This window comes from Carassius auratus, chromosome 26, assembly GCF_003368295.1.
Source record: "Carassius auratus strain Wakin chromosome 26, ASM336829v1, whole genome shotgun sequence".
Classification (NCBI taxonomy): Eukaryota; Metazoa; Chordata; class Actinopteri; order Cypriniformes; family Cyprinidae; genus Carassius; species Carassius auratus.
Genome location: NC_039268.1, coordinates 11,828,863 through 11,947,493, shown reverse-complemented (window position 1 = coordinate 11,947,493; position 118,631 = coordinate 11,828,863). Strand labels below are relative to the sequence as shown.

General features: G+C 35.8%; 7 protein-coding genes across 12 annotated transcripts in view; 3 read left to right on the top strand and 4 right to left on the bottom strand.

The window, feature by feature from the left end:
- Positions 1-10,877: 10,877 nt before the first annotated feature.
- Positions 10,878-15,676, bottom strand: LOC113044341 (neuropeptide FF receptor 1-like). 2 transcript variants are annotated; one of them, XM_026204251.1, is made up of 3 exons: positions 15,324-15,676; positions 14,733-15,008; positions 10,878-14,112 (listed from the first exon to the last, which is right to left on the bottom strand). In XM_026204251.1, the coding sequence occupies exon 3, from the start codon at positions 13,748-13,750 to the stop codon at positions 12,413-12,415; it is 1,338 nt and encodes a 445-aa protein (XP_026060036.1). In that variant the 5' UTR covers positions 13,751-14,112; positions 14,733-15,008; positions 15,324-15,676; the 3' UTR covers positions 10,878-12,412. The 2 variants fall into 2 exon arrangements, with proteins under 2 accessions (XP_026060036.1, XP_026060037.1); XM_026204252.1 differs by lacking the exon at positions 15,324-15,676 and having other exon boundaries at positions 14,733-15,065.
- Positions 15,677-16,627: 951 nt separating this feature from the next.
- Positions 16,628-52,032, bottom strand: LOC113044340 (protein tweety homolog 3). Its single transcript, XM_026204250.1, has 15 exons — positions 51,612-52,032; positions 51,134-51,280; positions 38,778-38,947; positions 33,049-33,160; positions 32,026-32,246; positions 31,628-31,723; positions 30,106-30,178; positions 29,367-29,442; positions 27,672-27,727; positions 27,493-27,585; positions 27,279-27,371; positions 24,832-24,968; positions 22,455-22,634; positions 21,914-21,989; positions 16,628-19,445 (listed from the first exon to the last, which is right to left on the bottom strand). The coding sequence occupies exons 2-15, from the start codon at positions 51,257-51,259 to the stop codon at positions 19,272-19,274; spliced, it is 1,683 nt and encodes a 560-aa protein (XP_026060035.1). The 5' UTR covers positions 51,260-51,280; positions 51,612-52,032; the 3' UTR covers positions 16,628-19,271.
- Positions 52,033-53,038: 1,006 nt separating this feature from the next.
- LOC113044339 (IQ domain-containing protein E-like) lies at positions 53,039-62,366 on the bottom strand. Of its 3 annotated transcripts, none has more exons than XM_026204249.1 (22): positions 61,862-62,366; positions 61,732-61,776; positions 61,553-61,598; positions 60,721-60,873; positions 60,004-60,111; positions 59,826-59,896; positions 59,243-59,356; positions 58,706-58,756; positions 58,518-58,588; positions 58,121-58,193; positions 57,602-57,642; positions 57,350-57,519; positions 57,123-57,178; positions 56,775-56,995; positions 56,358-56,465; positions 55,970-56,063; positions 55,747-55,869; positions 55,560-55,661; positions 55,119-55,222; positions 54,765-54,886; positions 54,385-54,486; positions 53,039-53,335 (listed from the first exon to the last, which is right to left on the bottom strand). In XM_026204249.1, exons 1-22 carry the CDS (start codon positions 61,901-61,903, stop codon positions 53,277-53,279), a joined length of 2,076 nt encoding a protein of 691 aa, XP_026060034.1. In that variant the 5' UTR covers positions 61,904-62,366; the 3' UTR covers positions 53,039-53,276. The 3 variants fall into 3 exon arrangements, with proteins under 3 accessions (XP_026060034.1, XP_026060032.1, XP_026060033.1); XM_026204247.1 differs by lacking the exon at positions 53,039-53,335 and adding an exon at positions 53,554-54,166; XM_026204248.1 differs by lacking the exon at positions 53,039-53,335 and adding an exon at positions 53,554-54,163.
- Positions 62,367-63,421: 1,055 nt separating this feature from the next.
- LOC113044780 (sorting nexin-8-like) lies at positions 63,422-69,549 on the top strand. Its single transcript, XM_026204954.1, has 12 exons — positions 63,422-63,599; positions 63,988-64,064; positions 65,118-65,263; positions 65,340-65,460; positions 65,556-65,692; positions 65,795-65,875; positions 66,338-66,498; positions 66,743-66,872; positions 67,038-67,106; positions 67,327-67,458; positions 67,786-67,935; positions 68,969-69,549. Exons 3-12 carry the CDS (start codon positions 65,126-65,128, stop codon positions 69,104-69,106), a joined length of 1,257 nt encoding a protein of 418 aa, XP_026060739.1. The 5' UTR covers positions 63,422-63,599; positions 63,988-64,064; positions 65,118-65,125; the 3' UTR covers positions 69,107-69,549.
- Positions 69,550-71,177: 1,628 nt separating this feature from the next.
- On the bottom strand, positions 71,178-101,056 carry LOC113044338 (G protein-coupled receptor kinase 4-like). 2 transcript variants are annotated; one of them, XM_026204245.1, is made up of 16 exons: positions 100,672-101,056; positions 94,197-94,292; positions 89,813-89,925; positions 89,450-89,527; positions 89,174-89,274; positions 87,670-87,762; positions 87,404-87,467; positions 87,015-87,155; positions 79,948-80,138; positions 78,814-78,851; positions 78,383-78,472; positions 78,090-78,298; positions 76,731-76,868; positions 76,466-76,603; positions 75,788-75,967; positions 71,178-74,329 (listed from the first exon to the last, which is right to left on the bottom strand). In XM_026204245.1, exons 1-16 carry the CDS (start codon positions 100,721-100,723, stop codon positions 74,285-74,287), a joined length of 1,767 nt encoding a protein of 588 aa, XP_026060030.1. In that variant the 5' UTR covers positions 100,724-101,056; the 3' UTR covers positions 71,178-74,284. The 2 variants fall into 2 exon arrangements, with proteins under 2 accessions (XP_026060030.1, XP_026060031.1); XM_026204246.1 differs by having other exon boundaries at positions 75,837-75,967.
- Positions 101,057-104,562: 3,506 nt separating this feature from the next.
- Positions 104,563-118,631, top strand: part of LOC113044337 (tetraspanin-5-like) — a 19,510-nt gene continuing 5,441 nt past the window's right edge. The window contains exons 1-4 of the mRNA XM_026204243.1: positions 104,563-104,916; positions 106,370-106,420; positions 108,707-108,853; positions 110,579-110,749. Coding sequence (XP_026060028.1) covers positions 104,836-104,916; positions 106,370-106,420; positions 108,707-108,853; positions 110,579-110,749 — 450 coding nt within the window. The 5' untranslated portion in view covers positions 104,563-104,835. The remainder of the gene's footprint in view (positions 104,917-106,369; positions 106,421-108,706; positions 108,854-110,578; positions 110,750-118,631) is intronic.
- LOC113044336 (uncharacterized) lies at positions 111,055-115,751 on the top strand. Of its 2 annotated transcripts, none has more exons than XM_026204242.1 (9): positions 111,055-112,809; positions 113,090-113,230; positions 113,423-113,541; positions 113,676-113,812; positions 114,174-114,267; positions 114,403-114,732; positions 114,834-114,999; positions 115,157-115,284; positions 115,385-115,751. In XM_026204242.1, exons 1-9 carry the CDS (start codon positions 112,713-112,715, stop codon positions 115,706-115,708), a joined length of 1,536 nt encoding a protein of 511 aa, XP_026060027.1. In that variant the 5' UTR covers positions 111,055-112,712; the 3' UTR covers positions 115,709-115,751. The 2 variants fall into 2 exon arrangements, with proteins under 2 accessions (XP_026060027.1, XP_026060026.1); XM_026204241.1 differs by having other exon boundaries at positions 112,707-112,809; positions 113,387-113,541.

Sequence of the window (118,631 nt, the reverse complement as noted above, 5' to 3'; positions counted from 1 at the left end):
TGCCTATTCTTCTGCTGTATGACAGCTTGAAAGGTTGTGTGGCAGGTTCTTTTAAAGTTTTCCCCTCTATGAGATGCTTAAGAATAAAGGTCAGTACTAATGGGCAACTGCAGTCACACACAGAAACAGGATGCAAGTCATTATATTGTTTTCTTGTGACCCCTGTCCGTGCTGACTCATGTCCATTATTTCTTAGTTATTCACATTCTTTCACCCCCCTGAAAAGGGATCCCACTTGTTGCAACATAATGTAGATCAGTGAATGAACTAAAAACAGAGTAGGACTAATAAAGAAAGTGTGCAGAATCCTTCTGTTTGCACTTTCTGCTAACAGTGAACAAAGCAGTGGCTAAAGCCTTCTACAAATTCCACGATTTTAGCAGTCCTGCAGATCACACTGTGCAACATGGATCTGATAAACTTGAGTGGGACATGCATGTAGACTGTACGGTGATGACACCTACTTGATGCTATGGTGCACGTTCCTATAGAAGAATAAAATGGCATCAGCATGTGCCAGTTTTTATGTGTGGTGACAAGAGTGGAAATGACAAAAGAGGAAGGGATAAGAGCTTGAGGTAAGCAGTTTATGTTTTAAAAAAACATGATTTCATGTGTGATAATCATGCTGAAGTTGTGGCACTGTCAGAAAATTATCGTAGACAATTTTTAGTTGCAAGACTGACAACACCCAACTCTCTCACTATAAGGTACAGGACTATGGATTATGAGCCACGATCACAGAAATTGTCATGATTGTTTCATGATGTCTGGGAGAACAGCTTGTTGTAAGCAGCTTTGAAAAAATGTAGGCTAGATGATAAATGTTTAAGACTACCATGATCAAAAATATACTAAAATTTATTTGAAGTATATTTTATTTTGTGCTAGTATACTAAAAGTACATGTACATATTTATGTAAAAAACACTCTGCAACTGTACTCTTGTCATGCTAAAATTGTATACTTGAAGTCTGCTAAATTGGAACAACTAATTTTGTGCTAAATGCACCAATTGTGCAGACGTAGTGCTGAGGTCCAACTTAAGTATATTTGGTTGTGCTAAAGTTGAACTATTACAAGTACAAAAAAGGTATGGGAAAAAAGAAGTATGTCTGAATTCAAAGCACTTCTAAATGACTAGGAAAAAAGTACCCAGATGACCTACTACTTCCTGTGAGATTCTGAAGTGTGTATATGATGATACATTACACACTATACACATTCATACTATACAGGACATATACAGAACATACTTTTTAGATGGTTGCAAAGGAACAGTTCCTATGTTTCAGACACAAACAAGGTGTGGTGATTTAGATTAGAAATAAAATTGGCAGGAAAATAGATCCTCAGGAACAGGGTTGACCTTGGATAAATATCACAGATACTTTTATGTCTGACAGAAGCTGCATAAGAGTGCCAACCAAGAAAAAAAAAAGTATATACTTTGCATACACACTATAAATGTTGCTTGTCCAATCAATTTGCAATCAATTAATTGGGTGCACCTGTGATCTTTCCATGCTCTGCACATCTGTGAAGAGTTTAAATAGTTTGCATTAAGTTGCATTGTTATGAAAACCCTATACCTTGCCTTAAGTGTAAACACTGAAAACTGATTAAAACTTAATCAGTGCCGTAAGTCATTTACAAATATAATTAGCAGAAAATCCATTAATGAAATATCTCTGTGGTAGTATTAAAACAAAACCCCCTAAAGGTTTTGACATTTACATATTTGGATACATTTTAATTAGATTCTGATTTAATGTCTTGATGAGCACTTTCCTACAGAAAACAGTAACAGGAATGTGAATGTTTTGTGGTGTGATGACAGCTGTTTCAAATGATATTGTGTACCTAGCCAGAGACAGCAAATGTTACTATTACTGTAGATGAGAATTAAAGAAAATATGTTTCAATATTAAACAAACATTGTTGTGTCTGTGAGAGGAAGTATCAAATGAGAGTTCTTGTTAGTACTTCCTAAAGAGATTTGCCCTTGCTTAAACCATTTAAAGAAACAAGCAACCCAGCCCTGATTTCAGGCCAACTAAATGTGCACTGACAGAATCGATACCCTGCTCTTTAACCTCTTCAACCTCATGATGCAGGCTACGACTCTTGTGCGTTTCTGCTTATCTGTGAGTAACAGTTAGGACAAGTCTGCGTCGGTGTGCTTTGTGTGACTTACCTCGGGCCTCGAGAGCACTTTCCTTTTTACTGGGAACCATTTTAATTATTTTAAAAAGCAAGCAGAAATCCCAAGGGTAGCGGCTGTGGTGTGTCACAAGACATTTAAACTAGCTGCATACATTTATGTTCATCACCACATCACAATTATATCATGGAAACCTGAGTTTTATGATTTAGGTTACTCATTTTAGGGAATGTATTCTGATGATTTTTAAATTACTTTTTTTTTATCTAACTTACCATTAAATATACCTTATCAATATATATGTATATATATATATATATATATATATATATATATATATATATATATATATATATATATATATATATATATATATATATATATATATAATTATTATTATTTCTATCAAATCAACATCATGAAATGCATTAAGCATTACATTAAACCATGGTTTACTATATGGGGCTTAATGTGAGAACTGCAGTGGTGAGTTGATAAAAAAAACTAAAAGCCTAATTAATAAATCATACAAATGTTTAACACTAAAATTAGAAATATTTCATTTGTTTACCTACTTGTCAATGTGACCATTAAGCGACATCGACTGTACACGTGTTCAGTATTCACTTCATGGAGGTATTTTTTAGATAAACATTTAATATCAAAGGGGGTCTAGTATTTGTAATCTGATTATGAGCTTTATAAAATGTAATAATTACAAGTAGGCTACTTGATTTTTGTAATCTGATTACGTAATCCAGTTTAGCCTACATGTAACCAGTTACTACCTACCTCTAGCTAAACCTTACGTTGAATTTGTGCCAACAGCTTTACCTAGAATTATCATTGAGATTTTTTACATAAATTTTAAGTGGTGATATTGAGAAATAAATCCACCATTTACCCAGAACTGTAAATTAAGTTAAGTGATTAAAAGAGGATAATAATCCTGACATATGATTGTATTTTATAAGATTTAGAGTCCTAGATGCCGGGGAATGCGTTGCATGAGAAAACCAAGCAACCCAGCCTGAGGGCTCTGGTGGTCATTGGGTGGTCCTCACTGCTTCCTGTCCTTAAATGTTATCACTGGTGAGTCAGGTGACTGTGGGGACTGAATGTCTCTGAGGCTTATTTTGGTCAAGTGTATATGCGTCTTGTACAAATGTGTTGGCAGCGATGTCTTGAGGCTGTGTGTGTTTGTTTTTAGGCTTTTTTAATGGCTGTGATTAGATGCTCACCCTCTTAACATGCTTAAACACCAAAGCTGAGGGCGCCTTACTAGACAAACAACCAGCGAGGCAGGAAAGAGAGAGAGAGGAAAATATGGGTTTGAGGAAAGGTAGACCTGGTGAGTAACAGTGTGGTAAATCGTTGTGTTAACAGGCAGGAAGGAAAACAGATTGCTGAAAGGAAAGAAAATAAGGGAGAGCATGATGTTTATCAAGATAATCGCGAAACACAGCCAAATAATTTTTTATGAATAAAAGAATGAACTATTTTCAAGGCATGCCAAGGAAACCACTCCCAATTACTGTTCTTCATCTGGGTGATTTTCTCCATTCTGACTTTCTGAGAATGTTGAAAACATTTTTTGCTGCTAAATATTTTTGTGAAAACCATGATACTTTACAATTCATAAGGTTGTTGGGGGATAAAAAAGTTAATATTTAGCAAGGGTGCAAAGTGGTTATCAAAGTGACAGTAGAAACATTACAAAATATTTCATTTCAAAGGTGTTCATTAAACTACTCTCCATTTGCTGAAAAATCGGCAAAACATTGATATTTGATAATAATAAGAAGAATTACTAATAACTGAGCACCAATAATAATTAGGCTGAAGGATTTGAAGGATCATTTGACACTGAAGACTGGAGTAATGATGCTAAAAATGATTCTTTCATCACAGGAATAAATTACATTTTGAAATATATATTGAAATAGAAAAGAAAATAAAAAATAAAAAAACAAATTACGAGGACTAGATCCACACATCTCAACTAATCTACAGTCTACATTCAAGAGAAAAGCCACTCTCCCATGATGCCATATTTTAATGTCTTACAAGGCATTTCATATCCCGTTGCAGTTACGTTTGTTAGTATTACTATTAGTCATAAAATGCATTGCAGTATTTGCTTTGGTTTAATCAAAAGTGCCATGGACAAAACTCACATATCCATCATAATGCTGCAGAGGAAGCCCAGGGTCTCTAAAGACTCAATGAACGGATGGATGAACAGGTGGGAAGGTGTCTCAATTGAAAGTGGGAGGAGGGGGTTTATCAGATCCAGTGACAATGTTGAAGGTCAAAGCTGTTTAGACTCATATTTCATCATTAGTGCAGCTATATCATTGTAATGAATGATGAAATATACTTTTTTATGTGCTGTTTAAATTAACTTTTACATGACTTCAACAACTTATAAAAATGCAAATGGAAAATTATAGTGTGATTCTTCTGAAACAATCATAATAATAATATTCTCAATTAACCTTTAAAATGTAGATGTAGCTAATCAAAACTATGTGCAATAATCAAATGCTCTTGCAATGCAAATGGACACCTGGTAAACAAGTGAAAATTTCAGAAAAATAAAATCTTTATCTCTACTCCATTACACAGCCAGAAGAATATTGTGTGATCTAGTTTACAGAGAATAATATTGTGGCTTACTGCTTTGGTGACGTACACCAACAATGTTCAACATCTTACACCCTTGAGACTCCACTGCAGAAGATGTGATCACGATGGCAGACACATCTAGATAAAGTTTACACCCTGAGGAGAAAAAAGCAGGCTGACGTGACCCCATCTTAACAGGGAAAAGCTGATAGAGATGGCGGGAATGCCTCCTGTGGCTGCTTCAGTGCTTCTTCTGTACACTTTTGAAACGCCATGATGACTCACATTTGCAGACTGCTAATGTGAGAGTGCTGAATAAATATTCCAGGTTAGCCTCCCCATCAACAGACCCAGGGAAGTATATATGACAGTCTGTGTTTCACAGTGATTATTAACAAATAAAAGCCATTCAAGATCAACATCACTTAAACGAAGTGTTTTTTTTAATCTCTTTTATTTATTTGTAAATTTAGCATTTACTAATTATTTTTGAAATAGACATATTTGTATGGTTGAGACACTGAGAGGTCCTGCAGACATTGTAGATGAACTCAATGCATTTAAAAAAATCAACAATTCCATACATCATCCTCAACGGATCAGTGATTATCTCAAAATAGTTTTTACCTAATCAAAACTCTGCTGGATATCAATTTGATCATTTTCATCAGATTTTTAAAAAGCGAGAAATGATGAGAACACACAGCATGCCCTGAGGAATTTAAAAACTTTAATTAACAGCTCAGTAACTTTGCTCTTACTTGCAAGATTTTAATGGTCCCTCAGTGCTTTGTTTTCATGATAATATTGTCTCATCTTTAAATTATCTTCACATAAAGTTTGGATTTGAAGATTTTATCTTATAGTAACAAAGGAAGTGTTTATTTAATCGGAAATACAATATTGAAAATATTACAGAAATGTAAAAAAAAAGAAAAATTCTTTATATATTTGTAAAAATTTAACTCCTGTGATGCTGAAGACGACTAACTCCAGTCTTCCGTGTCACGTGATCCTTCGGAAATCATGCTGGTACTCAAGAAACCATTTTTATTTTTCATAAGTGTTGAAAACTGATTATCTGCTTAATATTTTTGTAGAAACAATTTCTAGATTCTATGATGAACAGAAAATTAAAAATGAATGCAGTTATTTGAAATAGATGTTTTTGTAACATTACATTTACTGTACATTTAGCAGACGCTTTTATCTTACTTATGAGGACAACTGAAGCAATCATTAATATTAACAAATATCAATACCTGTCCTTCTTTATATAACTGCACCTGTGAGTATCAATATAAAGTTCTAAAAGAAAAAAAATATCAAATACTTTACAGAGGGGGGTGGGGAGTCAGCGATTATCTCGACTGCAGCTCTAACTACACAAGACAGAACAGTTTAATCAGTCAAAATGGGGAGAATACGCTCTGAGAGCTCTTTGAAGCGAAATATTGAGTTGGCATTGTCACAGATCAATCTTTCGAGAACAGTGCAGCCACTTCAGCACTCACATCACCATCATCCTCAATCAGCATCATCTGGCTCTGAGTACATTGATTTGCTGGATTTCCAGATGCAGTGCTGATGTATAGTGAGTTTGGCAGCCTGACAATTAGTTTTGACAGACTTCACAGCTCTGTGGTGTTTATGGTGAGGGAATATGGACTCAATCACACTTTCTCTCACTCTCTTTCATTGCCTAGACAGACTGAAAGAATACATTAAGTCTTTAGGGTTTCAAGACAATCTGTTAATGCATGACGTCTGTATATTGAATTAACCGAATGCATTGCAGTACCCAATCAAACTTTCTGCTCCCTTTGGATATACTGTTGATTTTAAATTGTCTGATTTGCATAATCTGAAAGTGCAGAAGCAATTTACAAGTTTCTGTCTCGCTCTAGTATCATGACAACTGCATCTTTAAACCTTTAAACGGCATTGCAGCGTTTTCTCTTGCAGTAAACAGTAAAGTTCAATTAAACTATATATATATTTTATATTAAAATAACAAAGTAGAATTTTTTATATATATTTATAGAAAATACATTTCCAATCCTACAGCAAAGCCTATATTTATTTTTATTTGTTTGTTTTTATTCAACTGTGTTCCATATTCCCACTTGTTATAGTCAACAAATTAGGTTTTTCTTCATATGTGTTCAAATGTCTTTTCTTGGAAAGAAAAGGTATATGGAGGTCTGAATATATATTTTTAACTGATTTTTTTAAAACATTATTTATATTATATTATATATATAATATATGATATAATATAATCTATTATAATAATATAATAATATAATCATATAATTAGAATATCGTCAAAAAGCTGATTCACTAATTCCATTCATTAAGTGAAACTTGTATATTATATTCATCCATTACACACAGACTGATATATTTCAAATGTTTATTTCTTTACATTTTGATGACTATAACTGACAACTAAGGAAAATCCCAAATTCAGTATCTCAGGCAATAGAATACTGTCAAAAGGTTAAATATTGAAGACACTTGGTGCCACACTCTAATCAGTTAATTAACTCAAAACACCTGCAAAGGCCTTTAAATCGTCTCTCAGTCTAGTTCTATAAGCCACACAATCATGGAGAAGACTGCTGACTTGACAGTTGTCCAAAAGACAACCATTGACACCTTACACAAGGAGGGCAAGACACAAAAGGTCATTGCAAAAGAGGCTGGATGTTCACAGAGCTCTGTGTCCAAGCACATTAATAGAGAGGTGAAAGGAAGGAAAAGATGTCGTAGAAAAAAAGTGTACAAGCAATAGGGATAACTGCAGCCTTGAGAGAACTGTGAAACAAAACCCATTCAAAAATGTGGGGGAGATTCACTGTGGACTGCAGCTGGGGTCAGTGCTTCAAGAACCACTACGCACAGACATATGCAAGACATGGGTTTCAGCTGTCGCATGCCTTGTGTCAAGCCACTCTTGAACAACAGACAGCGTCAGAAGCATCTCAAGACAAAAAAGACTGGACTGCTGCAGAGTGGTCGAAAGTTATGTTCTCTGATGAAAGTAAATTTAGCATTTCCTTTGGATATCAGGGTCCCAGAGTCTGGAGGAAGAGAGGAGAGGCACACAATCCACGTTGCTTGAGGTCCAGTGTAAAGTTTCGACAGTCAGTGATGGTTTGGGGTGCCATGTCATCTGCTGGTGGTGGTTCAGTGTGTTTTCTGAGGTCCAAGGTCAACGCAGCTGTATACCAGGAAGTTTTAGAGCACTTCATGCTTCCTGCTGCTGACCAACTTTATGGAGATGCAGATTTCATTTTCCAACAGGACTTGGCACAGGCATACAGTGACAAAGCTACCAGTACCTGGTTTAAGGACCATGGTATACCTGTTCTTAATTGGCCAGCAAACTCGTCTGACCTTAACCCCATAGAAAATCTGTGGGGTATTGTGAAGAAGAAGATGCGATATGCCAGACCCAAGAATGAAGAAGAGCTGAAGGCCACTATCAGAGCAACCTGGGCTCTCATAACACCTGAGCAGTGCCACAGACTGATCGACTCCATGCCATTTTTGCTTTAAAATATATTTAGTTAATATTTGATCTGATCAATCTGATCTAATATCTGATCACATCTAATAGTATTTAAGATTTTACTTCTTGTACCCCCAAAATGCACCAGTAATGTTCTAGCTTACAGTTTAGCTATAGAGTTAGTGGTTGCACTTTATTTTACAGTACGTGTACTAACATGTACTTATAGTGTACTTGCAGTGTATTTATCTAATAAAGTTCTGGTAATACAAGGTAACTACATGGGGTAGGGTTAGATTTAGGGGTAGGTTCAGGGTTAGTACTTAGTTATTACATAGTTATTGTAATTACTATAATAAGTACATAGTATTTACATTAGGAACAGGATTGTAAAATAAAGTGCTACCGAGTTAGTTATATAGTTATACACACACATTGTTAATCATAGGTTTTGTCAGTTATAACCTCAGAGTATGTGAATGCACAGATATGATATAATTAAATATACTATACTTTTTTTTTTAAATGCACTTACTGTATAATAAAAAATGTAATGCAAACGGCAGTAAAAAAGTAAAATGCATATCTTTTCGGGAGAGTTCACTGATGCTCTTATCTATATGAATAGGAGCAAATTCCTGCATCATTGTTCCAACATCTTGTGTCAGACCTTCTCAAAAGAACGGAAACTGTTAAAGCAGCAAAGGGAGATCCAATTATATTATTATTATTATTTTTTTAATGTTTAACAGTATAAGAGTAGAGTTCTGGTGTACCGTAAAATATGCAACTACATGCTAAAATTACCCACATTCATATCTCTTGGACAAAATGTCACTATTAATCTGCACAGGGACTGAGCCGATGAAGATGAACTCATGGATAATGTATGAAAGCGCCAGCTCAGGACTGCCAGCACGCAGAATTCATAGTCATTATTTTTAATATGCAGTATGTGTGTTCATGTTTTGAAATTTGATTGATGAAAAGGAGAAAACCAATTAAGAAGAAAACTATTTTGGTCACACCTGTTGCTAATGCAAAATTATAGGTTGAGAGTGAAAAAAAAACAGATCACTTCTGCACTTTCAAGGTTGCATGTAGGCTTGATATCAGACCCTAAGGAAAGTATTTTGGTGTACTATTAAAAAATTTGCCACTGATGATTGAAAAGCGAGCTGTAAGCAGAGTAGAGTAGCGTTTGTTGTTTGTTTTTTCTTTGATAACAAATGCAGATTTGGTTTTATGTTTATGTTGCGCGATATGCAACAAAACACGTAAAATCACAGTATAAGTCACTAAAATAAGTAAATATGTCCCCAATGGATGCAACAATAACTGGCCAATCAGAGTACACATCGCTTTTCAGAATGATGAGCTTTGTAAAAATCAAAGCGTTACAGAGAGGTGGGGCATAGAGGAGCAACATTAATGTACATTATGTGGAAAATAATGTGTTTTTTAACCTTAAACCACATAAACACATTTCATTACACCAAATACACAACATGATGTTCTTTTCAGCAACGTCATATGACCCCTTTAAGGAAAGTGTTGGTGGGTAGCCTGAACAGCTAAGAGGTGGATGAAGCACAAAAGACAGGAACAGAATGAACATTTTTAGAAGTCTTTTATAGGCATTTACCACGATGCAAGATGTTCCTGTGCTAAATACAGTGACAGCACCATGGGTTTATTTCTATGTGATTGTTATCTGCTATCCACATTCAGGCCATCAGAATCAATCAAATTACCTGATTGTTCCCAGACTGCACTACAACTCACTAAAGAGATCCTGGCTGCTTTTAAGAAAGAGAAGAAAGGGAGAGATTGAGAGAAGGACAAGAAGGACAGAATAAGATTTAGTAGTTTGTAAGTTCTCTTGACAAATTCTAAGTAATGTACTCTTTTACACATAATGCTTTTATGCTATTGATTGTTGAATCTGCATTCAACAGCACATACTTTGCCATGCCAAGACAAAGGAACCTACTGTATACACAAGACACCTCACACACTTGACTTTATTGCAGAAAACATTCATATTTCATATTCATGGAATAAAATAAGTACCTGCACAAACGTGTAAAACAAACAACAACAACATAAAACAGAGTAGTGAGGTATACATAACAGTAAATGTAATGTCTGCAAACAGCAACATTTAATTGTGTCAGCTAATGACTGAAACATTTAAAACAATGAAATTTTTACATCTCAGTCTATTTTTTATTTCAAAAATATGTCTGCCTCCGTCATACCTGTCATTTTTTTTTTTAGTTACTGTAGCCCCTTATGCAACTGCTGCCATAACATTTCCAAGTCAATAAAAAATTGAATGTTTTCACCAGAGGGCATTTCTCCTCACGGAATATTAAAGAGCAAATCCAATTTTTAAGGACATTGTGACGCATAATACAGCGTAGTGCAGGAAAAAAGCTAGAGTCTCAGATTTGTTTTAAAATTATACCAAAAATATTATCCAAACCAAAAAAAATTATAAAATTGTGACCTTGAAATAAAAAAACACAGTTAAAACTGTAATATTGTAAAATATTACTGCAATTTAAAATAACTGATTTCCATTTAAATATATTTTAAAATGTATTAATTGCTGTAATTGTAAAGCTACATTTTCTGAATCATTACTTTGTCACATTCGATCGATTTAATGCATCCTTGCTGAATAAAATGATCAACTTCTTGAAAAAATCTGACCTCAAACTTTTGAATGGTAGTGTCATTTAGAGTTTCTGGTCTGACTTCAGTAAGATAACACTTAGAAGAGGGTGATGACTTGAGATGCAGATGGTTTCCACATTTAGAAGAAGAGGTGCGAAGAAATACATTTCCAAGTGTTTCTTCACCAAGGACAATAGGTGTGAGTGCGTATGTGTCTGGGTTTCACTCAAATGAACATTTTAATTAAACCACTCTGCCAGACATAGAAGCAGCATTTAATGATGTTAAACTTGGTTTATCTTAAGACACTGCTCTAGGCAAAACTCAGCAACACGACTGTACACATTCTGTATTGAACTACTTTATATCCATTAACAATATAGATTGCTATGATGGACCCTAATAAGTTCCAGTGGCAAGATATTTATTACATATTATTAGCACATTTACAGCAGATCTAAACAGTTACATCTACTCCACCTGCAATATGAAATGTCCATTAAACAATTTCAACAAATGTACAGAGTTAAAAAGAAACTCAATCCTCACACATCCTCAGTCCTTTATAGGGGTCTTGTGACAATGGAAAAAACACATTATTTTGTGTATTTGGTCTTATTAAATGTTTATGCAGTTAAAGATAATAAAAAATACATAATTTGAAACATACTGTACATTATTGTTGCTCCTCAATGCCCTGCCTTTCTGAAACGTGTTGATTTTTACATATCTCATCATTTGGAACTGCGCAGTGTGCTGATTGGCCAGCTATCCAGTGTGTTGTGGTCAAGCATGTGATTGAAATGTTACGCCTATTACCATATTTGGAAATACACAGTGTCTCCACGACATGGCAGCAACAACAATACAACAGCGAGAATAAAAGTTAAATCTTATTTAGAATAAATGTTAATAAAAGAACCTTCTTTCTTTGCGTATACATTTCGGCGGTGTTATGCAAATCTTCCAACACAGCCTCGGCATGGTTGAGTCTTTTAGAAATAATATCTCTTTGGGTTTGATATCTTTGCCACTTTACGGACCTTATCTCTTGAAATAACATGAAATAACGTCATATGACCCCTATAAAGTTATTTTTCAAAACATGAAGAGATAGATCATTCAAAAATGAAAATTCAATCATCATTTACTCACACTCGTGACTTTCCAAACCTGTATGATTTTTCTTTATGGGACACAAAAAAGATATTCTGAAAAGGTCTTAATAGTTTTTTTGTCTATTCAATCGTTGTAAGTCAAATGTTGTTTGGACCCCACTGACTTTCATTATATGAACAAAATGTCATCCTTTGTGTCTCACAGATGAAAATATGTCATGCAGGTTCGACATAAGAGTAAGTAAATTATTACTAAAAATCCAGTTTTCTAGAAGAAATGTCCATGGCAGTGCATCAGATCTGCTATGTATCCAGTGTAATTGTCTCAGTCATTCTTAAGTGGTACGGCAAGCTCATTGACTCACATGTGCGAGATTGAGTCCACCACATCGACATATTAAGGTTCCCAATGTCCCCCTCGCAAGAGTTGGTTGAGTCGTTGGCGTCACCCGCTTGAGACTTATCTTGATTCTGCAGGTTGAATATTTTTGGGAGAGAAGCCAGAGCCAGCGCCGAGGCCGGGGACGGGCCACAGAGGCGCAAACGCAAAGCCTTGGCTGAGCGGTGGAGGTCACCAATGAAGCAGTAGCAAAAAGGGTTGAGAGAAGAGTTGGTGAGGCCCAACCATTGTGCAAAGGGTCTGGTCTGAAGGAGCCAATCTGGTGGATGGCGCAACTCACGGTCCAGCCAAATATCAGTCACATACATTGGCAACCATGACAGAGCGAACAGCAGCACCAAAGCTGCCACCATACGTGCGATCTGCCTGCGTCCCTGCAGCCTTGTTTCATGAAGTGCCTGGGAACGGGGGTCTAACTCGGTGAACCGACTCTCAGAACCAGTGCTACGCAGCCGACGACATGTGAGGAAGGCTAAAGTGAGATTAAACCCGACAGGTAGACAGTAGAGGGCGCTGAACAGCAGGACATTGTACGCCTGTCGCAAGCGCGGCTGAGGCCATACCTCTCCACAGACGGGCAACATGATGGCTAGCCCTTCGATCAAAGCTACTTCATCACGCCTAGTAACTATTGCAACTGGCATGCAGATCACTGAGGAGATGAGCCACACGATTGTGACAGAGGCGAGGATGCGTCGACGAGTGAAGTAGGCTCGGGACAGTAGTGGCGAGTGAACTGCATAGTACCGACTGATGCTGATGACCGTGATGCTCAGGACACTGGCGGAAACAGACACTGCTTGCGTGAAGGGCACCGCCCGGCACAAAAAGTTGCCGTACACCCATGGCGTATAAATGCGGTGGCCCAGGGTGACAGGCATGCACACGCAAACCACTGCCAGGTCGCACACCGCTAAGTTTATCAGCAGGCAACGTGTGGCGCTAGCACCAGACAGTCGCATGCTTCCGTGCTGGCCCAGTAGGACTCTGAGGGACATGACATTGCCAAAAAAGCCCACTAGGAAGGAAATAGAGTACAGGACAGTCAAGATAATGGTGCCAGGCTCTTGGATGGTGAGAAACAACTGCCATTCTAAAGCTGCATTATCCTGGAAGAAGAAGGTGCTGTTGAAGAAGCTGGCTGGAGCCGACCTGCTCTTGTTTTGAGGTTCACGCTGAAGGTCCAATGCCCTGGGAAGGTCGTAGAGCAGGGTTGGTGGCTGAGGTGGGGTCAGATTCATAGTGGTTTTCCTGTGATGTTGAGTGGGTGAACTATCACTGAACTACATCATTACTAAACTACATAACTAAAACTAACTAAAACATTACTTTTCAGGTGCCAAAGTTTCCATTTATCCATAAAAAAGATTGAAGACAATGAAGGAAAACAGAAGATCTCAAATCCATGTTCCTTTCCTTCGTCGTTTTAAATACTCAAAACAAATCTCTTCCTCACTCACTACCAAATACAGTATTCACTTTTATTTTCACAAACAATACAGATGACATCAAAAGAATGTCTTCTTTATCTAATATGTGTACCTCCTCTTCTTTCTTTTTTTTTCTTCCTTCAAACCATAAGGTAATCTGTATCACGTATGACCTGAAAAAATACACACACACATAAATATACATAGCTACATCTATTCACATACCCCTGAAAAGAAAGGAGAAAAGCCACAAATGCTCACAAGTAAAAGCTTTCAAAATCCTTTCATTTATTTATACTTTCAGTGTGTATAAGCGCAGCTGAGATTCTCACATTTAACTGTGCTAATTTAATGCTGTTAGCAATTTAAATTAAGACTGATAGGTTTTTACTTTGAAAATTAAAACAATAAACAATACCTTATTGTTCACCAATTCACCTATCAAACAGATATGCAGTTATGTTGATGTAGTCATGAATGGTACAATGCAATGTAATTAAATACAGAGTACAATACAGTGATTCATTCAAACTAATTTTTTTATTTTACTTTTTTTGTATATAAAATATAATATTGTATAATATGTAACTAAATCTTAGTGAACATTTATTTAAAAGCGTTTATAATTCATAAATAGCTTAGTAAAACACTAAACCTTTGATAAAAATCTTAATAGGCTACTATTAATAATAATAATTTTACATAAAATATATTTTAAAACTACGACACATTTAACAGTCTACACAGTACACAAGCTAAAATACGTACAGTTGAATTTGAAATGGGTACTTACTTAGATCAAACACTGTATCTTCCAGTGGGTCGAAAGTTAAAATATATCCTCCAGGTAAGGATCAACGAGCCTTTTCCAGCAGACTTCCATTAAATCCAGCTCTGTGAAGCGTCAGTTACCTGTTCACGACCTCTGGTAAAGGAGATGAGTTATCATCGTTTGAGGTTGAAGCTTTGTCTTTAACCGTCTTCAACCGCTGCTCACACGCGCCTCCTCGCGGTAACAAGTCACTGATACAGCCGCCGGTCACCAGCTGTGCATACCTCCTGTAACCTCCTGTCCTTTCAGATGTAAAGCGATTAGATTACAAGTACCATTAAATAAACACCAGTAATCTGAACATTCCCATCCAATTTCAGTTCTTCCCTACTGTAAAAATCCAGCATTTAAAATTATTTACCATTAGCATTTTAAAATAGTCCTATTCTTTCCCCACACTATAATAAACCATTGTCATAAAAAAGTCACGTTATATATGTTAATTGTCCAAGGATGCTTGCTTAAAGTCTCTGCAATATCACTGAGGAAAAACCTAGCTCAAATGTAGGCCTACTAGATCCGCACCTTGCACCGCTGTTCATGGTTAATTACCTCACACTCTCTTAATCCGCACGATAGTGTTACTTTCTCCTGTCAGCACATTTCATATTAGTCCTCTGAATTCATTACGCTTCAGTGTTTCCATGTTCTACCACACCATCTGTGCAGAATTTCCGCGCCGTCTGTGCCTACTGTAACTCCTCTGGGGCATTATTCGTCTAACCCCTGTCATACAGATGCAATTACAATTTACAACCTTATCTTACAGTCAGTTGCGCTGGGACATAACTTCATTTAAATAAGCAAGACTCAAATAAAGTAGAAAAATTCTAAACAAATCTGGTCTCTTACAAACCCTTTCATATCAAAATGGTAAACATCAAGACACCCTCAAGTGATAGGCTACTGTAGGTCACGAAGGCATAAAAAAGTACTCTGCGTTTAGCGCCAAAAAATCCGATGGCGCAATTCAAAAAAGTAACCCTCGATTCACCCACGGTTTCTTCAAGAGGTTAGCGACATTTATTTGTTTGAGAATTAAATTGTTTCAGAAAGTGACATAGCCAGGTGAGGATAACAGATCACAAAATAATTATAAAATGGTAAAACGAAAATATTTTACTTCTGAAAGAATCTTAGTTAGGGTTTTTCTTTCTTTCTGTGATAAAATAGAGGTTGTCAATGTCATACACACATTATTCTTTCAGTGTGTTTTACTGTTGTGTACCTGAGTGTTGATAGTTCAGAAACTATTTTATGTGAACTTTATACAGTAGCCTACTAAATCGAGAGTACTTAATACATCAAAGACAACGACTTGTTTTCATTAGCAAAAAACTATACACGGCCTGTTTTATGACATCTTTTTGGGAGCTTTAAAGCCTTTAAAACTCCTCATTAGGAAGGCCTACAGTATATGAAAAAGAAAAGCCTGGAAATTCTGCTTTATTAATTCTTGGAACCAGATATTTGAATTATTAAAACATTTGAAGGTTTGCATTAACTATCCCTTTAAAACCAATTCAATGTCTATGCTAGCAATATCGTTTTGCTTATGATACAATAGCTTATATAATTTTGTATGCAGCAACCCGAACAACACACAAGTTTAGACTACTTTTCTAGAAGACATTTAAACATACAGCTGTTTATTAGCAGGCCAACTGCTACCATTTTTTTCTTTTTTTGTAGTTGTAGACTATACATAGTCTATTTTTAAATGTACGTCCAGATTACATGCAGGTTTCAAACAAACAAGTGTACAAATTCTGTTCAGAACTTTGGCATTCGTTCATAGACTATTTCTTTCCATTTTATGTATCAAGAATCAAGGACCTTTTTTTTATATATATATATATAGAGAATACCTTGATAAATGCATACCTTGACCAAGTGATTTTTTCTTTTTCTTCAGGCACTGTTGCTCAACACCCTGCACCAGATAAGTTTATTTTAATATATTATTAAAACATTGAATTCAGGCTCAGAAAATCATTTTTTTTCCTGACATGTACAACATCTTAATCACAAATGAAAAACAAAAACGAAACAAAAAACATGGAAAAAAATCCATAAGAATTGTTATCAAAACATCAATTTATGACGAATCATTCATATTCACATTTAGAAAGGAGTAGGCTCATTTGTTATGATCTATACAATAGAAAGCTAACAAGAATACGCTAGAAAAAAAAGTGTACTTTACAGAAAGGTTACCTTATGAAAATGTTAAGAAAGGCAGAATATTTCTTTCTCATATTTCCTTCAGTCATGCAACTGCATTATATTGTACAGAATCATAGATCCGAACATTTGGATTGTCTCTATATGATGGTTAGTGGTTGAATACTGTAAAAAGACTCACATATTTCAGAGCAATTTTACATTGTGTCTATTGAGTGTTAAGGTGCATGGTAATCCATTTGTGTTGCTTGCAAAATAATCAAATTTCTCTGTAATATTCAGTGTGTGTGTGAAACATCTAGTGTTGCATGGACACTTTTTGTGCATGAGTGGTTTTTTTTAGGATTGTAACTTTAGTGGATGCCTGTCACTACATAGTCAAAGCATGTCTGTGCATGATCTTTGAAGTTTAGGGATACAAGCCCTTTTCTGCTGGCATCCAAACACAGCATCCACTTTTGTTACACAAAAAGATAATTCAAACAACACGCAACCTCAATTGACTGAGGGTGTCACAAAGTCATAAAAGATACAGCATTATAGCATTTTCCAGTTTGAAATGACATTTCTACCTGCTAATGTAATTAATGATATTTATTAAAAGCAAATGAACACCCACGTTCAAGAATCAAGGTGCAATGTATTGAAAGTGGCATTAGATACCACATCTAATGCATGATAACATTAGCGGTTGACTGGCGCCATGACAACGTCTAACACTGTTATGTCAGCCTTATGACACTGGAAGTAAATTAAACCAATAATACCACACTTGGTAAAGACAGCTAGGTTATCTTACACTACATCCATACAAGTCTTACTTAGTGACTGCATGACAAGGAGGAAATTCCCTTAGTTTAATTGTCCCCGTCGCTTTTTTCTTTCATCACAATTAGTTCTTTTGACCTTTCTCCTGCGGAAAGTGGTCGAAACCACAAATGACCTGTCAGTCGTGTCCATATTGCAGATCCATCAACACCACAGAGAAGTGTTTCCCCATTAATGTTAAACAGAAATAAGGAAAAGGCTGACCGTGGTGAAAATCGATTCCAATTCACTACAAAAACACAAAAATCTCCTGCTAAATAACGACAACCCCGAACAGAAAAAAGATTTATATGTGGGGTTGTGGGGAGGCATTTCTCTTTTTGTCCAGGTGTCCCTTCTTCACCTTTTTCACTCTAAGCTAATTTTTCCTCCGTTAGAAATATTCACATTTACAGTGTGCACATACACACGAGCACCCACAAGTGTATTCACAAATTCAAGTGATGTCTACAAAACATGTACTATTATTTCATCACAGAGTTCATTGACCATTTTTTTTCTTACAGGTATTCATCACTGCAGCTCTAAGCCACAGCAAATTTTGCACTGCACTGTTACACAGAAGATTAGTGCACCGAGTTTGTAGTGTTGATCCTTTAGACATTTTTTTTAAAGTACAAAAACACTTACTATTTACAAAGAGCAAAGCTCGTGAGTTGTGCTGTTTTAAAACACGCTCACTAATGCACAAGGCATACACGCCACGCACACAAACACACCCATAGTGTGATGTGCAACGGTTTCCCTTCTAGAATAAGATACTGAATGTGCATAATGGCTCAAAGGCTTGATGGCTGTCAGTTCACACTGTGGTACACCATAGATTACACGGAACTGTAAATACAAAGAGTGGCCTTTTATGACAGGAACGTTTGTTTAACCACAGAGTCGCAAGTATGTGATTCAGTTAACTCATGAACATTTGTAAATGAGTGAACATCTCTGTTAACATCAAATGCAATGATGAATACCTTGGACTGTGGCTGTGGTAGTAGAATGCTGCCATATTGTCAGGAACTGCAGATAAAACGCAAAAGCTGCATCTTTAAAACCTCGTTAAACTATATGTAATCTTGCAAAAAGTTTAAAAATAGAATTCCGTCATAAAATCGAATGTCATAGTGACATTTCTTTCACAGCAAGGCAAGAGATTTCAAAATTAGTGGAATAAACCATTATCTTGTGATAATGTGGTCCTGCAGTCCTTGCCAATATGGCTGCCCTGAGAGAATCTCTTTAAGGGTATTATGGGATCTACTGTGCTAACGACTGAGGAGTCCTCCAGAAGAGGGCAGTGTAGTTGCTGTGATGATTAGGGGAGTAAAAAAATGGCAGTTTTAATAAAATAGGTAAGCATGGACGACAGCTTCCCATCAAATAAAGATGTTAGGGCGAATTTTTTCAATGGGCTGAACATCGATGTGGGGACAAACTTCGTACTGGTGGACCTGACAGGTAGACGACTATTGGGAATGCATTTGAGGATAGTTAATGGATGGCCGAGTGGGGTCGGTGGATAGCTGAATTTGGTCGGCTGTTTGGAGCTGAGCGGCTGGTTAGGTCTGGTCGCATGTTGGGCTCCAGACCGTTCTGGGATTCTGATGGCCTGGATTGGTCTGGGCGGCTGGTTGCCAGATATTTGGCCCTCATGCTTGAGGTGTACTGCAAAACAGGGAGAAAAAACAAGGAAAAGGGGAAGGAAGACACAATCACATCATTTTGAAGAGTTATTTTCACAATACGATAGAAAAACGTTTTTCCTAATGTGGCATGATTATTTAGTCAAGGTGAGGAAAAGTTACAGCGTCTAAATGGCATTAGGACAGAGTATAGCTGTAGCTCTTACAAACATGAAGCACATATAAATATGAACCTCATTCTGTCGTTCTCACTAACTCACTCACATGCGTAACAGACAAACTGACAGTCATTTGGACAGCCTGATGGGTTTTTTAAAGCCAAGAGTTACTGTGATGAAGCATATTATCATTATAAGATACTTTCTCCTCACGGTCGGTTTTTAAGTGCAAGTAAAAAAAAAAGAGTGCAATTAATGTGAAAATGACAGAAAGGAAGAAAAGTTAACAACATGACAAATAGGAGGGAACAAAATAACAGTAGATGAAAATGGCACATATAGATAATGTAGCTATATGTGGGATCATATTAACAGCTGTTTAGGGGTGGGGTTATAATGTGAGACACTTTACCAAACAGACATGCATGAGAGATGTTTTTCAGTTGGGTGAGAAAGAGACAAAATGCATGCATATTTTGAATCATAAAATCCAGAGAAGGAGAGACTATTCCATAATATATCGGCAATTCCAATTCCAGCAAGAACAGGCACCAAAAAGCAGCAACCCGGACTATGACATTATTGAGAATCAGATTACATCCTTTCAAAGAAACATGGTTTCTTGGCTGGTCTCTCCAGTCTGGAGTTTGAATACGCATGCGTCACGTCCAGGGCCCGTAAATACAAAACTCAAAAGGAAAAAACACCTTGAAAGTAAGGCAGAGTGAGGGCGCTTAGAAGAGGTCTGAGTGTTCTCGTTTCTGAACTCAAACTAGTGGGAGAATGAAAGATGCCCTCGCATGCCAAGTCTGAGTAAAAGAGTTTCCCTGACCCTTAAAAAAAATAAAAAATACAGTGCTCCCTTATTCACAGTGCATGAACCAGGAAAAGCATTCTCTGGTCTTGTCATCGACTATACATGCAATCATGCAAACTCCAGGATTCTGTAGCATTGCAAAAACCACTTCCACTCAGTGAAGCGCTTTGGCTTAAAAATAAGAGAAATAAATGACATCAATACATTTTAAAGAAATAGTTTACCCAAAATGCATATACTGTACTCTACCACAATTTACTCAAAATCCATACAAATGATCTTCTATAGAACACAAAAGGTGTGAAATTTAGCAAAATGTTCATGCTGCCCTTTTCATACAATGCATATGAATGGAAATGGACGCTGTTAAGGACCAAAAAACGACAAAGGCCATAAATATACCCTAAAAGTAGTCTACAATAACATTGCATTATATTACAAATCTTATGAAGTTGTACAATAGCTTTGAGCGAAGAGACCGAAGTTTAGGTCGTTATTAGCAGAAAATCTTCCTTTATATATTAAACAATTTTAGATGTAGTAGTAGATGTATGTAGATTCTGAACATTTGAAAGGGTTTCAATGCTCATTTTCCACAGCACCAGTACACTGGTACCAGCTGCGCTTTCTCCTTACTCTGACATCAAGGTGACAGAGTGTATTTTTATTAAGTATATAGTAATTACAATTTTTACACTCTAGCAGTTCACGATCCAGCGTTTTTACAATCTCAGAATCGCTCCGTTCACAGTAAATGCAGCAAACTCCATCTTTGCAAGTTGTGTGAGTATAACATGTATTTGGAATTTCAATATGTTGCAAATTATTTTCAGATTTCCAACATTTTTTGTGGACAGAAAATTAAATAATTGCACATTCACGTTTGTAATAATAATATCCCACGGTATTGAAAATGTATTGTTTTTAAGGTATAGCGTAAATTAAAGTGAAATGATCTCTTACAATTTTATTTAACTATCTTCCTCACATAAAGCTATTGCTAGGCTTCACTTGTTGTATAAACAGCTTTTAGGGTGCCTTTCTGCCATGTTTGGATCACGTCCATTTCTTGTATGGAAAAGAGAACCTTTTATTTCATGTTCCAAAAAAAAAAAAAAAAGCAAATGATGACAAATTTGGCTGGAACTATTTTGCCATGCTGTTTGTGAGGACTTAAAATTAGCGTCGCATACAGGCTGCCAAAATGACCTTCAAGACTCTTTGTGTGTGTTTGTTTTGAGTTAACAATGTTCATCTATATGATAAAACTACTCAAGTTTTACAGTTGGTAATTACATACTCGTCAGTAAGAGACAAGCATAAATACTATCACACTAACATCCTGTTTTCTGGATTATCTAAAGAACTATGAATCACTTATGTCAAGCATGGGGCAGGGTTTCAAGAAGATCCATTCCTTTTACTAAAAGAGTTACTGAATGTGTGACACTGCGCTAAATAACGACTGTTCACCTACAATCATGTGTGTTTGTGTAAATGTGCTTGTGCACTTACTGACGGCGGGGGGGATTCTCTGCCAATGAGTGGCGTGTTCTCGCACCGAGGGGTCTGAAAGTTAGCATTCTGGCTCCTGCGTCACAAACGAGATACCAGTTACTCTGACTCCCTCTTGAAGGGAGGGATTTCCACACCGCGATGCACTAAACTTTACAAATCTGACAGAAAGCTTTGAACTGCAGGGTAGGAGTAATACGCAAAGCCACTGAGTGATACCACTATGCACTATATATGTTAATCATGATAGATATCGCTTGGGTTGCGTAAAACATTACCTATCATATAATAAAACCCATTGCACAAGCTGAATTATCTACTTGTACTTCCTATGCCATATTGTATTTGTTTCTATATGCCGTTCGGGGCTCTAAATATAATAATTTTAATCAAGAAGTAAAACCCATGCAGTATAAGCAACTGATCTGAAGCCCATGCAGTAATCTAGGCTACCGAGCCTATGCTACAGGACCTGTAATACCGATACGGTCCTTTAAATCCAGCCCATGCATTAGGATGAGGTTAGCGATGCTACACTCACATGTACTCAGTGACTGGTGCGTTGCTGACAGTGTGTGCCGCAGCGGGGAGACTAGCCTCGCTGCCGTAGGTGCTGCTGCCACAGCTGTACAGGCTAGGCATGTGTACGCGGTACAGGTTATCGTGCGGCGCTCGCGGGCCGAGTGTGGCCGAAGTCTCATCGCCATCCTCCTCCTCAGACCTTCGGACAAATTAGCACAGGTGAAACACGTGCCCCTGGGTCAGAGGGGAGGGGAAAAGGTCTCTCCTCTCACTGGACTTAGTGAAGATCTCTTTAAAAGCAATTTTCCACGCCAGTCCTAAAATGACTTTAAAGCATACTGATGGATAATAGATTCATGCATTTGTTTTTTCCCAGAATTATCTGGGTCATCCCTTTCAAAGTGAATGTTCATGACTTTATGTACTGTAAAAAATATATTATAGAAATAAAAAAAAATCTTCATCTAGAATCATTGCATGCTTTATATGAAATACATGCATACAGCATGCATTCAACACCACATTTACATCTAGTAGAAAAAATAAGTCTTTCAATAACTTTTAAAAATGCCAAATGCAAAAAATTTGTTGAAGACATGCATATTTTTTTTTATAATGCATAATACTGTATTAATAACTAATGATTAATGAATATTGTATTAATTAATGAAATTGAAATGAAAATATCATACACTACTAGTTTAACTCCAGGATGAGTTAACATTTATTCTTTGAAAGAAATTAATACTTTTATTAAGCAAAAACACATTAAATTGATCAAAAGTGGCTGTAAAGACATTTATAGTGTTACAAAATATTTCTATTTCAAATAAATAATTTTAACGTTCTCATTCATTAAGATTGAAAATTCAGCTTTGCCATCACAGGAGCAAAATATGTTAAAATAGAAATAATTAAAATTGTAATAATTGTAAAATCTTTGCTATTTTTTTTTAAATCAAATATGAATGATAGTGTATATTATATTTCATATAATATTCACATCAAAATAAATATTAAATTAAAATAATTTAAAATCACTATTGATTTGATCTCTCCACAATGTTTACTGGGAAATCAAATGTACCGTACATAAAGCTCTTGTTGTCCTTAACTCTTGATTTTAAAAGTTAATTTTCATATTAATGACTTCTAATGGCATATTGAATACTGTGGTTTAATGAATTAGGAAATAGTTTATCTGCTAGCTGTTGGAAAAACCAAGCACATTACTCATATTCCAAACTAAGCCATCTGGGCATTATTAGAACAAGCGTAAAACTGGCAGTCAGGATGCTGAAACAACAACAACAACAACAACAACAACAACAAATTGTCTTGTGGTCAATTTGAAATGGGGTAACATCTCCATTTCATTTATCATGTATATGCTTCAATAAATGTGCATATTCAGTGAAAAAATATATAAATAAATAAAATTAAAAGTAAAAACAATCCTGCAGCCATGGATGCTAGTCAGAAACAAATCAAGTGAACTCAAGAATCTCACAAAAATAACTGTAAATTTCCATTACATGTCCAATGGATTGTCCTCAACAACCATTGAACGTTTTCTCAGTGATTTGAGTCATGCATTAAATCAACAACAACCACTATGAATCCGATTAGAAAAGTAAAAGTGGAGGGAGGGGGGGGGGGGCGCATATAAGAAAGGAAAAAAAAAAAATAGTGGATCTCTGAAAGTGTAGATTTGGATGCCACTTTGATCAAGATATCTTTCATATGTGTAACTCTCAACAGAGCTTCTCTGGACCAACTTGCCCAGTGTGTAATCACATCACAAACATGTTTCGATAATGATTATACTCTTCACAAATGCACAAAAGGTTTTCTTGCAGTTTCAAGATAGTCCAAAGGGAGGCAGCATCTTCCATAGAAATGTCAGTCTGCCTTAGCACAGAATTTAGAATAGGGTCTCTTTGTTCTTTCCCTTTGCACAAGCGTAATTGCAGACATATGCTGTACCACGAGTCGAATAACAAATTCCTCCATTGCCATAATTCAAAATACTCCTCTAAAACTGTACTACTATTTTGCTTTTATACGTAACTATATTTAGATTATCCATAGAGCACTACAAAACAAGTGTGTCTCTCACACATACTACAGAGCAGTGGGTTTTCCAAATCTATGACACTAAGAGGAATGAACGACAAGACAACAGAAGCTACACACAGTCATGAGAAGATGATTAATATGTGAAAACAGAAGGAGCAGATGTGAAAATAAAAGCATTAAACATACACGTGACTGGCAGTCAATTCTCTGTCCATGAACTGAAGGCCTTGCCTGTCTACTGGAGCTGCGTTTAATTTACCTTGCCCTCCTCAACCCATCCCCCGTTTTTTGGTGCATTTTGACCCTTGCCCTCTCACCTCTTGCTTTGCCAAGTGTGAGGCACACTGCAAACGATGGAGCTAAACATTAGCGCAGTGACGAATGAGAAAAGGACCAGATAAATGAGACCCTCCACTCCATCGTAACACAATCCGGTCAGAGCCTGCACATAGTCCTGTGAGAAAAAAAAAAGATGAAAAGTAATATAAAAAGTCTTGCGTTCAACACTCGAAATGAAGTGGCATAAATGCATTTGCACAGGTAGTACAAGCATAATCGTGGGAACTTATATATGAGTGTTCCTTCAACTTCAAACACTTTTATGCCCCTTTTTGTAATACAAAAGTTTGTGGTCAGTAAAATTTTACATTTTTTGAAGGAAATCTCATGAGCTAAGGCCCCATTTACACTAGTGCATTTTCGTTTTAAAACGGCGTTTTAGATTTAAAACGATATGCATTTACACTGGTGTTTCAGCTGCATTTCTGAAATGATCTCCGTCTACACTACATAACTGAAAACGCATGTCACGTGACCATTCATGCATACTGGAAATGCACGTAAAAAGGATGTAAAAAGGATGTCGGTTGCTAGTCACTGGCAGGTTCAACAATGAGCATGATTACTGTTCATGATACGGTTACATGGTCATCAAGGATACGCAGAGATAACGTGGGCAGCCACGCCATCATTTTCGGAATTCTCAGTTTTGGTCTGTTTATACTGAAAAGCAACCCTGGAGTTTTCCAACTAAAACAGGGTCAGTAGAATTGAAAAAAGTCTCCGTTTTCGCACTTGGAAAACGCCGGAGTAGTGTAAACGATAGGCGTAACCGTAGCAAAAGTTATGCGTTTTAAAACGAAAACGCACTAGTGTAAACATGGCCTAAGGCTGTGTTTATTTGATAAAAATACATTAATACTGTGAAATGTTATTACAATTGATTCAACTTTATTTTATATAAATTCAACTACATTATTCTTAAAAATGCATCGTTGATACCTTTGTTTCAAGATTCTTTGATGAACAGAAAAATCAAAAGAACAGCATTTATTTGAAATTTTATTTGTAACATTAAAAAGTTCTTTACAGTCACTACTAAACAATTTAATGTGTACTTGCGGATAAACTAAAATTTTTATAAATAAAATAAATTTCCACAATCGTACTTACCCCATACTTTTTAAACGGTACTCACGTGTTGAGCTTGTTAACAAAATTTTATTTATTACTTGTTACTAGTTATTCCTTTCAAAAGAAATATTATTATTTTACTTACCATTTTCTGGCAACAGTAATTAGTTACACTACTGTACACTACTAGTTACAATTTTACAACATTTCCTTCACACCCCACAGAAATTGTAATTGCTTATCTTACCAAAACATTCTTATGAAATATTTTCTGACAATATATTTCTGCCTCATTAGACCAAATTTTGACACTGGATCGAAGTCAGAAGTTATTACAAACACTCAATAATTGTCATGGGTAGCTTGAAGCTAATTGAGGCTATACTTTCTCTATTCCCCATATACAATTATATTTCATGATGTATTTTATCAAAAGAAATAGCAGAAGTTTGTATAAGATTTTTGTTTTCTAAAAGATTTTTTAATTATAGTCATATAATTTTTATATCAGGATCAGAGGGATGTGGTTGGGAAAGCCATGTAATGCAAGAGTAAAGTAATGCCGCAACTTATAGATTGGTGTTCAGATCATATTTTCTTCTCACAAAATCAATGTAATGGCAACATTTTCATCCACTGAATGTACGCTTTTCCATATTTCAAGCTTGCCTGCTGCACTGGTGACTTCATGTATTCAATAAATTATAAAAATAAATCAAGGAATTATTGTATTGTTGGACTTCACATCAGTTGAGGTTAAGGCATCAAAAGTATCTAAGTAACTAGCTCTTTTATGGATGGTAACTGTAATATTATTACTGAAATCTTATTAGTGATTAGTTACACTACTAGTTATTGCGCAATTATTGTAGTAATTGTAATATAATGCGCAGTAATTGTAATATAATAATATTACCAAACACTGAAAGTAGTGTGTGTCTTAAATACATTTTACTATGAATTTCACCATTTATTAAAATTTTTTTTTGCTATTTTTCAAGTGCATTTTCCATATGGATTTTATTGTTTTACAATTATCCCACACCCAGACTTTCATTTTAAAAATTAATTTTAAATTAAACAGATTTTCCCACATTTGTGGTGTGATTTCCACCACACTGATCAATTCTAATAAAGTTTTTGTAAAACACAGATATCGGGGGGTAAGGTGGATCAGAGGCAATATTTTACCATGGCTTTTAATAATAATAATAATGCATTTATTTTATGTAGCAGCTTTAAAAGTGTTGCATCATTGTGTCATTACACATAGTTTACTTGTCAGTTTTAAGGCATTGAAAGTGAATTAATCAAAAAAATGTTTTTATATTTTTCACATTAGCACACGCACCATGTGCAGGCTCCGACAGTCGACCAGGGCAGTGAGGTGGTGGAGACTGACTTCAGTGGAGTTTAACACCCCCTGCATCTCCTCCAGGTTAGTCTGATAACCAGCCCACAGAGAGACAAAAGAACATAAACAAATTAACATTCCTATACCGAGCACAGAATACGTACTGAGTTTTTTGTACAGTACTGAGTACAGTACATCCGCAATCTCACACCTTAGTCTTGGGGAATTCTCGAATAGCTGAGCGCAAGAGCTCGGAAACATCATCCTGCATTTCCACAAGAGCTTTATGGCTTCCGGAGAGTTTCTGCAAATCAGAGGACCGATTTATAATTCATGAAAGAGAACAAGAAAGACAATGAGGAAGAGAGCAGAGGAAGAGTAATTATGTACCTGCTGAAATGGGTTGGTCTGTCCCATGCTGCACTTCAGATAATACTGCAGGATATCTAACATACATAACACAGATAATAACCAACACACATGAATTCCAATAAATAGGTTCATTATTTTACTCCTAAAATGTGAGACATCAAATATTGATAGGTTTCCCAAACACTGCCCTCGCCTTGCGCCAATCGATACACAGATATTCTTGATCAGAAATTGAAATATTGTTGAAATCACGCTGCAAAGAAAACAGCCGATGCAAACTAACAAAACCAAGCAGTAAATCTGTTGGAAGCACTGCGTGCATCTGCCTCTCGTGTCACTGTGACCCGCTAGTTCATTATTTACTAAGCCAGCTGGCTGAGATTACTGACAATGCCAACTAGCTTCATTTGTTAGGATAAAGTTTATTTTCTGTGTGTAAGTGTGAGTATGAGTGTATGTGAGGGAGAGATGACTGTAAAGGTGCTGCATGAATCTGAACCCTATTACTATGTGTTCAAATGTTTGAAAAAGAGAAGAGAGAGAGAGAGTGAGTGAGAGAAGCAGCAGTGGAATGACCTCGGGCAGAGGTTTAATGATTAATTAACCTCACAATCTAAATCATCACACGCATAGTGGGTGCAGATGGATAAGATAAAAATAGACTTTAAAAAAATGTTTTAAATAAAACGTCACTGTAAAAAACCAATGAACCGTCCAATATGGCACAATTTTAGCTATAGTGAATTTCATTGAATATTGTGTTAACTAACTTTATTTTAGTAATTTTGTGTATTTATCATTTGCTACTATTACATGATATCATATAATAACGTGCATAACCATTCAAAAGGTTTGGACTCTATAAGACAGTTTGTTGTGTTTGAAATAATCTCTTTTACTCGACAAGAAAAGCAATATTTTTTTAATATTATTGCAAATTAAAAGAACTGCTTTGTATTTGAATACGTTTTAAAAAATATAATTTATTCCTGCGATGACAAAGCTGAATTTTGAATCTTTGATGAACAAAGTCATTCAAAAATACTTTATAAACATCTTTATTGTCATTCTGTATTCATTTCTTATTCAAAAACCTTATTGACCCCAAACTTTTGAACAGAAGCGTCAGTAAAATTAATATGCAGGAGGAAGTAAATACACAGATATAAGATTATTGACAAGATTTATTGGTCTGCAGACACACCTCCCATTACCTTCAGCAGTGAAGCACAAGTGTGTTTGCAAGTGTGAATGAGTGTAGGGACTGAGAGGGTCATGAATTGTATCTCCTGTGGGAACTAATTAGCAATCACATTCATGTCTGTCCAGGAAAGCCAAGGTCTGAGACCAAGATACAAAACCTGCTTTGTACATACACACCCTTTAAGAAAGCCTCCTTTGCAAAGCAATGCTCCAGGACATTTCAAGTGAATGAATGAGCGATTGTGAGCATAAACATTTTCAGTGGGGAGTATTGAGTTCAAGTCTTGGACAATGCATTGAATTAAAAAAAGAAAAAAAGAAAATGCAAATAACAAATGCATTTAATACCTCTAGTTAGTGCTTCTACTACTTCTGTTAACAGAACTTATGTATTGGTTTGTTTGTTTTTTGTGATCTGAGCCTTGTCACAAGCATCTAATGCCCAGTGAACCCTGCATAAACTGTGTAAAGGACAGACAAACTCAACTTGACTTAGGGACGGACACATACCTTGGTTGATAACGGCATTCTCACGTGACACTTTGGTGATGTAAGAGTCAGGGGAAACACAAAAATCACTGGCAGTCTAAGGAAGAGAACCACGCATGAAGCATTGATCACATACACAAACACACACAAACCCTCAAATATAGGCCTAAAAACAAACACATTTAAGCGGCTGACATCACTTTTCCTTTATAAAAAATGTATATTACAGTTTCAAGTGTTTGGGGTCAGTACTATTTTAAAGGAATTATCATTATTTAGATAGTGACAGGAAATGTTCACATTGATATAAAAAAAATCTAGATCTAATAAATTATTTTGAACTTTCTAATCCTGAAAATGATGCATTGCGGTTTCCATAAAAATATTACGTTTCAGAACTACATTCAGCATCAAATCAGCATATTAGAATAATTTCTAATGTAATGATGCCAAAATTCAGCTTTGCATCACAGTAAAAATTACATTTTGCAATATATTCAAATATAAAGCAGCTTATTTGACATTGTAATAATATTACCATTTTCATTTATAATCCGCTGATTAAATAAATGCAGCATTGGTGAACATACACTTTTTAGTAACACCCCCCCCACACACACACACTTTGAACAGTAGTGTATAAACTTAATATATACTTTCTCTACTCTTTTTAGACAGCCATAGACACAAACAGAAATATATTGGCATAACATTTTATTAAAAAGGTGAATTAAAAAGCTGTTTCTACCAATATACTCACCACAGCAACAGAGAACTCAAGCCCAAGTGAAGCCCAGCTGATCACCAGCGTCAGCACACCTAGCAAACAAACACTGAAGGACAGAAAGACATTATACATTACCACATTAATACAGGAGAAAAAAAGTTTACATGTGCTTACATTGGGAAAAATTTTGACACTTGTGCTTATTTTAATTCTTCTCTACAAAAATGGACGTCATTTGAGTCTTTTGATGGTGAGAATAGGAGAATGAGTGTCTAGTTATTTCTATAAGAAAAGCCTAAATGTTTCTGCATTGTTGATGGATATTTTCTAGTTAGTTTCTTTTTAACTTGTTTAGGCTCATGGTGAGTAACATCTCTGCAATTTTAATAAACTCCCACTTACCAAATGTGCTTCTAGACACACATGCACCCTAAAACACTAATATAAACAAACATGTACACAACACACGGCAGAAAATGTGTCTAATTGCAGCAGAAGGAGTGAAAAAGTGAGTCACAGTGAATCAAGAGGAGATCTTCACCCTCCTTTCTAGACTAAATAGATTTCGTTTTGCCTGAATCCTTCTCTCCTCTGCCAACTCTACTCTGATTCGTGCTCTCTCTCTCACCATTTCTAAAGGCTTTCAGAGAATGAATCTCAATTTTGCATAGTTACAGGCTAAAAATAGGCATTTTCACACAACGATTTCCAACCTGGAAATTTCCAAACTGAAACTGTAAACTCAGACAGTGCAGTTTAATCTGAGGCACCTCCTTCAGTCCACCAGGAAAACAATAAAGTCCCTTATGATGTTCCCTGAAATATCACATGATCCTGCATATTAACATTCTGACTTACATTATTTATTTTCCTTACACTTCGATATTTCTTTGTTGTAAGAGTCAAAGTACGGGTGAAATTCCAAATTCCAGGTGGCTCACTCACTGTGATTATCCCCATATTGTCATGTCACCTCTCAAACCATCCTGCTGAATTCAGTAACACCCATACATGTGATTAAAAGTTGATTTTATAACGCTTTTGTTCTAGTGCTATTTATATCATTTATATACTAATATAGTATTTATGAATGCTTTAAATTAGCCGTTTCATTTTTATATTTTATTTTAACTTTACTTTTAGTAATTTTATTTTTATTGCAGTTTCTATTTTTAGATATTTCTAATTAGCATTTGTTTTAAATCAGGTTTACTTTTGTAATTTTAGTAAGTTCAAGTTTTACATCTAGTATTTTATTGTAGCTTTTTTAGTTAATGAAAATGAAAGTTTTAATCATTTTAGGTAACAATAACAACCGTTTCACAGATAGCAAATCAGCACATAAATACATATATATTGCATAGTACTGAATAAAATAGTGTAAATTTGGATAGAAATAAAAATTTTGGCGGCAAAAAAAAAAAAAAAAAAATTAATATGTTGTTTCTTAAAGGTATTGAAAAGGTTCTTTAGGAACCATTTTGCGATTGATTACATAGGTGGCTATTTTGTGTGTTATTAACTAAAAACATGTGTTAAACATCTCATCACTTACCTGATCAAGATGCTTCTTGAGTTGCGTATGAGACCAACCAAAACGAGCAGGCAGATTATTACATCAAAGAGCAGCAGACCCAGATAACCCAACCACCTACAAAACACACATACACATGATCTCTTCCAGATGGCTGGAAATGTCTTTATAACTCCATCCAAAAGTAGTAACAAGCCTGGACTTTATTATTGAGAAACTCTATTGTGTATGTCCATAAACTCTAATTTACTTCTTTGGACATTTACTTATTCCTATGTGAAAAACAAATCATGCTAGACTACTTCTGTGTAAAAAAAAAACAACAACAGGATTTTAGAAACCAGTACTATCTGGGTAATACCTCTGAAACCAGTTTAGCCATCACAGAGTATGATGACTAGACTGGACTTCTTAATTACCTGTACCAGTCATACTGCTCAGTGATGGATGCCAGGTGATCCAGAGAGAGATCCGTACTGCTCCAGAAAGGCACCTCCACCATCAGATTGATCAGCTCGTCCAGCTGACCCTGTAGTTTCTGGACGATGGACAGGTAGTCTGTATGCTTGGAGTACACAGTCTCCAGCTGCACCAAACCCTCCTGCAGGGTTTCATTCAGACTGCTGGTGCTCTCTGATACCTAAAACACATAAACAAGCACATATTTTGGGCTCAATAAAGCAGATCCTTTTTTTTCTGCCCCCTGAATCAAACTTGCGGGTTGCAATGTAGGTTATCATTAGCTAGGATGCTTTGAAAGACTATGCATTCAGCTGTTTGTGTCAGAGTGAAATACATTTTTTTATCTTAATTGCTATTCAGCTGAAAATGATTTTTCGGTTTCAGTCAAAATGGTCTTGGAAGGCCGGAATTGTTGTTGCTTACAACAAGTGTTGATTGTTAAAGAAATTTGATTCATTAATTGATTATTAGATACACCATTTCTCATTTTGGCTTTCACTGATTGAAAACTAGGACTTGATGACCTCTGAGGATTTTTAACAGTTGCTAATGGATATTTTCATATATTTCATATTTACTTGCTACAAGAAGTCCTTGCCAGCCAACCAAAACAATTAAACCCTTAACCTTATGAATGCATTAACATTTAATAACCCTGTATTCTAGGGGCTTTAGCGATGGCCATGAGGTGCAGTGGAGTATTTGGCAACAGAAGTAGAGTGTTTATTTGAGTTAAAGTGTTCAGCAAAGGGCAATGAACTCTAGCCACAGCAGTGGTACATTTTTGGCACCACAGTACTTTAATATTGGTATGCCGTGCAACCCTCTTAGTCAGGGCTGTAAAATAGCTGGCAATGGTGGTAAAGTGCCTGAAAAAAGCAGTTAAGTGTTTAGGACTGAGTGACATTAAGTATGTTTTTAACACCTGGATAAGGCAAAATTTCCCCAGCTCAGAAGAAACAAAAGCATCAATGACTCACCAGTTTGTCGATGCCTGCCACTGTTTGGTTAGCATGGCGCAAAGAGTATGTCAGTCGTGTCATGCCATCGCAGGTTTCGCCGTTTCCATAGAAACCGACTGCAATGCCAGCACTGCGGGAAAGTGATCAAAAGAGGAATTAGCTCTTGTGAATGTGGCAGACTCTTTTATATAGGCTGTGAATCAACACTCTCACACAACCAATGTCTTTATTCTGAAACGCTAAGAGTCCAAAAACACAAAAATGTCCAGGCTAGCAGAGCAGAACTTGAAACGACAGTGATGTTTTTACTTTTACAAAGACAATAAAACTAATCTACGTATATATATATCAGAGGTCAGAGGAGAATGGGCAGATTAGTTAGAGATGATAGAAAGGCAACAGTAACTCAAATAACCACTCGTTACAACTAAGGTATGCAGAATAACATCTCTGAACACACAACATGTCGAACCCTGAAGTAGACGGGCTACAGCAGCAGAAGACCACAACGGGTTCAGCTCCTGTCAGCTAGGAAGGGGAAACGGAGGCTACAATTCACAAAGGCTCACCAAAATTGGACAATAGAAGATTAGAAAAAACATTGCCTGGTCTGATGATTCTTGATTTCTGCTGTGATATTCAGATGGTAGGGTCAGAATTTGGCATAAATTGGCTGCCTTGTCTCAATGGTTCAGGCTGCTGGTGGTGGTGTAATGGTGTGGGGGATATTTTCTTGGCACACTTTTGGGCCCCTTAGTTCCAACTGAGAATCGTTTTTCTTGAGTTTATCATGTCAGTATGGACCAAAATCTCGGAGGAATGTTTCCTAAACCTAGATGAATCTATTCCACAAAGAACTAAGGCAGTTCTGAATGCAAAAGGGGGTCCAATCTGGTACTATATATATATATATAAATAGTTTTTTATTTTTATCAAAGAAGAAATGGTAAGCAAAAGAGACTAATTTCAAAAACATAAAGAAAACATCCAGTCCATTTAAACACTACGACATTACAACACTACGATAATGAAGCATTTATAGTAGTACTGTCAAACGATTAATCGTGATTAATCACTTCCAAAATAAAAGTTTTTTTTTTTTTTCATAATACATGTAAGGTGTATATTTATTATGTATATATAAACATAATTTTAGGCATGTAAATGTATATATAATATACACAGTATACAAACATATATTATGTAAACAAAGACTTTTATTTTGGATGGAATTAATGACGATTAATTGTTTGACATCACTTCTTTATTTCAGGTATATTAATCTCAAGGCGGTTTTATTGTGTATGCGTGAGAGTTTTATCTGATGCCACATTTTCCTGCATGTGTTACTCTTTTTCTCTGTCCCTCAAATACAAGAGGATTTAGACAGGACAGCTCTCATAAGCTTAAGAGTGTGTGAGACAGAGATATCGAGAGAGAGGTCAAGCTGTTATTCTTTGTTGAGGTCAGGAGTCACGTGGCTCACCAAGGCTTTCCCACTATAATCCAGAAACTCTCACGCTAACAGCACTGACCACAATCATTGGCTTGCATGTTTGTCTGTTAGATCGTGTGAGTGGGCACATATGCTAACAGATCTGTTTGGAGAATAATAGTAACTGTATTCAAAACTGGTTGGTTTAAGATGGTAATGTGATCATACTGAACCATTAAAGCACACTTAAAAAAACAGAGCACCTTAATTACAAAAGGTACTTCCATGATCATTTGTAAAAGTATTTTTTTTTCAAGTACCTTAGCACATACAATAGTACATTCATTTCAGTACAGAATATTCTGGTTTTGCTCCACTGATTTTGATTAAACGTGCAGGTCTAAGTTGAGAAATGTTGTTGGCTTCAACCGATGACATATATGGGTCACTCAAACATAAATGTGAGTCGGGACAAACAACCTCAGACTCTCCAACCTTAACAAGATTAACTGAGGTTAATGTTGTTGTACTGGAAAATAAGCCATTACTTTTTATGAGTCCTGGCTTCTAGAATCGATTCTGGCTTGATAGGTCAGTTATTGAGCCAAAACATTATCAAAGTACTCACAATTAAACGGTGGACACAAATAAAATATATAAACAGACACAATCTTTGTGAGAATATGGCAGTGCTAGATAAGAGATATTGAATAATTATGGCTATAGCACTCATATATACGCAGTGCCCACACACACACACACACACACACACTGGCAGAGAGACCTGCAGTGCATTATTCATCTCGCAGCTTCAGTGTTCAAAATCGGATTCTGTTGCTATGGCAACATCGCCAAGGCACCGAGGGGGCAGTGCCGGGAGAGGGGCGGGGGGGGGGATGCTTGATGTGAGGGGGACAGAGGGAAAAAGAGAGAATGTAAAACAGAAAGGAATAAAATATTTTTATCCGCGGCGAGTTTCTTCAGCCCAGGACAAAATCATATGCGCACATATGCTGCAAAAAAACAAACAAAACAAAAAAGAAAACCTAGATCCGTTGCTTTCTCTCATTACTCCCAGTAAACGTGTAATCATTAGTGTCAAAAACATCTTTGAAACAAAATACATGTATCTGTGAAGCAATATTACATAAGATTTGTTATAAGGAAATTTTAGCTTGGAGTATAAACTAACTAAATGTATCATTTTATTTCTTATTTTCTAATAGACACTTGCGGTGTAAAGAATATCAAGAATGTCTATGCTATAAAAAACAATCAAATACTAATTTAAAAAAAGTTTCAGAATGAATGAATGGTTTAATTAATTAATTTTTAAATTGGAGAACAACTGAGATAAATATATATAAATATTTCTTCTGACCTGTATCATGATTCAAACTGGGTGAACTACTGACTCTGGTCTCTTAAGTATTACGTTAAATGTTCTTTTAGTATTTTTTTGTACTTTTAATTTTTATATAATTAAGTAAATAATAACATTTAGAAGAATATCAGTAACTAAACTGTTTCAGGAAATACAATTATACATTTAGTTAATTTTATGCTTCACAAAAAAAAAAAAAGCATTACATTTTCTGAAAATAAACATGTTATATCACTTCATGGATACATTTATTTTGTTTCAGAAATGAGTATTTTGAACAGTTCTGAATGAGAACACATACATTGAGCTACTAAAGGCACAAAAAATCAGGGAGATCAGGTTTAGTTTTAGGAGAGCACTCTGGTGTTTTAGGTCACTCAATGGAGCATGTGCACATGTGTGCATTAGTCCATGTGTGCACTATTTGATGTGCTTAATGATGCATGAGACACAATGTGTTTCATCTGAGCCATCATATCAGCATGACATCTCTCATCTCTGCCATGGGCCCATCACTGATCCGCAACTCGCTCTCTTTCCCCAGTTAAGCTTTATCTGCATCTGCCTCGATCAATCAAGTCATCATTGTCCTTTTCTCTGGTTCTTTCTGCATCCATCTCTCAAAGGGAAATAATCTCTTCTTTGTTTGTCAATCACAGCACTGAATGGCAAAGCATGAAGTCAGATACAGGACAGATGAGAGAAAGGAGGAGGAAGGGAAGGAGGAGAGGAGGAGATCGTCTGATGACCCTTGTGGGGTGACTAATGGGAGGAGAGACCAGAAAATAATCTGAACAGAAGACAAAGAAGCAACCTAAAAGTAATTAGAACAATAATCAACACAGGTTCATAAAAACAAAACTGTCTAAAATTTGTATGCAAAATGATGGCTTATTATTTACACACATTAATGTAACTTTGTATACTTAAGAAGAGTTTTCCCCTTCAGCAGCTAAATGTCAATGTATTTAAAATGATTATTAACAAAGGCATTAATAATCATTATTGATGAACATTATTTTTGTTGTTATTATTATTAATCACATTCACATGAACAAACATGCCTGTGAATTTTTATTAACATAAATGAAGCAGCAAGAACACAACAAGCAGTTCTTTTTAGATCATCTTTTACTGATGAAGTGTAAACAACTAAAACACAAAAAAATAAAAATAAATAAATCACAGTAGTGTTGTGCGGCTTTTATTTCAAGATTAAATCACTTTATTATTGCATCATGGGCACTGAAAAGAGCAGCTGGTATTATTAAACAGAGTCATTGCAGGTCAATGGGGTATACGTCGAACATCACCTGACAAAACTGATGTCCATATCTATGCACTTTTAAGGTAATCAGTTAACCTAACCTGACTAGAAATTGTATTGTTGGTGTTTTATTTAAATTAAAAAATGTAATAAACTTTTTGATATCAATCTGCATACGTGACGTGCATCAGTTTGGCTCATCTTTGATTAAAACAGCTCCCTATTTAACAAAGCACATACAAAAGAGCTGAACTGGAAGCAATGCGTCCTCTTTTAAAGAACATGGAATATGCGCATTACCCTCATTCAGTCTGCATTATTCTAACCTTTTTTAACTTTATTAAACTATTTAACCTCTGTGTCCTGGGCTCAGCGTGGACTGGCTGCCAGCCTGAACTGACCTCTCACCTCTCAGTATATTTAAAGAGATCTGATGATTAGAGTCGTTTTCACAAAAGACCAAATGTATACAACAAGACACACTGCAGCTAGCTTAGACAAACAGAACACTGATTGATTTAGCAAAAGTGAGAAGAAAGCAGATGGAAGCTTGTTAACCCGACAATCAAATGTAACAGCATGTGGATTGTGAAAAGTTTTCATAGGATATATCCTGAACAATGAAAGGGTTAACAAAGCAAAGCCTGTGTGCTTGAGAATTAGACTGGGATTATACCTAAAAACACAGATGAGGTACCATCCGTTTCACACTGCGCAAGGAGAAACACACACCTACTATTTCACATGAATCACAGCCAGCGGTGCTCATCAGCGTGGGTTAGGCGTTTAATAAGCTGCCATATGTGTTACATGATTTATGTGTCATACAGCAATTACTTAAGACCTCTTTAGTTATTTATTTATTTATTTTTTGCTTTTGGTAACAAATACATATCTTTTTGGACTGAAGGTTCCTGTTTGAATTTACCATTCTCTAGTAAGTGATTACTATCTTGGCTGATATTTAATGCGATGGATCAACTAAAAAATCCTTTTATCATCATTTACTCACCTTCGTTTCATTCAAAACCTGTATGAAAATCTTACTTCTGTGGAACATAAAAGATATTGTGAATAATGCCTTTTTATACATATAAATGATGTCAGAACGTTGTTGATATTTTTCAAAATATCTTCCTTTATGAAAGAATGTCACAGGTTTGGAACAACACAAGGCAGAGTAAATGATCATTTTAATTTTGTAGTGAACTATTCCTTTATGTCTCCTCCATTTGTACACTTTATCAGCTGTTAGGACTCTCATTCTGACGGCACCCATTCACTACATATGATCCATTGGTGAGCAAGTGATGCAATGCTACTGTACATTTCACCAAATCTATTCTGATGAAGAAATAAACCCATCTACATCTGGACAGCCAGAAGGTGAAATGTTCATTTTTGGGTGAACTATTACTTCACAATTATTCTACAACAAGCTTCCATTTCAGTTTTCTGCCTATGTTGGCAGTTCTCTAGGTTTAGGAGCACAGCCAAAATGTTCCCAACTGGATGGATTTCATTGACAGATTTATTTGTGTGGAAGACTAATTGTGCCACCCAATTAACTGGAACTTATGATGTGTAATGCCACATGATGTGTGCATGGAGGCAGTGATGAGTGTTTCATGTTTAACTGTGTAAGAGTGCAAACCACGGACCTGCACACGAGCGTGGCGATGATCACGCACCAAGCGGTGCAGCAGCAGTCGGCGCTGGGTGAGTCCTGGTTCTTCCTTCGACGGCAGCACAGCCAAAAGGAATAGAAGAGGAGGAAGAGGAGGTCGAGCGCCAAGCACACCAAAGCTACTGCACCTAGCAACAACACAGACTGCAAAGAGAGAGAGAAAAGGAGTCGTTGAGTCTTCATTGTTTTAGTGTAGCAGTAAATTAACCGTGAACAATTAAGAACACAATGAGGCCATTGAATGCTGGTTCCTCCGATCAAAATCTTTTGTTATTGTACAGTATCGCATGTTTTCTTTAACTGTAATCTGGAGTAACATACAGTTTAAGAAGTCTGAATGGGAAAGGGGAGTTTTTTTTAGAAGTCCTGCATGTTTAATCCAGATCTACATCCACATGCTCTTCCACTGAACCAGAAGAAGTGTCATGAACGATCTAGATTTTTCTCCATATGCAGCGAATGTAGGTCAGGCTATACATGGGAGACTTCTTTTGGTCTTATAAACACTCACACACACACGGTGCCAAGAACTAGGATATGAATATGATACTAAATCAACATCCCTTGTTTGTTCTGGAACAGCGTTCCAATCAAAAATCACAGGAATCCATAATCTACCCCTAGAAAAGTAAACGATCTTCTGAATGTTCATCCGGTACTAACAAGCTGTTTGAGAAGCATGCCCTATTTTAATCAATCACATTAAAAAATATGGTTTTGGTAGTTCAAATTTGTCTTTTTCTTTAACATACAAAGATAAGCAATAGTTAGCTTCCATATCTTTTCATTTAATGGGATATATCAGGGATGCCCTTTGTTTACTCAAGCAGCACATTATTTTTGCAATACACTTTTTATATATATATAATAATATATATATATATATAATAATATATATATATATATATATATATATATATATATATAATAATATATATCAACTACATTTTTACTAGCCTATATTCCGCAATGTGTTTTCTGAAGACAATTTGAGAGATGCTCAATTGCAAAGCATTCTAGGTTGTTGCCAGGGCAAGGGTCGCTAATAGCTGGAATACACTACACGACCTTGGCCCAGATTTACAGTCTGGACAAGCTGACGCTTGTTGCTGAAAATATGAGCCAGTCTACAGATTCGAATTGACAGATTTGAAAGAAAATCATGCAGTGTATGATGATAACAGTAAATCTGTCCAGATTTGAAAAGTTGTGTAGTCTATCATAAGTACTTCTAAAAACAGCACATGTCGCCTATTAGTGGATTGTGTTTTTTTTGACGTTTAATCTAATTTTATGACTTATCTTATCATCAATTTAGATCATATAACAAGAATTAAGGGCAAATTTAGCAAGCACCTATAAATACCAAAAGCATTTATTTTAAACCAGTGGTTCACTAGCAAACTAGTGCAAACAAAAATGGTTTAAAATGTGATTTATTATTATCCATGTATCATAACATTCTCGTTTAATAAATACTAAAACAACATACAATTAAGATCCCCCTCAAATACATTTTATTAAAGAACATATGGCTGCTGAAACCTTGGGAATCACAAATTGAATTGTCGAGGACCTTTGAGTCAAAATGTTGATAACCTCTATTCTACAAACTAGTGTTGTCAAAAGACCTGGTACTTTGGTAATAGTACCATTTGGTAATATTCATTTTTTTTGGTAAAAAAAAATCTAAATGTGACGGTACCAGGTTTCTTTAAGCACCAGTGGTACCGAGACCCGGTCAACCCGGTTCTTGACGCATACCGCGCTATGATTTCCGCGAAGCAGAAAATGCGGACGGAATCAAAAAATCCAGTCATGAAAATTAAACAGAATTTTTTTAAATATGGACAGGAATTTGTCAAAGTTAGCATAAATTAATCAAATCAAATCTCCATATGGACCAGTTTCTGTAAAAGTTGGTTGAAATCTGAATCCTGCATGTTCTGCACGTCTCTGTGTGAATTAATGAATGGCAGGGACGTGTGGGTTTGTTTACTACATAGACTGAAGCGCGTGACGCTAGCACTTTCACTGGTAACGGTACCGAATACTGAAATTTTGGTACCGTGACAGCACTACTACAAACCGTACTGAAAGACAATTCAGGGCATGCAAGGAAACACAGCATCATCAAACTGCTGATAATCACATGCTCAGACTAGAATCACTCAAGAAATAGAGTAAGATCACTAATTTGTCCTCAAATACCCAGACTGACCCAGTTTGATATACATTCGCCCCTGTACAAACTCTCGTCATGGCAGAATTACCAACAGCAGCAACACGTAGTGAAGTCATTCTCACCCTTAAAGTTAAACTTCTATCTTGAGTGGGCTGAGATGTTGTGATATGGCTTAAAACTAGTGTGACATGAGATTTTCACTTCATTATCCATCCCTGGTCGTCTGTGAGATCTGTGAGTGGGTTGAGGTCGGCTTCTGTCTGTTGATGTGTCAAAGCTCATTTGAGTCACTCACCAATGACAGCATCCGTAAAGAGATTAGAGAGGATTCATTATCAGCTGTCACGCACACACACGCGCGTTCCAAATCTACATGAGGATATGCCATAGGCTTCTATTGTTTTTATATAAAACTAAACCAAGTTTACAAAGCTGAGATTTCCTGGACATGTGATGAAGTTTAGGTATAGCTGATTTAATTGTGATCACAAAAGGAGACATGCAGCAATAAAGACCAAAGAGAAGAGACGAGACAAACTACTGATCCAGGAGAGGATGGGAATGGGGGAAGGAGTCTGCAACTCTCAAATGTAATTATCTCATTACCAGCCTTCAGAGACACAGGGAGGGAGAGACTGGATTTAAGATTGTATTGGGCTGACTCTATAGTAATAAAGAGCAGGATGGCAGGAAGTTGGCATTATCGAATTACAGGAATGCCTTCAAACCAAACCCAGATTGTTTATGAATGTGTGTGCGCAAATCAAATACGTTTTTAAAGTCAAATTTTCTGTAATTATTTTTGAGCAGTAGAACTGGTAAATATAAAACACTAACTGATTTGTGTCACAAAATTGGTAAAATATAGTATAAACAAATAAGATGACCACTACTAAAGATCTACAGGATCTAAAACAGTTTTTTATATAAATGGGATCTTCATCCAAAAAGAAAAACCTAAAGAATTTCACTTAAGTGCATGTAAATTACTGTAAAATATTTACTTGAATTTTACGTATATTTTGTATGAATTATTAACTGTGTATAAAAAATTATTCTATTATTTACATCAACATAGACACTACATAAAACAAAGAGCTATTTTGAGTAGCAGCAGTTATAATAAAATACATATAAAAGCCAGATCAAAGCCATATTATTTCATTAATGTGCATGTAAATCTTCGTGTAGATCTTTAGGATCTGGTCAATAACAACAGATTTTTACTGAGCAATATGTTATAGCACACACCACTTTTTGACAAAACCACACTTAATTCACTATATTAACCCCATCTGTTCTGAGAATAATAATAGTTTAGCTAAAACAGTAATCAGTCACTTAAGCACAATGACATTTTCCTCTCAGCTCAGTGTTCTGGTCTAAATCGTTTCATCGCTACTACTCGTGACTTCCTGCCAGCTGGGCCCCTTTCCTGCCCAATATCCTTTTAATTGTTTCAACATTCCCTTCTGAGAAAAAAAAACACCTTAGTGATTTTTCCACACATCAAACGAGAACGGCAACACAGCTGTAGAGGCTGTCTTCAGCAAACGGAAATCTCAAATTATTGCAGATTTAGAAAGAATCATAAATTCCTCTCATTCTGGCCGCAGAACAGACAACATATTTTTGCCAAGGTCTTTAGTACAGTAATGCTGAGAAAACAGAAGCCTGATACCAACCAAAACAGATGTGCAGCATCTGCTAATCCCATTTCCACAAAGGGACTTCTGGGTTTTTAGTACAGAAATAATGGTAAAAGAGGAAAACTTGCATCTTTAGTTTGGCAACTTCAATTCTTAATAGGAATCTACAGAACAACATCTACAACAATCACAGTGTTATGAATCATTGTAGTGATTTGGTTCATTTGGACACTTGGTTTCAACAAAGCAATTCAAAAAGATTTAGATTCACTCAAATAAAGTTCATACAAAAACAACATTCTGTCATACACACATACCAGAAACAATGCCTTGGTTGATATAATGATTAAGATAAAATTAAATAAAAAATGTTTTTTTTTTTTTTTAGTTTCAGAGCATGCACATAAATACTGAGATGTTTGAATATCAAATACATACATAATGTACAAAAATAATTTATGCTTTTCTTTTTTCAATACATGACAAAAAAAAATGAATTCACACACCAAACGCTGAGTGTTTCCAACTCGTGCCTAAAAATCTAAATCATTTAAGCACTGAAGATAGTCAATGGTGGACTGAATCATGCGCTTTGTTTCATTCTTTTTGTGTCACTTTTTAAGTGCACTTCTCACTTTAATCGTCAGTAAAATACTTCTTTTCAATGGATCTTGAACTCTGAATTTGTTTGGTGTATAGATTCCCTTTTTTGTCCTTTATGTTCTGTTAACTGAATCTATGCATAAATAAATACTTTTTATGTACAAATTGGCACAGGACTTTCTTTTTTCTTTTTTAAGAAGTACTATGAAAGCCAGGACCTGTACTGTTTTGGACCCCATTGATTTTCATTGAATGGACAAAAATATTTTGGGGCGAATTATCTCTCCAACAGTATTCCCAGAAGTCCCTGTGTGGCTATGCTATACTGTTGTTATGAAACAGGCTGAAATATTTAGTTAAATACTACTTTGTATATCCATGTTCTCAATTAAGTTATGCATACTGTAAAAAGTTGTCTTATGTGTTGTACTAACATGTGTCACCCACTTATTTATCTCTTAAAACAAAGCTCTCAAGTGAATTACAGGCATGTTGTGTATTAATTGACTATTAAAAAGAACTGATTCCAAAGAACAGTTCATTAGTAAATCACACAATTACTATTATCTGCTCAAAAGAAAGACACAATGATTCACAGTGTGGCTGTGGATGAGGTCCATGTGGCATTAAAGTACAGAGAAAAGAGGAGGACAAAGTGCTGACATGTTTTGGCAACTATACTGGTGGGCCAGATCCAGACAAACTATTGTGCTGAGTGCCCTTAGATCCAAGTGAACTCTCCACTGCACAGATGTTTTCAATCCAAAAGTGCATATGAATGTCTTCTTATAGGTGCCAGGATGTAAGCACAGTTTTAAGGGTGGTTGAAGGGAGGCATTGGGGGATGAATAATGCTGACATGGCACTGGCTATGTGTGTTCACATGGGTGCATGATGTGTGCCATTTTGACCCAATTAAAAGGAAGTAGTGCTGGACTGCTGCATCTGTTGAAAAATCTGTTTACAAAGGTGTCGTTTTAAAGACAGACACTCTATATTCCAGCTAAAACTATTACTGATTGATATAGCATTTCTAAATTACACATATATTGTATATATATATATATATATATATATATATATATATATGTGTGTGTGTGTGTGTGTGTGGGTGGGTGTGTGTAATTATTTATAATTCCAAAACAAACCCAAAAAATCCATGACCCCATATTAATAACTATGAAAGACATGTAGAATATTTGTACTTAAATTTGTAACTATTTATGCATTGACAATAATACTTGTATTCATCAAGAATTAAATTGATCAAAAATTTCAGTATAGACTTTTACATTGTCCATAAAAAAAATCAAATAAATCCTGAAACAAATTATCACAATTTCAACAATAAAAAAATAAATTAACAGAACAACTTTTTTCAACATTGATAATTAAAAATGTTTCTTGAGCAGTAAATCAACATATAATAATATATAATCATTTAAAAAATATTGAGGCATTGAAGATTGGAGTAATTTTTCATGGTTTCAGCTTTGCCATTACAAAATTCAAGATTTTTATTCACAACATACACAATTATATAGAGCGTATATAACCAGCAGTGAAATGTGAGTCAGGTCCGCTCCATGGACAGTGCAATTATTAAAGAATACAATACAGATGAAAATATACATAAATATAGCTATGAAAGAGATATATACACACACACACACAGTATATTTTTTTTAAATATGTACATGTACATATTTATGTTCATATAATTTATATAAATATATTTATTAAATAAAAATTACATAAACATTTTTCTTAAATATATACGTGCATGTCTTTATTTACATATACTTAAATATACAGTACACACACATACATTATGGAAACTTTAATGGCAAAGTTTAAAAAACTTTAATGGGATTAATCGCGATAAGTTGTTTGACAGCTCTATTTAAAATATATATTCATCTATGTATCAACTACCACAGTGGATATTTACAAGCATTTAAAACCATTGTACTGGCAGATTAGAGTCGGTGTGAACGAGTGCAGATCCCCATATGTCCCAGCATGCATGCATGAGAGTGTGAGAATGAGAGCGAGGGGGTACTGGCATAAAGACGATGTGTCTATTTGACAAAAGGATGCCTGCAAAGCACTCTGGGATACATTAGGGATTAAACCCCATTTTCACAGAAGCCCACAGAAAGGGGTGCATTCATCTTTTATCAAGAAGAGAATAACAACACCCAGCCCCCTCCTCTTCCTCAGTCTCTTCCCTTCTGCTCTGCCAGACCAGACAGACCCAAGGGCTTGTCATGACCTCATCTCATACTGATTTACCCCCACATACCCTGTGGCTTTCCCGTGACCTCAGATCCAACAGGCTAACCAACTAGGCCAAGCTCATCTCCAAGCTTCCCAGATAAACAAGGCCTTGCTGAGTCTGACACACAAGCACACCAGTTTTGCTGAGTTGAATGCAATGGCTTAAAATATGTCTTGACCTTGGAAAATTATTCTCAGCAAAAAATGAAAGCCAAGAGTTTTTGCATTCATATTCAACTGAATCTGCTGTGATTAATGAGCCGATGTCTCTAAAGGGACTTCCCGAATTGATGATCCATTGCAGTATTGAATTACATTCATCTGATCTCTCCACACCACAATGTTGGAATCTTGGAGATCAATTTCTATAACCACAGCCTTGAGTTTATTTTCATCATGTATTTCTTTTTTGGAAACAAGTGACTATTGTTTTTCCATACAGCGCTGGAGAGCTTTGGATGTGGTCAGTGACAGCTATAGCTAGTGAGAAAAAGGCAACCATGGCTGCAATTTCACACAGCTGGATGCAATTTCTTACTGATCCTCTGGAGACTGGTTGCTTTGACAAAAAGCCTTATTTTATGAAGTGGACAGTAAACAGCCCTTCTTGACATATGACGTCTGAAAGAAGTCCAACTCTTAAAACAGTGAACACAAAAAAAAAAAAAAAGAAGTAATGTGGCAGGCTGGCAGCACCATGGTATCATGGTACATGCTGTCAGATGGTAATACTGTGGTAGTCAATCAATTTGGCTGGGCAATGTACAAACCGATTCCAAAAAAGTTGGGACTAAGTACAAATTGTGAGTAAAAAAGGAATGGAATAATTTACAAATCTCATAAACTTATTTTTTATTCACAAAAGAATATAGATAACACATCAAATGTTGAAAGTGAGACATTTTGAAATGTCATGCCAAATATTGGCTCATTTTGGATTTCATGAGAGCTACACATTCCAAAAAAGTTGGGACAGGTAGCAATAAGAGGCCGGAAAAGTTAAATGTACTCATAAGGAACAGCTGGAGGGCCAATTAGCAACTTATTAGGTCAATTTGCAACATGATTGGGTATAAAAAGAGCCTCTCAGAGTGGCAGTGTCTCTCAGAAGTCAAGATGGGCAGAGGATCACCAATTCCCCCAATGCTGTGGCAAAAAATAGTGGAGCAATATCAGAAATGACTTTTTCAGAGAAAAATTGCAAAGAGTTTGAAGTTATCATCATCTACAGTGCATCATATCATCCAAAGATTCAGAGAATCTGGAACAATCTCTGTGTGTAAGGGTCAAGGCTGTAAATCCATACTGGATGCCGATGATCTTCGGGCCCTTAGACAGCATTGCATCACATACAGGAATGCTACTGTAATGGAAATCCCATCATGTGCTCAGGAATACTTCCAGAAAACATTGTCAGTGAACACAATCCACTGTGCCATTCGCCGGTGGATAAAACTCTATAGGTCAAAAAAGAAGCCATATCAAAACATGATCCAGAAGCGCAGGCATTTTCTCTGGGCCAAGGTTCATTTAAAATGGACTGTGGCAAAGTGGAAAACTGTTGTAGCAGAAATGAGTCGAATCAGACAAATCAAAGAGTCTATCAGAGCTGTGTGCATTGAAACATGAGCTGAATTCCTCAGGAAGTCATAAATCAGTTCTAGTGCCACAAGAACCAAGCAAGATAACCAACCAACCAACTTGTTCACACAACAGCTTTCAACATTAACACCAATAGAACAATTATTAACAATTTTAATTCGAAGAAGAGATTGTCAAATTTATTGTTCGTGATTGAAATGCAATGCTGGACATCACATGTAAGCCCAGGAGATCAAGTTAAATACTTGCATTGACTTCCCCCCACCCAGAAGAACCAGACTGAAATTCCTAAGGGGGAAGGGCTTTAAACCTTTATCTTCACAGAAAAGTCCTTTGCCAGAGAATGGCAAAGAAACCCTTTTTATATATTATATATGGACCAGAATGAACTCAAAAAAGACTTATTTAATCATTCCATTGCTTAACTCCATATTCATTTACGTGTAACCCACACATTTGACTATCATGTATAATCACTTATTGTGTATGTCTTTTGATAACTATAGGATACATAGTCATGTCTAGTATTGAAATAATCGCATTTTCTTGCTTGATATTGTCCCGACAATCATTTATTTGTAAAATATATCATAATCATGTTATAGGAATCATGTCCAAAATTAGACCCTGTGAGGCAAGAACCACATGCTTGGTAAGATAAACAATGATTTATGATACCCCAGACCCCAGGACCATATCTGATTGGTCAAGGCAACATTTGAGGGGTGGCCAACAAGGAAGTTTAAAAACTTTGGACACGATTAAATCTGCTTTTAGTTCTAGTCTAGCTGCTGCTATTAGCCATGTCGGCTTTTAGTCTAGCATTGCTTGTGCTATCAGTCATGCCTGCTTTTAGCTTGTAGCTTTGCTACCTAGCTTTAGCTATAAGCATCTAGCCATGCGGTTAGTCGTCATTGTTCTTTGAGCGCGGTTCCAGCGTGCCTGCCTACTGCTTCTATGCCACAATGAGAAGGAACACAACCTAGTCTCGTCAAACTTGATTTCTTTTCTTTTCCGTTTGAGTTTCGTGTTCTGAGTTAAGTTTTGTAACGTCGAGTCTCCGACGCCTGACCTCGGATGCCCGTTCAACTTCAACCAGCGCACACGACTCTGCACTTTCAGTCAACGCCCAACAACCACGGGCTTCCCAAGACGTCACTTCACTACTGAACTTCCAGCCAATCAGCGACACCGGGATACCCCTTTCAACGGGAGTTCCTTTCACAGGAAACTAAGGCAACGTATCCCCAGATATTTGTTGTGCTGGTGTATCTAGTATAATTTTAGTCACATTGAGGAACTCAATGCAAGGGCTAATTACGTGATTGATGGTTGTTCATGTCTATGCAATTTAACGTATTGCTGTAAACTTGGGATTCCATATTTCCATTCTCTTAAACTCATCTTTCCTTAACTTTCGACCTTCCTACAACTTGTGTGAATGTGTGTGTGCGTGCGTTTATGTGTTAGATTAGTTTATATGTCTTAGATTTATCTAATAAAGCCTTATTCATATTGAAAAGAGAAGTATCTTGTGTTTTGTGCTTACAAGTTAATGTCTTAAACTGCCGATCTTGTTACTGTGCTAATTGATAGTGTTTCACTATAGTTTGGATATTAGTATCCAGCGCAGATTTGATGTTAAACGGCTAGTTCACTGAATCGCAGGGCGTCTCCGTGACCAGCCGTGAAACAGTGATTCTGTTCAAATTCCATTTAAAATCTTAAATGATTCCCTTTGAGCTAAATTGACCTGTTTCCCTTACACTGTTCTGTGGTCAGCAAATTAAAATTTGAAGTTCTTTTTACAAAACTGGGATGCCATGTCATCTGGATTAAAGAGGCCTGTATTAGACAAGAATGGGACAACATTCTTATTCCTAAACTTGAGCAAATTGTCTCCTCAATCCCCAGATATTTGCAGACTGTTATAAAAAAGCGATGCCACACAGTGGTAAACATGGCCTTGTCCCAACTTTTTTGAGATGTGTTGATGCCATGAAATTTAAAATCAACTTATTTTTCTCTTAAAATGATACATTTTCTCAGTTCAAACATTTAATATGTCATTTATGTTGTATTCTGCTTAAAATATTGAAATTTGAAACTTCCACATCATTGAATTCTGTTTTTATTCACAATTTGTACAGTGTCCCAGCTTTTTTGGAATCGGGTTTGTATATAATATTCACAAATTATTTAAATATAATTTTGTTAAAGCCTGCATGAAATGAAAATTCTTGAAATTGATTCAATTATTGAAATGTGTGTTTATAAACTTATTGCTAAAACTTTATGGTTGCAATTTATTTTTACTTTTTTCTATACAAAGTGTCATAAATCCGATCTTCTGGTGAAACGACAGACTTCTCTCTGGTGATGTAAGTTTCATTACAATTTTTTAAATCTAAAATTAAGCGACTTCACAATGATTTTAATTTTCTTTTTTTCAACCATTAAAGGGATAGCTCACATAAGTGTCATTCAGTGTCATTTGTTTTCGTTCAGATAAATGCATAAAGAACATAGACCATGTATCCACGTGGTGCAGCCGACAAATGTTGTTTACGTTTAGAGGATACTCTCTGAAATGGTGCCAGGGTGATGCAGAGGAGACAAATTGTTGAATAAAGCCATTATTTTTGTTTTCTTTGCCCTATTTTACTTTGCCCTATTTTACCTATTAAAACTATTTTAACGTCCTTACTACGTTCCTGAACCTTGACCATGGTAGTATGCGGTCTATGCATTCATCAAAATATCTTAATTTGTGTTCCGAAGATGAACGATGGTTTTACAGGTTTGGAAGGACTTTTGTGAGTAATTATTGACAGAACTTTCATTTTTGGGAGAAATATATATATAAATTAAATTTGAATATACATTTTGAATCTACCTAGCCAACAATTGCTGTTTGGTTTAAATTACGGTTACAAATATCTGATAATAATCATATTAAAAGTAAAAACCTAAATTAAAATAAAAAAATCTCAATTTTAAGGCATTTTAGAGCATTCACATAAATATAGAGAAATTTATCAAAAGATTTAAAACAAAACATTGCTACATCGCCCAACCGAATACTGAATAATTTCCATGTTAATATGCTACAGAACTTATTATACAATGGTGTATGTATTAACTAAGAAACATGGTAATACCATTTTGATAGAGTGATGTAATGCTGACACCATGCACAACTCGCCTGCACAAAGGTAAAACATCTACAGTAATCTGATGTTTACACCAAGAACCATACTGACAGACAGGTTGCTTTACCAATTTTTGGCAGCATTCCTTTAATGATGCTGGAACTGAGATACAACAGCAATTCTGGATGCCTCTGCATCATACATATGACCAAATGTCGCAATATGTATGTAGAAATGCAATGTATATGGCAAAAGCACATAATGTCTCCTACAGGGTGTTGATATGCATCTCTGTGGGTGGGCAAATACACAAACCCTGACTCTCTCCACAGCTCCTAAGGATAACATCGTTTCTGGACAGTAACTGCTCACTGATTGGACAGTTTGTTCTCATGTGCAACATGAGGAGCTGGGCAAGATGGTGAAGTCATTAAAACTAATCATGAATAAATACCACTCTTAGGGGTAAAAAATGAAATAAAATAATAATCCCTCCCAAGCTTGACTAATATGGATTTCAGGTTATTACTAATCAAGCTACTTTTAAACTGCCAAATACTGCCTGCCTGCATAATCATTGACTGTTCTAGGACATTTCACTGATGTATTATCATCAGTTGCACATATTTTGTGCTTGTTAATCATAATTATCACCACTTAGCTGTTCGTATATGGAATATGTGACACTCTGAATGCCAACTAGTAGCTCAGAACCTTAACTAGTCACACTGCAGTAAAAGCCCTGAGAGGGTGACGTCATGCTTTGAGAACATGCTTTGATCTCGCCGCTCCGCGCGCACGCATCTATCTCGATGGTGCCTCGTATTTCCTAATCATGCAGCACTTGAACTCGACCTACCTTTTGATATTCCGAGTCCTCCGGGCGGAAATCGCTGCTGGTCCGCTGAAACTGTAGGTTGAAGTGCGGGAGGCGATGGAAAAGGTTAACCCACCACGGCGGAGAATAATTGACCACTGCAGCCATAGTGTTCACGCGGATCTGGGACTGGAAAAGACACGATGAAGCATTTAGAAGCCAATTTCAGACTTGAGCTGCTTCATCACGTCGCATTGCATCAAATGCCTTTAATAAAGTGTCTCTTTACACGCTGCTTCCAGTGAAGCAGGGGTTAAAATCTGCACCAAAGACCCTCAAGCTAACAAATGGACAGAATTTCGTCGCCAACACACATATTTAGCTATATCTGCTCTTCTTACTCAGATCTTATGTATGTTCTTAATTCAAATAATGAATCAGTAAAATGCATTGTTTATATGCTAGCACTGAAACTGCAATCCGTCCATGCAGGCTTTTGTTATCAAGAACCCATCCTTACCCGTTATCAGCCTAAACCATAGTTCCAGCAGAAACCTGCGGGGATCTCAACAGAAAAATAGCTCCTGTCCTTCGATGTATTGGGTGAGAACCGACAGCAGCAGCGGGTTTCTCTGTGCTCGTGCTCAGCTTGTCCAGCGCACTGAGCGCAGCCCTTGCGTCACTGCCGTCTGCATGTTACCCAGCTATTCACTGGAGCTGAAGGAAGCGCTTTGATCTCCACTGCCGCTGTTGTTTTAAGGTGGTCTCGCGCCGCTTTCTTCAAGGAGACACGTGAAATTAGCGCTTGGGCATTTCTGTAGCGTTAAAATTGAGGTGCATAATAGACGCAATGATAGCAAGCATTACGAGGATGAACTAGTGATTTGTGAGCAGCCAACAGTAAGAAAGTGGCGTGATTGTCAATCATCCACGGCCATGTATTTCGATACACAAATGGATTCATATGTTTACTGATCTCTAGTGGCCAAACGACGTAACTTTAAATCACATCACTTTGGCCATACTGTATTTCTCATTATTCTTCAAAATTTTCTGCAGTTTTCCTGATTTTTAAGTGTATATATGAAATATACTACATATAATACTTTTGTACATATAGTAATTTTGCATAATAACTTGATCTGATTGATGCTCCTTCTTGCATTATCAATTGTCAGCAAGATGCTTGACCTCCAGAAAATTTTCATGAGGTCAAACATAATATTTTATGAACTATTTCTGTGATTTTATATATATATATATATATATATATATATATATATATATATATATATATATATATATATATATATATATATTATCAAAGACTGTTAACCCTATTAATAGCCAACATTCAGTCACCAAATGGAGTTATATTCCGTTTTGTAAAAACAATAATATATAGGCAACATGACATACAAATAAAATGTTCACATATATATATATATATATATATATATATATATATATATATATATATATGTGTGTGTGTGTGTGTGTGTGTGTGTGTATCACTGACAAGGTCATAACCTCTTAACATGGACCAAAACATGTTTTCTTTCTTAGTTGAAGGCTTTAAAATCCATGTGCATGTTTATAATTAATATTTTCATTAATTTGATCAGGTAGAAATTGTGCAGAAAGAAAAAACATTATCCTAAACCATTATCCAGTAGCCTACATCACAATGGACGGGAGAAGTCATGTACATTAATTGGTTAAAAAGATTAAATGAATAACTAGGTATCCATTTTTAGATAGGATGTTAGACTAAATGATGAAAATGTATTGTCATACTTTAGCATAAAGGACAAAAGACCAAAGAAAACAAGCTTTTAAAATAAGTTTTAACAAGACATTAAAATTGGAAAAACAGCATCATATTTTCAGTGCTGTTACTGGTTCAATACAAATACACCTATATTAACATTTAACACATTGACAACATTTAAGTGAAACAGTATTTACTGTCATTTGTTTTCTCCAATCTGAACAAAGTTGTCTTATACAGCATACATCAACCACATTTGTGGAGATTCACAATACCTTTTGTATCAAGGTGTACCTTAAATGCACACTTAAAGCTGCAGAAGGTAACTTTTGTAAAAATGTATTTTTTACATATTTATTAAACCTGTCATTATGTGCTGACAGTAGTATATGAGACAGATAATCTGTGAAAAAATCAAACTCCTCTGGCTCCTCCCAGTGCTCCTATTGCCATTTGCAGAAATACACCGCTCCCTGTAAGAAACAACCAATCAGAGCTGCGGTCCGTACATTTATTTGTGTTCAAAATTTACAAAATGTATATAATAAGCGAGTACACCATGAATCCATTTTCCAAACTGTGTTTGTAGCCTGTCCTGAATCACTAGGGTGCACCTATAATAAGTGTTTATATTCAGACTATTTTAGATTGCTTCGGGGGTACCGCGGCGGAGTACCTTTGTGATTCTTCATAGACATAAACAGAGAGCTCCGGCTATAATGTTCTTCCGCAAGACGCAAGCAGTTTATTAACCGCTAGAGCGTCAAAAGTTACCTACTGCAGCTTTAAACGGCTTAAATATATTTTATGCGATATCCTGCTTAAGTGTAATATGTATATTGATCTACAGTGAAAGGACATGAAGAATATTAAATCCCTGATCCTCGTTAAAAATAATCATTCAACAAAAGGCACTTTTGGAATAAAAAGACACAGCTGAAGGCTTAGTTCCTAGAAGTCACAGAATAATAAAGTGTGACAAAACCACGTTTGCATGTTCATCATCCATGATCCATGTTCTTCTCTGTACAGTCATTATTGCCTATATATAGTTAATTATTTTTTGCTTCAGTTCTGTTTTAGGTTGCTCCGGTAATAGTTTGTGATCCAAGAAATGCGAGAAAAAACAGCCCCTAATAGTACATAAAGAAGCTAAATCAAGTCATTAGCCCTGAATGGGCTTAAGCATTTTTCTCTTTTTCTCAGCGGCTTTGAAGGAGACACAATGATGTCATCAGAGTCGTCTGAATCTACGGTGTTTGAAATTTTATTGGATTGTTGGTGTTGGTGGATCTGCAGGTCTGCTTAAAACCAACAAAATCATAGATTTTATTACACAAAACAGATGAATGATTATACTTTATGCATAAATGAGATTATTCAAATATATACTGGTGGTCAATTGATCAATTTAATCCATCCTTCCCAAATAAAATTTATAATTTCTTAAAAAAAAAAAAAAAAAAAAAAAGGTAGTGACGTAGTGTAATAGGAATGAGTTACAGATATCCTGTATTCTAACCTGGTATTGAGCTCTTGTCATGCAGCTCTTTTCTTGTCATCTTATCATTATTAGCAGGATGTAGTTCCTCTGCAGTCTCCTCACCATTATTCTGAGTTACACCTGCAAGAGTATTACATTTAACATATTACAATAAACATTCAATACAAGACAAGTCAGAAGTGTTTTAAAAGGGAAGTCAGAACAAGACATAATAAAGATAACCAGGTATGAATCTTTGTTTGAAAATGAAAAAAGGTTTTGGTTCATTAAAAGGTTTTAAATGTGAGAACCAACAAAGTCTTATTGATCCTAGATTAACAAGCAGGGATATTAGCAGCATGAGTTCAAATCAATCTCTTCAGCAAGAACGTAGCACATTATTTCAGATGAATAATCACCTGAGGTTTGTATTTTGTTAGCAGATACGGCCTGTGAGCAGCCTCTGGGCAGCAGTGGAGGAGTGCAGAGATGCAGCTTTTTCTGATGTAGGGAAGATGCAGACTGTGTCACTGCAGACGCTCTGCAATGTCAAGTCAACATACGGCTGTAAGGAGACCACCTGGCCATGCATGCAACCATTTTCATTCAGAACAACTGTTGTGACGGCAGACTTGCATTCTCTAATCAGAACAATCATCTGTGCAAGGTTTAGTTTTTGACTATAAATCATAATATAAATATTGAAGTGTGCAACAATAATGAATTGTCTAGTGTGTATTGTAGTAATTTAGTGTTTACACAATCTATATCACCTGTCTGTTGTCAGCATGCTGCGTTTGAGATGAGCCCTAAAGACGGACTGCAGCAGAGTCACTTCCTCTTCCTGTACAGCCTGAGCATTCATATCTGATTGGATCTGAAACACAAAGTCAAGGAAATTTTGACCACATTAATCACTATGGTTTCTTGACAAGTACCTATATAAAATATCAGTTTTCTACTTGAATATATTTTAAAATGTTATTTATTCCTGTGATGCAAAGTTGAATCAGCATCATTACTACAATCTTCAGTGTCACATGATCATTCAGAAATCAATCTAACATGCTGATTTGGTTCTTAAGAAATATTTCTCATTATTCTCATCAGTGTTGAAAACAGCTGTACAGTACTAACTTAAGCAGAGCAACAACATGTAATGCATAAACAAACTATATAATAAAACATCCCAACAAAAGGCCATAAACAGTTACCATGGCAACAGGAATAGTTTTTGGGTCTGCTTGACTCTGTCCATCTAACTGCCTCTGCCTGGTTAGATGCCCTCTGAGACAGGACTGTAAAAGAACTAGATCCTAAGAGAAGGAGTAGAAGAATAAGGAGGATATGAATAATCTACAGTCACTGTTGGTGTACAGTATGTCAACGTCTTGAACCAACCTGTAGTCGATGTGAGCGCCAGTGCGTCTGGATGATCTTAGCTGCTCTGTTCTTCTCTATCGGTACGGCCGCTGATGACGAAAATGGTTCTGTGAGTGTTAATGGCAAAGAACCGTCCCGTACCTGTGAGATGAGAAACACGGATTTCATATGCACGAGTTGCCATCTGCACTTGAGTGAACTTTGTGTGAGCATTCTTAAAAAAACACTTCAGATGTATTACCTGACATGAATCTTGTAGTAATCTGAGTTTTCTTTCCTCCTCTAGTTTCTCTTTTAAACCGTTGATTTCTATGGTCAGTGCTCCCATCTCTTGCCTGTAAATAAAAAAATATATATCTAAAGTGAATTTATTGACTCTTTTATATATAGTTATATAAATTTCCATTGTTCATATTTATCACGATTAATCAATGCATGTTATTCTAAAAAGACTGAAGAAAGTCAGTTATCATAATCTTTAATCAAAATGTAATTCTTTTCTGTTCCTTTGTATCATCACATAAGAGTTCAGTCATGTCAGAACTCATGTAAGCATCTTCAGAAATGAGCAAAAACATCACCACACTAGTTTTAATTCATGATTGCTTTGTTATTTTTATATTACAAACCTGTGTGTTTGCATCAGGCCCTCATGATTTCTGATTAGTTCCTTCAGCACGTTTTCGACCTCTTTCAGACTCTTATCCTTCTCAGCTGACAACTGCTTTAGCTCCTCGCTAATAAGAAATACAAAATATCAGAATTGCTCTTAAATATTTGAGAAATATTTTATTTCAGAAAACAAAATATGATAAATATTTCTGAACTTATTTCAAATAAATACTGTTCTTTTTGATCTTTCTATTCATTAAAGAATCTTTAAAAAAAAAATCACAGTCTCCACAAAAATATTAAGTAGCACAAATTACTTATAATTTATATTTTTTTTACATGGGTTATAATATAAAACATTTCTTGAGCACCAAATCAGCATATCAGAATGGTTTCTGAAGAATATGAAATTGTGATATTTTAATTATACTCACTCTCTCTGGGTTAGCTTTTCCTGTAGTTCCTTTTTCTCTTCTCCAAGCTTCTTAACTGCTTCCCTCAAATGCACATCACTCTCTTTAATAACAGATGGCTCCATCTCTGTGTTGACAGAATCACTCTGACTGGAAGTTTCTGACCTAGTGCCTTTATTGTCCGGGCTCTTCTGTGAGTCTGACGCTTTAGCGATCTGAAGATTCTTCATCTGCTCAACTCTCTGAAAAACAAGTAAACTACATTAACATGTGCATTCTACATGTTTAATGTAACACATTTAATGTAACACATATACACATATGCATGTATGTGTGTGTTAACATATTGTATACATACATATATAATACCTTTTCAAGCTCCAGGATTCGGCGCACAAGTCTCTGTTTACTCCAATCCATATAACCTGTAAACATAAAAATACTGACTGAATTTTGCACTGTGTAAGGAAATACTAAATGCTTTTTCTATCTTACGCTGGTTCAGCAGCTGTCTGTAATAAATGACATTTGGTAATATAGTGTTTCCAGTTCTACTGTAAATTTAAGTTTAGACGTGCTTTTGTAAATTAAAGTACCCTTGGCTCGGCACGCAGGGCTGTCCATCATGTTCATCTCTTCCAGTGTCAAATCTTTTTTGAGCTCCTGGTTCTCGTTCTCCAGGTGTTGAACAGTGTTTGTGAGTTTCAGAACCGTTGCACTAAGGGTCTTGTTCTGCCGCCTGATGTTTTTGCTCTCTGCCTTATTACTGAACAGAGAAAACGAGAGTGAGAAAAAGACTAAGTTTAAAGGGACCATCAAATGACAAGTAAAATTAACAATGTTTGCACCTTCTTTCAGTTGACTCCAAAAGTGCTTGCAATCTTTGAACCTAAGAATGAAAAATATATTTGTATTATAATTAAATTTGTATTAATAAAAACATACAGATGTAATATATATATATATATATATATATATATATATATATATATATACATATATATACATATACATATATACATACATATATATACATATATATATATATATATATATATATATATATATATACATATACATATATACATATATATATTCCTGTTGCTCAGTGGTAGAGCATTGCATAAAAAGTGCAAAAGGTTGTGGGTTCAATTCCCAGGGAACGCACATACTGGTAAAAAATATTTTGGTACATGTACATACATATACATACTGGTATAAATTTTTTATAGCCTGGATGCACTGTAAGTCGCTTTGGATAAAAGCGTCTGCTAAATGCATACATTTTTAATGCATAATATATACATTATATATATATATAAATTATATACATCATTATATTATTTATATAAAATGATGTAAAATACCTCTTCAAAGTAGGTTTCCACAGTAATCTTCATTTCCTGCATGTCGGTAGTTTTGAGGTCACTCTGAAGCTGACTGTAAAGGCAAATTCATTCTTCAAAACACAATTCATCATTTTAGATACAACATACACTGGGGTCCATAAGTATCTAGTATTAATAAAAAAAAATAATAATAAAATGGGAAAAACTATTCAAATTCATAATTTTCACACAAGACCTTCATTAGAATAAGTTATGATTTTACAGCCAGTACAAAGAAGTATACAAATTTGCTCATTTTATTAATGACCTAGAATTAGACTCCACATGCTATAATGAAGTTTATTCATGCTGTATTTATTCACCATAACATGATTAATTGCGTGACAGTATAATACAAATGAATTTGGCATCAGACCTTAAGGCATTTTCTTTTTCTTTGCACTGCTTCTCCAATCGTAGAATCCTCTGTTTCAGTCTGTTAATGATCTGGTGTGTTCAAAAAAAAAAGAGAGAAACCCATTTTTCATATTATATCATTCATCAAATTAAGAATCATTGATCTGATGAATTGTGATTGTGACATGTTTATAATGCCATACTCACCGATCTAGGATCAGTCTTTCTGTCCACTAAAACCCTCGCATACTCTGGGTCCTATATTATCAACAAAATAATTATTTCACAATAAACATTTTGTTTACGCTTTATTTTAAGGTGTCCTTGTTGCAGTGGAATTATACATTTAAGTATTGAGTAATATTAGTTAACTACTGTACATGTACGTATTATATGTTTAGGGTTAGAATTAGGTTTACTTGCATGTAACTATGCATAATTATTAGTAACTATAACAGTAGGTACAGTACATGTAACGTGTAACAAGGACACCTTAAAATAAGGTGTTAACATTGTTGTAACACTGTAAATAATGTTTTTTGATTTCATGACAATCAAGTTTGTGATTCAAGAAATCCTTTTATTTTCAGTTATATAATGTATAAACACATAATGGCTTCTTGTTACGCTACAGTTCAATTCAATTCTACATTCACACTAAACTACTCATTTCCGCAATAAGGTGACGTAATCATGCTTATCCTCTATTCCAGCTCATCTCTGCTGCTGAGGCTTGTTCATCACCTTCACTGGATCCAGCAGCTGTTCGATTTGTCGGTCTTTCTTAGTGCTTTCTTCTTCAAGACGCCGCAGCTTGGCTTTCATCTTGTCCGATTCAGCCTTTTGGGACTGGACAGTCTGAGAACATGGAGAGCAAACACACGGGTGCATGAAATTTCAGTGTGCATACCTCTGCTTCACATATGGGCAAGTACTAGAGTACATCCATCATAACAGACAAAATTTGCAATACCTTTATTAGTACTAATACTATTTCTAGTGTTATGCAATACTAAAAACAAATCTTAAGAACCATTTCCTCTTCTTGAATTGCGGGTAATATTAGCCCAAATCACAATTCCTAAAAATCAAGCAAAAATAACAGACCATCCAGGAACATTTGGCAAGCTATTTTTAACAAATAATGATTTGGGACACAGTAATCCGAACCACTAATCTCTGATATACATATAGGACAGATAATATGACAGCTGAGATAAAGCCCAGTTCTTTGAAAACATGCTGGCTGATGTAATCCAAATTCTAAAAACATATCCTCAAAAGCACTCATGCATCAGCAAGCGAGTGTGCGAGAGGTGAACTTCACCTTTTTTAGATCAATTATTTCATCATACATTTCCTCCTTATCTTTGTAGTCTGGGGTCCCTGGAACATAACCTGACAAAGAGTTGTACAAATAATTACATGGCGACAAATTTGAAAATAATAATAATAATAGTGAAACTGAATATTCAGGTTTATGACTATAGATACTTTTATCTCACCGTTGGATGCAGGGCGGGAATATTTTGGCTTTTTCATTCCTAAGGCCTCCTTCAAGTATTGGGAAGTGACAATGAAATCCGCACCTTTAGGAGACTTGGACAGTGTCCCTGAAGTATACAAATTTTTACTTTTTGATCAAGTGAACCTCAGTTGTTTCATTTTTACAATTATGCTAGGTCTTTAACTTGCTATAAAGTATGCACTGAGAGGATAGAAAACATGTACAGGTAGCTGACTGTATACAGCAGATTCTTTTTTCAGCAAGGTTTTGATCATGTTGATAATTTAGAGTCCTTAGAAATTCATTTTTCAAATATGAAACAGTGAGCTTTATAGATTACATAGCTAAATAAATTAAATTTGCTTGTCTTTAAAATGCATATAGCCATGCATGATCCTGAGCCAGTGTTTCTTTTGTTACGATCCGGTATTAAAAAATGTCAAAAGGTTTACGACCTTCGAATGTGATTTCTGTGATAGTAAGCTATTTTATCTAGATAACCAGTAAGTAATTTTTATATATCCTTAAAATGAGATACATTTTTCTGAGAGGCATAACAGCAATTGAATCATGTCCAGATTTGCCCTTTGTTTGGGTCTTATAATGGAAACCTATCTTCATCTTTTTCAGTAGAAGATGCATAATTTCAAATGGTAAAATGCATAACACAGTGTACAGTTTTAGCCTCATTATTAAAAAAAAAAGGGGGACAGACCATGTCCATCATTCTGTAAGTGCAGCCAGACGTCCTTTGGTGTACCAGCAGGAGAGGTTTTATAGTTTAGGAGCTGTGTCCCTTTCACTGTCCTCCACGATGCTACTGGAGATCTCTTCAGATGCAAGTTTGCACTGTTCAGGTATGGTGACCCTTCATTTAAAGAAAATATCTATTAATTTAAAAGCATTTTTGTAGTGTTTATAGTTGCTTTAGAACTCCATAATTAAATGAGCAAATACAGCAATTTTCACAGTTTTTATGCTGTGTTGATACACAAGTTACGAAATCAGATTACTTATTTAAGTAACTAGTAAAATAACACATTACTTATAAAAAAAATATCTCAGTTACTTTTTCAAATACTTTTTCCATTTTTTGACTGACAGCTCTTCTGTCCTTATATGAAGAAAAATCAGGAACAAGCGCAGATGCATAGTGTGTACTGTGCAAACATGATGATAACTTGTAGTTATAGAATAAATGTAATTTATTCATGCATTAAGTTATATCACCTGCACAAAAAAGTGAACTATGAACAAAATGAACAAAAACAGTGAAATGTAAACCTGCAATAGTTAAATACGCAAAAAATAAAGTAGATAATCAAATACGCAAAAGTAAAGTACTACATTACTTTCCAAAAAAAGTGACTAAGTAATGCAATTAGTTACTTGTTAGGGAGTAAAACACCATTGTAACATTGCATTACTTATAAAAGTAACTTTCCCAAACACTGGATACAGTAATGCACCGAATAAGATGGTAGCTTTTGTGTGGAAGGCATGGAAATGCAATAAATCTTAAACTTAATTCTTAATATTAAACTTACTAGGAGAAGGAGGTGGTCTGCCTGAAACTTTCTTTTTTCTTGATTTCTAAAATGAAATCTAACAATCAGACACATATAGTACCTTTTGACACAAACATTCAAAGATTGAAGAATGAAAGATTTAGTAAAAGTAAGGAAACAGACTGGCCTAATTTCTCACTTAAAAATGTCCATCTTACCTTTTCAGTGTCAGACACATAGCTGCTACAGACACTGTCCTCTGCCTAGAAAACAAAGAAATAATATATACATTTATCATGGTATTTTTGTTAATATTACAGTCCAGAACATCTATGAAACTATACTTACCAGATCCTCTTCAGTGACAAGTTCTCTAGCTAATACAGACATTGTAGATTTTGTGATGGCCTGTTTTTATTTTATCATCACCTTTTATAGACAATAGGACCATAATACCTTCTCGTGGAGGTACGACCTGTAATGTCCGAGTAGGCTATTATGATGCAGCAGGAAATCTTATTTTTCTCATGTCAACGAGTCAATGAGTCTCAATCAATCCTAATATAAAACAGAATAAAAGAGCACTGGCATGGGTAACGTTAGGGGCTCTTAAGAAGAAGTTCTCAAGATGCAGCTGTTTCCTGATGTCGCCTTTAAGAAAAGCAGCAGATCCTACGTCGATATGGTGTGTAAACGCTTCGGAGTAAAGGCAATAATATTGCTCAGCGTCGTTTCGCGTCTCTCTTCGCTGTACGGCTGTAATGTGCATTATCTTCGTTTAGCAACCAAAATGTTTAACATGATAATAGTCAGCAAATAAAACGTGCTCATGTGCGTCAGCTCTGCGCAACGCTTGCGCACACCGTGACTGAGCCCTCGCCTGTTTGAAGTACAGCTCAATTCATTCAAATAAAGTAGTTTCTTAAAATACCACTTGTTTATTTCAGTCTTTTCTATTTTCGATAGATAGGTGTTTTATGTGTCACTTATGTCAAAATGTAACCTTCTTGAACCTACTCCAAAAAAATTTACATTTTATACATTAAACGAGCCTTTTTGTGTGCCTTAAATGCATCTGTCTTACTACAAATATAATAGATAGGTTGACAGACAGACAGATAGAGAGATATACAGATAGATAGATAGATAGATAGATAGATAGATAGATAGATAGATAGATAGATAGATAGATAGATAGATAGATAGATAGATAGATAGATAGATAGATAGATAGATAGATAGATAGATAGAAAAGTACGCTTTCTAGTATGGCTAAAGGGTTAATCTCCTAGACAATAAACTATCTGACAAACAAATGTATCAAATTAAATAAAGTGGGAGGGGGGAAAAGGACATTCAGATGCTTCAGAAAGAGGAAAGAGTGAACAGCTGCAGCGCTGCAGGGGATATAATCCTGCTCTGCTGTTATCATTTCATATTTAATGGTAACTGTGGTTGGAAAAAAGCAGTGACCTTCCATTGGTCATTTAGTACTGCCGCATTACATTACCCACATGATGGAGATTGACTTCTCATAGATGGATTTGGTGTGGGATTACTTGAGTGTATTAAAACAAAGCCACCTGTTACAATCTCTCCAATAATTTATCACAAACTATGATTATTTATTAAAATATGAGGCCATTCTGTCAATGAGTTTGTAGCGGCGGTGTATGAATGTGTGACCTGAGTCACCCTCTCTGCTTGAATCGAGCAGCTCTATTGCAAAGCTTTTAAAGTCCCTAAAGCAAATACCCTAAATCTTTCGCCATGCCACTCTCATTATTATAACCCAGTTACGTAAGCTTTAATTCCAGCTTGCCTTCCAAGAGGCTGTGCTGGTTTTTTAAAGAGGTCCTATCCTCTTAAGGTGATTAATGGTAATATGTGTGTGTCGAGGGATGCAAAGAGAAGGGGAGAGAAAGAGCAACGTGAGAGAGAGAGAGAGAGAGAGAGATGAGACTGAGATCTTATCTGCTGGTGTTATACAGCCACAGTCAGACGTTAATCGTGAAAAGGGCAGTTGAGGTGCAAGCCCAGGTCTGTTTGGGATACTGAAGATAGCTTCATACACATCGGCAATCTTGTAAGTAATGAGAAATCTTAAAATCACTTCACTCAAAAAAAAAAAAAACAATCATTTATGTTTTTGTGTGAGCTGTGCCTTTCATGAAGAGTAATTTAACATATGCATTCATGTTTGACGTGCAATAGTCTACTAAAAATAAAGTACATAAAAGTTTTTTTATATTATATTACTTTTTAGATGTTATGCTTCATTGGAGGCTTTTTTAAGTGCAAAGATATCTAAATATATATTTATAATTCAAGGGGTACTGGTTTCAGTGCTGTGATTCAAGCTAGCTTTTTGTATTATAAAAGAGCATTAAATCAGTGTTGAATGTGATTTGTCGTAGATATAGCTATATCTGTGTCATAATAGCAATTTCTCATATCCTTTCTCAATTTCGCAGTTTCACAGACCTGTGCATATCAGATTTCAATCAAAACTTGAGGATCACCTGAAATCACCCATTGCCCCGGTGACAAGGTAACAAATCCTATTCTCACAAAGAGCTTACAGACCCTAATTAGCTACACACCCAGACATGAGAGACGGACAGCATAGATGTATTTACATTGAAGATACCTATGTAGAGTAAACACTGAGTCATTTAGAAATACAACAAATAGAAATAAATTATGTTAAAAGATGCCAAATGGCAAAATCACAACTCTTGCCTTACATGTATCTATCAGTAAGCATTATGCACAATAAATATAAATCTCTCATTGTTATTTATACCCAAAAAAATAGCCATGGTTGCTCATTTCTAGCACTGATGTGAAACAGGTCACTTTGTTCTACAAAAGATTAAAACGCTTCAGTTAAACCATATTGGGGATGATTCTAAATCCATCACAATGTTCCATGTATGTTTTTTAGTGATTTGCATGAGCATTATATAATGCAAAATGGATATTGAATTTTCAGTTAATCATCAACAGTTATTTCAAATGCAAAATCATTCTCTCATGTCCAGAGTAAAAGTATATAAATAAAAATATAGACCATAGCAAATAACACTTTTTTTTTTCCTGTGGGATCTGACTCACAGTATTCACATACGGGGTTGGTATGATGTTTTGAAAGAAGCCTCTTATGCTCACTAGAGATGCATTATTTTATACACTGTGAAAACATTAATATTGTGACAGTACATTTTATGTTTATTAAAATGTATAATAATTAATTTATACCTATAATGTATTCCTCTGATGGAAACGTTGATTCTTCAGCATCATTACTCAGAGTCTTCAGTGTAACATGATGCTTCAGAAATCATTCTAATGCTGATTTGCTGCTCAAGAAACCTGTCTTATTATTCTAAATGTTGAAAACAATTGGGCTGCTTAATAGTTTTTGTGAAAACTGTAATGCAGTTTTTAAGAATTATTTGATAAATGAGTCTGGGTGGAGAAAAATGAACCTCAAAAAATTCTGCCATTTAAGTTTTCCATAGCGCTTTTCAACAATTTGACCCTCCTGAAAGTCACTTAATAATCTGACCACTGTTAATTAAACCTATGCATTTGTTGTCAGGTGCGAAAATGCATCTAGGTCAGCAAAACACTGTGGTGGATGGGCTATCGTTGAAGGAACTGGGCGACAGTGTGCTGGTGGAGACAGAGCTTCGAAGGAAAGGACTGCCATTTCTCAAACACGTGGAGTACCGTATTGTTAGCAAGGTAAACTCAGTTTGTACTTATATATGCCATTCTGTATTCCCTATACAAACTTATCTACTTCATTTCTTTTATATAGTGTTTCCAGATCCCGGTTCAGCGCAGGTACAGTGATTTTGAGGTGTTCCATGGTCTGCTGCTGCAAAAGTTCATCTACAGGATGGTCCCGCCTCTGCCCCCCAAACGCATCCTTAAAGGAGGTGAGGAGAACTCTCTGCTAATGAGTTTGTTTCTTAAATCTACACTCTTGTGTAACTAAAACTCAGTTTTCTCTCTCTCTCCTGCTCATGTTCAGTTTTGAACTCAATGTCAGACCGAGAGTTCAATGATAGCCGCCGCCGTGGTCTACAAAGGTTTATGACCCTGGTGATTAGACATCCAGTCCTGGCAGGAGATGAGCTGGTCAACATCTTTCTGTCAGCAAGCAGCGCGGTAAGCCCTCAAACCAGCAGATGGCAGCTGAATAAATCAGGCGCATAGACAGTATAAAAACATCAGGCATTAATCACATTTCATCCTTTTTGCGTGTTGCAGGAGGTTCAAAATATGCTGCGTGATGCATATAAAAAGACAGGTGATGAGTTTCTGACCTCGCAAATGGCCTTGCATGGCGAGGTGGGTAAAAGCTGACATGAAATTAAAATACCATGTAAATATCATGATGTTGGGATATATATCAAAGGCCTAACCTGATTTTACCAAGTGAGACATGTTCCTGGGACAACATCGTTGTTGACCCTGGAACAACATTGTGATTAACCAATCAGATTTGAAGAACCAGTTTATAGATTTTGTGAAGTTTATGCTTAAAATCAGTGTTTGGTGCTTGTACATCAGTGTCATTCATCTATCATTTCCTCTGATTTTAGGGATTACTCATGGTTAAGGTTAGGTTTAGGTGTAGGGATATGGTTAAGAATATATTTTTGGAGTAAAATGTTATTCCAGGGTCCACAAAATATGTTGACCTAGCAACACATCAGACTTGGCAAAATCAGGACGTGCATATCAAAGAACCACTTGTACCAGTGTATCACCATGAACTGACACACAAAATTAATAAGGTGTGTTTTTAAGGTGTACCTACCCGAGGACATACATACCCAGGCTGCCGCTAATCGAGAGGTCATTGCAAACATCCACAGCAGTTTCAATAAACTCAGAGATGTAGCAGAGCGCATGGCTCAGCGGTCACGGGAGAACTCAACAGATCTGCTCATGTTTGGCAAAGACTTGAGGTGAACAGATCATACTGAACTGAAAATATGGTTAAAAATAAGATAATATTCAGAATTATTGAATGAAAATGAGAAAATGAATTGCTTTTCATGTTTTGCTTTCATTGTATTTCAAACAATGGTTTTGTTATTTCAAGGAACAAAAATGTTTTTGTTTAATGGTTTTGATTTTAGTTGATAATAATAGCACTGGTAGGCTATGTTTTATTGAAAATATGACAGTTATTACCTGACTCTTTAACAGTGAACTGGGCTCGGACACATCAGACCTGCCAATGAGTCCTACAATGAGCAAAGCATGGAAAACACAGAGGAAGTCACTTGTAGAGCTGTCAGGAGAATTTGGTCTTCTCGCCGACAAAGCTGCACACCAGGTTTTAAAACACGATCTTTATTGAGCCATAGTCTAATCACAAACACCAAACTGTACTGAAGCACATAAACAAAAAGCTTCAAAGCACCTCAATGTTATCATGACACCCACAAGATTAAGACTCAAGTTGAAAAGTAATTAAACGCAGTATTTCAACCCACACCAGGGCAGCAGAGAGGAGGACGAGGTGGTGGAGAAACTGAACCTTCTCCTTGAACAGCTGCAGTCATACAAAGTGAGTACTGTCTAGACAAAACTTTTTATATCAATTTTACCACAGAATTGTTTTAGTGGATGTTAATGGGGCATTAGCAGATGGTATAAGATGGGAGTTTGGTCATAGATTACTCTGCATGTATGACTGAACCTATTTCTAAGCACTGTCATTTTACACTTTATAAATGAAACTGTAATGACATTAAGGAGCTAATAATTTTGGATGTATGTGTGTATAGGATTTGTGTGATCGTCATGACAGTGGTGTGTTACTGGAGCATCAGAGAGCGTTTGAAAAGCGCAGCGGGCCTGTGGCTACACACTTAAAGTACCAGAACAGCATCGAGCAACCAGAGTCTCGGCTCTCACAGGTAAAACATATACTGTAGCAAACACACCAACATGCAAACTACACTTAACCAAACTAAAATATACAAGTAGACATACTGCCATGGTGCACTGCCCACAAGAGAAACATTTGTACAGTAATCTAGTAGGGTTCAAACATTCACAGCCAAGAAATATTTAAATGTATTAAATACAGTACATATCTTCTTTAGAAAGAAAAAAATATATATTTTAGGGTATGTTTACAGTATATGACAACAATGCACTAATATATTTATTTTATTTTACTTTTTTGCAAAAAAGAATAAACTTGACAGGTAAACTCAATATTGTTCTGTGTCATCCTACAGCAGGAGAACACAATTATCACTTTGGAGATGAGGAGCTATTTCTCCCTTTTGTGTCTGCATCAAGAAACCCAGCTGGTCTTCACCTATCTGCCTCTTGTGACTTCAATACTGGGGACGTTTGTCCACTCACAAATACAAGGACACAAAGAGGTGTGTTTCTTATAACTCTGTTACCGTATTTTTCGGACTATAAGTCGCACCTGAGTATAAGTCGCATCAGTCCAAAAATGATGAGGAAAAAAACATATATAAGTCGCATTGGACTATAAGTCGCATTTATTTAGAGCCAAGCGAAAACATTACCGTCTACAGCCACGAGAGGGCGCTCTATGTCTTCAGTGTAGACTACAGGAGCACTGAACAGCACATGGCGCCCTCTCGTGGCTGTAGACAGTAATGTTTTATCTTGGTTCTTTTCTCTCGGTTCATGTCAAATTAATTTTGATAAATAAGTTGCACCTGACTGTAAGTCGCAGGACCAGCCAAACTATGAAAAAAAGTGCGACAATACGGTACTTCAGATCCTTTTATCAATTCAACACTATTTAATTTATGTGAGCTGTGTATTTAGGGCCTGAGCACCGATGGTGCAATAGCCAATTGGAATAGCTCAGTTTCTTCTTTTTCCGCTCGAAAACTCTTGTTCACCAGAAGTGATGAAAATATACATCTGATACTGGTTTCAGAAGTGGGTGTGCCAAAATGGCTCAATAGCACCATCTATAAACGAAGTGCCCCCCGAGCTATGTTTCACATACAGTACATGTACGAATTCGGTAGACACATGTAATAAGGTCCTCGATAAGAGTCCTGGCCTGAATACATCTAAAGGCCCATAGTCAGTTATAATCATAGCACCAACCGCTGGGAACATGAAAAGTTTGTTTTACACTAACCTAAATATGCAATGTCCAATCTGCACCAAACTTCACATGTTTGATAAAAGTCCTGGCATGAAGAGATCTAGATGGCAATATTCAGCTATAGTCATAGTGCCACCAGCTGGCAGCAGGCAGTTTGGCACATATAAATCTTTGGCATATAAGCAAATGCCACTTTAAAAGCATATTTCCCACCGTTTGCTGTTTTCCTTTAGTCACCAGGTGGTGGTGAGCCGGGGTGCGAGGGCCGTTTCAAAGCTGCCTGCAGCTATAATTATCTTTACTTATTTTTCATTTTTCAGATGGGTGATGTGTGGGGTGACCTTCATCCTAAACTGAAGGACCTTTTTGAAAGTGCTAGAGAAGCTTCCATTCGCTCTTCATCTCAAACACACACCTCCAGAGGACAGAAGACCTGTGCCGTCATTGGCCCCACATAACCAGGACAGCAAATATAAGGGGAATTCCCAGCCTTTTCTCAAAAAAACAAGAATTCAGTGTATGTCTTCAAGCCATGTGTTTTCCTTCTCTTGACTGTTTGACACCTTTCTTCATGACCTAACTAAATACAGAGAACATAGTGACCCCAAAACATGTTTGAATACATTAAACAACTAAACAATTCATTAGATACAAAATATGTGTATGCAAACAAATTATGAATTCAAAATTAACTACATTTTTGTTAAAAAATTTTGCACATACTTTTTTTTATCTGGATTATTTTACTCTAGTTAACTAAGAAAGCATACTATTTTCATTTATTTGAAATAAAAATATATATTTTTTGATTTCAGCTGAGAACCAAGGCAATTGAGTTTATTATTGGGTTTAACTTGATGTATACTATACATACATATTTAAAATGACAAAAACATAACCATATATATAACCAACATAATTTTTGTCTTTTTCATTTATTTTTCATTTGTTTTCTTATTCTTTTAATATGTTTTGATGCAGTATGTGATTATATATTCAAATAAATAATCCCATATCTTCCAAAATCTGTCAGTTTAGGCATCTCTCTTCAGTTTTTTTTTTTTTTTTTTTTGGCAGGAGTTTACATAATATTCAAAGATTATTCAAAAAATATAAGGCCACAGTTTGAGTATGGATGGAAAGGTTAATCAGAAATCATCCATTTGAAGAAATTCAACAAAGACCAAGATTATTTTGGAAAAATATTTTTCAAGCCCAAAACTAGCTTTAATTTAATGTTAAGAAAGCACCGGACCTTGAAAACTATCCACAGGCATCACACATGCACAAGAAAAGACCAATGGCTTTTATACAAATAGCAGTGTATAATTCTAGATGTCAGGTATGATACAACACCAGCAACAGATCTGTACCTCATTAAATCTTAACATCACAGCATCCAGTATCTGACATGTCGGCATTATGTGGCATAAAAATTAAAGAAATGGTTCACTCAAAAATTAAACTTTTCTGAAAATGTACTCTCAATCTGGCCATCCAAGATCTAGATGTGTTTGTTTCTTCATCTGAATACATTTGGAGAAATGTAGCATTACATCACTTGCGCACTAATGGATCTGCAGTAAATGAGTGCCATTAGAACGAGAGTCCAAATCCCAATAATCTGAATCAGGGGAGAAATATGCACAGAATAAACACCATTTACAAGTGAAAAAACATCCCAAACACTTCTGAATAAGTACGTCAGTGGATTTTGATGTGAAGAGGACAAGAGGGGATGGACTTTTTCATTGTAGGACGCTTTACCATATAGATCACGGACTTGTATTTTAGCCAAATGCAGTTTAAAGTTTATAAAATGCCTTATTTTTTTATTTTATTATTTATTTAATTAATTTTTACAATCACATAGCTTTGGTTCAGAATACATTAACTGATGGACTGGAGTCGTGTGGATTACTTGAGGGTTAATGTGATGTTTTTATCAGCTGTTTGGACTCATTCTGACGGCACCCATTCACTGCAGAGGATCCATTGGTGAGCAAATGATGGATTGTTACATTTCTCCAAATCTTTCACAATGAATAAACAGACACATGTTGGATGGTCTGAGGGTGAGTAAATTCCAAATGCTTTATCAGTGGAATTTTTTTTTTTTTTTCAATGATAAAAAAATTAATAAATGCACTTTGTTCAGGTAATTGCGCTGGACTATTGTCAATAAAAAAAAAAAAAAGGACAAATGAAACCTAAACCATCGACTGTGTAAGAATTTAATAAATAAATAATACAGCAGTAAGGTTAAGCTGAAATAATTGTTAATTTCTATCATTTCGACCAATAGTGTCAATCTGAAGTAATACAGTTGTGTTTGTGTGTACATTTTAGATGCAATTTCTATATTTTGAACCTTCTGTCCAAATACATCAAACTGTTTTATAGTCAAATTCTAGACAAATTAGTGCCTAATATTCACAAAGTGCCAACATAGATCAAATACAAACCTAGAGGGTCCGTTTTTGGTTTAGCCACACAAAAATAATTGTAATTAATTCCAAATTGAAACAGTTTTTAAACTAAATTATTTATTTTATATATAGAATAATTCAATCAAAGATGTGACTGCAAGGAGAAAACAGGGAAAAGGCAGTGTAATCTTCAAATATACAAGGTTAAAAAACACAAACATTCTTGTGAGTTTTTATAGAGAATGAAATGTACATTTTAATGGCCATATGTCAACTCATAATTTTATTGTCAACTAATGTGAGTGCTCTTCCTCTTGTAAAACCATGGATACAGTAGAACATGCACACACGTGGGAATAACAGAAGAGTTTAGGTTCACAGCTTTGCAAAAGGGACCATAAAGATCCTCATAAAGAGAATAACAAATATGGGTGATGGAGCAGTCAAAGGTAAAACAGTGCTTCCTATTTGAGCTTTACTGTCAATGCTGCAGTATGTCATAACCCCGCCCCCCGACTCATGCCATTGGTTGTGATTCTCCATCAAACCGAACAGAACAGTGTTCAGAGATGGAATTATCATATGAATGCTTTATTTTGTCTCTGCATATTACGACTGGCTATGAGAATAAAAAATTAAGATTTAAAATTTAAAAATTACATTTCTGCTTTAGAGAACTGCATCAAAATAAAATATCCTATATAAAGGACATTTCAGTGGGATTTTTTCCCCCTACACATTTAGGAATGAAACATCTGAGACTAATTCCCATTTCTGAATGGAAGCATTACCTCGTTGTGACTGAAATAATGGCATACAAATACACACAAAAGTAAAACAAAATGAGTAATCACAATTTAACATAAAGTGTGCATGTGATTATCATTAACAGATCATTCAATACCCCGTTTGGAATATTAACTGAACATATGATACCTAAGGCAAAATCAACAGCTCATTTAAGAGCCGTCATGTGAGCAAATTTGAAGATGAAGCTTATTTAGGTGGTTTACACTGGCCTGTTGATACCACTGTAAAGATTCCTGATGGCACTGAAGGTAACCATAAGAGCAAAGGCAGGAAGCTGAACTAAATGTGGTGGATATCAGCAAACAGTCAACAAAAGTGATTCATTGGACAACATTTGGTTCATTTTGAGATTATCATTATCAGTCCATAATTACAGCCACTTAACAAAACTTTCATTATTGGTTTTCCCCTGCGTCTGGTCAAAAATCTAACAAAAGCCTCGTTTAAGAATAACAAGCATTTTCTATTTTCAATTTGATGTGTATTTTGAGTAAATATATTGTATTATGATTCAAGGAATAGTTCACCCCAAAAAGGCGCTTTAACCTTAAACTGTTGCTTCTGGCTAAAATACCAGTCTATAATCCATGATAACGATTCCTCCAGTGATGTCCGCTGAAAAGCAATGGTTTTGAGTTAGAAACATCTTAATGATGGGTTTGTTTACAGTTTTGGATTACTGCACTGATCACTTGTAGATTATTGTGATGTTTTTATCAGCTGTTAGGACTGTCATTCTGATGGCACCCATTCACAGCAGAGGATTTATTGGTGAGCATGTAATAGAATGCTACATTTCACCAAAATCTGTTCCAATGAAGAAACAAACTCATCTACATTGACACTTGGATGACCTGGATATGGTGGACCAAATTCTCATTTTGGGGTGAACTATTCCTTTAAGTGACTCATATATATCAGTATATATACATATATTTACGTATATATAAAAGCATTACATCAGTCATTCTGCTCTCTAGATATCGCCAAAGGTAAGCCACTGTAAACTGTTTATCAGTGGGCAACTGCACAATATGTCCTACTGTTTTAAAGTTAGAACAAATGTGTGTTTTTGTCTTGTTTATGCACATGACCAAAACAGGTAATAGTCATCTGATGCACAGAGATCCAAGATAAAGAAATGACTTGTTTCACACTGTAAGATTCTAGAACATCCTGTGCTCTTCTCTCTACATATTAAAGGAAATTGACCATTGCCGCATGTTCATAAGACATGGAACTTAACAGTTGCATGAACTGCATGAAAACTATGCAGAAAGACTAGAAACAGACTGATATATCAATCAAGCTAATTAATTGTCCGATATTTGGTCGTTTTGAGGCTATTGGCACTAGCTACCACCAACGGCTTTGTCAAAAGACATTTTTTGTTTTAAAATTATAACTTATACAGTGGAGTCCATAAGTCTGAGGCTACACTGAAAATCTACACCTCTCCATTGTAATTTATAACTAGAAATAAATAGAATGCTATAGAAGAAGATTTTTAAAAAAGTAGAGTTATCTAAAATGAACATGAAGCATCTCATATTCTCGTGAAATATTAAATACTATTTCTGCTTCACAGTTTCATGTTCAATTCACGGTTTCTTGCTCTTACTTTGTAGAAATTTACTAGCAATTTCTGAATGAAAATTGTTTCTACACCATTTTTGTTGTTGTTGTTGTTTACTAATCAAATAAGCCAATTTGGTTATATTATGACATTCTAATATTCTGGTTAATATTCAATTCAACCTTTAATCAAATATGCTGTTATGCTGATCATATCGTTTATATTTAAAAAATTGTACGGAATTAGAAATATAAAAAACAGAAGCATTTTGCTTAGCGTTGTCAGATCATTGGACCCCGCTGTACAGTATATGTGGGCTATAGTTTTTATCAGCAATTGACCATCAGCCATCAACCCATTTCAGCTGACCACTAGAAACGATAATGATGAATAGATCATTTGTACTCCTTTCTTTATGTTCATTTATCTCATCCCACTGTACAAAACCAAATCTGTCCAGCCAAACAATCTAACATACAAACAAAGGCAGTGCTAGGAGGCTAGCATTAAACGAGAAAAGTGAGGGTTTATATTGTGCTTCAAAAGAAATACACATTTCATATTCAGTACAGATGAAAAATAATAACAATAAAAACATTATATATGCATTCAAGTGGTATTTCTATGGCTTTTTGTACAATACAACCTTTAGTGAAAATATACATCTACACATAATTCAAGTACAAATGTACAAAATTCTTTAAACTCACACCCCTTTTCTTTAATTATGATACAGTTTAATACAGTTCATAAATACAGTTGAACATTCATACGTTTAGCATTCTGATTGGCAGCTGATGGGAAGTGGGAGTGGTTTTAAGTCAAGATGGCTCCTCCTCCTCACTGTTGGCATTACTAAAACAAACCTGGAAATGATGAAAAGCACAGTAATAATATATCAGATGTGGTGAAGATTACATACCCTAACATTAGTGTTTCTAAATTTGTGGCCACATTAGTGAGTGTATATATATATGTTTGGACACCTTCTCATTCAAAGAGTTTTCTTTATTTTCATGACTATGAAAATTGTAGAGTCACACTGAAGTCATCAAGGGCTATTTGAGCAAGAAGGAGAGTGATGGGGTGCTGCGCCAGATGACCTGGCCTCCACAGTCACCGGACCTGAACCCAATCCAGATGGTTTAGGGGTGAGCTGGACCGCAGACAGAAGGCAAAAGGGCCAACAAGTGCTAAGCATCTCTCAGGGAACTCCTTCAAGACTGTTGAAGACCATTTCAGGTGACTACCTCTTGAAGCTCATCAAGAGAATGCCAAGAGTGTTCAAAGCAGTAATCAAAGCAAAAGGTGGCTACTTTGAAGAACCTAGAATATGACATATTTTCAGTTGTTTCACACTTTTTTGTTATGTATATAATTCCATATATAATTCCACATGTGTTAATTCATAGTTTTGATGCCTTCAGTGTGAATCTACAATTTTCATAGTCATGAATATAAAGAAAACTCTTTAAATGAGAAGGTGTGTCCAAACTTTTGGTCTGTACTGTATAATTTATCATTTATATTGTACTGAATATATATATTGTATAAGTATAAAAAGTAGTATTTTATGTTTAAATAATTTACCAAGACATACCTTCAAGAAATAATACAAAAAAAGTGTCACTAAAGTATTTTTTATGAAATTCAGGAAGACATCATAAAGTAGTGTGCGTGTGATTTTTCACATTATGTGTCATTCTTAGCTACATTTAAATAATTTTATTATAAATTCAGTTACAGATCACCCAAATGAACCAAGAATAAATAGTCTTTTTTTTTTACTTTTTAAAATTGATATTTAAAATTGTAGATTAAATTACTGGTACCCAATGGCAGCTTTTTTGTGCAAACTTACACAGTTAAATTATGAACTGGAATCATAAGTGATAATCCACAAAAATTCAAACATCACACTGACTAGTCCTCGGCTTTGAGGTTTGTATTACTCTGGTTAGGGTTAGTCAGTATGAACCTAAATTAAAGGCTCAGTTTGTAACAGTGTTGTAGAGGTTTGTTCCGATCACCACACACACACACACACACACACACACACACACACACACACACACACACACACACACACACACACACACACACACACACACACACACACACACACACACACACACACACACACACACACACACAACACACACACACACACAAACACACACACACACACTCACACAGAGAGAAAGTGTTTTTGTTTTATATCCTGTTTTAGTTGTAATACTGTATGTAACATTAAGGGAGCAAAATAGACAATAGAATCAAAAGATGAAGGTAGGAAGGTCTATTTGGAAAGAGCCAGAAAATACCTCAAGCCCCACCCCCTCTGACCGCAGCGGGCGGCACGCTAGCACTTGCCTCTCGGCGGAAAAACGGTAGAAGAATCCTCGCTTGGGTGCTGGATTTGGCTTGTTCACATCCAGATCAGAACACAGTGCTCCATCCATCTCGAACACATTAATCTCTTTAAAGCACTCCATCTCAATCATCTGAAATACAAAGACACACACACATAATACACAACTGTACAGTGCACAATCCATCTCTATTTCACTATTACGTTTAGAGAAAAAAAGGTAGTCATAAGAAGTCACTCTGTTATTGATTTATTGGAGTGGTCTCTCATTTAACAGATGTTCCTCCTAAAAATACTTAAAAGTTGACATATTGACATAATAAGAGCAGAGAGCTATACAATTAAATCGATCTAAAGTCAGCATATTAGAATGATTTCTGAAGGATCACACTTAAGACGGGAGTAATGACGCTGAAAAATCTGCATTGCATCACATGAATAAATTACTATTTAAAATATATGGATGTGGAAAACTGTTGTTTTTAATAGCAAAAAATATTTCATAATATTACTGCATTAACTAAATGTAGCCTTTGTTGGGCAAAATATTTATTTTAAAGTTTTTCACAAATGTTGCCAACCCAAAGGGTATTATGAACATTATTAACCCTTAGTGACCAGAGTGTAGTACCTCATTTTGCCATGGGATGGAGACACTTCCTGTTACAAACTTGTGGTAGAAGTCATCGTCTGTAGGGTCCAGGTTTACGCCTTTGACTGTAGAAAACTGCTCTATGTCCAGAACATCCTTGCAATACACAGCACGTGGCTATATATATATAAAATAAAATAAAAACTTGAATATGAACAACATTGGAACATCTTACATGTTTAGTCCAATAAGAGTCTTTTTAATCAAGCAGATAAAAACGTATAAATGGACATGAATAACTCACATCAGGACAGAACGGCGGGTCTAGCATGTTGGCCTCCAATCGCTTGAAGTTGATGTTTCGGAAAATAGGATGCAGTTTGACTTCAGCCGCTCCACAACCTTGACTCCCCAAACGCTCCTTTGGATCTTTACGTAACAACTGTGGAGCCCAGGAAAAGAGAGGGAAAGAAGTGAGGCTGACACAGAAGAGGAGATATCCCAGTGGAAGTAAAAGTGACCCTGAGGTCACAGTCTTCCATGACAGCATGAGAGAGGCCTAAACAAAACACACTCCTCCACAACTTACTTGAACTATTCCCATATAGAAAAGAATACATACAGCCAACATTCAAGATTTCAGCTTCATTCTGAGTGTCTATTATAACGGAAAGGACAAAAACACATGACAAGTTTTTAGATCTTTATAGCTTGCTGAAAAAAAAAACTTTCAAAAAAAGGTTTAAAATGAATTACTCTAAAAAGTATTGTTTTCATGAACTACTGTAAAACTAAGACCATTTAAAAAAAATCCCACTGAAATAAAGCTGAAATAAAACAAATAATAGATGGACAAAGGCCACTTTGGCAAATAAGTGAATTAAAATAAGTTTTACTTATGAAATCAAATAAATGAAAGCTAAATAGCATTTTTTTTTAATATATAAAAAAAAACTAAAGTGAAAACTGAAATGTGCATGTGTGTGTATATATATAATATATTTATTATATAATATATAATTATTATATAATACTACAGTAGCAGTGATGTGGAGTATAATTTAAGTCAAATATAATTTTCCTTGCATCATACATGTGTATGTACACCTTCTAGTCTTTACTTAAAAAAAGTTTGTAAATATAACTTTCAAGGTATTTACAAATATCGTAAATTCTTTAATAAATGTTGCTCATTTCCAATGTTGCTTTGATTTACTGATCATAGATTTATGTCAAAAAATAGTAATATATTTTAACATAACTACTTAATTTTTTTCGTGATAAATAATAATATAATAATAATAAAATAAAAAACAAACAAATCCCTGCCAAAATTGAGTTAATTTTACTGTAGAAATTTAAGCTAAGTTAGTTAATAGAGATAATAGAGATGTACTACATTTATGAGTTCAATTTTTATGCATCTTTGAATAAATTAATGTATTAAGATAAAAAAATTAGCATTTTGTCTCTGACACAATTACCAATTTAATTGGCCATAATTCTTTATTTGATGCCACCAACTTGAAAATGAGAAGTTTCCCACTGGTTTAAATGCCACTTCTGCATCGTTCAAGTGTTTTCAACTCATAAATATGACCATTCTGACATTATTTTAAAGTCACAACAGCACAAAAACCCCTGAAGAGCATTAGGTCTGCACCTGTCGGCAGATGTCTTTAGCTTCTTCAGAGAACTTCTCAGTGTATTCCTCCTGGTCCTCACACACACGGCGGTCCACCTCTTCTCGCTTCACACGCTCTTTGCGGCGACGAAAAGGAGACTGACCTTGAATCATTTCATATATCAGGCAGCCCAAACCCCACCAGTCGGGACTGAAGGTGTAGCTCTCGTTCTGAATGACCTCCGGTGCTAAAAACACATAGAGACAAGCATGAAGTCAAACACTCCAGGACAAGTACTGCTTAAGAGATACGGAATGCATTTGGCTCTTACCCATGTATCCCACCGTGCCAACGCGCCCTCGTATCGTCTCACCCTCTGGAATTTGGACGGCCAGTCCCAGATCAGAAATACGGATGTGCCCTGGAGAACAGCATCTCATTAAAACCTGCAGTATTATCATTCCTAACATGCCCATACATGACATACTTAAGTAAAAGTAAAGTAAAAAGAATGTTCCCCTTAAGAGGTTAATGATCTGAATAAGGTGTTTACGTTTGATTTTGTTTGTGCAAAACTCGCTGCCACAATGCAAGGGTGTTCTGGGTGAACGCCAAGGTTTTCTGTGTGGTTGCTAGGTAGTTGCTATGTTGTTCCCTACTAGCAAAAGTCAAGAGTCCACCCCCAAGTGTAGATATGCGTAAATAAGGTAAACAGATGCGAAAACAGGCCATAAAACACAGTAGTGAATAACAACGGCTTACCACGGTCATCAAGAAGAATATTCTCAGGCTTCAAGTCTCTGCAAAAACAGGGAATACATTCATTTTACACAGCTGCAATCTAATGACCTTTTTTTTTTGACAAGGAATATGAATTAACTATATGTACTTACTATATAGTTAGGGTTTGGTTTAGGGTTACTTGCATGTAATTTTGCATAATTTATTGCTATTATAATAGTAAGTACACATAACGTGTAACAAGGACACCTTATAATAAAGTGTTACCAAGTCTTCTTGAATGAATTTATTTGAACAAAAACACAGCAAAACAGAATATTCTTAAATATTACAGTTACAAGATTTCTAGTTATATATATATATATATTAAGACGTAATTTATTCCAGTGATTGAAAAGCTGAATTTTTTAGCATCATCGCTCCCGTTTTCAGTGTCACATGATCCTTCAGAAATCATTCTAATATGCTGATCTGGTGCTCAAGATACATTCTTCTTATTATTAATGCTGATAGGTTTTTGCAAAATATAATTTTTATGGAAACCATGATACATAATACAACCACGTTTACTTGAAACAGGAATCTTTTGTAACATTATGAATGTCTTTTTGATCAATTTAACGTGTCCTTGCTGATTAAATTTTAATTTATTTAAAAATAATTTAAATCCCAAATTGGAACAGTATTGTAACACATGGTGCGGATCTTGATAAAGTTGAGCCAGTAATTTGAGAGAAGATGATATAATAGTCCTGCTCTATTACTTGCACTGCTGTGACCAGGTAATTCCATACGAACTGAAAGTGCCTGTTTTGAATTATAGGCACAGACAGAATGCAAAAGAATCTACATTTGTTTATATTCATTTTACATAGAATACGATGCCTGCCAATATAGATGGAAAGCCAAGCCTTACATTCAAAAATATACTTAAAAATGTAAATATATTCAAATCACGCAGCCAAACATTGCTATGCCTTCCACTGCTCAGTCTCTTCAAAAAAAAGTGCATGCAAAACAAAGAAAAAAGTCCTGAGTTAATATTAAACAGAATCTGTAGACCTTTTATCATTCAAATCCTGGACAATTTGCAGATTTCTGCGAAATGCATTTAAACATTGTAAAATGTGAGTGTGTTGAGATTAATAAACACACCTGTAGATGATCCTCTCTCGATGAAGGTCCTCTAAACCACAGCAGATCTCTGCTGCATAAAAGATGGCACGCTGTTCATCAAAGCCAGAGTTTCCCATGTTATAGATATGAAACTTCAGGTCTCCACCGTTCATTATAGTCAACACCAAACATAGAGCGTCCTTAGTCTCATATGCATATGCCAAACTAACCTAGGAAGGGAAAAGAGTGACAAAGAGGTGCATTGTTATCTATTCATGAAGGAAGGATACATGAAACTTAGTGGTGCATGTCAAACAGTCAAATGTAGTTCATGAGAATTGTTTTTTCATGTGTGAACACTTTCAGTTTCAAATTATCCGGATGAATGGCACCTGTAATATACAGAAACACATTTCAAAACTTCACAGGGTTATGCCTGGAGAAACAGACTAAACGATACGATCCAAAATGGACACACAGGAAATGTACTGTATATGATTTTAGCCATTACAGCATCTCCTCCATTCCTGTTTTCATTTATAGTTTTGTTTCACTAGCATAGAGAGTAATAGAGTAACCACACAATCTCACCTCAACAATCTAAAGCATCGTTCATTTCTATAGAACAGCGCAGGACTAAGTTTCAGAGCCAGTATGAAGTGTTCTGAAACGTGAAGTTGAGGTTATGATGGCAATGTTTGACATTTAGCAAACCACAAAAGCTACATCATACATTATGCAGTGTATTATAATTTTACCCCAGCATGTCCTGTGACCTGCTGAGTGACGCGTGAGGAGTACCACTGCAGAAGCCGAAAACCGCTGTGTTAAGGAGGGGTTCTTACCCTTCAGCGGTTACACCCAACTTTGTGGGTGGTTAGGTTTCAGAAGTAGACAGATGTGGGAAAGGGCTGTGAACTCAAACAAGAAGCTGATGTTACTGTGGAAACCTGCAGCTACACAAGAGCGTGAAGACTATCAAAGGACCCTTCACATCATTATGTGAAACATAACACCAATGGGAGCCAATATATATAGACATTCATAGTTTTATTCTGAAATGATGCATTAAATTGATCACATTCAATTGTGCTTACTATTTTAGAAAGCTTTTTTACTGTTTATCAAAAACAGCCTAAAAGAGCATAATACATATATACCCACAAACCTATGAGGGGCCGTACAAGCCATAATTCATTCTGGCACTCTCACACACATACATTCTCCTTACACATACATATATTCTTGCTTTCACACACGTACATTATCCTTACACATACATATATTCTTGCTTTCACACACGTACATTCTCCATTCACATACATATATTCTTGCTTTCACACACATACATTCTCCATTCACATACATATATTCTTGCTTTCACACACGTACATTATCCTTACACATACATATAATCTTGCTTTCACACACGTACATTATCCTTACACATACATATATTCTTGCTTTCACACACGTACATTATCCTTACACATACATATATTCTTGCTTTCACACACGTACATTATCCTTACACATACATATATTCTTGCTTTCACACACGTACATTCTCCATTCACATACATATATTCTTGCTTTCACACACATACATTCTCCATTCACATACATATATTCTTGCTTTCACACACATACATTCTCCATTCACATACATAAATTCTTGCTTTCACTCACATACATTCTCCATTCACATACATATATTCTTGCTTTCACACACTTACATTCTCCTTACACATACATATATTCTTGCTTTCACACACTTACATTCTCCTTACATATACATATATTCTTGCTTTCACACACTTACATTCTCCTTACACATACATATATTCTTGCTTTCACACACTTACATTCTCCTTACACATACATATATTTCTACTCTCTTTCACACACTTACATTCTCCTTACACATACATACATTTCTATTCTCTCTCACGCACATACATTCTCCTTACACATACATTTACTTGTATCTTTTTTTGGAATCCATTACTTCCTGTTTAAGCAGGAAGTCATTCTCAGACCTGGAAATACATGTGCAAGACCTGATCAGCTCTTCCTCACAATTTTACAGTTATGCTATTCAAAGTCATCCTTTTTTCTTTTCAAGTACATATTTAAAGTTTTTAACTTGAGCATATCATTATGCAACCTATGTGTTTTACAGATCTGTGTACAAGTGTTAAGACACTGATTTTGATTGTATTAACAGGGCTTAATGCTAAATAAGTTTTCTACTGGTCCGGTTCGGCCAGTGGTTTACTTTTTTTTACTTGCCCTGGCAAAATTTTCACAGGACTTGCCACAATCAATCAATCAATCAATCAATAAGACTTATTTTTTTCATTGTTGACTGTAACATTGTATTGTAATAAATAATAACCATTTTGCACAAATAGGTACAATAGTTCAAAGATAAAACAAAAATAAACCATTCTTTTTCAGGCCTAACTATTCCAGTTAAGGATGCACTGATCAGGATTTTATTTATTTTACAATCAAATGAGCCGATTCCCATTCTCATTGCCAATTTATTTAGTTCTTATTCTTTTTCTCTTTTTTTGGTTTTTACATTTATTAAATGTTTATTTTGTTACTGGCCAAACTAACCTTGAGCAAACAAACAAACAAACAATATATATGCAACATGAAGCAAGTGCACAAAACAAAAACATCAGATGGGCTGAATTAATATTGTATTATTACTATTTATTATAATTAGTTTTATTTCCTTAATTATATGTGTGTGTGTCTGCACTATGTTTGTACTTTCTGTACTGGAAGCTCCTGACGAAATTTCTTCTGTGTGTAAACATTTGGCAATAAAGCGCTTTCCGATTCCGATGAAACTGCTAATTCAATCTCTGACAGCAGGTGGCGCTTATAGAACACTAGGCTAGCACTGAGTTATCGCTGCACGCAGAGCTGTGCAATTGAATAAATAAGTAAATAAAAATCTAAAAATAAATAAACCGCAATGAGTCTTGGGTTATTTAAATAATATAAAGATATCGCTGTCCCTAACTTGCTGCCTCCCACTTAATTCACTTCCTAAATTAAATGAAAAAAAGAAAAAAAAAATATCCTTGGACGCTTATAATACGTCTATCTGGCAACGTGACTGAGGCTAAGCTCGCGTCCTCAATCACAACTCGCTCAAATGACGAGGCCATGCAACGATGATAATAATTATTTATGTATTTTTTAAAACCCAGATAGCTTGCTGAAATACTTCTGCGGCTGACTCATCTACCTCAGCCATCCTGATCAAGACCTGTCACTTTGAGTCTGATGATCGCACCTAATCTGCCTTCCGTTTCCACTACACGCCTTCCGTTTCAGCTAAACGCCTTCCGTTTCCACCAGGCACGTGCACAGGTAGGGCTCAACCTGTGCAGAGCACATGCCCTTTTTGCCCTTACACTCCGAAGTGCCCTTTTTTTGGTGTTTTTGTTTTTTCTTTTTTAATCAATGCTATTGGTCACCCTTTACGTCTGTCTGTCTGTTTTACCAAATGAAAATTCTTAAAACGAGCTTGTGTAAATCTTATTCGATCCTCAAGCTGTCACCAAGCTGAACTCCGCCCTCTCTATATTCATTGAATCAACTGAAGTTCCACAGCAGCCGCACAGTAGACAACAGCTGAGCAGAACAAAGTTTTGCGAAGGGTAAATAAATATCTTGTTGTTTGAATAAGTAATACTAAACACTGTCTATAAAGGCTCATATTTTATTTATTTGATGTCTGACTGACTCACTGACTGAGACATGTGGGACGTCGCCTGAGAGAGAGGGCTAGCATTTGCCATCTAGTCATAGCCAATACATAGCCAACACAGCCTGTGCATACAGTTGCATTTCATCTTTTATAAAATGCTAATTTGGCCAAATGCATTTTACCACAGGAAAAACTGAGCGCTCCGTCTATATAGCTAAAAAAACTAGTTTGTAACGTTAGATGAAAATGTAATGTGATGCCCGCAGCGGCAGGCGCCGTCGCCGTTTTAATGGAGCACAGAAAAAAAAATCACATTTGCACACATTCGCTGGTCAAAAACGATATATTGATAAGTAATACAACAACAAATAATTTGTTTTTACCATCGGAAAATCATAACAGGTACGCCCCCGCTGTTTCATACTGGAACTTACACAGCGACGAGTGATCCTCGTCGCCTAGATAACATATTTCTAAGAAATTTCTTCTTTGATTTATGATTGATGATACTCTTAATTTATTAACATTTAGGCTAATCATGTTATGGTATACTCTCTGTATACTCTCTGTATAAAATGTTGTAAAACATGGTTTTACTACAGTAATGTAGTAGTAACTAAAAAAAAAATTACAGAAGATCACTGAAATCTTTATATTTTATCATACAGAATGTAATTCATGATTCATTCCAAGGCTTCATTTATTTGATCCATAATACAGCAAAATCAGTAATATTGTGTAATATTTTTGCAATTTTAAATAAATGTTTCTATTTGAATATTTTAAAATGTAATTTATTTTTGTGATCAAAGCTGAATTTTCAGCATCATTACATCAGTACTCTTCAGTGTCACCTGATCCTTCAGAAATGCTTTTCACTGCAACTGTACTTTTCACACTATTTTTATTTATTTTTTCATTGCTGGCTTATTTTAGGGAAAGTTTAGTGAATAAGAGACCTTCAAGAGACCAACATCCCTGGTCCACCACAGTATCAAATTTTTGCCAGATACATGGCTCACAGAAGGTTGCTGTTGTAATTAGGTTTAAAGAAGCCCTTAAAACCCTGTTTATCTATATTATCTAATTATCTAATATTATTATTATTATGGTTGTTATTAATCGTGAATAAAGCTAAAGCTTTTGAGGCTATTATTTTGTGTTATTGAATTTGTCATGAAGATGTGACCATTTCTTCCTTTTATGCAGGCTTACTAAATAATCTTGATATAAAAAATGGGGGAGGGGGGGGGTGCCCTTTTTCAGTTTCAGCACATGCCCCTTAAAAGGTCTGTGCACGGCCCTGGTTTCCACTATACTCTCTCTCGCACATACATACATTCTTCTCTTACAAACATACATTCTATATATGTGTGTATATGTATGTGAAAGGAGAATGTATGTGTGTGAGAGTAGAAATATATGTATGTCTGTATGTGTAAGGAGAATGTTTAAGTGTGAAAGCAAAAATCTATGTATTTGTAAGGAGAATATGTGTGTGTGTGTGAAAGCAAAAATATATGCATATGAAAGGAGAATGTATGTGTGTGTAAGAGTAGAAATGTATGCATGTGTAAGAAGAATGTAAGTGTGTAAAAGCAAGAATATATGTATGTGAAAGGAGAATGTAAGTGTGTGAGAGTGCCAGAATGAATTAAGTCTTGTACGGCCCCTCATACAAACCAAACACCCACCCACACACACACACACACACACACACACACACACACACACACACACACACACACACACACACACACACACACACACACAATCATACAGATAACCAGTTATCTATTTAGTTAGTAACTGTAGGGTGAAGACAAAGTCTGAAGAGAGCACAAGCTGTGTCCCATCAAACATAGCTCATATTAGTCACAGCATTATGTCACTTTATACTGTTAAAGTTTACTTGTCATCCCAACTTTTAAACATGAGTCTGTTTATAACATACTGAATGAACAGTAGAGTGTGTGTGCATATGTGTGTGTGTGGGGGTTTAAGGTTTAGAGCACTTGACTCCGCTCTCTAATGCTGCTGTTTGGTCAGCATTGCTAGGCAACAGAGATGTTCTCATTTGTGGAGTAGCTCATGAAGAGCAATCGCTCCTGCCTGTAGCATGAATGTGCACAGAGACACACACACACATGCATGCTCTTGCACACAGACACACACACACACACACACACACACACACTTTCTTTTAAATTTAGATGCATGCTACATGCCTAAAAGACATTTGCACACAGCTGCAATGGGTGTGTATGTGACAGTGTGTGTCTGTGTGAGCTTGTGTGTTAGTGTGTGGGTGGGTGGACAGAGGCTCAGGTGCTCTACAGCTGTAGTGGAATGAATCAGAGGCCGACTTTACACTGCAGGCACTGTGTGCTATGTCTGTACACGTTCTCTTTTAAAATCCATTGTTTTAGAGGTTCTAGAATGTGTACTGTGTTACCAAATTCCAAAAGATAATTTAAAAAAGGCTGGAATAATGGCTGCTAAAAATGTAGCTTTGCCACCACAGGAATAAATTAAGATTCTAATGTCACAACACAGTAAATTTATAACTATTTTTTACATTCTTATAATTTTACTGTGTTTTTAATCAAATATTACAGCGGTTATCTTTAATAAAAAAAAGAAAAAAAAAACTTTTTTAGGTTTAGAATATTTAAATGTTCCAAAAGATAAAGTGCCAAGGCAATAAACCATCCATTCTCTTCAAGAAGTTTTTACATGGAGAAAGTGAATGGGGAAAATATTCCAATAACCCAATTGCAATCTATTGAAAGGGTAAATGAGAGCCATACAATGCAGTATCCCACGATTCCTCTATTTTTGTTTGAAACGTTAAAAAACTTGTAATAGAACATTCCTTACAAGTGGTACTAGTGAAGACAATAAGAGGAACATATGAACAAACCAGGGATGTGTTTTGTGTTCTGACCATTTCAAGGTTGTTATATAACTGCTTGGTGATATATGCTTTGTTTGAATATTTGTTTACCATGTAAATAGCTAAAATTCCTTTTTTACATTGCAAATAAATTATTTTTATGGTTGATATTTGGGATCACAGCAAAATAGCTGCATCCCTCTGTGATTTAGCTAGTCAGGAGGTACTGAAAATGATTCAGTTCATAGCTATTCGTTATGAACTATTACTCCAGACGAGATTTGTCCCATGAAAAGTACATTAATATTTGCCTGAAATATGTGGAATATTTTCCCTCTGTTGAGAACCTCACAGAAACTGAATCACAGTGGATTTAAATGTTTGTGGCACAAATAACACAGACAAGACCAGCATGCAACTGACACGACAGGTTAAGATAAAAGTAAAAATGAGGAATAAAAAGAAAGTAGTACTTACTACAAAACTACTGTTAACTTTTTCTAAAATGCGTTTTTCATTTAATGCCATTGCTTCACCTTTTCTTTTCTTCACCCGTTTCTTCTCCAGCTTTTTACAGGCGTACATCTTACCAGTGGCACGAACCTGGCAGGCACAAACCTAGTGGAAAGAATCAGGCAGCAATTAGTGCTAATTATTTATGTCATTTCTCTAAAGTGAAGCAAAAAATAACTGTGCACTTTCCTGCTGTGTGACGATTAAAAAGGTCATAAAAACTGCACTCACAATCATTACAAAATAACAGACTTGTTAAGAATAGTTTATGATGATTTTGAAATATACAACACGTTTTTCAATAAATATTCCAATATTTCATGTCAGATCGCAACAGTAATGAAATTACCCACCTCACCAAATCCGCCCTTGCCCAATACCCTGTAGTGTCTAAAAGTGTTTTTGGTAACTGGTTGCCTGCAAATAAAATAAAAGTCAATTCAATGCACAAAAAAAATATAATATAATTTTCCATTGCAAAAAGGATGATTTCATTACAACTAACATTCTGTGTATGTAATTCATGTTAAAACTTAGAGACGGTATATAACAGTATATAATCTGTCATAAAAGTGAAATCCCTCATAAAATCAGAAAGGTTGATAGAGATGCTTCTCACCTCTCCAACCACTTCCACTGAAGAAAACGGGAAAAGTACATTGTCTCCTGATATGCCGAGAATGGCTCTCCACTTAAATATTCACGAACTATCCTGAAAAGAAGAGAAGGAATGCTTGAGGAATGTGTAGAGGCCATAAAAATGCCATGGTGCATGAATATCGCAATAATACATAAAAAACAAAAAAACAAATTGGCTCTGTTACCATCTTTGTTCCATAACACTGCCATAATACTCGGTTTGCTAAATGGAGTTGCTTGTATGCCATGAAAAATGTCATTACATTTGTAGCATCTCTACTTGTTGGTTGCAACTCTTCAAAACTTAAATGACGGCGTGCGATCATCAATGATTATCTCCTCTAATGTAACACGCTATCACACTCAGATACATAAACATACACTTTAACAAAAATAATGCCCATAGAGATTTAACAGGAAGGGTTAAAGTACTCCGCCTCACCCCCTCTCCAACAGAAAGGAAGCCTAAACTAAACAGAACTAAAAGACTGAATGACGCAAATCACAAACACACAAAACACTGTTTAGATTCAAAGTCACGTGTTTACTTTATTCAGACAAACAGTATTACTACAGCTAACGGTTCATTCTAGAACAGTAGGTATTCACACTAATACCAGTAAATAACACAAACTGAGATCCATAAATGTATCACCACCAACCATAAACTAAATAACAAGCATGTGTAACACATGGACAAGCCTACTGCATTATCTTCAAGTAATAGTTCAACCAAAAAAACATTGAATTACTCTCATGAGGGTAAATTGTTTAAAAAAATTAAATAATGTGTACAGTCTTTGGAATGCATTAATTAATGTGCATGTGTGAACTGAAGATCTCAAGTACCAAAATGACCAATAAATAAATAAATAGAAAATCCATGAAAGCACCATTTTGCACCATTTTTAAAAAAGGATGCATTAAATTGAAAAGGCTTACAGTAAAGGCATTGATAATGTTACAAAATATTATGCTGTTCTTTTGAATTTTCTATTCATCAAAGACTCCTGATAAAAAAAAGTTGTGGTTTATACAAAAAAATTTGGCAGCACAACTGTTTTCGATAATGATAAGAAAGCACTCTTAAGCACCAAATCAACATATTAGAATGTTTGTAAAGGATAATGATAGAAGACTGGAGTAATGATGCTGTAAATTGAAAATAACTTTATAAAATATAGTATAAATTATACCTTTTTTTTTTTTTTTACCAATATTACCGTTTTACTGTATTTTAGATCAATTAAATCCAGCCTTGGTAGAATTGGTGAGTACTTCTTCTTTCAGTATTACTTACTACTAACTTCTTTCAAATTATCAATCAGTAGTGTAATATTGAATCAATACCTGGGAAAGTGTCTTAGAGATTATTATTCTACCGAAAGTTGTTGCATAGATGTTGCTTGACAGCAAAACTGCTGTTACTTACAGTAGATGGCTGGCAAATGAACTGGTTTGATTCAAAATAACAGTGTTATTACCTGGTGCACTCCTGGAACAGCTCTTTACAGGGACTCTGTTCCAGTTTCTGCCTGCATTCCCCAACCACATCCTGAGCCATCTCTGGTAGATGAGCTGCCGACTACAGTATGGGAAGGAGGGAGAGGAAACAGGAAGAGCGGTTGATAGGGTGCAATTTAAAAAGAGAGAGAGAGAGAGAGAGAGAGAGAGAGAGAGAGAAGTTCACGTTCAATCATTAATTCAGCAATTCTTTCAAAGTACACATGCATGTAGGAGTGTGCGAGAACAATATTTACCCCATTATTAAAATATGTGTCTAAAATATTTAAACCAACGTCTCTCCTCTTCTCATCAGGAGCCACCTGATACATTGCCTAAACAACCACACACACACACAAATAATGCTGAAATTAGAGATGAAATCACAGATTCAAATCATTATTCAAATGATTCAAAAGAACTGTTCACTAAAAGGGTCTTTGGGGAACCCTTTTGTAACCTTTATTTTTATGAGTGTTGTTAGGGTGCACAAAATGTGTATTCCATTAGAGTGAAAGTAAGAGAACAATTGCATTTTTGACATGGAGATGGTAAAAGAGTAAAAAGAGAAGTTAAAGAGAGGTGCAGACTATATGTATATTTGTGCAGAGGTTTCATACCACAGCATCCTGGAACTCTATGCACCGCCGTAATTTGGGCTGCGTGTCACAGAACTGCCGAAATAACTGACGACCAATTGGTTGCTTCTCACAAAGGCTAGTGTAATCCCTCTCTGAGAGTGATAAACAAGAGAGACAGAAAGAGGGTTAAACCTATCATTGTCATATGAGGAGTTTCCTTTAAAGGGTCACATTATTAAATATTAAATTGTCCTTTTGAAATGAAAGAGTTCATTGTGTTATGAAAATGCAGTGAAACTTTCACAAATCAAATGCAATAAGGCCATTTATTGAACCTATGTTAAAGAATTAGTTCAAGTTCAAGTTCAAATACTTCTACAGCAGTCTTGGTTCCAGTATTTCCCCATTTATTTTCCCCATAGGGGAATAAAATGATTATATCAAAATATGGCATGCAGTTGCATCAAACAATGGCATTAACATCATTCATTGTAAATTGTCATAATCGTAATTAACAATAGCAATACAAATTTCAAGGGAATAATTGTCAATTATGATTTCTGTCATAATCGTGCAGCCCTACGTACAAGACTGTGTACTTTACAGCTTAAACAAAAAAGCAATATGTGCATGTTGTCAAAATTTTACATACACTTTGCAGTATCTGCAAAATGTTAATATAAAAATAAGAGGGGTCATCCAAAATGCATGTTATTTGCATTTGCAAAATGCACTATTACAAAAGGCTCTAATTGTCCTTGATGCTCCAGAAGGAAAAACAATGCATTAAAACCCAGGGGTGTAAAGTTTGAACACAATTAAGATATCATATTTTTTCACTTAGTACTACCATTTAGAGTCTACAGAAGACACTTACATGTTTCCCAGAGAACAAAATGAGTTCACGTTACCCTGATTTTAAAGCATCGTGTTTCCTTCTGGAGCATCAGTGAGCATTTGAACCTTATGTAATATTGTGTGAGTCCCTCAGTTATCCTCAGTGTGAAAAGATGGATCTCAAAATCATACAGTCACTGTTGGAAAGGGTTCAAATGTGCAAAAGTTGCTGGAAAACCAAAGAATTTGTGGCAAGTGAAGGATTTTTCTAAAGAACAGAGGGCAGTTGAACTGTTTAGGACAAACGAGGTACTCATAAACAACTTTCACAAAAAAAACAAATAAATAAATAAAAATACAGCTGTGAACCATCCAGGTAACAACACAGTATTAAGAATCAAGTGTATGTACACTTAGCAGATACTGCGAAGTATATGTAAAATTTTGTTATTTATATATATACAGGGGTTGAACAATGAAACTGAAACACTGGCCAAAATAGCGTTGGAGGTTTCATGACTATATTTGTGCAGCCTGATGACCAATATTCAATGATTGCACATTCTGAATTAGCAGGGCAATAGCACAGCTGTACATAAAAAAACTGCAATGCATACAACATAATGAGAGACACATCAGAGTTCAAATGTGGACAAATTATTGGTGCGCTGGTGTATCTGTGACCAGAACAGCAAGTCTTTTTGGTGTACCGAGAGCCACAGTATCAGAGTGATGTCAGCATACCACCACGAAGGATGAACCACATCCAACAGGAGTAGCTGTTGATGAAAGAGGAAGCTGTTTGAATAGAAGTCCAGGTGCTAGCCTGGACTATATCCAGAAATCATGAAATCACAGCTGGTCAACTCATTGCAGAATTAAATGTGCACCTCAGTTTTCCTGTTTCCACCAAAACTATTAATCTAGCTCTGTCAATATACATGGTCGGGCTGCTATAGGCAAACCTTTGGTCACTTGTGCCGATGCCAAATACCGGTTTCAATGGTGCCAGCAGTGGAAATCTTGGGTTGTGGACAATGTGAAACATGTATTGTTCTCTGATGAGTCCATCTTCACTGTCTTTCCCACATCTGGGAGAGTTATGATGTGGAGAAGCCCCAAAGAAGCTTACCACCCGGACTGTTGCATGCCCAGAGTGAGCCATGGAGGTGGATCAGTAATGGTTTGAGCTACAATATCATGGCATTCCCCAGGCCCAATACTAGGCTAGATTGGCGCGTCACTGCCAAGGAGTACTGGACCATTCTGGAGGACCATGTGCACCCAATGGTTCAAGCCGTGTATCAGGATGATAATGCACCAATACACACAGCAAGAGTGGTGACAGAGTGGTTTGATGAACATGAAAGTGAAGTTGAACATCTCCCATGGCCTACACAGTCACCAGATCTGAATATTACTGAGCCAGTTTGGGGTGTTTTGGAAGAGCGTGTCAGGAAACGTTTTCCTCCACCAGCATCACGTACAGACCTGGCCACTGTTCTGCAAAAGAGGAATGACTTAAAATCCCTCTGACTACTGTGCAGGACTTGTATCTATCATTCCGAAGACCAACTGATTCTATATTGGCTGCGAAAGGAGGCTCTACTAAATCATCCTAATAAACTGTTGTGGTCTAAAACAAGGTGTTTCATTATCCAACCCCTGAAAATGGGTAAGCTCTAAAGTGTTCTTTTGTCATGATTTGCTTGTCACGATTCTCTCACTCACCGTATGTCTTTGCATCATCATGGATAATGTCACTTTTCAATAGAAATTTCATTGTTAAATACGATTATTAAAAAAAGTAGTTATAAAGTAGTAGAAATAATGTGGACTTATACAGTAGCTTTAACAAAAGCTTAAACGATCGTTTAACAACCTCATAGCTCAGAGTAAGTCTGTCTTTAAATGTTTACAATTTTCCTTAAAAATCGATTCCCCTATGAAAAAAAAATCCTGAATGTTGCATTCTATTTAACAGATTGTGTCAAAATGAAAGGAGAGGAATGGACTAAAATCCCTTATTTTAAAAAGGTATATCATTATCCGTTTAATATTAGATACTTTTAATGCAATGTGATAATAATTTCTCAACATATCTAACAGGTCACACAGCAAAACATGAAATGTGTGCTTTTATTTAGAAATAAAGTCCCCAGACACAAAACTGTACCATATTCATGGAATTTATCAGAGAGTGCAAAGCCTTCTATTTATGAGGTGCAAAGCCTTCAACTAACATTTTTGTGGACCTTAGGGGAAAAAATAAAATGCTTTAAATGTGATATGACCCCTTTAATCAAATATTTCCTTCATACACACAGAAAGTGCATAACTCAGCATACAACCACGGCACTAAATCACAGCGATGGTGAGCAGAGCTCAAGCTGAGGAACCCTTTGGGTCTGGTGCATTCTGGGCCAAGAGGAAACGGACTCAGCCGGGACTTCCTCACTGAGCAAAGGTCTACAGCTGTCTGACGCAAACACACACACACCTGCCCACACACCAGAATACATTTAACTGACAGCAACATTCTAAACAATATAAAGCCTTTAATAAAAAAATCCACTAGCAAGTATGCTTTGTTTAGTGAACCACAAAATAAACCAACCCTTTTAAGAACCAAATTAAAATATATATTTTTAAATGTACTCCTTTTGGGGTACACAAGGTTCAACAAGTAAAAAAAAAAAAAAAAAAAAAGTTTAATATTATAAATCTGATAAAAAAAAGAGAAAGGTAAACAATTTTTGTTCAAGCTCTTGTTCTGTCCAGGCTGGACTATAGCAATGCTCTCATGACAGTTCTATAAAACCTTTACAATTAATCCAGAACGCGGCAGCAAGATTCATTTTTAATGAGTCAGAAAGAATGCACGTCACACCTCTGTTTATCAATTTGCACTGACACCAATAGCTGCTCGCATAAAATTCAAGGCATTGATGTTTGCCTACAAAACTACCACTGGCTCTGCACTCCTTTACCTAAATTCATTAGTTCAGACTTATGTGCCCTCTAGAAGTTTGCATTCTGCAAGTGATCATCACTTGATTGTGCCATCACAAAGAAGCACAAACTCACTTTTACAGACTTTTAAATGAAATGTTCCCTCCAACGCCCAACTCAATCTGATCTTTATTTGACCCTCTAACTCTAGCACTCACGATTCTAATTCTATTCTTAAAAAAAACACTTCTCCCTTTTAGACTTACACTCTTCATTTACTGCTACATCAAATCACACTAATGAGATATACTTGCAAACTTTCATTTAAGCCACTAAAAAAAAAAACCTGTGGTTGGAAGTGTTTTGCTTCCTGTGGTTGGAAGGACTGTTTGTCTGTATACAAATACAAACTAACTGGTATTTTATTAATACCTCAGTTTAGCGCAATTAATTATAATAAAAATAAAAACAAACATGAAAAGCGTTAAAAAAAATGAACACAATTAATCATGCCTCTTCACCCGTATCTAAATTCTGTCTGGAGGGATTTTCCTACCCTCAAAGCAATTCAAGCGTGAAGCGCCATGTCTGAATGCAGATCTTCTGAATGCTCTCTTTCATACATCCATCTTACCAATAGTGCGTCTAAGTTCCTCGCAGAGGCTGATATGAGGCAGTTTGAGCATCTCCTTCCATTTCTTGCTCCGTCCGTTCCGTTTCCCTCCTCCTCCTATGACAGACAAGGTGAGAAACTGTTAAGATGAACTCAATGCAAATTACAATTAAAATGAACACTATGCCTCTTTACTATCATTTGTCAGTCAGTATCTGTGGTTAAAATAAATATATACATAGAAAATAAATATAATAATAATTTTGGCATTGACTTATTCCACACGAGTGAACCGTGTACATCCAGGTGCACATACTTTGCTTTATTCACAATCAGTAATATTCATTCATATAATTCAAATGTTTTTTTGTTTTTTTTAAATGTAATAACCCCCTGTCACAAAGGCCAGAAACGCAAGTTTTCCAGAAATCCTTTCTCTCATGTTTCCTGAGTTCTGAATCAATCAAATAAACAAACAAACATTGCTCCATACATCTGGTAATCAATGCTATTAATCCCAAAAGAGCATTGCCTTTAGAGAGATGCATGACAGCTGGCAAAGTTTGAACCTGTACGATCATTTGAAATAATCAGACCTTGTTTTCACATAATTGTTTAATGCAAAACATGCAAGCAGCTTTCAAGAGTGTAATCAAAAGCTTGCCGTCTTGAGGCCAAAAGCATTCCTGGGAAAACAGTTTTCCTCAAAACAGAGGAATGAGAAGAGTTTATCCTTCAGGATTTACTGTAATTTCAGCAACATTACAGACAGCCTTACAAGTCATGCTCTTGAAAAAACACACAGACTGAGAACTGCTGGCCTCTGAAATTACCCTTGGGCGGTCAAATACTTTTGGGGTAAGAAGTAGGTGATTAATCTACATCTTATTGTTTGTATCATTTCCTTATGAAACCCATAGCAATATGTTTTGCAAACCTGTCTGAGAGAGAGCAGTTTTTGGTCTATGTATACATGCATACACATGTCTTGGATGTTTTATCTCATCTAACCTCCAGTTACTTTTTAACGTAATTAACTACCTTTACTTCCATTACATTTACATTTATGCATTTAGCAGACGCTTTTATCTAAAGCAACTTACAGTGCATTCAGCCAATATATATATATATATTTATCAGTATGTTACATTATAAATAGTTAATTTGCTAATTTAGCGGCATTGTGATCACCATCTAATATAAACAGCAGTCTCTAGTAATTAAGATCTAAGATGTAAATTGACAGTGACTGCACAGATGCACATAGTACAACATGTTCATTCTTGCATTTGATTATACATTGACAACACATCACTCACTCAATACTAATGCAATAATATGCACACACACACACACACAAACACACACAACCGCTGAGCTGTTTGACCAGTCATACCCTCACACATGATACACTTTGTGCAATCTACACTAGAAGTACAGAAATTAGCAACCGCTGAAGTGAAACAAAAGAAGAGACTATAATAAACGCCCTTTCATGCCACAAGTCAAAGGACTGTCTATGCAAGGATATAAGCAATTTTTGGAACAGTTCTTGTAAAGGTACACAAATATATTTTCTATTTTTCCATAATGGACAAGATAAACAGGAGGAAAATCAAGATGACTGGCTGAAAACAAGAAAAATAGATCAACACTTTCACTGCAAATCAATTTGCCTACAGACACGCAATAACTCCAACTATTTCCTCATTATTCAACACAAACAGAAACACAACAATTATGCCGTTTCAACATTCCTCTAAAATGTATTTGGGAAGTCGACATAAAACACTTTTTGAAAGTTGGCATGTCCTGCTGTACTCTGTCTTAAAATATTTTAAACAGCATCTTGCTTTTAATAAAAATATAAAAAATACTGTGCTTACAGGATTTATGAGCTCATAATAATTGCAAGATTATGGCAATGAGGAGTTTAAAAAGAGTGGAAAAAAACTTAAGAGAACTAATGACCTGTTGCTTTCCTTTGTGCATTCGTATGAATCATAACCTAATGTATAATGTTTAGAAAATAAAAATAACATCTAATCTAAAAATATAAATAAAATCTACAAATTAAATAATACAAATGAAAAATATATAAAATGTATAAAATAAAATCTAACTAAAATCTATAATCTATCTAAAATCTATAAATTAATCTGATTTTAAAGATATATAAAATATATAAAATAAAATATCAAAAATAGAAAAAAAAATGTAGTAAATAAATAATAGAAATTTAATGCCAAATACTTAAATCATTTGATGAAAGATAGATCACAGAAAATGCTGAATACTGAAATCGATGGATGAAATCTTTTCATTTGTCAACTTTATTAATGTAATAATTTTAGACGACCTCAGATATGCATTTTTTGGCCCTATCATAAAGAACAGCCTTATTTTTGCAAGCGAAGGCCTATCTGAGATAACTGTACACAACCTGATAAATTCTCTACCAAACAAAGAAGGGAAGAATATCCAATCAACTAACACACTTAAAGGAAACTACTACTGGCACAACTGTGAACAAAAAAATGCCTTTTAAAAAAGCAGTGGTTCTCAGTCATTTTAACTCCTATGTAGGCTAAGATATTTCTTTGAGTTCTTCTGCTGTAACGATGATAATACTGTTTGTTTTCCCGGAAACTAGGAGTGCCGATTGGTTAAAACAATTAAGCATAATTTAATGTTATTCCAGAAGTTTCAAGAACTGTATGTTCTGCAAAAACCACAACAACACCAGTTATTCTGTCGGAAAATAAACATGACATCTAATGTCAGTTTACACGTTCATTTTAAAGACTTTTAGCATTTAAAGTGGTTAAGTTAGTCAGATTGTTTTAATCTTTGCTGAGGCCCTCGTTGTCCCAGGTTGAAAGCTGGTATATTGAAGATTCTCAATTATTAAAAGTAATAGTAATCTTAAAATTGGCATGAAATAAAAATGCCTGCTATTTTGTTTGAAAGCATGTTATAGATCTTATTGTATGCGATTACTCTGAGCATGTACATTTCTCAAAATCACATCAACAACTGATGCATAGAACCAAGTCCTCCCAACATTTTCTATTTTTTGATAATCTGTTATACAATACACTCAGATATAAGCCACAATATGGAAGAAAAGATCTATGGCTACTTCGGTTTCATGTCAATATCAAAGCTTCCTCTAAGAAAAATAGTCCTAGTTTTATCTTTTTTTGGGGGGGCTAGCTGAGCCACTTTATAATTTCATCACACTAAGAATGACGTATTGATCTATTGGTCATACGGCTTTTCATGATACAAATTTGCGAAACATCTTCACATTTGCATCTATATGAATGGAATTCTACTGAATTAAAAGTGTGACTGCCCCTTTATTGCGGTTAAGGCTAGAGGGGATACAGCTACGGCCACTTGGGCTTACTGGGCATGCGCATATTAATATTACATAATTTTTGTCATGCTGAATAACAATAATTAGGGGAGTGCTGGGCACAAAGTAACTGGGGTGTTAGTTGTAACACACATGCTTTAACCTCCTGAGACCTTGCATCCTCATATAAGGACATTATATTTTAGTGAATTTCTCTGAGACTGTACATGCCACAGTTTAAGTCTGGATGTCCTGTATAGAGCACATTCAGGGCTTTTCGGAGAAACCAAATGTTTGAATGTTGCACTATGACCACTCCCTCTCCATGGTCATCTAATATGTCTGATATTAATTTAGTGACACTCTTATGCAAATATGATCATATTTTGTAATTATCATTTAAATCTGATTATTTTTTAAAATGAGTGTCATAAATCATCGTTTGGGGTTTCAAATCAAAATATGACTTTCTGTAACAAAACAGGACGTTGATTTCATATATGTCCTCATATGAGGACACCGGGACTAAAAGCATGTTTATTATCATCATAGTTGAGAATTATATTTATACAAAGTTTGGTAAAAAAAAAATAAAAAATAAAAAAATAAATAATGAAAACTAAAAATGTATTGGTGATTAAAAAAAAAAAGTTTTTGCCTATACAAAAAAAAAAAATCATAAAATGTTTTGGCATGTATAAAGAGGTTAAATATAGCCACACATGCTATTTTACCATAGTAAAATGTAATTACTCATTTATATGGGCTGTCCCAAGCAGAGATGTATAAAGTACTAGAGAACCATACTTGAGTAAAAGTACAAGTGCTCTATCAAAAAAGTGACTTGAGTAGAAGTAGAAGTGCTCTTTAAGCACCACACTTAAGTAGAAGTACTAAAGTATTCAACATTTTTTGTACTTAAGTATTGCAAGTAGTCTATTTTAAAATTTACTACTCAAGTACTGAAAGTAAAAGTAGAAGTATTGTGTTATGTAGCTATTAAAGAAAGTAGTCAAAAGTTTGAACATATTGTTTTTACTATTTCAAATGATTAACCTAAAGGACAATCACAATTCCTTTGACTGTAACTTCTTGTAAACAAAAAACGGTTACTAGGGTTAGTTAGCCCAATTTGCAAAATGATGTCATTAATAACTTACCCTCATGTTGTTTCAAACCCATAAGACCTCAGAGGGTCATTTAGAATTTTTTGAAGCATCGAAAATACATTTTGGTCCAAAAATAGCAAAAACTATGACTTTATTCAGCATTGTCTTCTCTTCCGTGTCTGTTTTAAGACAGTTAAAAACAAAGCAGTTTGTGATATCTGGTTCGCGAACGAATCATTCGATGTAACCGGATCTTTTTGAAACAGTCCACCAAATCGAACTGAATCGTTTTAAACAGTTCGCGTCTCCAATACGCATTAATCCACAGATGAATTAAGACGTTAACTTGTTTAATGTGTCTGACACTCCCTCGGAGTTAAAACAAACCAATATCCCGGAGTAATTCATTGACTCAAACAGTACACTGACTGAACTGATGTGAAGAGAGAACTGAAGATGAACACCGAGCCGAGCCAGATAATGACTCGTTCACGAGTCAAGAACCGTTTCTGTCAGACGCGTCCGATTCGTGAACCGAGGAGCTGATGATACTGCGCATGTGTGATTTAGCGTGAAGCAAACCGACACACAGAGCGTCTGGAACCGAACTGTTTTCTTTTGGTGATTGATTCTGAACTGATTCTGTGTTAATGTTATGAGCCCATGTGCAGCCAACGCCAATGACGCCATTGCATCGAGCGCAAAAGAATCGGTGAACTGTTTTCTTCAACTGGTTTATTGAATCGAACTGTCAGAAAGAACTAACGTTACTGGTCATCCGAAAACCGATGCAACCGGTTCTTGACTCGTGAACGAGTCATTATCTGGCTCGGCTCGGTGTTCATCTCTCTCTTCACAGCAGTTCATTCAGCACGCGCAGTCTCGCTTGATTCGCTCAGTGCCAGCTTCATCAAACCTGCCATCTACAGTTCTGGCAGTGGTTTGTAATGGAATTATTCGTAAGATTATTATAATTGTAACGAGTAACGATGCAGCACATAAAAAAAATATTGGAGTAAAAGTATTAAACTCAGCGAAAATATGTACCGAAGTAAAAGTGGAAGTAGGAGAAAAAAATAATACTCTAGAAAAGTACAGATACCGCCTTTTAGTACTTAAGTACAGTAGTGAAGTAGTTCTACTTCGTTACTATACATCTCTGGTCCCAAGGTTGGGATCAATAATCAGATTATTTTAAATTCTTAAAAAATGACATTATTTTATTTGAATTTTTATTTTGTTTTATTAGAAGTTTTTATTATTTATTTATTTTTTCATTTGATCAGATAAAATTTTAACCTGTCATATGGTCATGTTACAACGTGCCCCTCAGATGTTACAATGCACCCCACAGTATGAATTGAAATTGTATGCCTACTTTTAAAATCCTGTCAAATACTGTCATTCGAGGGAATTCGTATTACTGTGAGTGTGAGCGTTTTTCCTAAACTTTTGATTCGCCAAACTTGCGTCGATCCGGAGTAATAGGCAACGGTAAAATATCCTGTTAGACAGTTTATTTAAAAATAAAACACATTTGAGCGCTCATGCCGCGCTTGCCCAATCAGAATCGAGTGGTTTGGTCATACCTAATTTATCAGAGATAAGATAGCGGTCCAGCAAGAAGCAACCCGAGCTCACAATTATCATAGTGCACTCCTTTGTGCGCAGAAAGAGGGGCAACCTTGCGGCCTACAACTGCAGTTCAACCTCCCTCCCAGGTGAATAGACGGGGATGGGTGTACACTGCGGTCTCTGCGTTATGAATCCAGGGGAAAATACACAGTAACCTCCATTAGGGGTCTGACAGAGGAGACTGAGCATAATCAGTGCGTAATAGCATACTGAATGAGATGCTATTTATCAGAGAGCACTTTTGAAAGCACATTCAACAATGTATACAGATGTGGCGAAGATACTCAGATCCAGTGAGACGCTGAATTCAGCCTCGTCCGTGTTAAAGTTAATACGGGATTCATTAAGACGCGTCCGGCGATAATTGCTTGCGCCATTGCGCGTCTCTTACCTTCCCTCGCCTTCAGCAGCACGGTGTTGGCCACGATATTCTCAATCTCCATTGTCAGAAAAAAGATCCCATACAGTCCCGATACATTTCACTTAGGAGGAAAAAGACAAGGACGCGCGCGCTGTTGGTGGCGGTGAGGATGAGGGTGATGATCGGTGGTGAGGATGGTTGTGATCGGCGTGAATTTGGCGTTGGCACATTGCAGGTTAATTGTATTTCTCCATATCTCGCTGTTGAACCCCCCACCTTTTCGCTCGCCGTGGACATGTACTCTCTCTCCCCCTTGTTAGCATTCAGTGCTCAGCAGTCCTTCCTGTCTCGAGCAGCACTCGCTTACTCCGTCAGCTCTGGAGGAGGAGGGATCATCTTACAACCAGAATGAGTGTAACCCAGCAGCAGTCTCGCTCTCTAGCTCAGAGTCATCAGGGCATTTACATTACTGCCAAAGACAAAAGACATACATCATGCATGCATGCATATATATATATATATATATATATATATATATATATATATATATATATAGTATTATTATTATTATTATACAAATTATAAATACTCTACACCACTGCACATTTCTAATTCACTATTCATGCATAAAGTTCACCTTATCAATACAATATAGAAATACTTTTTTGCAGTTGTTTTTTTTTTTTACCTAGAATCAATAATGCAACAATGTAAAAATATAAAATATGAATTCTTACATATTTAAATGTAGGCGATAGATAGATAGATGCAGGGTATTTTTATTAGGTGTATAAATATGTAAATGAATCTGTATTATATTTAAATATATTATTTAAAATACATGTTATTATATAATACTTATTTTTCACTAAGGTTGCAAATGTCTCATTCCCGATTCATGCATAAAGTGCACCTTATCAATACAATATAGATGTGTTTGTTACCTGGAATAAATACTGCAACAATGGGAAAAAATCTAATACAGATTTCTTGTTTATTTAAATGTTTGTAGTGAAATTGAATGGCTGGATTTTTACTGATGTTAGAATATTTAAAATGATCAAACAGCATGAAAGAGTTCTGTTATACAATTACTGTAGTTACTATTACATATGTATCACATAATATAATAGAATTAGTTAATAGCTTAACATGTTATACATTTTTTATTAAGTGTTATGTATGTATAAAATATATTTTAAAACAACAATTACTGCATTTGCATCCGTGGTTCTTTAAAAAAGGGACGAGGTCCACTAGGGGGCCTCAGCAAACGATGCGCAACATACAGTACAGTATGAACTTTAAATTTCTTTTTAATATCTCCTGAGCAACTGTTGTTTTTGTTGAAGAACATACATTTCTTGAAACTTCTGGGATTATAACATTAATGATGGTTAATTATTTTAGGTGACACGCTTAGTAAAAAGTTTGCAAACAAGCAGCATTTTCATTAGAAGTGCTTGAGGAAATAATTTATGTGACTAATTTATTCTAGTTTAAGAGATTTTAATCAAATAAAAGGTTTCTTTAGGGGGAAAAACAACAAAAATACACAGTTCAATTCAAAACAGTTTGTAGTGAAATTGCATAACTGGATTTTGATTTTTACTTGAATATTAAAATGATCAAATAAAGAAAAAATTAATTCTTGACAAAAAAAATGACTAACAAATACACAGAATATCAGCATAAGATACAAATTCATTATGCAATACATCTTCCATGGGGCTTATAAAGTGCTGCTATAGTAGTTTGTGCTAATAATTTTATAGTTTGGGGAAATAGATCAGAATTGTGAACTACTTCATACACAAGGATGTGTCTTATCTCCTTTATTATTTATTTTATATACAAATTCATGCACTAGCACTTTTCAAAACAGGCATCTTATTAAATATGCGGATGACACAGCTCTTGTGAGTCTGCTACAGGATGGGGAGGTAGATAATGGGCCAGTTTTAGATTATTTTTTAGAATGGTGCAATAAGTCAAACTTAATTTTAAATACCACTAAGACCAAAGAAATGTCCATAGATTTTAGAAAGTCACCGCAAACAATCGATACTTTTATCAATGGGGAGATCATTCAGGTCGTTACAAACTATAAATATCTTGGCATTGTACTGGACAACAAACTTAAATGGGACTCTTGGACTGATCTTTTGCACACTAAGACACAGCAAAGAATGTATTTCCTAAAGAAATTGGTTGTTTTTAATGTCAATAACAAAATGCTTCAGATGTTTTATACTGCTTTTATTGAAAGTGTTTTAACGTGCTGTATCATTTGTTGGTTCGGAAATGCGACACAAGCACAGAAAAACATAATTAGAAAAACAGTCACTACTGCTAGAAAGCTACTTGGGATAACATTACCAAGCATCGAACACATCTACAAGGACAGAATGTTGAAAAAAGCCAATAACATTGTATGCGATCACACACACCCATTAGCATCCCATTTTAATTTATTACCATCTAGGCGTCGTTTCTGCCCACCTCTTATGACCAAGAACAGATCAAAATTTTATTTTGTACCACAAGCCATTAAGGCGTTAAATCAATTAAAATAAGCTATCTGTCCAGCTGGCAGGGTTAGACCCAATGGTATTTTTATTTGTATGTATGTATTTTAGTGTTTTGTAATGCATCGTATTGTTTTTGTTATATGTTGTCATGTAGTGCCTTGAGACTGCGCCGCAAACCCAATTGCCCCACGGGGACAATAAAGTTCTTCTACTACTTATAATGAGTAACATAGATCATCAAGATGGACTGCATGTGCATGGGCTTTTTGATGGAGATGATCTCTGGTGTGCTCAGTATATGGTGTATAGGGCTTTTGGGTTGAGATTTATAATATCTGCAGAGATTTGCTGACTCATAGAGGTGATTGTGGATGACCTTAATGCAGAACTGTGAGGTGACCACAAGGCCTTGGATTTCCACTGCCCTTGGGGTTATTACAGCCTGCTTCACTTTACACAAGGACACACACATTAGATACAACCTCTGTCTAGACTGCACACTCAGCTGTCTGATATTCCAATTAACTAGCTGAGACACTATCCCTAAATAAGCATATGCACAAAAATACTAGGCCTTATGCTAACCTGTTTCATTAAGTGTAAACTATAAGCCATAGGTTTTAGCACAGGTGTTTGTGATCCACAATACTGGTAGTTATTATAAAAAATTAAAAACAAGGACAAAAAGTAAGATTGCTGACACATCTTCCAACCTTAATGTAATTACTAAATGCTAATGATAATTTTATTACTAAAATGATTGCCTAAAGTTAATTTCACATCAGGATGCTGTTTGTTTCACAATTGGGTCTCATGGTTTGGTGACTCTTATTTTGAAATCACAGCTCTGGCTTTGTGATATGGGTGTGGTATTATAAACTGTCTCCTGCTCTACAGTGGCAGATAAATCGTGATTTATTGAATGTTCAAATTATATTTTAAAAAGGAAAGAACGTGATATTACAGTCACATGCACCACACAAGATCATGTTTGCTTTGAAAAGTTGCCCTGTAGAGATACCAGGGTCTCGAGTTTTTTTTTTTTTTTTCTGAAGTGATACCTGATTAATACTGCTGCAACTGACAATTTTAGAAATTTATCTTTTCTCAATTTTAAAGCATAAGTAAAAAACAAAATATGAATTCTAGATAAAATATTCTAGAAGATTTTTTTCTTATCACATCATGTACTAAAATATGCATGTACTGTACTCATTTTAGACATAATAATTCTTTCGAATCTAATAGTCATGAAGCAATTATTATTATTGATAATGATGATTTTAAAAAGTTACCCCATATGCCTATGCCTTTTTGCCAATATAGCAAAGTAGCTGTAGTTATGGAACCTTTATTTTGCAAAATCGTATTATGACATAATTCACTTCCCCGGAAGTGACTCTCAATCTTTATTTGCAGAGCAGCGCTCGTCCCGTTATTCTGTGTAATTGTTTTTATCATTAATTTCTCTGTGTTTTTGGAAAAGACACATTACTGATTTCGGCGAAATAGGCAAAGCCCACCGTGGCATTGCCTGCCAGTTTGTAGAAATGTCATAAATATGGTGTAAAAGGAAGAAGCGAGTTTTACATTCGGTGGGCGGTCTTTTTCTTCAGCATTAATAATCACCGGGAGGAATTTCTCTGTTTTATCAAACGCAAGTATGTCAGGAAAACATTTCAACGTGCACGAAGTGGGCTGTTGCATCAAATACTTCATATTTGGATTTAATATTATATTTTGGGTGAGTTATGCATTTTTAACATTATGTGCGAGCTGTGAATGTAGGCTACAGTCTTGCATTTTGTCGTCTGGGTTAACATTAGGTGTCTGACACATTTTCAGTGCCTCAAAACCTAGTAAGCTGCCTACCTAGACAGCAATGTCGAACGTTTCAAACGTGTTTATGTTATGAAACCCTAATTTGTGTTGAGTTCACGGAGGCTCATTTAAAATATGCCATGATACAATATATATATATATATATATATATATATATATATATATATATATATATATATATATATATATATGCGAATATTCCAAAGTTAGCTTATCATGCCAAGAAAATGCAGTTTGAACATTCCAAAAGGGTTTATGATGCCCAGAAATGCATTTAGAACTTTCCAGATGCTCTTATAAATAATTTTCAGACGTTCCAAACACTCTTTATGCTGCTAAAATGGTCGAAAACAGAAATTCTGTAAAATAATAAATAAATAAAATAAATAAATAAATCCTTTCCAAATGTATTATGTTAAAGGGATATTCCACCCCAAAATGACAATTATGTCATTGATCTCTACCAACCTGTAAAAGCTTCATTCATCATTTTGGATGAAAACTGTGTAGGCTTGTGACTGTCCCATTGACTGCCAAGTAAATTGCACTGTCAAGGTCCAGAAAAGTATGACAGACATCATCATCAGAATACATCTGCCATCAGTGGTTAAACCGTAACATTATGAAGCAACGAGAATACTTTTCATACACAAATAAAAAAAATAAAAAGACTTTATTCAACAATTTGTCTCCTCTTTGAATATCCACTGGAAGCAGGCATCATACGCTCTTCTGTGCCAGCTGCGCTGTACGGATGCACTGCTTTTATTAAAATCAAAATGTAAATACACGTAGAAAACGTATCTTTGTGTCGCAGCCATAGAATGTAAAAAAACATGGACGTAGTGTCTGTGACGTCACCCCTAGTTTTCTGAAAAACGTTTTTGAAGCTTAAAGTGGGCGGAGCAGGCTGTCACCATCTTGGAAATGCGTCATCGCACAAACACTCCCGGATAATCAAAAATGGGCAAAAAGGCTGGAGCTGGTTGCTGAAACCACGCCCACCTAGCTTGACGGCAGTGTCAGCCGCGGCAATCCACCTGTCACTCAAGTGGCCACGCCCTTAATTATGCAGAACTTTAAGGTATAATATAATTTAAACTGATGAGTTTAGAGATGGGTAAGTGATTAAAGACAAAATGTTCATTTTTGGGTGGGGTAACGCTATAAAAAACAAGGTTTGAATGGTCCTAACATGCTTATGATGGCCAAAAATGCTGTTGACCTGTCTACGCAGGCAGCCAGTTTTGAAACACAACTTTACCACAAAATTATTTTTAAAGGTAATTTATAGTGGTTATGCTAATATGCATCATTTATCATTTATTGTGCTTATGCTAATATACACTTTTTAGCTGCTGGGGGTGGCGTTCCTGTCTGTGGCTCTGTGGGCCTGGAGTGAGAAGGTGAGTGAAGCCCATCATTTTACAAACATTTCATATATGAATCTATTTAAGTGAGATCTTGGTCTAATTAAACTGAAATCAAGGTATTAGGGGCCAAGCATTGAATGTGCTTAGGTGTCTGTTGTATCTGTTAGTTTACTTTATTTTTCTTCTAATTCTTCTTCTGCTTCTTCTTCTTCTTCCATTCTGGAAGTCAATTGCAACCCATAGATCCAATTGCTGTAAAGTTGTGAAATTTGGCACACAGAGGACAGTCTCTGTATTAACTATAGCAAATTTGGAGTCTCTATCTCAATTCTAATCTCAATGACCTGAGAGCACATGAGTAGCTTCAGCATTTTGACCAGCTACTGGTCAAAATATTTATATATAAAATAATTTTTTTGGTTTCTAATTTCTAAAATGTTCGACCAAAATTCATAAGTTGGATTCAGAGCGTCATACCTAATCAAACGATAACCATTTTTTTCGATGAGCGTGGACTATTTCAAAAATTTTTTGTACAATTTTACAAACAATTTAGCATGAACTTTATGAATCTTATAGAACTGATTGTGGGAAAATATTAAATTTGACACACACAAAAAGAGGTCAGTCTCATCATTAACCACAGCAAAGTTGGAGTCCTTAGCTCAAACTCTCTAGTGCCACCAACAGGCCAAATTTGCACTCATCTTTTAATCATAGGGCCTTAAAGCAAAATTCCTTTTCATATGATTCCTTGGCACATATCAAGACGAATCCATAATAAAATGTAAATTTCTATAGGAAAAGATTTTTTGCAAGACTTTTTCGAACTCGTTCTGTACGATTTGTCTGATTTTCAAACCGTTTTTGTAAAGCCCGCTAGCAAATTAATTGGTGTTGCAAAAATGGACATGATCTCCACAATTTTAATGGATACTGACCAAACTTGGTGTGTGTTATAACAAGCAAGACCTGAGTGCATATGAGTAATTTTGGCACAGCGCCATCTACTAGTGAAAATATATTTTAAAAACTCAAGCACACCTCAACCAGCTTATCAGGGGGTTCAAGGCTACTTTATTATAAACAGGGGCCTGTTCCATGATGGTAGATTAACAAATTCAGAGTTAGAGGATTAGATCAAATGTAAAACAGCATTGCATTTTGGACTATAAATGAAATATAATTCTTCATTAAAGTTACAAAAGCTTTTTAATCAAGAGCAGTGAGAGATTTCTATGTTGTTGCTCTTCGATTAATATAAAGACTGTCAGTTTAAGAGAATGCACTGATATAGTGTTCGTATTAATATTGAACTAGAGTGAATGATTTGTAGAGTTTTTTTTCATCGCTGTTGTTGTAATGTCTGGGAATCCAGAATGTGCTTCCATCAGCAGAAACATATGTTAGCTGAACCCTGTTTGTTTTACGTGTTATCTATAGTAAACCATATTACAGATGCTTTGTCAGATTTAAGTTGAACAGTGTCTCAGTGCTCTATACCCACTTGGTCTCAGTGTGTGACGAACCATGTGTGGTCAACTGAACGGTTCGGTTTTTTCAGTGAACTGACCCATCCCTAGTGAATATAAATGTAATTCTAACCGACCTGCTCCCTTACTGGCGAACATGGCTGGGATTTTGCAGCAACTGCGTCTGTGGCCAGGGCTTTTCTCCTTTTTATACGTTCCATCTCTGCTCCTCCTTTGCGTTTACGCTCCATTTTTTTGCGCGATTTTCTAAGATCAAGCCTGCCTTTGGATATAGCCAATGAGGCAATGCTTCACTGATGTTTGGTCATGTGGTAGTGTCATTTTCACTCCGCGATCGCCTGATTCGTAGATTCATAAGTCCGTCAATTAATTTGCAGTTGCATACGAGCCCATCGCCTGATCGACTGCACAGCGGCAGCCGGCAGGCCAGAATGACCATCAGGCCACCGGGAAATGTCCCGGTGCTCCTGATGGCCAGCCCGCCCCTGTTTCTGGACATGGACAGTATGCCGTACACACAGCTGCAATGGAGGGACTGAGAGCTCTCGGACTAAATCTAAAATATCTTAAACTGTGTTCCGTAGATAAACGGAGATCTTACTGGTTTGGAACAACATGAGGTAGAGTTATTAATTACATAATTTTGATTATTGGGTGAACTAACCCTTTAAGTCTTCAGGAAGGTAGCTCTCCAGAAGCAAGCTTGGAGTAACTAAAGACAGTTCCTTGGCTCTCCGTTTTATCTCTTTTGTGCTTGGCATCTTAATTGCAGCTTGCAGCTATATTTATATATTCTTAGTTTTGTTCCCATTTGTATTTCCATCAGGGGGTTCTCTCCAACATATCCTCCATCACAGATCTGGGCGGGTTTGATCCAGTGTGGCTGTTCCTCGTGGTGGGTGGAGTGATGTTCGTGCTCGGCTTCGCAGGATGCATCGGTGCTCTAAGGGAAAACTCCTTTCTACTTAAGTTTGTATGTTATGTTTTCTTTTTCCCAGTGAGTTCAAGCAAACATTTTTGAGCAATATTTACTTTTCACACCTGCCATCCACGATAAATATGTTATGCTCTGAATATTAAGTAAAGCATGAGTGTCCATAGAATGGTTCATGGACTCGCTCCAACTGATTTAACACACACATTTAAGTAATTTGCACATTGCAAAATGATAAATTTGTGTATGTTACAAAAGTTTTTGGAGCTTTAGCGAAGACGTAGTGTTGTAGGGATGACATTTTTTGTAGGCCAAAACTTGGAAAATAGATAAATTCTGAGTCAGTGGGTTTTTCAATAGGTTTTTGGTTAAAGGCCTGAAATAAGATGTGTGGTTAAGACAAGCACAAGATATCTTCATAAAACATCATAAGTAATACCCACTTGGAAAAAACTGGCAATGGAAAAATCATATTGAGTTTTCTCAAGGGAATGAGGGTGATGCTACAAAATTTTGTCATCAGTGCTCTGTTCCAGTATTTGTAAGGCAGAAAAAGAATGGTGTTAAAGCTTTAGGTATCTTTAAGGTTTCAGTCTTTGGTTCGGCATATGTGCCTTGAACTTGTTGTCGTGGCACACATCTTAACTGTATTATAAGAAGTGTTTTAAACAATGCTGTTTCTGTGTCCTGTTTTGCAATGTACACAATTAAAAGTAAAGGATCCAGAAGAGGATTTTCACAGTGATGACATAGAAGCCCAAAACGGTTCTGTTGGGAGATTCTTACAAGAACAATTCTTACAATAGCTGATTTTATCATTTTTCTTTTTTTTTTTCAAAAAAAGTATGCAAATGAATACAAGAAAGAAGGATAATTGCTGTTAAGCAAATGTTATGCATAGACTGCCTGTTAGATTATTAAAGGCAATATTCAAAAAATGACAAATCACCATTATCAGACTATAACCCCCTGAAATTATTTACAAAGCAAATTTGAATGGAGAGTCTGTATTGTACTGTATATAAAGTGGTTGAGCTGAATTTTTGCAAAAGTTTAATACTTGATCCCTAACCTGGATGTTTGAGAAATACTAATACAATACTGGTTTTCAAATAGTGTAAATAGAATGCTTATCTCAGCCGTGTGCAGACTTATGTGAATAGAGAGTGCAGGTGGTTAATCACGTTTTGAATGGCTGGATATGAGTAACTATGTAGGTAGGTGAGATTGACTGGATTGAATGTGGTTTGAAAGTGTGTGAACTTCCCCTCACACAGGTTCTGGTGGTCTTTGTTACTCCTTTCATATGAGAGAGGATGCCGTGAGAGCTTTGTGGGAATGTCAAGAATGGTGTTGCGAAAGTATTACAAGAGGCCCGTTTCCTCTGTAGGGTAACGGAGGCTTTCTTAAAACATCTGGAAACACCAGATGAACTGTGATGTCAGTCTGGAAGTATTCATTGCGGTCACAGTGACAAATCATTGCTCACTGTACTTGTATAAATAATTGTGTGTGCAGTTGGAGATGAATGTTGTGAAAATGTGAGTGTTTTGAGATGGGAAATGAGGAGAAGTGCGTCATCTCAAAAAAATGTGAATTTCTCTGTAAATGTTTCAAGGGATGTTGGCAGGGTTAGGAACCATAAATCATAAAAAAAACACTTACTGTGGGAATCTAACACATTCTGGATTTATTGGAGAACTTTAAAGCTGATATTATCCATCATGAGTTGTGTAAACAGAACTCTGCTGTCCTCTTCCGCAGTTTTCCGTTTTTCTGGGAATCATATTTTTCCTGGAGTTGACCGCGGGAGTCTTGGCGTTTGTCTTCAAGGACTGGATTAAAGACCAGCTCAAGTTCTTCATCAACAACAATATTAGAGCATACAGAGATGACATTGACCTACAGAATCTCATTGATTTCACACAAGATTATGTAAGAACGCACTGGCACACGCATAAAACCATACCAAGAAAAGTTTTTTTTCATAGAGGTAAAGTTACTTTTTTGTGGTAATTGCAATTTAATGTGCAAACATAAGTCTACATCAATAAGTATGGACTATCGAAATGTTCCCCTGTTTATTCTGCTGGTATAATAATAATAATAAAAATAATATTTGTAATAATAATTATATTTATATATATATATATATATATATATACACAGCAAAATCAAAAGTGTTAGATTTTCAGTGTTAGAGTTGAGAGTAAAAATCTAGAGTCATTTCAACTCTTTTTGAATCTAATTTAACTACAAGAAAGTTATTTCTCAAAAAGAGTTGGTGTTGTCACTGGGAGTTAAATGCCATATTGATGGTTTAACTCTACAGTGTTGATTTCAACTCAAAAGCTAGTGTTACCGCCTGAAGTCTATCATTTCCGTTACTTGCCTGCAGTGAGGCGGGAAACCAGACAGCTTTTTTTTCACTCGACTAGATCGGACTGGACACGCTCGTGAGTGGGAGCATTCACAAGTAAGTAAATTTAAACCAGTCACTTATGTTTATTTAATTACATTTGTAGTGGTGGGCCTATTTTTTCCGACAGGTAACATTAAGTTAGCTAATGCTTAATATTCTAGTTAGTTTGATAGTGCTAGCTAATCAGTTCACCATGCAACAGTTATTACCATGCTCAAAAGGATATATTATGTGTACAATTTCACGTAACGCTCAATGTATGGAACAAATACAGTGAAAATTTTCTTATTGGGAAATCAGAACAACGAGTAAGTTAAAGGGGTCCATTACCGTTAGTCAAATTAGATCGAAGTAACGTTAGCATTTTTTCAGGATAAGGATATATGGTGAAATTAACGTTAGCTGTTTGTAACTTCGTGTTGTATTTCAAATATAAATTAACATGTTTAACGTGCTTGGTGTAAGTTAACCTCATATGTTGCACCTAATCATTTCTACAGCTGGACGAAGGTAGCTTACGGTCAGTATAAATAGTTGCAACACGTTTTATGTGAGGGTTTCAGCTAACGTTATAGCTAACTTTAACGTTAGCTGAACTAAATCAGGTGCACATGTTCGGAAGTGTGTAACGTAAACCTTTCTGGCTTTGGGCGGGTAAAATGAGCGCGGCGCGGTAGACGCAAATACGCCTCATTCGTGCTTCGAGACAGGAACAAAAATCACCTCTCTTGGAAGAGGATTAGTGAGGAGACTGTACAGCCTGGTAAGATGTACAAATTTCACATTTGAGTCACGTTATTGACCTACTAACCAGCTAGAAAGCTGCTGTGCTGCCATTTTACAAATATTTTCCCGCTAATATACATAAATATCTTGTAAAAAAGATGGCCCCCAACGGATTTCGCCTCCGTCGCGTAAATTTCGCTTCAAACGTGTTTTTTTTTTTTTTTTGACGCGCGAATGGATTCAAATTATTTAGACACGGCAGGCGCGAATTTGACGCGCGTCTGGTGTGACTGTGAACGCACAGTCATGGAGGTTGGCTCGCTTGTTTCTTTTCCATGAACAGTTTATCTGTGCTTGCTGCCCAGGTTTAAAAAGTTTGCACTTGCTGTATAGCAAGATGTTGCGTACAGGGCATTGTGCAATTTGGAAGAATTTTGTGTGGATATAAGCATCCACCTTCATTTTTTAAGAATACCGTTTAGGCTTCCTTTATCATGTTTCATGTGAACCTTTATGATTGTTGATATTGCGTCACTATTTTCTAATGATATCGTGTAAATAAGTGTACGGGTTTATTTTTAGGTTAGTCACATTTCCTAGCGAAATGTTATGAAATGTTTGTAAACGTTATGTGAACTCTCCTCTCTCTATTAGCTTTACCTCCTCTGTGTTGGTGCTTGTCATGGTAACGTGCACATTTTCTCATTCATTACGTTTCTGAATGTATTTTTTTTTTCTTTACAGCACATCATGTTGGTCAAAGTGAGATTTGGTGAAACTCAGAAGTATGTTAAAGTTGCCCAAACTGAAGAGGGCTATGAAGACTACAATACATTTCTTCAGAAAGGTTTTCATCACTTCATTACATTGAAGTCATCAGTTTCTAAAATTTATTTTCCATTTACAATGGGACTGTAATCTGGTTATACTGCCCCAGAAACCAAGTTGTGTTTGTGTTGGGCAGTAATAATTTCTTGTCAAGCAGTCCAAATATAGAATCCAAAATGCAGAAAAAGAAAAACACCTGACACTGCTCAGAATACTACAATTGTTAACATTTTTTAATACTACTAATAATGGGAAATGCACTGTTTTTCTTTATTTTCCTAAATCTAATATTCTCTCAGTCATAGAAAAGTTAGGTCTTCCATTGCAGACCGAGCTGCATGTCACAGATGATTCTGGGACAGAAGTGGATGCGGATGTGTATGAGGAGCTTTTAAAAGCAGGGAATCTTATCATTCATGTGTCCACAGAAAAGTCTACAGGTAAGACTTTGCTCCGTTAGAGTGTTTGTGTTTCACAGTTCAATTAAAGCTGAACTAGCCTGTTGTGCCCTAATATGCTAGACCGTTTGGTTGTCAAGCCTAAAATAAGTTGTTAGAGGTTCTTGAGCATGTATGTTTCTTTTAAATGTCTTTCAGTTGTGCTTAATCAAGATTTCTCACATTCTACGTCAGAGTTGCTTGTGTCCGACACGTCATCCTCTGTGGCGTCTGATTCATCAGATGCAACAGTGATTCATGATAGAAACAATGTATATAAAAGAACCCACATTGAGCGGGAATCAGCAAATGAGGTATTGGGGAATTTCAATAATAAATGAAATTAGTTATTATTCCTCAAACACAAAGATTCTGTAGAAGAGCTGTGGTTTTATTGCAGGAATGTCTAACATGATGACTACCTTTGTGATTCTTCTTCATGTTTTAGATGGTGAGAAACGTTCTCCATTCTAAGCCGGGGGGAGAAAAAATCTTGCACGAGTATGACAAAACAAAGACATTGACGGATGCTACACGGCGACAAATGGTAAACCTCCTGGTTGCAGACATGATGGAAGTACATGGGTAAGTATACCATGTTGGTAACACTTTACTTGAAGGGTGTGCATAAGACTGACATCACCTTCATAATCATGACATGTCACATGTCATGAGGTTTTATGCATGTTTATGACAACTGTCATTAAGTATCATTCACTCAATTATTACATTTTTAATACAAATGTCATGACAAAGACATCTCAAACAATGTCATATTTGCATTAAAAATGTCATAATTGAGCTAATGACACTTAATGACAGTTGTCATAAACACACCCCTTCAAGTAAAGTGCTACCGTTTTGTTTGATAGGCATTAAGTCCATATTTTTATCCCTCTTGAAGGGGGAAAAAGCTTGAACAATAATATATTTTCTACTTTTAAAGGAGAATACCACCAACCCATGTGCGAACAAAATATGCTGTTGGCATCACCACTCTATTTCCCAACCTTAGTGATCCATACTCTGGAAACGGATATGTAAGTTTTTTTTTATTTTTTATTAATGGCTTATATTGCAATATATGGATAATGTGTATGTTCTTAATTTCTTACTTTGCCATTTGGTGATGTGACCCCTGTGTTGCATACTTTTCTTCTTTTTGGGTTTTACAGGAACACTACTATGATGCAGAAAGTGGGTCTGGCTACTTGGCCTGGAGGATAAAGACCGTCCAGCGCAACACTGCAGTTCAATCTCGGAGATGCTCCACCAGCACTACGTATGGTCCAAAGAGCAAGAGGGATTTTCTCCTGGCTGACAAGCAACTGTTCGGCGAGGAATGCCGTGAGGCAATATCCTTATTGAAACATTCAACTGATGTGTCAGTTGTCAAAGATAAGATGATGGCAACATTTCAATACCGCCAGACGCTAGTTCAGGACCAGCAAAACTCTGCAACAGTCTTGGATGTGTTCCCGCGGTTTCTCGACATCCCCGGCTTGGTAAGAAAGACATACCTTTGTTTGATCAGCATATTTTTGAAGTGAACAATTATGACTCAATATTCTTTCAGTATCAAGGATTTAAGGTGTTTCTTCTGTAGATTGACCAAGATTTTACCATGATGTTTGGAGAAGAAGTTTCTGGCAGATTTTTGGCAAAATGGCCGACGTACTTCAAACCCAGGCTCCTGGCAGACTGCAAGAACCGGACTTCTAATGAGCATGTTGAAGAACTCTTGTCTGCGCAGCAAAACTCAAATGAGTCTGGTAAGTGTGCCTCATTCTGCCTTTAAAACATTTACACAACAGATTCTTATCATCTTACCTTAAGTATTGTCTTTGGCATAATCTGTCTTTTTTTAAATAATATTTTAAGATAGAAATGTTTCTGAACATCTTACACCTAATTCTACTTTGCTCCTAGGCTGGGACAGTGACCTGTCAAGCGTTCTACTGCTGGTTCACCTGCTCCCCCCTACGTCAAAAGGCCACAAGAAGAGTGCTAAGATTAGCTCATATCAAGCTGTCAACCATGTGGCGCGATATCTTAAGGTATTTTGTGTTTAATGTTTTTCATCCACTTGTTCTCATACTGCCGTTGCTTGTGTTGCATAACTTAAATTAATATTTTATGTCTCTGTGTTTGTCACAGATTGGAGCCAGTGTTGAGGCCTTCCTAGGGAGCTTGGAACCAGGACAGCCCTTCCTCCTCTGTGTGGGTGAACAGAAGAACAACATTCAGAGGTTCTATGTCATCGTTGACCAGAAGGCCATCCCTTGCAAGGCGCAAACATCCCTGGCAGCTTTCGATGAGCTTTTCAAGGCACACTTCATCTTCAGTGTTAACTACCATGAATCCCTCAACAGCTTCTACACATTCATCCAAACCACAGTGTTTAACATCGACTTGGGAAGTACCAAGGAAAGTCCCAGGGTAAAGGAACTCAGAGCAAGGCTGTTTCACACTAATATTTGAGCTGATACACGTCCTTGTTTGCAAATATGCTCATATGTTTTATTTGTAAGGCACACCAGAAAAGTTCTGCATTGCTTTGTCAGCATTTGAGACTTCACCATGGATTATATCCAGGAAAGACATTACGTTTGAAATGTGGACAACCGGGATGTTCTTTATCATTTTGTACGTATTCAGGGTTCAAAAAACACCTCGTTCGTTTGCACAGGGACACTTGTTCACCAAATAAACACCTCGTTCGTTTGCACAGGGCCGCTTGTTCACCAAATACTATTGACAATGTGGACGCTCAAAGTGAAGGTGATGAGCCTTCAAGTTCTCAGGCATTCTGTACAGACACTCCAGTAACTAGCCGGACCTCTGTTGACAAGCATCATTTGTTAAACCTGTGTGGATCTGTTGTAGCACAATTGCAAGCATCAGGTGTTGCTGAGAGCACTCTCCAAGCAATGGTAGGGTCAATGGAAGAGCTTGTAAATGACATTCATGAGCAAACAAGAGAAGCTGTTCTCAGCTGTACTTCTTCAGAGATTCAAGCAACCGATTTGGAAGAAAAGGTGGAAAATTGTTTTGATCAATTGGAAAATCCTTTCTCAGTCTTAAATACAGCAGCCAAACGACAGAAGTTCTTTGAGGAAAAGTGGGAAATAGTTGAACCTGTAGAGTATGTTCTTGGGGTGCGTTTTGATTTGCGGAGAGATCGGACAACAGGAGTTTACAATCAGATCCCTGTAACAGATAAATTTGTGTATGTACCCATCTTGGGAACCCTGAAATCTATGTTTAAGAATAGTGAATTATGTGAAAGTTTCCTTCAAGTCAAGCAACATAAAGAAGGTGTTTATAAAGATATATGTGATGGTTCATACTTCAAAAGTAATGATTTGTTTTCCCAGCAAAAACATGCTCTACAGATTCAGCTTTATTACGATGATTTTGAGACGGCAAATCCCTTGGGTTCAAAGAAAGGGATACACAAGCTTGGTTGCATTTACTTTATATTGAGGAACCTGCCCCCAAAATGTAATTCTGTTCTGATGAATATTCATGTTGTGGCACTTTTTCATTCACAAGACCTGAGGAAATATGGTTTTGATGAAATACTAAAGCCTCTCATTGATGATGTTAAAACACTAGAAATGCAAGGAATAGAGGTACCTTTCTCAGACTCACCATTGCGAGGGACTGTTATTCAAGTAACAGGTGATAATCTAGGTTTGCACGGATTGTTTGGTTTGATTGAATCCTTCAGTGCAACATATTTCTGTAGATTTTGTTTAACTACAAAGGAAGAGTCACAATCTGTCTTCACTGAAGATAACCCTTGCTTAATTTTCCGTACAAAAGAAATGCATGCAGAACATTGTGCATCTCTACAGGAAAATCCTATGTTGACATCAACATTTGGTGTCAAGAAGACATGCTTGCTCAATACACTATGTTTTTACCACATCTCTGATAACTATGCAGTTGACATCATGCATGATTTACTTGAAGGTGTAGTGCAGTACGAATTGAAACTAGTATTTCAATACCTGGTCAATAACAAGAACCTGTCTTTAGAAACATTGTCACAGAGGATCCAAAGTTTCAACTACGGTTATATTGAGCGAAAAAACAGGCCAAGTGGGTTGAAAATGGATGAGAGTAGTAAAGATCTGGGATTGAATGCAATTCAGTCGTGGTGTCTTGTGCGAAATGCTCCCCTGATTTTTGGTGATGTAATTGAAAGAAATAACAGTTACTGGAACTTGCTCCTCCTCTTGATTCAGATAGTGAATATAGTGTTTTCACCAGTTGTTACCAATGGTTTGACGTATTATTTGAAGCATTTGATTAATGATCACCACAAGCTGTTCAGATCCTTGTTTCCTGACAGAAGATTAATTCCAAAGCATCATTTTATGATCCATTATCCAAGGTGCATTCGTAAAATAGGTCCACTTATCCATGTATGGTGCATGAGGTTTGAGGCCAAACATAATGTTTTTAAACGATCTGTTAAAAATTTCAAAAATATCACAAAAACCTTGGTAAAACAACACCAGAGACAGTTAGCTTATCACTGGGAGAATTTTAATTTTCAGCGATTTGAGTTTGGTCCAGTGAGGAAAGAAATGATCGATAACTTGGAGGGTGGTGAGAATTTAAGTGCTAAGTTTCAGGTGAATGCATTTTCTGATGTGTCAACTACTAATTGGGTGAAAAACTTTGGAACGGAGTATCAAATTGGTATGTTTGTGTGTATTACAACAGATATGGAAATTCCTGTGTTCAGAAAGATCACAAATATCATTATTAATGAAGATCAAGCTTTTATCTTGACATGCAGAGTTGACACACTTTATTTTGATGACCACTTTAATGCATATTGTATTGAGGAGAGAGATGATTCCTTTTCTGTTATTTCTATTGATGAGTTGATTTATTACAGACCGTATGACAAACAGTTTTCTAATGAGATGGATGAAAAAACATATGTAGTGCCACATTGCCATTTTGTGTGACCTGTGCTAGAGGATTGGTTGTCCATTTGTTAATGTAAAGCCAATGCTTTGTTGTGGATGGTGTGCTTTTTTTAATATACAGATTCAATTGAACTACAATCTCCCTGTTTTTGTCTTTTTTTGTAAATAATTTTAATGAGTTGCATTTGGGGGGGGGGGGGTAAATTGATTCCCAATAGTATTACAAATCACAAATTAGAAAAGAGTTGCATTTTATGTTAAACTTTACAACCTATGTAGTGTTAATATGGCAACAACTCTGTAGTGTTGAAAGAAAAACACACATTTGGTGTTAAATTTTTACACTACGCACTGGTGTTGGGTAAATTCAACACTAACCAGTGTTGACTAGTGTTAAATGTTAACTTTTTAGAGAGTTGCTGCAACTCTGTCAAAGTGTTAAATATTTAACACTT

Bases quoted from the DNA above. Each gene is read 5' to 3' on its own strand.
- LOC113044341 (XM_026204251.1), bottom strand. From the start codon at position 13,750: ATGAATCTGACCCCACCTCAGCCACCAACCCTGCTCTACGACCTTCCC.
- LOC113044780 (XM_026204954.1), top strand. From the start codon at position 65,126: ATGCATCTAGGTCAGCAAAACACTGTGGTGGATGGGCTATCGTTGAAG. The intron at 67,459-67,785 runs GTAAAACATATA...GTCATCCTACAG, and splicing joins CAGAGTCTCGGCTCTCACAG to CAGGAGAACACAATTATCAC. The intron at 67,936-68,968 runs GTGTGTTTCTTA...TTCATTTTTCAG, and splicing joins AAATACAAGGACACAAAGAG to ATGGGTGATGTGTGGGGTGA.
- LOC113044339 (XM_026204247.1), bottom strand. From the start codon at position 61,903: ATGTCTGTATTAGCTAGAGAACTTGTCACTGAAGAGGATCTG. The intron at 57,520-57,601 runs GTGCAAACATTG...TTCTCTGTTCAG, and splicing joins TTGGAGTCAACTGAAAGAAG to TAATAAGGCAGAGAGCAAAA. The intron at 54,887-55,118 runs GTGATATAGATT...TTGACATTGCAG, and splicing joins AGCATGCTGACAACAGACAG to AGCGTCTGCAGTGACACAGT.
- LOC113044338 (XM_026204245.1), bottom strand. From the start codon at position 100,723: ATGGAGATTGAGAATATCGTGGCCAACACCGTGCTGCTGAAGGCGAGG. The intron at 89,926-94,196 runs GTAAGATGGATG...TATCACTCTCAG, and splicing joins GGAACTTAGACGCACTATTG to AGAGGGATTACACTAGCCTT. The intron at 76,869-78,089 runs GTGCAGACCTAA...TGGGCTCCACAG, and splicing joins CTAAAGACATCTGCCGACAG to TTGTTACGTAAAGATCCAAA.
- LOC113044340 (XM_026204250.1), bottom strand. From the start codon at position 51,259: ATGGCTGCAGTGGTCAATTATTCTCCGCCGTGGTGGGTTAACCTTTTC. The intron at 27,372-27,492 runs GTGTGAGATTGC...GCTGGTTATCAG, and splicing joins GAGAATTCCCCAAGACTAAG to ACTAACCTGGAGGAGATGCA. The intron at 22,635-24,831 runs GTGAGAGGGCAA...ATTTGTCCGAAG, and splicing joins CACACTTGGCAAAGCAAGAG to GTCTGAGGAGGAGGATGGCG.
- LOC113044336 (XM_026204241.1), top strand. From the start codon at position 112,713: ATGTTGGTCAAAGTGAGATTTGGTGAAACTCAGAAGTATGTTAAAGTT. The intron at 114,268-114,402 runs GTAAGTTTTTTT...TGGGTTTTACAG, and splicing joins CATACTCTGGAAACGGATAT to GAACACTACTATGATGCAGA. The intron at 115,285-115,384 runs GTATTTTGTGTT...TGTTTGTCACAG, and splicing joins ATGTGGCGCGATATCTTAAG to ATTGGAGCCAGTGTTGAGGC.